We start from the raw sequence: 144,179 nt of genomic DNA on the forward strand, positions 1-144,179 counted from the left end.
AAAGTATCGTTTAGATTATAGTTAGGGTCAGAGATAGCTTTCCTTAGATCAACGGATTCACTGGATTTCTTTGTATGGAGAAATTCAGGATCATAATTTTTGTCACTAGAGATCTCGGCAAATGTGTCAGCTAATTTATCAGCGATGTTTTGAGGTTTGTTTATGAAGGTTCCATCAACAGAGTTTCTGAGGGAAGTAATGTAGAAGTGATTATATTTGCCATTTATTCTTTGAAGTTTATTCCACATTTCCTTTTGTGGGGTTTGGGAACTTAGCGAGGAGACAAATGATAGCCATGAATTCTTTTTGCTGAGTTTAATTTCTTTTCGAGCGATTGCTCTATATTTCTGAAATTGGGCTTTATTTTCAGGTGTGGGTTTTCTTTTGTAGAGGTAGAAAGCACGATTCTTATTCTTAATAGCCTCCTTACAAGTGTCATTCCACCAAGGTACTTTTTTCTTAAAGGAGTTTGAGGTTACTTTTGGAACACTCATGTCTGCAGATTTAACAAGAACTTCTGTGAAATCTTGAACAATGATATTTATGTGCTTAGAAGGGAAATCATTTGGAGGGGTTCTTTTAAGTGGTTATTGACTGTCTGCCTAAATTTTGTCCAATCTGCCTTATTTAAGTTCCATTTGGAGTTGTTAATAAATGAGGAGTTGACAGAAGAATTTTCATTATTGATTAGTATCGGGAAGTGGTCACTATTTCCTTGGAGTGTTGAATAAACAGACCAGTTGAAAAGGGTTGCTACGTCCGGTGTGCAGATGGTTAGGTCTATACTACTACAGGTGCCGTGGGCTATGTCAAAGCGAGTTGGAGCAGTAGAGTTCATTAGAATTAAATCAAATTCATCAAGTATCTTTTCTATCTCTTTTCCTCTTGCATCAGAACTATGGCTACCCCATAACGTGTTGTGGCTGTTGAAGTCGCCTACTAGGATGAATGGTTTAGGTAGTTGGTGGATAAGGTTTCGTAGATCGTCACCTTGAAACAAATAACTGTTTGGAATATAAACATTGCAGATACATAGAGAAGGTGGTAGATGGACTGAAATTGCTACAGCTTCCAAATTAGTGTTAACAGTAATTTCCTTTGCATAGATATTGTTTTTGATATAAGTAGCTACTCCTCCACTCGCATGATTCACATTAGTTCTATTTTTGTGGTAGACACTGTAGAGTCTTAGATTGGCAGCAAAGTCGTTCTGAAAGTTTGTTTCTTGGAGACAGATAACAGATGGTTGGTGTTTGTTTATTAGGAGTTGTAGATATTCTAACTGTGATCGATAACTGTTAAGATTCCATTGGAGTAATGTTGCCATAATAATGATCAAAAGCAGAACGAGGTTTATCTCCATTGTTATACTGGGAAGGAATTGTCGTCGCTGGAATAGTCTGGCGTTACATTGATATGCGTTGGGTCTTCACTTTGACTGGCGGATTTCAGTAGTTTTTTTACTATTCGAGTGCTTTTGTTTTTTATGCTTTTATCGGTATAGTAAGGATAGAGTTTTTGAAGGGCTTTAGCAAGACCTTCTAAGTCTTGTGTGTAGTTTGAAGCAATTTCTGATATGTCCTTGGCACCAACTGTATTTTCAAAGAAGGACTGGAGCTGTAGGTAGCTGAGGGGGAATATTGATGGGTCAGCTTCCAAAACTTGTTTTACTGGCAGGAGCATATCACTTATTGATTTTTGCGTGTCTGTCTTGGGTTTCTTGGAAGTGTGATTTGTCTTACGGTTTTCTATTTGTTCAGGAGAGGCCAGTATGGATTTGTTGCCATCAGGAGGATTTGGATTAGTTGTTTCACTGCTAGCTAGTGAAATTGGCCTTTTACATCCAGGAAAATTCACTGTTGTAGGGGTGGCGTGTGTTTCCATAGGTGCTGCAATTTCTCTCTCAATTTGAATTCTGGAGGAGGGAGGATCATTACAGACTTGGCTAAGTGCTAAGTCAGGGTTGGTCATTGAAGTGGCTTCTTGAGTAGGCCTATCTTTTGGGAGTGAGCTAGAAGAGCTAGAAGTACCGATGTCTGTTTTGGGGTTTTCGACCTGTGACTTTTGTGAAATCTCTTGGAGCTGAGGAAAATTATTGGAAGAGGATTCATCTTTTGGAAGTGATACGTTGTTAGGACAATCTTTGGCCAGATGTCCTTCGGTATGGCAAAGAAAACAAGTGGGTGAATCGGATGATAGGTAAATCCAGTAGTTTGTACCATCGTATTCGAGATGAAGGGATTCGGGGAGTTTATCAAAGTCTTCATTCTGAATGTACATTTGTCTTCGAAAGCTTAAAATGTGGGAGAATCCAGGAATTGACAAACCTGCTCTGATTGGGGTAATCCTAGACATGATTTTCACACCGAGTTTTAACAATTCCTCTTCAATAACATAGTTTGGGATCACAGGACAGACGTTGGATAATATAATACGCTTGTTTTTGTTAGAAGGGGTCGTATTTCCAGTGATACATTGTTTATTAAGATCTTAGGGTTTGTCAATATCAGATCTTCGACATTTTTCTTACTAGAGAGAAAGATGCATATCCTTCCGTTCGATATACGTGAAACAAACCGAATGTTGCTAGGGGTTGTAAGTTTACCTATAGCTAGCACATAATCCTTGATACTGATCCCGTCATGAGATTCGATTACAATAGCTTGTTCTTTGGAGGGGTACGACTGTATTGCAGCAGAATAGCTTAACCTTGAATTACGTTCGTTACTAGGCCTACTTGTGACGGTTGTCATTTGGTTACCTGATGCACTGTTAGGATGTGGAGGGTTATTTACGGTGTTGTTGTTATTATTATTTGTTGGCTTGCATGGTGTCTGTTGAGGAAAAATATCATTGATTTTTTCATTCATTGAATTCGATAAATGCCGACCTCTATCAAGAGAGGTGGCCATTTTGAGTGGGTCAACAAAGGGTTTTAGGTTATCTCTATAGTTCGTCACTTCACACAAGGACCACGGAAATAATGTCAGGTATCTTACTTACAAGAATATAGTAGGTGATCTAAATATTTACTTCTGATCACTCTTACACTAATGTAACGATTATGAACATCTATTAAATACCAAAACTTGAGCAAGGTATTTACTCGCGAACATCATCAGTCACTGCCTTCCAAAACTTAATCTGTATCAATTTGTAGTATACGTTTCACACACATTTCTCATACCTATTTTTCAGACACATCACGCTACAGCACGATCACTGTATGACTTAGTCTTTACATCTTTGCTTCTAGGGCATACTATGCACCGTGATTACTTTGGAGCTCGTTCTCGGATGTTTATTGTCTTATTGGGGTCATCAGCATTAGCTAGTTTTGCCTCTATTCCCGAATGGTCTTCAGTAGGCTTTCAGTACAGACTCTTTTACGCACTGTAGGATTCACAAATTTCCACTAAAGTTCATGTAGGAACATTCGACGTACAAGTTTCTTCTCAGGATTGTTTGAAGAAAATATGATTTGCGCGTTAATTCTGGCAATGTCAAGAATTCTGAAGAATATCAGTAAGTTCCTCACAATATTGTCACTTTCTTTTGGACCTGACTTATCGAAACCTTCCTCTTCTAAAAGTTCGTGGTTTTCATAGCTAAACATTTTCACAGAAAATAAGACTTTTTCCATTCAAGCGAGAGATGAACACTGAACCTGAAATGTTACGATAGTGGTCATGAGGGGATATGACGACACCCCACGTGTGAAGAAAGAGCATCAGTGCCTGTCATAGCAATTCTAATTATAAACACTCGCTGAACACTTCGAGATCAAGGTCACTTTGAGATGTATAAGCGATTACAGCACGCTAAATGAACTCGATCCCAAGATTTAACTTAACAAAATATACGTGGGGTGTTACCAACACCCCGCACGACTCTTTGAGGATTAAGAAGCTAGAAAACATGATAGACAAGGACAATCCATTGATAGTTGGTATAACATATAATGAAACTGAAATCAAGGACGGGTTGGCAAGTTCAAAAACCCGTAATACAAACATATGGTGTTCCATAAGATGACTCTACCAATCCAATACTCTTCAATATAGCCACTTCAGGTATCACCAGGATACTAGACAGTAATACGGTATCAATGTACATACACCTTATGCAGATGACATAGTTCTAGGATCACATAGCAGGGAGGAAAAGTTACAAGTGTATCTAGACAACAATAACCTGACAATAAACTCAGATAAGACAGTTTTATTGATATTCAGAAGTGGAAAAATAGTGGAAGAACAGCTGCTGTGGAAAATACTGCTTGCAAAACAATAGACCTAAAAATTGTAAACTCCTTCAAATATCTAGGAATTACCTTCCAACCTACAGGAATTTCCTTCAGAATACACGTAAGGGAAAGATCTGCTGTGACCATCAAGAGCATATGTGAGGTAAAAGAACCTATAATTTATCAATAAGTACAGCTATGACACTTTTTAATGCCAAAATTCTACAGTAATAACATACAGTTCAAAACTGATTTGGGAAAAGTTATCAGGAGGTGAATTAAACACAATAGAAAATTTGGGAGACCCTCCGTGGCTCAGACGGCAGCGCGTCGGCCTCTCACCGCTGGATACTGTGGTTCAAATCCCGGTCACTCCATACGAGATTTGTGCTGGACAAAGCAGAGGCGGGACAGGTTTTTCTCCGGGTACTCCGGGTTTCCCTGTCATCTTTCATTCTAGCAACACTCTCCATTATCATTTCATTGCATCTATCAGTCATTAATAATCACCTTGGGAGTGGCGACCCCATTGTAATACTAGCCTATGTATGTTTCATTCATTACATTCCTGACCCGGTCTAAGACTGGAAAACAGGTTGTAGGTTTTTCAGAAAATTTGAAGAAAAATACCGTACTTAAAAAAAACAGTTTTAGGAATCTCAAAAATGACAGCAGCCAGAATCAAACTACAACCACCACCTATCAGCAGTGGCGGCTGGTGCAGAAAATCAGTTGTGTGCTGTAACCCATCCCCCCCTCCCAAGAAAAATATAAAACTATTGAGAAACATATCAGTATGCGGTTTTCAAGAGTCTTTCCACTGAATTTTCCACACTTAACAAACACGCAAACAACCCCAACACGTATACACATTCCTCATTAAAATTATAAAACTATATAATTAAACACACAACACCAGCAATGGCAAAATATTCACGAACTCAAACTCTTGGTGTGAGCGCACAAAAACAGAACTTCCCAATGTTACCAAAATCATTGCAATAAAACCAGCAGCATTGTACTGCAAAATTACATGTTATGCTTTTATAGTGACATTTATAAACTAGACATTTTTATTAAAGAATATCACAATATCATGTCCTTATTCTGACAACAGGAAAAGCACATTTTTTATAGTTAATTGATTTACAAAGGTGGCTATGGAATAGGCAAGTTGGGAGTATTCTATCCTCTTTGGTATTAAAAGACCTGGTGGGAACAGCTCTACAGTATTTTGTTTTCCCGTTTGCTTTGAGCCATCCCCTCTTAAATACCACCGTTGACTCAAAAGGGTGCCACCTGTCGTGTTCTCATTTCGGTAGTAATGCAAGTGTTGCTAGTGCATTACTGTGATCGAGCAAAGAATCGCTGTTAAGTGATGTCTTGGCGGTCTGGGTCTTGGCTGTTGTTTCCACAGCCTATCGGAAAAGTTAGACACGCATGCACAAAAGGTAGAGTTCCTGCTTTCTGGCAAAATGCTTAGAAATTCTCGCTGAGCTGTGATCGCACAGCCACCCGGCGTGTAAAAGGGGAGTTATATAATTTCCTATTCTTTGGCTGACGTCTTTTTCTATGTACTACTGTATTTGATTGCAGATAATATTATTAAAGTAATTTATTTTTCAAATAGACAATGTGCTGCAGCACTTCAGCACATAAGGTATGGCCGCCCCTGGCAATCTACCCAGTACAGGAACTCATCAAATCCAGACAAGAAAAATAAGAGAAAATTCACCTGGACTTCTACTCCACAGATGCCATGTTAGATTGCAATTGGACAGGACCAAATAATTGGATGCACAGTGCTCTCACAAGATTAGCAGTACATGGCATCCATCATAAGATGTGCAGTGCATACAAACAGGTTTTCACAAACCAAGTTACCAACATGTGTGTGTCTTGTGCAGGAATTTATGTGAATGATATCACTTTGGGTAGCAGGTAGGAATCTCTTTGAAAGCAACCCTAGCCAGGGAGTGGTACACCTGCCTATGTAAGTCCCAGAGCACACTAACCCAGTATATAATATCTGGCAAGGGTCCCAGTTCAGGGTTTACGAGTGAAGAGCTCAACAACATCTACGGCGGATAAGATGGACTTCAGTATGGCGGAAGAGGCAGCTCTGTACTCAGGGATAAATATGAGTACAATTTAAAGAAGCCAGTGGCTTCAGGCAAATAAGGCTCTTTAGTGACGCTGATGGTTTATATTAATAGCCACTAGATGTCAGTTGTCTTCTGTTTGGCTTGGTAACCATCATATGTTTAAAATGGCTACTCTGCAGCAGAAATCATTTTGTGTTCTCGAGTTTGCGAAGTGCAATTCCCTGATTACAGTGCAAAGATGTTTCAGGTTGAGGTACCAAATTGATCCTCTGAATGGGTGGAACATTCGCAGATAATATTGACAGTTTGTAGATACAGGATGTGTATGTAAAGGAAAGAGTCCTGGCTGCCCTTGTGTTCCTGAAGAAAATGTTGCATGAATTGAAAGTGCTTTCCAAAGTAGTCCTTCAAAATCAACTTATCGTGCCAGTCGGGAGTTACAACTGCCTAAAACAACAATTTGGTGTTTTGAGACGTCGGTTGATTATGAAGCCGTATAAGTTACAGCTGTTACAAGCTCTGCGTCCTGATGACAAACGCAAACGTATGGCATTTTGTAAGGAGATTCTTGATGCTATTGACAATGATAACACTTTCGCACAACGCATCGTGTTCAGTGATGAAGCGACTTTCCATGTTAGTAGTCAGGTGAACAAACACAATGTTCGAATTTGGGCCTTACAGAACCCACATGCAATCATTGAACATGTACGAGATTCGCCCAAAGTCAATGTGTTTTGTGCGATATCCCTATCATCTGTTTACGGCCCATTCTTCTTTGATGGAAACACGATTAACGGTCAGCAGTATCTCGCTATGTTACAAAACCCGTTGTTTCTGAGGCTGCATGAAGGCAACTTCATTTTTCAACAAGATGGGGCACCCCCTTACTGGAGTCACCAAGTGCGTGAATATCTGAATGAAACTCTACCGAACCGTTGGATTGGTCATCAAGGAGCTGGCGACTTAGCATGTCTCAGCTGAGCTCCACAGTCACCGGATTTGACACCCTGTGACTTCTTCCTGTGGGATTTTGTTAAAGACAATGTTTATGTACCACCACTCCCACAGAACCTGGAAGAGTTGAAGAACCGGATCTGTACTGCCAATAACATCAGTGACGAAGGACATGCTTGCCCGAGTATGGGAGGAATTTGAGTATCGATGTGAAATTGTTCGTGTCGCAGATGGAGGACATATTGAACATCTTTAATCTGAACTTGAGAGGTTCGTAAATATGTGTGTAAAGTTTCATATTCGTATGTCTAACAGTTTAATAAATATATGCATTCGAAATATGTATTGTATATTCTGTTTGAAACACCCTGCATTTTCAAGTGTTTTGCTATGTACTTTTATTATATGTATGGATTATTTTTTTAAGTGTTTTAAGACCTTATGGCTGATGATGGTCTAATATCAATAGGTTGAAACTAGTACCATACTTGAAATTAATTGAAGTACCTACTAATTTTATTTTGTATTGATTAGATCGATTACCTCATTTATCTACTCGTAGCCATAAGACCTATCTGTGTCGGTGCGACGTAATGCAAATAGCATTTATCTACAATAGTTCCTGGTGTTCTCATCCTGGAGGAATAGTAAAGAGAGGGCAACCAGATAGGAAGATTGCAGTAAATGTCTTTACCCTTAACGGCAAGACAGTTGAGCTAATAGAATACATGGGAAAGAAGGACATTGCATTGATGGGATTAAATGAAACCAAGTGAAAAGGAAAGGGACAGAAGAGATTGAGTAAGGGGTTTCAGTTGTTTTGGAGTGGAGGTGTAAACTGTGATAATGGACTAGGTTTTATTGTGAGGGAAGACCTTCTACAGTAGAGAGAGAAAGTCTATGAGGTAAATGACAGTACTGTATCATGAAAATCAGACTTGGCTTGGAGAGAGTGGAAGGTTTTATTCAAGTATATGCACCTCAGAGAGGAAATGTTGAAGAGAGTCTAGAAGAGTTCTTGAAGGAACTGGAGAGATGCACTGAAGATAAGGAATTGTTGATAAAGGGAGAAATGAATGCCCACATAGGAACAGAGAGACAAGATAGAAAAAATAATTGATCCTTTCAATTACAGAAATAGAAGTGCAGAAGGAGAGCTACTACTAGATTTTTGTGAGAGAAATGGATTAATAACAGGCAATACATGGTTCAGAAAGAAGAAGAGCCATAAAATGACTAGATATAGATGGGGACAAAGAATAACAAAAACAATGAATGATCTGATTTTAGTTGAGAGAGAGAAACACAGGCAATTGGAAGATATGACAGCTATGCCAAGAGAAGATTTTGAACAAGACCATATAGTAGCCAAATTAAGATTTGGTAAAATAGTGAAATTAAGAGAGACAAGAGAAAGAAAAATAAAGGTATGAAAATTAAAGGAAAAGGGAGTACAAGAGAAGTCCCAAGAAGATCTGAAAAAACAAATTCCTAAATGAGAGGTTGGCAATGTTAAAGAGAAATAGGCTGAGTTCAAACAAGGAATGGTGAAATGAGCAGAAGATATATGTGGTAGAGTGTCAGGGAAAAAGTAAGGGATGCACTGAAAGAAAAACAAAAAGCATGGAGGAGCTGGATGGGAGGCAGAAATACAGACAGTAGGCATAAGTATCACAAAGCAAAGAAATCTTGTCAGAAGATTGTACAGGAAGAGAAACAGAAGTACTGAGCAAGTGGCCGAGCAGTTAGAGTCATGCAGCTGTGAGCTTGCGTTCAGGAGACAGTGAACCCCACTGTCAGCAGCCCTGAAGATGGTTTTATGTGGTTTCCCATTTTCACACCAGGCAAATGCTGGGGCTGTACCTTAATTAAGGCCACTCCTGGCCCTTTCCAACCCATCATTACCATAAGACCTATCTGGATGTTAAAGGAAATAAGAAAGTGTTGTACAGATTGGTTAAAAGCAAAATAAACCGGAGAGAGAAGATACAAAGTTAGTATGGATAGATACAGGACAAATTTTGACACAAAGAGAGGATATTCTCCAGCGATGGGAGGAGTATTTTGTTAAACTACTTAATATCACATTCAGAGAACTGGAGGAAGAGGAGAAACATGAAGAAAATGAAAATGAAGATATAACCATGTTGGAAATAGAAGGAAGATGAAAAGTGGCAAAGCATCAGATGTAGATGAGATGGCTACAAAGATGATAAAGGCAACAGTATCAGTAGGATTACATTGCATATATAGATTATTTCACGTGACATGGAAGAATAAAAGAAGTACCAGAAGATTGGAGGAAGGGTCTGATAATCCCAGTATTCAAGAAGAGTGATAAGAAAGAATGTAGTAACTAGAGGGAAATCACCCTCATTTCACGTGTAGCAAAGATCTTTGAGAGGATATTAGAGGGAAGACTGAGTAGAAAAGGAAATAAAGGAAGAACAATAGGGATTGAGAAGAGAAAGATCAACTTTTGATCTAGTTTTTGCATTAAAGAACATGCTGGAGAAAAGATGGGTGTTCAGGATGGATTTAATGATGACATATATAGATATTGAGAAGCATATGTCAGTTTACCATTTTCAAATGGTCTGGTTATTCATTGAAAAAGTAATTTGTAATTGAGTAAAATATTTATCATGTAACTTAACTGTAATCCAGTCCATTTACTTTATTCTTGTACTTTTCCCAACACTGGAGATGCTCTACTTTGTATTCTTTTCAATCTAGTATGAGAGAAAGTAGTGCAAGAGAGCAGATACAACGATCTTAAGATGGATCATGGTGAATACAAACTTTTAGCTGATTTTTGTTCTGTAGGTTATTGTTGTACTGTTAACTGAAACAACTGAAGAACTAAAGAAAATATATAATACACTAATAAAACTGTTCGAACAAGATTAGACAAGAGGTCAATTAAGATAAAACATGGTACATGGAACTTTCCAGTACCAGTTACCCAGTACAGCCCAATCCTTTAAAACTGATGGCTATAGAAAATTCAGGAATGTTGAGCAATTCTAATACAAAAGAGTTGAAATAAGCACCAGAATTATCACAGGATCAAGTTATTTATTTGTACTCAGCAGTACATTTCAATCTAAAGCTCTGTCCGTTATCACCAAGATGAAAACATACAGTAATATCATCTGTCCAGTTGTGCTGTATGGCTCAGAAAACTGGACACAGACCAAAATTTATTTGGTCGCAGACAGGGTCTAGCTGACCTTCTTCTTGATCCACCCTCCCAGGATGGTAGCTGTGCCAGCAGATATATCTGATGGCAAGGACAGCTTGCCGAGATGGTAAACTGCTCAGGGGGCAGGGTCTGGCTGACTTGTTCTTTGATACACCTCATTGGAAGAACAGGTGCTGGAAAGGAACAAATTGAATGTCTTTGGAAGAAGAGTAAAGACAAATCTTGGGATAAGCCCTGCGTAACAGCATGGAGAGAATTCAAAAGAATATAAGAAATGTATTGACTCATTGAATTATTGAAATGAATAATTTATTTGGCATTATACATCAAGTGCAATAGCCTTTTTTTAATATTATAGACTGTTATACATATATTGTACACAAATAATTTACAAATTTCCAGTAAATGGAAGTACAGTATTATAAAGGAAACGTTCATCGATGATGTGCTGATGCAGTTGTCTATCCACACTGCCAGTCTGGCATCCTAACATTTAATCCTGGCAACATCTGGAAGAGGACCCTCATCTGGTTCAGGTGAAACAATATAATGTAGCCAAAAGCTGAAGAATAAGAGGCCATAATGGGCAGGACATCTAGCTTGAATGCTAGAAGCTAGAATTCCCAAAAGTGTATTCAATGAAAGATTCGTCATCACAAGTCCATTAGGCCAGTCCCGAACACAATGGGGAAATTGCATTGCAAAAGATGACGAAACCTTGGGTAATATATCCAGAGACCGGACAGAAGTGGTTCTAGATAGAAGGAGGTGGAAGCAAATTGTAGTCTGCAGGACTTGTGATCGTTGGATAAGTTAGTTATAAATATTCTATGAATAAGTTCTTATTGGACTGGGCGAGTTAGTTATGCGATTAGGAGTGCGTGGCTGTGAGCTTGCATCCGGGAGATAGTGGGTTCGAATCCCACTGTCGGCAGCCCTGAAGATGGTTTTCATGGTTTCCCATTTTCACACCAGGCAAATAGTGGGGCTGTACCTTAATTAAGGCCACGGCCACTTCCTTCCAACTCCTAGGCCTTTCCTATCCCATCGTCGTCATAAGACCCATCTGTGTTGGTGCGACATAAAGCTACTAGCAAAAAAAGAAAGTTCTTATTGACTTCTCCCCATCTGTTACCAATTTATAATGTATACCTGCCTTTTTTAGGCTTTCTTACCCAAGCATTTTTATTACTATTTTGGGCAGTCATGATTGGCCTCAAATCACACCAGTTTTACTCTCTTCTCTGTCACATGACTTGCAAATTGGTTATTTTAATAGAAACTGAAACTGAAGATATTTCATATTCCATCTTTACCATTGAGATTACAACAATAGATAGTTGACAAGGTTTTGACACTTCCCTTGTTAAATTTCATTGAGAATAGATGCGACAGAACTTGGAGTTATATTTTGCAGGATGTGTAGCAGGAAAATATTAAAAACTAGAATGCTTTAGAAATATTTGACACTCATCATAAACTGCAGGATATGAGATTAAAGAAAAGAAGCATCCTGCAAAAGTGAGGATATCTGGTCACACTGCTATAACTTCATAACCTTTGATGATGGTTTTTGAGGATCCAACCAGCCTCTGTTTTGTTTATTTGTTGCTAGTTGCTTTATGTCGCACCGACACAGATAGGTCTTATGGCAACGATGGGACAGGGAAGGGCTGGGAGTGGGAAGGAAGCGGCCATGGCCTTAATTAAGTTACATTTGCCTGGTGTGTAAATGGGAAACCATGGAAAACCATTTTCAAGGCTGCCGACAGTGGGGTTCGAACCTACTATCTCCCAAATACTGGATACTGGCCGCATGTAAGCGACTGCAGCTATTGAGCTCGGTACCAGCCTCTGAACTAAAGACTTAACAGACAGACCCTGAAAATATAGTGATATTAGTGACAGAGTTTCTCAAATGTTACAATCTTTTTGTATCATTACTTTTAGGTTAAAAGGACACTCGAGATTTCTGTTTGACAGTAACGTGGGCTGAGGTGGCTTATTGCTGGACACAACATTAAAGCAAGTAACTGAAGTAAAGGTGAAAACTAAGAAGATATTATGGATATTTTTCTGATTCTACCCCTTGTACACTAGTGGTAACTGGAGCAGTTACCACTAAAGTACAAGTATACAGAGTGTTTCTAAATTCCCACAGGAACTTGTGCCCGGAAACATACCATCTCCCCACTATCCACAAAAATCCACCACAACACACGTTTACAGCTCCCGCATTTCCGGCACTCTTTCCGACTCTTACTGCTTATTATCTGGGTCCAATTACAGCTGGGGCTCGATGTGACGACCACCGATGTCAACACAGACATGGTACCTACGTATCATGTTCATGTACACACGGTCACCAATCTATGGTCCTCCAACATCCACCGCAGCCATAACCCACGCCAGTAGGTCTTCAACAGATTCCACAGGGGTCTCGTAAATCAAGTTTTCATGTGACCTCACAGTCAGTAGTATAACGGTGTCAAGTCGGGTGAACGTGCGGGCCAAGCAATCGGTCCACTATAACCTATCCGCTATTGCACAAATCCTGGAGCCATGTGAGACCAGGCAGAAGGGTAAAGGGATGAAAAACAGTATATGCTACACTGGCAGGGTAACAACAAAGAGATGAGAAACAGAGTTGTGTTTATTGTGGAAAATGACCTGGAAGGGATCACAAACATCCATATGTCAATGAAAGAATAATAAAGGTGACTGTACATTTAGGGAAAGAAGAGCTGATACTGCTAGAAGGTATATGCTCCACTTTTCGGATGTGAGAATGTGATGGGACCACATGGCAGGGGTGGTTTCTACATAAGGTTGCAGGTTTGCGCTACCCCCATTCATTTTTTATGTTTATTTTAGGTAAAGTTTTATCATTTGGATTACTCAACTAAGGTATTTTCATTCAACAAGACAAACCATTCAAGAGCTTGAAAGAGCAAATATTGACTACAGAAGACCACAAGCCGGTACTCTTAGATGTTCATTGCAGGAGCCAAAAGTTTGCAGCAGAGAGTCAACCTGAGGTAGGATGAAAACTAGGCTGCCAGAAGGGTGCGCGGGACTGATCGACGAGTGCTTTTAGGCTACTAGAGGGGTGCGCGGGGAGAGGAAAAGATAGGCGTGGCTTCTTATATATTGCTTAAATGGAGGTTTATCAACCTGGCTCCTCCTACCTCGGCCGACTTGATGCATCTCTCTAGCTAGCTCCATGCAGCGCAGCGAGGGATCCAATCAGCCGTGCTCCTACGTAACCAACTCTAGCAAAGTCGCTACAGACCATTGGCGCTCAATGTGAGAGTCTGTTATAGAACGGGGATGTCACCTAGCGACATTGGATAGAAGTTCATCTGCTGGATCACGGCCGACTGGATCCCTCGCTGCGCTCCGTAAGGAGCTAGCTAGAGTGACGCATCAAGTCGGCCGTGGCTGGATATATAATTAATAGCTTTAAATTTGAAAATATAACCCGCCATTTCTTTCAGTATAGTTGTGAGCTTTGTTATGTGCATACAAGCTAAGTAGCTTATTGATTTCACTGTGTAAACATTCGTGGCAGGGTGTGTTTTAATTATTGTGCGTTTTTATCAGTTAGTGGTATTTTGCCAGATCATGAATTCGGTGCAGTCTTTAATGTCTGGGCCGTTTCCGCAACGGACTGCCGAAGAAAAATCCGAGGTGAAACGAATTGGTAGGCCCACGCGGCGTTTAATTTTGAAACCAGATACAATACTGGAATTAGGCTACCTCAAAGTGTTTAATTTCAGTATGGTAAAAGAGTTCTTAAATGAAAAAAATGTTACTGGGTTGTAGTAATATTCCTGAAAATAGAAATGTAAAATGTCTGTTTTATTGTTAATAATAAAAAGTATTGTTGATGTACCTGGATTTGAAAATTAGGCTGTAATCATATTATATCAATGGTAAAAATTGTGCACCACTGAACTTTTAAACCAACAGCCGCCACTGCCACATGGGTAGCAGAAGAAATAAGAAAGAGAGCATCTTCTTGACTTCCGCATGGGGAATGACCTGGTTTTGGAAAACAGTTGGTTCAAGAAGAGTCAGTCACAAGGACATAAGATACTGTTGGGATGAACAACATAAGACTAACAGATTAAGTCATCACAGATGAAGAAAGGAGAGTGCTTGTAACATCTAAAGAGAGCCCTGACAGTGACCACAGGTTATTACTAGTAGATCTGAAAGACTTTCACCTATCAAAAATGCCAACCAGGAAGATGGAAACTTCAGAAAACAGACAAGAGAGCCAACTATTAGGACCGGAGGAAAAAGGAAACATAGTGAAATGAAAGAGTGAGAGTAGACATAAGAAAAAGGAATGAATCATGGAAATAAGAGAAAATCGGAATGCATAAGGGATGAGGCAAGATCAAAGACCTTGGATAGGTGTAATGAAATAAGAAGCTGAAGGTCAAAAGGATAATGCAAGAGGAGATCTATGCACAGAAACTGGATGAAGATAGCAGAGGCAAAATGTACTATACAGCATGGTCAAAGGATTAAAAAAAACCAATGGATGCCACTAAGACACTTAAAAACAAAAATGGAAATATAGTCAGCAAGGAATGTAATATCAAAGAGGTTCTGAAGAACCATTTCAACTACCTGCTAAATGGATCAGAGAAAAAAAGAAACATGGAGCCAGATATGGATCAAAGGCATGATCAAAACAAGAGGGGCACAGGGTCTACAATAACTAGCTGTCATATCAGAGCAAGTAGTAAATGCTTCATAAAGCAGAGAGTTGATGACCCATGGTTTAAACTATAGATTTTATATTTTCTGTTCTTGTTTCTTTCTTTCTGGTTAGGGTTGCCAGATTTACATTTTTTCCAGAACATTACTGTTTATTGTTGGTCTGCTCCTTCATTTTGTTCTGTGTATGGTTCACCCTTGAAATCAAATGTTCCATTGTTTAAAATACTGTGGTTTAGACAATAGTACCGTATAGTATAAAAAAAAGATCGGTTATGATCGAGTACAAAATATTCTGTATTCTGACCGAAGATCAAGTGATCAGACATCACAGTTGATAATAGTGCCTCTGGCTGTGTGCTAGTGGTATTAGTGTGGGTGTAGAGCATGTAGAGAATGGAGGTATCATTCCTTGGTAAAAAAAAAAAAAGACTCACGCATTAAATAAATTGAATTGTTTGTTTACCGTACTGGAAAAGTTAAGGTCTGTGAAAATGATTTTTAAACATGTCTGTGAGGTTTGTGTTAATTATTATCAATGTAAATGGTTTGGTTTTAGTGATTCTAATGTTTTTGCATTGATGAGTTGTATAACTCTAGAAAACTCTCCTTACTTCAGCAAGTTTTTAAAGTTAGTGGAGACAGTAGGTTTAGAGGAAAAGCTGAATATGGACGGCATGTGTTCAGAAGTTTTGAAATAATCAATACCGGTATTTTACTTGGGGAGGGTGGTGCTGGTAAAACAATACCAGAGAGGTGGGTATTTATTACAGGTTTAAATGGCCCAGAAAATACTGAAGAACATTTTGATGGCACTTAAGTTTGTGTTCATTATATTTTCATTGAAAGCATATTCCAAAAGAGTATTTTCAATAATGTCAATAAAATGGAGGGATGACAGAAACAGAAGCTCTGTAAATTTAATAAAAATGGAACTGTTTGTATTCTTCCACTATGATGAGAATTGTGAGGAATTTCACAAGAAAGGTTTCTTGAATAAGAAATTGTTGCAAACTGCATCTTCAAATTAAAAGCACTTGTGAAATGTACATTTCAATCTAAACACTAACGCATTATTAGTTTGTAATAAATATTTCATGCTGGTATATTATTACCGGTATTTATTAGTTAGTATGTCCCTGGTCTCTGCTCTCATTCATTAAATGGCTATGGTGTTTTATTTTAGTGCTATATGGCAAATAAATTGAAGTATTCCTTATTTGCCATCTGGAAATCCTAAAAATTCCATTTTTGGTATACATATTCTAACAATTGAACTAATAGTAGCTAAACCAGTACAAAGCTGACTTTAATCCGTTTTCTCTCAACTGTGATAAAATATTTTATGAATGATGTCACCCCAAAACAACACAAGAGGTCCCTATGTATAAAGGTATCCTCTTTGGTTGATGGTTTATGATTTCCAGACTTTCTAACTTTGTATGGGAAGTATTGGAAATAGCCTTACCTGATGCATCCCATGTCGAGTAGCTGTCACTATGTTGGTGAACCGGCAGGGTTACTGCATTCTAATACAAGAAGTCTTCAACATGTCCATCATGCATCTGCATTAAGAACACACCATCTCTTTGATTGTTGGACACGTTTGAATGCTTCAGGCAGCGATGGCAACCTTGTTCCACATGCTGGCTAAATACTGCAATGTTCGTAAGGTATGCCTGACCCCAAAACTAATTCTAAATATGGACACCCCCCTCATTCCAGCTAACAGCTAAAACAAGCGTAAATTGTAAACGACCGTAGGCACATGTTCATAGGATATTTTTGTGTTGTTTTAGGTTATAATATATTTTATATATGTTTTGGATCACCCTGTATAATGGTGCAATGGCTGCATGTTATAATCTTTTATAAGAATTTACTTTATAAAATACTAGCTGATGTACCCGTGCTTCACTACAGAATTCTAGGCTAGGTAGTGTACACGCGAGTAAGATTGTATTAAATTGCAAAGCTCTTAACGTTACCCCAGAAACGTGACAGGGAAGACACCGTACGTCTTCTCTCATGTGAAGACTGGGTTAGGGAATTTTCGTTGCCTACCATCAATCACAGTCAAGTTGGGGAATTTTCATTATAATGTCAGACACTCACTCGCCACCTGCCTGTTTACATCCCCAAAAAGACTGTCTTAGTGCTTTCTCCAACTGAAATAACACAGTCATTAAAATGACGTCAGTAGGAATGTTGTGATTAAAAGCAATGCTATCATCTCGATCAAATGAAAAACCACACATTCTCTCACTTTTAACGAAGAGTAGCCTACTACACTGCTGATCTAACAATCCAAAGTTCCAGAGCTGAAGTGACCAGGCCGCAGACAGCCGTGAGCACACCTCTGCTATTATTCGGATAAGTGTGCAGACTGCTCATTCCAATCAACGCCTCAGAGTAGGGATTGAATAGCTGGAATACTATGATAAACCAGTGTGTTACGTACCATCAGTATCAGAAAATGTATGAACCAGAGGAATGGCATGCTAAAAAAGGAAGTTATCTAACTCCCCAGCTATTACCCACCAATATTCTGGCAGGCTGTTAAACTCGGTACCCAGCAGTAATCCCATCCATCGAAGATGAATGGCAGCAGAGGAGAACAAGGAATATCACAACAAACAATGGTCAATGTAATGTTATTGTTGTGATCAATTTTATGAGCTTTTGAAATTTTAGGCCTTCACATTTAGTTTCCTTCCGATTCTGAAATACCACTGTTATCATAGTCGGTACGGTAAAACTGAATAAAACATAAATGGTCGGAAATTGTATTCTCTATAATTTTTGTTATGAAGTACTTTTCGACAGGACCAATAACATAGGTATTTAAAAATTACATTTTAGGTGTCTTCCCCTAAACTACCATTTCACTCAGAGTGAATACAATGATTTATAGCCTAGATTGCAGTGGCTGCCGCCTTTGTGGTGTAGTGGCTAGTGTGATTAGCTGACAGTCCTGGAGGTCCGGGTTCGATTCCCGGCTCTGCCACGAAATTTGAACAAGTGGTACAAGGGCTGGAACGGGATCCACTCAGCCTCGAGAGGTCAAATGAGTAGAGGTGGGTTCGATTCCCACCTCAGCCATCCTGGAAGTGGTTTTCCGTGGTTTCCCACTTCTCCTCCAGGCAAATGCCGGGATGGTACCTAACTTAAGGCCACGGCCACTTCCTTCCCTCTCCCTTGTCTATCTCTTCCAATGTTCCCATCCCCTCACAAGGCCCTTGTTCAGCATAGCAGGTGAGGCCGCCTGGGCGAGGTACTGGTCATTCTCCCCAGCTGTATCCCCGACCCAGAGTCTGAATCTCTAGGACACTGCCCTTGAGGCGGTAGAGGTGAGGTCCCTCGCTGAGTCCGACGGAAAAACCGACCCTGGAGGGTAAACAGATTAAGAAGAAGAAGATTGTACTGGCTCATTCCCCGAACTGATTTCCATGAAATTCTGTTCGCAATTTTCTCGTGATGCGCGTACAGACAGACAGACAGACAGACAGACAGACAGACAGACAGACAGACAGACAGACAGACAGACAGACAGACAGACAGACATGAACGGAAAATTAAAAAGTGCATTTGCTTGTTACTGTGGAGACATCCGATACAAAAATACCATTCCTTTTAAATTCTGAGCAATGTAGGCCCTACAGACAAAACTCTTTATTTTATACAGCGTGATTCAACCGCCGCTTCCAATGTAACCCAATGCAACCCACAATATGCATTCCATTCTGAAACTATCTGCCCTGTCGGTATGCTTAAACAACACAACCGGATATCTTGGTATTTACCGCCTCACCATGATAGGACGCCGTAATATTATACTCGTATACTTACCGCACGCTATGTAAGATCAATACCCGCTTTCATGCAAATTGTGTGTGAATGAATGTGTTTGTGGCCCTTAAGAAAGGCCGATTAGTTAGCAGATATCGGACACATACATAAAAAAAAATCAAACCCTATGGCACTACAGCCCTTGAAGGGCCTTGGCCTACCAAGCGACCGCTGCTCAGCCCGAAGGCCTGCAGATTACGAGGTGTCGTGTGGTCCGCACGACGAATCCTCTCGGCCGTTATTCTGGGCTTTCTAGACCGGGGCCGCTATCTCACCGTCAGATAGCTCCTCAATTCTAATCATGTAGGCTGAATGGACCTCGAACCAGCCGTCAGGTACAGGTAAAAATCCCTGACCTGGCCGGGAATCGAACCCGAGGCCTCCGGGTAAGAGACAGGTACGCTACCCCTACACCGCGGAGCCGGCATCGGGCATATAGACCGGAAATAATAGGAACACAACTGTCCTGACAGTGTTTTATGGCAGAAAATACTCGATGTGATGACCATTTTGGTTTATGCACATTCGAGTCCGATGTCCAATAGAACGTCTTGCGCGCTGAAGCATTCCAGGCGTAATTGCTTGGCAGGTGTCCGTGATGAGTTGCCGGAGCTGGTCGGGGTTTTCCGGCGCTTGAGTGTAAACGACGTTCTTCAAATGTTCCCACAAGAAGAAGTCCAACGGCGTTAAATCCTGTGATCTGGCGGCGGTAGCGTAGCCAGGATTTCAGTTTGAGGGGGGGGGGGGGCATTTATTTTGATAGGTGTCCAAACTTCCAGAGTTACGGTGGTATAGAATACCTAAAAAGGAAATGAGCGTCCTTGGATCCAAGTAAGAGTGGTGGATTCGTGCGGATTTCGGAAGATGATGATGATGATAATAATAATAATAATAATCATCATCATCATCATAATGTTCTTTTTCTTTTCATTCTTCTTCTTCCGTTTTTCCCACATCTGTGGGGTCACGGGTGCGAAGTGTGTCGCACATGTGAATTTGGCCCTGTTTTACGGCCGGATGATCTTCCCGGCGTCAACCCTATTATGGATGGATGTAATCACTGTTGTGTGTTTCTTTGGTGCTTGGTAGTGTAGTATGTTGTCTGAATATGCAGAGGAAAATGTTGGGACAAACACCCACTCCCCAAGCCAGAAAATAAATACGGTAATTTTATTATAATAATGGTCATGTAATAAGCTATAAAGAAGTGACGTTGTATACTATTAATGCGGCAAAGAAACACATACACGTCGAATAAAGGTTTCTCACCCTTCTCCATGGCTAGATGTTGAAACAAAGAGAATGATGGCCCACCGTGTCTCGTTATTTCGATATTATAAACAAACCTTAGATGACACAGACTTCGAATCTTACCGCATTTTAAGAAATCGCATAAAGCAGTTAATCAGAAATTTAAAAAATGTGCATATTTCCAGAATTTAGCTAACAACTTTAATTCCAATCGCGCATGGGACCAATTTAGAGCTCTGGGAATAGGAAAACATCAACAGAGCCTGACAACTCCTGACATTCTACTTGACGAACTGAACGATTACTCTAGTAGAATAAATATTCAGCTTACCACAATTAACTGCACTGACTCACCGCCCTCCCCCCCCCCCCCCAGCCAATCCGCCATTCACATTTCACAGTGTCACATAAAATCAGGTTAAAAAGGCTTTGTACTCGATTAAATCAAAGGCCACACGTGTAGATTATATCCCTATTAATTTTATACATAACATTATGGGTGCTGTCCTGCCTATACTGACGCACATACTGAACTACTGTTTACATACATACATACATTATCATTATAGACCGTTATGCCTTTCAGCGTTCAGTCTGCAAGCCTCTGTGAATTTACTGAACGTCGCCACAATCCTCTATTAGCAACTAGTGCTGTGACTACTGTTTACTAAACGGAATTTTCCCTACTGTCTGGAAAGCAGACAATATTGAATATTATACTGGTACCGAGTTTAGACCCACAATCACTCTCTGACATCCGTCCTGTGTCCATACTCCCTGCGCTTTCTATAGCCTTTGAACGTTTAGTATACGAGCAAGTTCTGGAATACCTAAATAAAAATGCTCCTTTGGACCCTTTGCAATCTGGATTTAAGAAGTGTCACCGTACCGCGACAGCACTTTTGAAGGTAAGAAGAAACGCTATAGACAAACGACTGCTCACTATGATCATTCTTGACTTCAGTAGCACCTTTGACACTATAGAAATTCCGACTATGGTAAAGTAAATGGAACTCTTAAATTTCGACCTGGCTGCACTTAAGTTTTTTAGTTATTACTAGCTGATGTACCCGTGCTTCGCTACGGGATTCTCAGAAAGACTGACTTTGTGGTTTTCCTAACCGAAATCAACATAGATCATTACAAAAACGTAAGTATGAATGTAGCAATTAAAAGCAATGCTATCATATAAAATACTCGATCAAATGGAAAGCCGCACGTTTTATCACTTTTAAAGAACAGTGCTGCGGTTAGATTGCGGTGCCAATCTAGTAGTCCAAAGTTCCAGAGCTGGGATGACCAGGCCTCAGATTGCCATGAACACTCATCTGCCATTATTCCGTTAAATATGCACACTGTTCATTCCAATCAGTGCCTCAGAGTAGAAATTGAATAGCTCGAATGCTATGATGAACCAGTTTGTTACGTATCAGTAGTATCAGAAGTTTATCTAACTCCCCAGCTACTTCCCATCAATATTCAGGCAGGCTGTTACACTCTGTACGACTGAGCGAGTTGACCGTGTGGTTAGCGGTGCGCAGCTGTGAGCTTGCATCCGAGAGATAGTGGATTCGAACCCCATTGTCGGCAGTGCTGAAGATGGTATTCTGTGGTTTCCCCACTTTCACACCAGTCAAATGCTGGGCCTGTACCTTAATTAAGGCCTAAGACACTCCTAGCCTTTTCCTATCCCATTGTCGCCATAAAACCTATCTATGTTGGTGCGACGTAAATCAAATAAAAATACTCTGTACGCAGCAGTAATCCTATCAACCGGAGATGAGGGGCAACAGAAGACACAAAGCACATCACGACAAACAATGGTCAATGTAATGGTATTGTTGATCAATGTTATGAGCTTTCTATATTGTAGGCCTTCACATTTTTTCTTTCAACTCTGTGATTCGTAAAATATTTTATACCCTAAACTGTAGTTTCTTATTCTCCGACTTTACACACCGATTTTCATTAAATACTGTTTACCCATTTTCTCGTTACTCGGTGCTGATATGGACTTAGTGACAAAAATCCAATATCTTTGTGATCATAGCCAGTACGGTAACAATGTATAAGACATGAATAATACGAAATTTAATATTATATAACCTTAGTTATGTAGCATTCATCGATTACACCTCTAATAAGAAATATTTGAGAATTACATTTTAGGCCTTCCCCCTAAACTACCATTTCACTCAGCGTGAATAAATTTACAGCCTAGACTATAGCGACTTATTTCCTGACTTTACATACCGATTTTCATCAGGATAGGACTACTAATAAGAATATTTGAGAATTAAATTTTAGGCCTTCCCCTAAACTGCCATTTTTCTCAGCGTGAATACAATTATTGATAGCCTAGATTGTAGCATCTTATTCCCCATCTTTGAGTACCCATTTTCTTCAAAATACGACCACTAATAACATAATTGTTGAGAATTCAATTTTAGGCCTTCCCCTAAACTACCATTTCACTCAGCGTGAGTAAAATGATTTATAGCCTAGATTGTAGAGGCTCATTCCCCGACTTCACATACCGATTTTCATTAGACCACTAAGAACATAAATAGTTGAGAATTCAATTTTAGGCCTTCCCGTAAACTACCATTTCACTCAGCGTGAGTAAAATGATTTATAGCCTAGATTGTAGAGGCTCATTCCCCGACTTCACATACCGATTTTCATTAGACCACTAATAACATAAATAGTTGAGAATTCAAGTTTAGGCCTTCCCCTAAACTACCATTTCACTCAGCGTGAGTAAAATGATTTATAGCTTAGATTGTAGAGGCTCATCCCCCGACTTCACATACCGATTTTCATTAAATTCTCTTCAACCGTTTTCTTGTGATGCGTGTACATACATACAGACAGACAGACAGAGAGACAGACAGACAGACAGAAATTACGGAAAAGCAAAAAGTGCATTTTCTTGTTACTATGGACATGACCGATGCAGAAATACCATTATTTTCAAATTCTGAGCAATGTACAGACAAAACTATTATTTTATATATATAGATTTGAGTAGCCATCAACAGCGTGTAACAGTAAACGACAAGGCCTCTAAATGGAAAATGAAACTTAATGGTACCCTACAGGGCAGTATTCTAGGGCCCTTACTTTTCTGTTTTTATATCAATGACATACCATCCGTGACAGGAAATAACATATCGACACTGCAAGACAAGATATTAACAATGACCTCCGATGACTCAGTATATATGCACAACGAAATTCTCTTATACTAAACTCCACAAAATCTCAGGCAATCATAATTGGATCACGAAAATTACTGAGCTGCTCAAACAATGTCGCAATCCCGCCTATCCTTCTGAATGGTAACATTATTCCCTACAGTAAAACGGTTAAAAATCTCGGCTTAATTATGAATGAAACACTTGATTGTTCTGGTCACACGAAAGAAATACGTAAAAAGACTTTTGGAGTGCTTCACCCTCTTAAACGGCAGAGGGATATATTTCCATTTGAGCTAAAGCCAAACTAATACAGACACTCATTCTCCCTATTCTTGATTATTGTGACGTTGTTTTAGTTGACATGGCGAGAAGAAGCACTTAAACTTCAACGAGCACTGAATTCCTGCCTGCGATTTATTTACAACATCGGGTACGATGTTCATACCACCCCATACTACCAGGATGTCTCATGGCTGAAGCCTGATAAACGCCGGCAGCTACACACTTTAACGATGGTGTTTAGGAGTGTTAGCTGAAAGTCAGCCACTGTATATTTCTTTTAAATTCACCTTTTTATCATCATTTCACAACTTAAATACACGTTCTAGATCCTTTCTTTCTATTCCACTGCACCGCACAAATAAAATTAATAGATCATTTGTGGTGATGGCGCCACATTATCGAATTCCCTGTCAGCTCAGCTCTTTATCAAGATTTAAGGTCACCTCCCGACACTACCTGCTGAGGACAGCTGACTGAATGGTTGAAGTGTGAATGTGTGCGTGCCTGAGGATTAGTCATTTTTAAGAGTTTTTAATATTGAAATGAAATGGCGTATGGCTTTTAGTGCCGAGAGTATCCGAGGACATGTGTTAGGCTCGCCAGGTGCAGGTATTTTTATTTGAGTCCTGTAGGCGACCTGCGCGTCGGGATGAGAATGAAATGATGATGAAGACGACACATACACCCAGCCCCCGTGCCAGCGAAATTAACCAATGATGGTTAAAATTCCCGACCCTGCTGGGAATCGAACCCAGCACCCCTGTGACCAAAGGCCAACTCGCTAACCATTTAGACATGGAGCCGCACTTTTTAATATTAATTAGTTTTAATATTAATTTAGTAATTTATTTAAATTTATTTTTAATTCTATTAATTTATGTAGTTTTAAATGTTTTACATATCTCAGTATTTTATTTAAGATTTTGATTAGTATGTGGTTAAGTGTACGAGAGGGCCTCGAGCCCTAACTTCGCCACTGTAAAAAAGGCACTAATAAATACATAAGTAAATATAGAATGTAAGGGGTATGGGTATAAATATTTTATTAGTTGGTAAAGAAAAATATACGTCACGACATATGCTAGGGAGTGTTTACCTTGCCCTATTAGCTTCCCTAGCGGTTAGGGCAGCGCAGCTGTGAGCTTGCATCCGGGAGCCAGTGGATTCGAACCCTTCTGTCGGCAGCCCTGAAAATGGTTTCCCGTGGTTTCCCATTTTCACATCAGGCAAATGCTGGGTCTGTACCTTATTTAAGGCCACGGCCGCTCCCTTCCCACACCTACGCCTTTCCTATCCCACCGTCAACATAAGGCCTATCAGTGTTGTTGCGACGTAAAGCAAATATTGTTAATTCGTTTCCCTCGCAATCCTGCGGTGCAGAATATAGTAGTATAAAGTTACAGTTTTATAACGCTAATATTCGTATGTATAATTTTTATTAACGTGTCAGAAACCTACGACATGGAGCTGTTGCCATTTCAACATCGTTTTGAGGGCCACCGACCAAAGTCGGGATTTGAACCTGCGAACTCGGACTCAGAAGGACAGCGACTCAACCAACTGAACCACATGAAAAGGAGATGTTTGTGATTATTGTTATAAATAGATTCAGTTAGTATGTTTACACGGGTTTTATGAAGAGCATTTATTAAGGCGTACGTTTTCCAACTGTCCTAAATGCACGAGACCGGACGGAAGAACTAGCTGGAAGCTAAAGAGCCTTGCAGGGGTGTCGCTTCCTTCTCTGTACACTTTTCCAAACCAAACTCCACGGCCTAACAGCCCCGAAGGGCCATCGCCTACCAAGCGACCGCTGTTCAGCCCGAAGTCCTGCAAATTACGAGGTGTCCTGTGGTCAGCACGACGAATCCTCTCCGCCGTTATTCTAGGCTTTCTAGACCGGGGCCGCCATCTCACCGTCAGATAGCTCCTCAATTATAAGCTCGTGGGCTGAGTGTACCTCGAACCAGTCCTCAGATCCAGGTAAAAAAACACTGACCTGACCGGGAATAGAACCCGAGGCCTCCGGTAAGAGGCAGGCAAGCTACCCCTACACCGCGGGGTCGGCTTGTTACTTTTAGGTCTCTTTATTTTAGAATTAGACTTACGGTATCCTGCATTCGATGCCCGCCACTGACTGATAGAAGAAAGGCATGGGATCGGGAAGATACAGCCTTGTTTGTGGGTGCAGTAGAGTTGGCCATGAGTCTCCCGTGGTCGAAATATCTACGACCTGGCAGGTAGTCACCTTCACGGGGCGTAGTACCAAAGTGGTTACTTTTATAAGAAACAAATTAAATGAAGATTCTACTTCCTCACAAACGAAGGACGATATTATCAATTTTACGAACAGTTTCAATAATGCAGCCGGTTTAGAGTACATAAGCTATGATTTCGATTGTTGGATATAATTACATGGTAACAATCAAAACCATCAATAACTACAGAAGATCCGTCACCGCACTCGGTAGGACCGGCTTTCTTTACGTATCCACCGGGCGAGTTGGCCGTGCGGTGAAGGGCGCACAGCTGTGTGCTTGCACCCGCTTCGAACCCCACTGTCGGCAGCCCTAAAGATGGTTTTCCGTGGTTTCCCATTTTCACACCTTAATGACAGCTGATGGCGGAGCTGTTGAGGATTCAACGAGCCTTAGGGCTGAAGACTGAACATACAACATACAATTAAGGCTACGGCCGCTTCCTTCCCACTCCTAACCCTTTACTTTCCCGTCGTTGCCATAAGACCTACGGTGCGACGTAAAGCAAATTCTAAATACAAAATAAAACATCTTTTCGCAACCCCTTCCAAGGAAAAGTTGTATCCACGCTACTGGGGCCTAGACTTGGCCACTGAAATTATTTCGTGGGTACGCCACTGCATCCACTCACCATTTAAGGTACAAGGTAAGCCCGAAGAATGGATGATACTCAAAATACACTATCATAAATGATGCGGTTGTGACTCAAAAGTACTAAAGAAAGGTAAGGCACGCGACCTAGTGTTTTAAGTAGAATCTGAATCAACAGAACGTGACTTCCCATTTTAAAAATGTTTCATGCATCGACTGTGACTCAAGCCTCGGCCGTCTTGATGAGAAGATAGAACCATTGGAACTGAGTTATCACGTCCACTAATTACAAGATAGTTACATGCACTTTTGATGGTGCCAATCGAGGTTCCAATCAGTCCCCGGGCATTTGACAAAATATATAGACCTACCTATAGAACTAAGGCATGCCTCTGCGATATGTCTTACTACTGTTAGAATTTTTAAAAAAATCATAACTTACCGAGGATGCACATTATTTTTCGCTTAGTGACAAAACGGTCCGTCTTCAAATAAAGTTACTTATATGGCACAAAATGAGGAACTAACGTGCAGTTCACAATCCTGTCACAGTCTTCCGAACGCTGCAACTTAAACATAGCACATCTTTCAACCACGGTACAGCCTCAGTTTCCTGGAACCGATATGCAAAAGCTGACACGATGTTGTAAGCTTTCAACTGTTTCTGGCCGTGAACACCGTTATCTCGGTGGTCACGTTCCGGCCCCCTATTGAGTAATCCCTGGCTAATTGCCCTTTTCCTCATATTTTGGTATTTGTCAACACACAGTTTCATTCCCAATACTGAGGCCTCTACAGTGAAATATCCCCGCGCATCACAATCCGAAGTGTTTACCTTTCATTCAAGCAGTACAAATATGGAGAATTATGAATGGCCGTATTGAGCCCTGCTAGTAGATTCTTTGTCGCTACGTTAATTTAATATTTCGGCGTAAGTTTTTAAGTTGTTCGTACCGTACGTAAAACAACGCCTGATCCTCGCTCTAGTTTCAGGAAACATTGGGGGGTGGGGGCAGTGCCCCCACCCCCTTGGCTACGCCAGTGTCTGGCGGGCCAAGAAACGGGACCCTCTCGTCCTATCCATTTCATTGGCAGTTCCTCGTTCAGGTGGTTACGAACGGGCAAGTCGAATATGGTGGAGCTCCATTCTGTTGCAACCACATCGTCAAACTATCCTCCAGCAGCAGTGGGAGTTACTGACGTAGAAAGTGCATGTTGCGTGGGCCCGTCCAATGGCCATCTAAGAAATAAGGTCCAATCAGGCGATCCCCCAAGATTCCACACCAAACATTCACTCCCCATCACACTTGATCGGCCGCCTGTCGCACACAGTTAGCATTGTCCGGACTCCGATAGTGCATGTTGTGGCGATTGGCGTTCCCATTATTGTGGAAGAGCGATTTGTCCGAGAACAAGATACGCGATACGAATGCTGAATCATTGTTCAGCCTGCCTAATAGCCACCGACAGAACTCCATTCGAGCTTCGAAATCCCGCCCATGGAGCTCTTGATGGTATATGTGAAATTTATGTTAATGCAGTATTCGCCAGATGGACAGCTGGCTGGTGTTCACCTGTCGTGCAATCGCCCTGGTACTAATGTGTACATTATTACGAGCTGCCTCCAGAACGGTCTCTTCTGTTTCTCCCGATGTAACGGGCCTATCGCGGACTGTTGGAAATCACGCCTGTTGTCCTTAGGCGTCTTTCAACACGGTGGAATGTCGCAGCAGCCGGGTGTCGCCCATCGGGATACCGTTCCTGGTATAGACGTTGTGCCTCGCACGTGTTTTTTCTTGCTTCCCCATGAATGAGGAGCATGTCAATGTATTCCTCTGTGGAAAACATGTCCAATGACAGCAGAGATTACAGTACATTCAGGTCCTAACCAGCGGAGTATGCGCAGGGCACAAGATGAATAACAGCTTCATTCTACTGTTTGAATGTGGCAAACGTGGGCCTGTGTTTACGTATACTAGGCGAGTTGGCCGTGCGCGTAGAGGCGCGCGGCTGCGAGCTTGCATTCGGGAGATAGTAGGTTCGAACTCCACTGTCGGCAGCCCTAAAGATGGTTTTCCGTGGTTTCCCATTTTCACACCAGACAAATGCTGGGGCTGTACCTTAATTAAGGCCACGGCCGCTTCCTTCCCACTCCTAGCCCTTCCTTGTCCCATCGTCGCCATAAGACCCCGTGTCGGTGCGACGTAAAGCAACTAGCAAAAAAAAAAAGGAGATCTATAATTTACATTCATACGTACATACAGTATATATAGATTTAATATTGCCTGCTGTCATTTCTTGAGGGATCCATTTCATGGCACAGGTAAGACACCCTTAGCACCCTCAGGGATGGGGGTGAGGGGGCTGAGATATAAAAATAATCGAAAATAGTGTCGAATCCATAGTTTACGGGGTCGCTGAGATGAATAGTGACACTCTGGATTTTTTAAAAGTCCAAGCTTCCTTTGGCATAGGGGGTGAGAAAATGTGAAAAAGAAAATTTCCAAAATGAGCAAGATAATGGATGTATGTGTGTATGTTCCAGCATACCTCTTAGCTAAAATTGATACATGTATGACTTACTATCTGGAAAAAATACTGTGGGAGTGAGAGACCCCTAGCCCCCTAAGGTAGGGGTGAAATGTAAATATAATCGAGAACGACCTATATTTGTGTCCAGTCCACAGTTTTCGGAGTCGCTGAAATGAACTGTGACGCTCTGGATGCCGTTTAAGTCAAAGTTCAGTACCGATCGGCAGTAGAGTGAGAGGGGTGAAGAAAAGTAATGACGAAGTGACCGAGTTCAATCAATCAATCAATCAATCAATCAATAAATCACTACTGATCTGCATTTAGGGCAGTCGCCCAGGTGGCAGATTCCCTATCTGTTGTTTTCCTAGCCTTTTCTTAAATGATTGCAAAGAAATTGGAAATTTATCGAACATCTCCCTTGGTAAGTTATTCCAATTCCTAACTCCCCTTCCTACCGAGCTTGATAGCTGCAGTCGCTTAAGTGCGGCCAGTATCCAGTAATCGGGAGATAGTGGGTTCGAGCTCCACTGTCGGCAGCCCTGAAGATGGTTTTCCGTGGTTTCCCATTTCCACACCAGGCAAATGCTGGGGCTGTACCTTAATTAAGGCCAGGACCGCTTCCTTCCACTTCGTAGGCCTTTCCAATCCCTCCTATCCCATCGTCGCCATAAGACATATCTGTGTCGGTGCGACGTAAAGCAAATAGCAGAAAAAAAAACCTCCTCTTCCTATATACGAATATTTGCTCTTGAATTCCAGCTTTATCTTCATATTGTGATCTTTCCTACTTTTAAAGACACCACTCAAATTTATTCGTCTACTGACGTCATTCCACGCTATCTCTCCACTGACAGCTCGGAACATACCACTTAGTCGAGCAGCTCGCCTCCTGAATCCTCATTTCTATTTATTTTGACCTGAACCATAATCCACATGTGGAAATAAGTTTTTCTTTAATGAATTCACAATGGATAGATGACAGAAACAGACTGAAAGAAGAATGTGTTAAATCAGTATTATAGCTGCAATATAATTTTAAAGAAATATCTTGGCAGGAGTTTCATGATTACACTTAAAAAATGACGAGTTGCCAAGAAGTGTGTCAAGTTCGGAAAAATATGATTGGTATCAGCATCAGGGCACTTCTGTGTCATAAATATCTTTAAGCAAAGGTAAATAAATGCGTTTTTTAGTTTTCTCTTATCCGTGTTATTGAGAAATGAGTCATTCCACGTGAGCTGTCTCATCTGTTACTTAAAAATCTATGCTAGTAACATTGTATGTTATATAATTTTGGAGTGGTCTGTAAAGTAGGTGTTTTACATAAATTATGATTTCTTATTTCTCTATTTGATTTTTTAACAAGGTCAAATGGACTGTATCGCGATTGACCTATCTAAGCATTTGATAGGGTAGATCATGGGAGACAACTGACAAAAATGAGTGCAATTCAGTATGACCAAACAAAAAAATTCAATTCCCTTTCAAAAACATTTGAGCAAAATTTTAAATAATTTGCTCTGATTTTTACAGTTCAGGACATTTAGGGATTTTTTAAAATTCAGTCACGACGTCGGGACACATGCTCAAATTCAGGACAATCCCGCTTTTTCAGAACGTATGGCAGCACAGTTATGATATAGCACGCGCACCTTTTAGCGATAGATTTTTGTCCGGGTTGAGGAGTAACGAGGGAGCTCTGTTGGTTCCGGTAATACTGCCAACTGAATGGAAATGAAATCTGAATTGAATCGATAATATTATCGATCGATATGAATTTTCTAAACCTTTATTATCTTAAGCTAGCACCTGTGTCACACACACACACACACACACACACACACACACACACACACACATATAACATTTCTCGAAGCGGATCTTGTTCCTAACATGAATTCTATAGTTTGGCTTTGCTGTGTAAATAACAACAGTACTATACTCCGCACGGCTCTACTTCTAAATTGACGTTTTGGCAGATTTTGTCTCTGTCTGGTGGTTATGCGCTGAAGCATGGACATCCAACCAATCCCAATCTTTCACATCGATTTATATCGACAGAGCACGATCTCGAAACCCAGGTGCCAACTCTAATATTTATATTCGCCACGTGGTTAACCTATCTCGCTCAGCGTGTATGGTATTTGGTACGCTCGCGATCTTTCGCATTTTCCTTCAACAATTAGTGTGTTTTTCATATTGTTGGAGGGGTCTAGTGACTGAGACCAGTGGAGTGTTCCCTTTGTAGGCCATAACGTCATTCCTGTGCCAGCCATTAGCAGTGAGTGATGTTTTATTTCCTCATTCTCTTTTATTCTTAGTAATATATACTCTTATTAGTGTCAGATGTTGTTAGTAAGTGTAGTTTTTGTGAATTTGCTTTCAATCCATATTCATTACTTTTTCTGAGTACGGTATTACATTTTACAAGTGCTGTTTACCGCGGTCGTATTACATCAGCTGTTCTCGCGGGCTTAGCGCGCTGGCAACAGAGGAAAGGTGATGATCATTTGTTTTGCGAAACGTCAATTTAGAAGTAAGGCCGTACGGAGTATAGTACGTAGAGTGTACGTCAGATGTCACACAGGGATGCATAAGCGATTCATAGTTTGTGTTCAAAGGTTGCCAATACGTATCTCGAAGATAACAGAGGTCGACCGATTCAGCACTAGGGTGTGCATGTATCACTAAACGGTGCGCGTCCTATCGGTAAATTTTGATACTTCTTTAGTATTAGTATTGGAAAACACGTTCTATGCTCGTTACATATTTGCCGACTATGGCTATGACCGAATTTGCTTCTCAGAGGCGATGCGAGCTATGTTCGTTCGAGCATGCCTCTTGATACTTGCTCCTTCCCGTGCTATCTGAGTCACAGGTAGAAATGCTCGCCTCTCTCCGTCCTTGCTTAGCCTACTCTGCTCTTTATCTCGCGTACCTTTATCTCTAGAAACATTACGCTTTTTCGTCAATGGTGGACACATGACTTGGCACGAACCTGTCAATAATTAAACTCATATTTTTGTACTATGTTTCTACACAGTCCTGAGAGAAATCGTGAATGGATTTCACGTGCTGCTACGTGTATTCCTTCCGGCTAGCTTACTTTACCGCTCTATATACGGAAACCATAATTAATGCATAAACCATATATTTCGCTACTAGCCATACCAAAGACATTGTGTATAAACTGTGCAAATGAATGCCATCATAACACATAAAGTTAAATATAAACCTCATAATTAATGGAAAAAATCCTCTTTGCTCAAAATTTGGAATGAATTGCAAAATAATTGTTTATTGTTACGATTATTATGAATTAATAACAAGTCATTGACTTGGTCTGGGTCTAGCTGATACCTTCGACTCGTAAAAAGAAGTCCAGCTTACTAAAGTTTCTTTCGCTGCTTGCTGGAATGCACAACGTACGTCTAGTAATTACTGACAGAGTGGGCAGACTGATTTCATGCTCCTTCCACCAGCGCAGTAGGTGGTCGTCATCTTCACTAGCATTCATATCGCAGTACATATCTACTTCGTCACCAGTAGCTCAGTCATCGCTTATGCACTCACTGAATTGTTCTTTATTTCGGAGGCTCTTGTAGACTGGTCAATGCATGCACAGTGCGACATGAAGGATCTGCAGAGAGACAAAACACCTTGTCTAGTTACTTTATTTCTCATTTTAAGTAAACAAGGTGTTTGGTGGACTTTGGTATACAATTATTTAAGTAACTACAAATAGCAAATTATATTTTCTTTCTTTCTTAATCCGTATACGCTATGCTGACTATGTTGAACAGGGACCTTGAAAGGGATAGGCAAGGAAGAGGGAAGGAAACGGCAGTGGCCTTAAGTTAGGTACCATCCCGGCATTTGCCTGGAGGGGGAGTGGGAAACAACGGAAAACCACTTCGAGGATGGCTGAGGTGTGAATCGAACCTCTGCTACTCAGTTGAACTTCCGAGGCTGAGTGGACTCCGTTCCATCCTTCGTACCACTTAACAAATTTCGTAGCCTCTGGGGTGGCATCTATTCACACTAATCATTACACCACAGAGACGGACGCAACTTATATTACGAACCTGATATACAGACCTGTTACACAGATGCGTCTGACTTCGTCCATTACGGCCTTCCTGTCATCTTCTTCTAACATTTTCAGGTGGCGAAGCGGAGGCCTAGTAATGTGGCTATTTTTGTAGAATTGAGACTTGTACCTTTTCACTTAAGAGCTTCCCGGTTCCATGAATAAAAGGTTAGCGTGCTTGCCTTTGGTCAAGGGGTCCCGGGTTCGATTCCCGGCAGGGTCGTGAATATTAACCATAATTGGTTAATTCCCCTATCACGGGGACTGGGTGTATGTGTCGTCTTCATCATCAATTCATCCTCATCACGACGCGTAGGTCACCTACGGACGTCAAATCAAAAGACCTGCACCTGGCGAGACGAAGTCCTCGGACACCTCGCGGCACTAAAAGCCATACGCCATTTCCATTTCTATTTTACTTAAGAGCTTGTGAGCTCTGATCCTTATCTTACGGATTTCCTGGATGTAATATCAAGGTTCAACATAATATTAATGTAAAGACTATATGCATATTACTTCAGTTACAAACTGCAGAAGTCAAGCATTGATACATACCTCATAGTCTGATTTACTGACTGAGCAGTGCTGCCTCAGTTATTGGAACCACAAGAGTATTGAGTAAATTGTTGGTGCTGCTTCATGTTCCAGGTCATTTGTGATTGGTTTAAGGAAAGCTACATCTGTTGTGAAACCTCATAACTGAAGCCATCTGGAAGGCCTTATGAGATCGCAACATACTGCTTAAAAACATACTGCTGATCAAACAAAATGAAAGCTTTTGAAAATCATAGAAGACTCCCTTGTGCTGTTCACTGCATAAAATCATACTGCTTAAAAACAGACTGCAACATCGTATAGAAACTATTCCCCCTCGTAATTACTTCTTGCTGTATCTTTTTGTTTTGAAGCTGGGCAAAATGACTTTTTTTTTTTTTTTTCAGATACCTCACCATAGCCTTTGCGGCGTTTATTGTGTTTGCACACACTGGAGCATCTTCGATAAGAAATCTCATCTCATCTCATCAGATACGTGCGCATGTACTTGATTTATGCAGTGAACAGCACAAGACAGACGTCTATGATTTTCAAAAGCTTTCTTTATGTTTTAACTCTGATCCGTTACGAAAAGCATGTCTTTATAATCACACTGTGGAATATTTAACTCGTAAACTTCCTCAATTATACTTTCACTTGTTTTCTTTGTATCTGGAAATTTTGTAGTAAAAAACACATTACTGAACAGCTTCCACTCTCTGTCTATACGCTGCATAGTCAGAGTCAGATAATGGATATGGTCAGTCCACATATCAAAAGTGGCCAAGCCATCATTTGTCGTGCATGGCAGAAATAATCAGAAACATTACTTCGCTTAGCATTTCATGTGCCTTTGCCTGGACGTTTCTACTAATGGTGGAAGGATGGGGTAACACACCAACAATATCTACTTTTACCAAAATTCGTACCGACATTAATTAATAATAATAATGTTATTTGCTTTACGTCCCACTAACTACTTTTACGGTTTTCTCAATCAATCAACACATTTAGGGCAGTCGTCCAGGTGGCAGATTCCCTATCTGTTGTTTTCCTAGCCTTTTCTTAAAGAATTGCAAAGAATTTGGAAATTTATTGGCCATCTCCCTTGGTAAATATTCCAATCCCTAACTCCTCTTCCTATAAATGAATATTTGCTCCAATTTCCTCTTGAATTCCAACTTCATCTTCATACTTCTTTCCTACTTTTAAAAACACCACTCAAGCTTATTCGTCTACTTATAACATTCCACACGAATTCTCCACTGACAGCTCATAACATACCACATAGGCGAGCATCTCGTCTCCTTAATCCCAAGTCTTCACAGCCCAAAGTTTGTAACATTTTCGTAACACTACTTCTTTGTTGGAAAACACCCAGAACAAATCGTGTTGCTTTCCATTGAATTTTTTCCATTTCTTGTATCAAGTAATCCTGGTGAGAATCCCATGCACTGGAACCATACTTTAGTTGGGGTCTTACCAGTGACTGATAATAATAATTTCGTGTGGCTATTTCTAGCCGAGTGCAGCCCTTGTAAGGCAGACCCTCCGATGAGGGTGGGTGGCATCTGCCATGTGTAGGTAACTGCGTGTTATTGGGGTGGAGGATAGTGTTATGTGTGGTGTGTGAGTTGCAGGGATGTTGGGGACAGCACAAACACCCAGGCCCCGAGCCGCTGGAATTAACCAATGAAGGTTAAAATTCCCGACCCGGCCGGGAATCGAACCCGAGACCCTCTGAAGCGAAGGCCAGTACGCTGACCATTCAGCCAACGAGTCGGACACCAATGACTGATATGCCCTCTCCTTTCATCCTTACTACAACCTCTAAACACTCTCATAACCATGTGGAGAAATCTGTAACCTTCCTTGACAACCTCCTTAATATGATTTCCGCAATATACCTTGTCCTGTACTATTCGTTAGTTTCTAGTCAGACAATCAGCAGTAACAACGTTAATATTACGGGAATTACCCCCAGAAGACCAGAGATGATCGCTAGTCCAGATGTGATGCTCGCCATATCAGTTATTTCTCTTCTACCAGACTTAAAGTTTGTGGGAGCTTTAATATACTTTAACTTGCCTTGTGGGTGGGGGCAGTAGAATAACACGCATGATATCTCCTGCCTGTCGTAAGAGGCGACTAAAAGGGGCTCCTGGGACTTTTAACTTGGGAGCGTAGGTTGGCGACCACGGGGTCTTTAGCTGAGCGCTGGCAGTGTTTGTGCCAGGCTCCTCACTTTCATCTGTCCTACCCGACCTCAGTTGATCAACTCTTGTTCATTTCAGACCCCGACGGTATTAGGTCACGATGCCTAGGGAGTCTTTCATTTTCATGCCTGTAGTGGACTTTGTCTTTCTTTGACCGATACCTTATTTTTCTAATTGTCGGATCCCCTCTACCCCCCCCCCTCCGATTAGTGTTATCGGATGATGATTGCCCAGTTGTACGTCCTCTTAAAACAATAATCACCACCACCACCGCTGTGACAACAATGGTGAGGCACCACATTCCCTATGCGGTCCGTCCTTAATGTTATAAGTAGCTGCTGAAATAATATCCTAATTTGAAGGGGGTATGCGAAGTAGCTCCTTTGGGAGGAGTTTTCGCATTACTGGCCCTCCGCATGGTCGTTTGCAAGACTACATTTTATTTATTCTCTCTCGACTGCGCGTCAAAATTTCTTTTTTTATTTTATTATCTCCATTTTCTACCTTGAAAGCCTTGCAGGCGGCCATGGACCGGGGGTGACAGTGGCTCTTGAGCGGCAGTGGTCTAGCGCTGGGGATGTCTTGGTATGACCGCGACAGGGTAACCAGTGCCGAAAGGAGATATGGGATTGCCTGGTGGGTTTAGGGAGGTTTCTCATAACTTCTCCTTTACGGAGGGGTGGAAGTAGCTGGCAGAAGACTAGCTTTTGCACCTCAAGTTATTCTGTACTCTTGTACTAGGCTATGTTCCTGCGTTAGTACTCGCTTGTCGGTCATTTGTCCAAACAGGTAGGTCACCACGGGCTGTGAGGCGGGGCGGAGCCTCACAGCACCCCCCCCCCCACAAAAGACACATATAACACAGCTCTAGTCTCTTTATCTCGCCTAGAAAAAGTCAAACCTTGTCGAACTGGGCTGAGCGATGACCGTCTGACCAAGCCTCCAGTGATTTCCATCTCTTCGGATCGTTGATGAAGCACGAGGATGAACACCATGACGTGCCTTCAGAAACTGGAAGCAGATTTCTGTCTTGCCAACATCGATGTCTTGATGCAGAGGAACAAGAGCTTAGATAAGAATTGTGAGTATGTTGAATAGCAGTGTGTACGACCATGTATTATTTTATCTGCCTGTAAAATAAAGTTTCTCCGTGCAAGATCTTGTTTCCTTATTTTATTAAAGTTACATTGTACTTATAACACATGGTGCCCGTCATCCTTGAAAGGCTTAAAAAGGCTGCACCACTCTTAGTAATAGGCCATTCAAAATACACACTGGGGTGTACAAAATTCCCTGTATTTCGGCAAGGTATACATTGGCCCAACATTCCGGTTCCATTGGTACTCGTATCAAGGAACACTAACGAAATATCCGTCTCAACCAGCCAGACAAATCCAATAGCTGAGCACGCCCCATCAACGGCTCATGATATCGCATTCCAAGATGTTCGGCTACTACTAACATGTTTTCATTCCTTCCTTGAAGAAGGAGGTGAGCCTCTTAGACGGTCACGCCGTCTCTCAGACCAGGAGATGCGTGGAGAAAGTGAGCGGCTAGGTGTTCGTTGCCTATACTAGGAACTGTCTCGGCATTCACCTTAGTGCAGGAGAATGGAAAACTACGGGGAAAAAACTTTCAAGACAACCTGTGACTTCCCCTCTTTGAGAACAATCATCAAATGAGAAATGCAACCATTCAAGCTAAGGGCGCCAATCTTTAAGTTGAGGACTTAAAGATAAAAATTTATAATCAAGCTTGGACGGACTCTTATCACAGGGGTGGGGTGATAGTGCACTAATCATTAAGCAGGAGAAATAAAAATCAAAAGGCTAATTAAGGCAGATTGATTAAAGTGAACTCGAAAAATACTATTTATTAGATTTAATATAAATGACGACGGTTTAACGAAGACTGAATTTAAAATAGAAAATGAATTTAATAAAAAATTGAATGACTCTACTTCGCGAAAACTTGCAATATCTTTAACTCGCTTGCTCACCATTTAGTCTTGTTCTGCTGGTCCTTGGAAGGCTTCCCTCCTTGTAGCTGGAACATCATCGGTCGTCTTTGATATCTCTTCATCTGCAGCTCAGTACCATTCCTGCCTTGCAAATTGCATCCACCACTAATTGGAAGATGACTTCAAAACTAACACTCCCTATTATGCTTTATCCCGTATATTGGAGATAAGCCCTAAGTCATAGTTAGCAGAACCACCTTGGGTTATTTGGAGAGGATACTCAATTAAGAATCCTTCCAACTTTACTGAAAATATTCTCTGAAGTTCCATTTCTATCTAGATTAATACTACCTATTGACTTAGACTGGTTCTAACCGGTCTTGTAGCCGAGCTGTACGTACTTCCTGATGAGAGTGGCTATACACCCCTCATTCGGAATTTCTAAGTACCACGTCGTGGTAATGAAGTAATTACCGTAGAATACTACTGCAGAATCAAACGAAGAATAATAAGTAGCATGTCATGTAGAAGATCTGGTAGAAGAGTCGCAAGAAGCAGCAAGATGAAGCCAAGAGCTCCAGCACGCCCTTTTATAACCTACACTGGTGCTAATTACAGGTCGCAACACGTGGTCCAATCAGATGACATGTCTCTCCCCACTCCAGATATTAGAGTTGACGGGTCTTAACTCTGATATTAACTGTTCTTCTATTGGTCCATTCTCTCAGTATCCATGGCAATATGACGCTCCTTTCAAAATATATGCGTTGAATAGTTTGAATAATTCTGGTCGAAATACGGTAGCTTACGTTGGGACGCGTGAACACGTGCTCGCTTTCCCAGAACTTGGTGTCTAAATCTGTCCTTTCTCCTTCCTCGGTGATGTGGCAAGATAGCGGAAATATACTGCAAGTTAATTTTAAACAAATGTCGCAAGAATCTAAGTGAATATTAGAATATTCAGCCCTCGTTTACAAGTCGTAGTTACAAAGTAATGAAATGATAGTGAGCAAATGATTAAACATGAATTATAATACAATTACATACCAAAATAAATATCATGACGTTAAATTCCTGAATTAATTACACATAATAAAATTAATATAATTACACTGTAACGTCTGGAACGTTACATACGCCCCCATGAGTTCTTAACAAATATCACATGAGTTGAGAACTCACACACTTACTCCCACATTGACTTGAAATACCTCTATTACTTGCCCATAACGAGCGACATTATTTTCATACAATGAATTATATCTCACTCTTTCCATCGTATCTCTCTTAGACTGCTTACCATTGCGACTGTCTGTTATTTCAGTTCATCTTGAGGTATAGCTACAAAATTATGCCCAACACAAGCACCTTTTCACTTTTGTAAAAAAAAACAAGATTATCCTAGAAAATATAACATAATATATATACAATTCAGATTACAGACTCTGCCGAGTGTCTATATGTCCTTTTACTCCCCACATCTCTCCGACATTCTTTGCTATATAGCAATAACACGTTCTTTTCCAATCTTATACATTAGAAACATGGAAAACAAATGATACAAACAATTTACACTTTTATCACTCTTTCGAATGTTTCAACCTTATCTTGAAGCAGGATGTAATACACTTCACTCCAATACACACGTGATTTAAGCTCACGGTAAAATTATTGCAAGTTAGAAATGCACATACGGGAAAATTAATTATTTGCCGTCGTCAGCTTTAATTAGCCTTCTGTAACATCTCAGAAAACAAATATATAAAATTTCATGGCCTCACATACGGAAAACAGATGATCGATCGTCAATGAACGAGCGTAATTCTACCGCTACACACAAACACCTCCCTTGTTTACAAACACAACTAGGAAATACCACCACCATAAAGACGTAAACTCATCCACTCGTAGTCTGACATAACAAGTAGCAACTTCCCCGAGTTACTGACCTATATCTCACAATCCGGTTCAGCCACCTCACACGACAGGTATCTCCTTAAACTACTAATGTTATATGAACCATTCATTACGCTCTCGCCATCCGCTAACTTGTAAGCACATGGTCCTAGTTTACGATGTACTTTATAAGGGCCTTGATATAACAGAAAAAATTTCTTAGTCACCTTATCCTCACTATTTGACAACATGGGAACTCTCACCAAAACCATCTCACCTACCTCAAAGTTATCCAGTACCTTACGTTTCTGTTGCCTTTTACGTTTATCTCCAGATTTAATCAGGTTCTCCCGTGCCAGTCGTACGTAAAATTCAGCATTACGAGGTGGTTCCTCAGGCAAACCTAACACTCTCACTAGTTCATTCTGAGGCTTACAACCAAAATGAACTTGTGACGGCGTCAATCTCGTGCTTTCATGTTGAACTGCATTGATCCATGTCTCTATGCGGGATAAATGAGCCACCCAGGCTGTATGCTTATCGAACACTAAGCATCTAAACATGCGAGATAACTCTTTCATAACGCGTTCACACATATTGCCCTGAGGGTATCTAATAGATGAATGAACCTGTGTAATACCTAGCTCTCTAATTATGGACTTCCATTTTCTCGAAATAAATTGCGGTCCACTGTCTGATAATATTCTCAGAGGAGTACCTAATTCAGGGATATACTTCTCTTTGATTATACGACTACAAGATTTTCCAGTGGCTTTTCTCATACCGTATAATCTGACCAATTTCGAGAAGGCATCAATAATGACTAAAATATATTGGAAGCCGAACTGTCCCTTTACCACAGGTCCAAATAAATCAGTACACACCAAGTCACCAGGTCTTTCTGAGATTACTGCCTGACGAGGTCCTTCTAAATAGCGGTTAGGAACTTTGCTACGCTGACACAGATCGCAAGTGGAAAGAATTTTTCTTATATCTCTTCCCATCTTGTCCCATATAAAATTCTGTCGGATCTCATACAGAACTTTATTAGCTCCAAAATGTCCTAATTCCTTGTGGATAAACCAAATCAATTCCACACGTAGCGCTTTGGGTACACAAATCCCCCAGAGATCCTCGCCACGTTTCCTGGCTAGAAACCCGTTAACCAGTTTGTACGTGTGCCTACCATACGACACAGTGAGCTGCTCTCCTCCCAGAAGTACAGACAAAGGTTCCCGACATTCTTCGTCTACCGACTGTTCAACCAATAGGTTACGTAGTCTCTTTAGAGCAGTTTCATTTTCCTTAGACAGACATGTACATATAATAATGCCCTCACGTGGCTCTATAAGGCTACCTTCTTCGCTCAACTTCGGATCACGTGACAATAAATCAGCAAGGACATTATTCTTTCCCTTAATGTGAGTTACCTTAAAATCATACTCTTGTAGGGCGAGTATCCATCTACTAACTCTGTTAGATGATAATTTACACTTGGATACAAAAGAAAGAGCATGATGATCCGTCCTAATTTCAAATTCGGTACCTAAAACATACATCCTAAATTTACTCAGGGAGTATACGATGGCTAAGAATTCAAGTTCCGTTATAGTATAACGCTTTTCAGCAGCACTTAAACCTCTGGAAGCTAAAGACACAATCCCTAAATTACCATCATCATCTACTTGACATAGTGCACCAGCGATACCACAGTGAGATGCGTCCGTCAGCAACACATACTTCCTATCGGGCATGGGGTATCTCAAAACAACCGCCTGCCTGAATCCTTCTTTTAATTTTAGGAAAGCTCTATCATGATCTTGTGTCCATTCCCACTTACTGCCAGCTTTCAATAGTTCTCTAAATGGCTCTAGTAAGTTACCAAATCTCACTACAAATCGTCTGAAAAAATTACATACACCAATATACGATCTGAGCTCCTTAATATTTCTAGGTGTCGTAGTATTCAATATTTTCTCAATTCTTGTGCTCTCAGGCGTCACTCCCATTGCCGATACACGGTGCCCCAAAAACGTCACCTCTCGTCTACTGAAAACACATTTGTCAAGTTTCAGAGTAAAACCAGCATACTCTAATTTAGAAAAAACCCTCTCCAAGTGGTCCAAGTGCTCTTCAAAGGTACTAGATCCTATAACCAAATCATCGATATAAATAGTAGCATAATCTCCAGTATCATCTCCCAAGGCAATACTAAGTGCGCGAATAAGAGCTGCCGAACTCGTACGGGTCCCAAAAGGAACACGCCTAAATTGGTACAAACTATGCTTATAGCTGAAAGCAGTAAGAGGCCTGTCTTCTGATCTTAAAGGTATCTGCCAAAAACTACTCCTAAGATCTAACGTAGAAAACCAACTCTTACCCTGAAAATTCTGTATCAACTCTTCAATGGTTTGTGATCTCAACTGATCAGCACCAATACGTCGGTTCATCTCCCTGCCATCAATACACAAACGTATTGATCCATCAGACTTAGGCACGACAATTAAGGGATTAACGTATTGACTGTTTGATAATTCAATCACATCGTCTGCTAACATAGCTTGAATTTGATCCTCTACGGCTTTTGCATATTTGTGTGGTATCGGATACCGCGGTCCGCTGAATGGAGTCTTATCCAGCACAGAAAAAGAATGTTCATACAGATGGGTAACACCAGGTTTCTCGGAGAAAATCTCCACGTGTTCACACAACACTTCAAATAACTTGTCCTTCTGGATTTCATTTAACTCATTTCTACTTACGGCTTCTTTCAAGCCACATATTTTATCCTCATTAATCCACAACTGACACAACTTCAGGCCCTCACTAGCCTCTTCATTTACTTTAGAAACCTCTCTCATTCTCCACACTGTACTAACTTCCGTTTTCCTCTGAATTTCCTCCTCAAACTTGACCTTGATATCCTCATTATTCCACCTCAAATTTAGCATAAGATCATTGTAATTTAACTGAGCCAATTTTAACGTTAACCAGTCAGATCCCAAGATAAGATCAAATATCAAATGCGGAATTACCAAACATATCTGAACGCTAATAGAATTATTAATGCAGATCGGGACAGCTACTTGTTTACAAATTTGCTTAGACTTCTTTCCAACAGCCGTAATGATGAAAGTAGACTTAACAGGCATTTCCTCCAAATGAATACCCTGTTTCACTAATGACTCATACCACTGAGAACTAATACATGATATTTGGCTACCAGAATCAATCAAAACTTTAACCCACGCCCCCCAGACTTTCAATTTAACAACGGGATTGACTACTTTATTACTTGAATCTCCATTATTCTGCTCGGGTTCATACAACAAATCGTCTCTAACATCGAGGTCATATGGTAACACTTTCATGGCAAGACACTTCGCTACCTTCATACTAGGCTGGAATTCTGACCTAACATTACAGCCTCTCGTTAGTTTAAAGGTTCCCTTTGTGTATTGACGTTGGACTCATTAGTACATTGCTCTGGCCTCCGTTGGGAATTTCCTGTCCTATATTCAGCTGCTCCGCTCCTGCTGTTCTGCTGAGGTCTGAACTGATTGCGAGCTTCGTGATTCTGTGTACTACCGTTATGTCTCATTCCGTTGTGATGACTAAAGTTCTGAATATTCTCCGTTCTACTCCTAAGGTTACCTAACGCATCAAAACTGCCTAGTAGGTTCTCCATCTCCTGAATAGTTCCAACTTTTTGCATGCAGGCCGCTTCTCTCACCCTGTCCGGAAAATGTCTTAAAAGTAATCTTACTACATCAGACCCTTCGGTTATACCATCTAAGTTCTGACAAATCATGACATGTGCCAGGAAGTACTCGGTCATAGTAACTCCTTCATGCTGTTTGTACCTCCCAAATACCACCCTTTCTCTCTCCCGAGCTTGTATCGCTTCATTCCAGAATTTCTCTCTAAATTTATTTCTGAATTCTTTCAGGTTCGTCATCGTTTGCCTATATACCATGAACCAAGACCGAGTTTCTCCTACAAAAGCATGGTCAATATTTTCCATAACGTCTTCCCAGTCCATTGACCCTTCCTCTAGACGCTTTTCAAACCGTTTCTCTATCATCTTTAGGAAATCTAGCGGGTTCGTTTGTTTCCCATTAAATTTAGGTAGTTCAATTTCCCTAATGTAGCTATTTCCTAGACATTGCCTTCCCGTGAAAACCTGTTTATCCTTTGCCACCTGTTTTAACTGATTTTCTGCTTTCTCTATCCGGCATTCTACCTCTTTGTCTCTCCTATCAATTTCGCTCTCCAAATTAACCTGCTTCTCTTTCAGTGTCCTAATTTCAATCTTATTCTCTTCAGCTATCGCAAACCTTTCTTCACTTGCCCGGGTCTCATCTTCTATTCTAAGCTTTACCGTGTCAATCTCTTGTTGGACGTGGTCTTTAAATACCCGTATTTCCCCTCCTTGAGTCTCAACTCTCTTATCAATACTAGTGACCTGCCTCATTACTTCCTCCCTAGTAGAGTTGTTTTCCTTCCCCATTAATTCCAGGAATTCACTTCTCTGCCCCGCAAACTTTTCTTCTACCTCTTTCCCTCGCCGTTCATATTCATTTTTCTGGTCCTCTAATCGCTTATTAAAATGTTCATTTTTTACCACCAGATCGCGTAACTGCCTACTGTGTTCGTCCATTCTCCGATTCGCTTCCTCCTTATTTTCCCTCATCTCCCTGCTTAATTCAGCTTTAGTTTGCTCTAACTGTTCTTTAAGTTCATATTTAATATTCTCAATTTTAGTGTTAGTTTGTTCTAATTCACCTTTAAGCTCGGCTTTAGTTTGTTCTAATTCACTTTTTATTTCAGTTTTACTGTCCTCTATCTTACTTAACATTAACTGCATCCTTCCCATTAACTGATCATTATTATTACTTTTATTATTAGTGTTCACTTCCACTTCGCCCCCCATCCTACTATCATCTGACTCCATACTGACTTCTTTCTGCTTGCCTTCACTCTCCATACTACTTACACTTCTATCTTCAATTTCCTCTACTAGACTACACAACTCTTCCTCTGAACTCAATACATTATTGCCTTTTATCGCCCGTCCACTGCGCAACATCCTCTCCTCTTTCGTCTGATCAGCCATGACCCTTCCCACAATCAAACACTCTTAATGAAACGTGGATATCCAAATTTTGCCCATAATACGAATTCTGATATCGTTACTGTCATTAACTGCTCCGTACTTAATGATTTTCTCGCCACACGTTGGAGCGGCATTTATGTGACTTCCCCTCTTTGAGAACAATCATCAAATGAGAAATGCAACCATTCAAGCTAAGGGCGCCAATCTTTAAGTTGAGGACTTAAAGATAAAAATTTATAATCAAGCTTGGACGGACTCTTATCACAGGGGTGGGGTGATAGTGCACTAATCATTAAGCAGGAGAAATAAAAATCAAAAGGCTAATTAAGGCAGATTGATTAAAGTGAACTCGAAAAATACTATTTATTAGATTTAATATAAATGACGACGGTTTAACGAAGACTGAATTTAAAATAGAAAATGAATTTAATAAAAAATTGAATGACTCTACTTCGCGAAAACTTGCAATATCTTTAACTCGCTTGCTCACCATTTAGTCTTGTTCTGCTGGTCCTTGGAAGGCTTCCCTCCTTGTAGCTGGAACATCATCGGTCGTCTTTGATATCTCTTCATCTGCAGCTCAGTACCATTCCTGCCTTGCAAATTGCATCCACCACTAATTGGAAGATGACTTCAAAACTAACACTCCCTATTATGCTTTATCCCGTATATTGGAGATAAGCCCTAAGTCATAGTTAGCAGAACCACCTTGGGTTATTTGGAGAGGATACTCAATTAAGAATCCTTCCAACTTTACTGAAAATATTCTCTGAAGTTCCATTTCTATCTAGATTAATACTACCTATTGACTTAGACTGGTTCTAACCGGTCTTGTAGCCGAGCTGTACGTACTTCCTGATGAGAGTGGCTATACACCCCTCATTCGGAATTTCTAAGTACCACGTCGTGGTAATGAAGTAATTACCGTAGAATACTACTGCAGAATCAAACGAAGAATAATAAGTAGCATGTCATGTAGAAGATCTGGTAGAAGAGTCGCAAGAAGCAGCAAGATGAAGCCAAGAGCTCCAGCACGCCCTTTTATAACCTACACTGGTGCTAATTACAGGTCGCAACACGTGGTCCAATCAGATGACATGTCTCTCCCCACTCCAGATATTAGAGTTGACGGGTCTTAACTCTGATATTAACTGTTCTTCTATTGGTCCATTCTCTCAGTATCCATGGCAATATGACGCTCCTTTCAAAATATATGCGTTGAATAGTTTGAATAATTCTGGTCGAAATACGGTAGCTTACGTTGGGACGCGTGAACACGTGCTCGCTTTCCCAGAACTTGGTGTCTAAATCTGTCCTTTCTCCTTCCTCGGTGATGTGGCAAGATAGCGGAAATATACTGCAAGTTAATTTTAAACAAATGTCGCAAGAATCTAAGTGAATATTAGAATATTCAGCCCTCGTTTACAAGTCGTAGTTACAAAGTAATGAAATGATAGTGAGCAAATGATTAAACATGAATTATAATACAATTACATACCAAAATAAATATCATGACGTTAAATTCCTGAATTAATTACACATAATAAAATTAATATAATTACACTGTAACGTCTGGAACGTTACAAACCGAAGGTAGGGACCAGCCCCTCTCCGTCTCCCGAATTCAGAGGCGTAGAGCCGTGACCATCCCTCCTCTGCTCAGTTGGTCGGTCGGAGTGCAGAGCTGTCGGACCACGGACCAGCCGTGGCCACTTGTGGGCCCAGACTCACCCTGCATCCGCCGACCAGATGTTCGAGCTCTAACCCACTGTAAACACTACAGGTCTGGGATTATACGGGAAGCTGTGGAAATGCGTATTTCAACGGGGACACTCTCTGTCACTTAAGTAATACGTGGTTGACAGCCATTAAGGATTTATATAGGTAGTTCTCTTCCCTGTCCTTTCGCTATTATTACTTCTTTTCGTTTTTTCCAAATTCGTATTCTCATCACGAAATGGTTCACACTGCGGACAGGGAGCCATCTAGTGGCGAACGAGAGTACCACTTACTATAGACATCGGTAAAGCATTCTTAAGTTCAAGTGATTCAAACATTCATTCATTTTTAGAGAAATCTTGCTCGTGAACAGACGAGATTATCTTTTAAAGACGCAAAAGCTTATTATCGTATCTGCATACAAACTATTATTATCTATGTAATGTCATTGATTGTGCAAAATTTGAATCACCAGTATACTGTATTTCAAGGAAAGTGTGTAGGTAGATGCATAGTGGATCTCGGCCGTCAAGTGGCCACGGCTGGTTCGTGGTCCAACAGCTCTGCGCTCTGATCGGCCAACCGAGCAGAGGAGGGGTGATCACGGCTCACTCGTGGCTCTATGCATTCGGGAGGCGAGACAGGGCTGGACCTCACGGTTGGCCCCAACCGTCGGCTGTCCTGAAAGTGGTTTCCCGTGGTTTTCTATTCTCCTGCACTAAGGCGAATGCCGGGACATTTCCTAGTATAGGCCATGGCTGCCAACCCGCTCACCTTCTCTGAGCATCTCCTTCACCGTCACAAATCTCCCGGCCTGAGAGACGGCGTCACCGTCTAAGAGGCCCGCCTCCCCATTCTAGGGAGAAATGAAAGCATTTTAGTAGTAGCAGTAGAAAGTGTATGGTGGTTACTTACACTAATGTCGGTATTTCATGTACAGTACATCATCCTTTAATTCGTCAGTTTCATTTGTAACTGGTCTGAAGGAATGCAGTTTATCAAGTTTCTATTGACTCAAGCGGAAGTACGTATAACTGGGCAACCGTCCTAAGCAAAATATGAAAAGTTCCAACAATGCTTAGAATGAATGTATTGGCCAACGATATACGACCACCATAAAGGACTTGAAAATGAAACTTGTAAACTCCCAAAGAATTTCGTCTTCTACAGTTAGATGGCTCTAACATCGATTTGCTAGCTCACTCTCACGCACTAAAAACGAACATAGAACTTAGGACATTTAATTTTTGTTATTAGTAAACCTTTTTTCTGAAGATCGCTTTTCTGGTTCCTCCTCTACTGTAATCTAACCATCAGATGCTTGTAAATATGTTCTCTAGCCAATCAAAACCGGGGTTGTGTATAGGAATCCAGCCTGTCAGCAAAGTGTGGTTCAATTTAATCGGGAAGCTTCCCTTTACGTAACTACATAAGCAGAGCACTTTAGGGCCGTCTTGTCTGAATTGCTTCAGTGCCTGGGAGTGTGACTTGACGGAGGCCTAGGAGGCAGGGGCGCGGTCTGCTTGAAGAATATCCAACGATACAAGGTAATGGCAGAATTTTTCTAAACATGTGATAGTGCCTGCGGGTAGTTTGAGGAGAAGGTTTTAGCCGTTTTCTTTTAATCTAATTTTGTAAACTGGTGGTTTAAATGTAGGATTTTCGACGAATTCTGAGGACTCTGTTTCTATTCTACAGTATACCTGGAAATATGTAATGTAAGGGAAAGAAGAGTGGTGACCCTCTGCCGTCTCCCATTCAACCTTGCAATTGGGTGACTAAAGTTTTCAAACTCTAAGTTTTGTGAATCTCGTCTCGGCTTTAAAGGTTCCTCCTTTAGTCATCCTCTTGTAGTATGGGATTAACTTGGGCCGTATACCCACTTAGGTTTTTAGTAATTTCTATAAGGAGCGTTGGAGTTTCGCCTCCTTGCCCAAAAGGCTTGATATTCACTAAACCACCCATCGCAAGGGGGGCAACCTACGTCTAGTGGTAGCCCATGTCTTGGACTCAGCATATGCCACTGGTTTTCAGAGACGCTGAGGTGCCGGAATTTAGTTTCGCGGGACTTCTTTTACTTGCCAGTAAATCTACCGACACGAGGCTGACGTATTTGAGCACCTTCAAATACCACCGGACTGAGCCAGGATCGAATCTGCCACGTTGGAGTCAGAAGGCCGGCGCCTCAACCGTCTGAGCCACACAGCCCGGCCCGCTATTAATTAGGTTTTGGCCTAATTCTTTAAAGCCTTCTCCGGAAACGGTGTTAAACGGTCGAAAATCTTTGACACACATGAAAACATTCGCGATAGTTATGGTTTGCTTTGTACTGCTATGCAATACTTGGCGAGAAGAGCCAGCATTAAATTTGCAAACGTCTTTTCTTTAATGAGTTGTACCGAATTTATATGTTAACAGTGCATTGCTCGAGTCACAACGAGTCTGATGGTTGTCTACAGTGACCACAAGAAGGAATTTCTTCCAAACATCAGAACATCTCTTAATTAGTTTATATTCACTGCTTTGAATTTTAACCATAACGCTGTCTGTCAATTCATGTGGCATGGTGAACTTCAGTTCAAAACTAATGGTTAATTCAACCATTCCATCATCCATTTATACCTCCGAATGCCTGGCCTTTGCTTTATGTAAACGAGGTCTTATTCATATCTGGATTAACCACATTACTTACAACGTCAATAAAGCAAGCAAGGTCATCCCCGCTTGTCGGCAAACTTCGCTTCGAACATGCCCTCTCGAACGAATTGCAGCAAACTCCGGCATTTTAGCTTACACGCTCCACTCATCCGTGATGGCAGTTGCATATGCAGCAAGGTACACGTTGCTTCGTCTTGGTTACCCGTCTGAAGTTCTGATGCTTGTTGTTTAAAGGGGCCTAACATCTAAGGTCATTGTCCCCCGTCTCAAGTTCGAACAATGCACGCCACTACTAGTCACCTCCTCTATCTGGACATTATCCTTGTAACCAACAATCTGTACATACTGCTGACTGAATATTTCTGCATTTTGAAGATCCTCGCATACACACTCCCCTTGTTCATTAATGATTCCTGGAATGTCCTTCTTAGAACTTCTTAGAACTTGTTTCTGTCTTAAAGTACCTATACATACCCTTCAATTTTTTACTAAAATTTGTATGACCGCCAATTATGCTTGCCATAATGTTACCCTTATTTCCTAGTAAGTTATTTCAATTTCTCCTTACTTCCACAGCCATTTCTAACTCTATTTCTTTCCAACCTGCACCTCTTTCTTAGCCTCTTTACTTCTCTGTTATAATACAGTGGATCTTTACAATTCATTACCACCTTTAAAGGTACATAAATGTTTTCACATTCCTCAACAATTGCTTTAAACCCATCCCAGAGTCTGTTTACATTTTTATTTTACCGTTTTCCACCGATCGTAATTACTTAATTAAAAACTCCCTCATGCCTGTTTTATCAGCCATATGGTACTGTCTAATAGTCCTAATTTTAATACCTTCCTTTCTATCACATTTATTTTTAACTACGATAAAAACAGACACGTGATCACTAATACCATCTATTACTTCGGTTTCTCTATAGAGCTCATCTGGCTTTATCAGCACCACATCCAGAATATTCTTCCCTCTAGTTGATTCCATCACTTTCTGAATCAGCTGTCCCTCCCATATTAACTTATTTGCCATTTGTTGGTCATGCTTCCTGTCGTTCGCATTAGCTTTCCAATTGACATTTCATAAATTTTGATCACCTGCTACTATCACGTTCCTTTCCATATCGTTTCCCACATAGCTGATTATCTTATCAATTAATTCTGAATCAGCGTCAGCGCTACCATTTCCCGGTCTGTACACCCAAAGACATCAAGTTACCTATTATATTTAGAGATGAGCCTTACACCTAGAATTTCATGTTTGTCATCTTTAACTTTTTCGTATCTTACAAAGTCTTCTTTCATAGAATGAATACTCCCCCTCCTACCATTCCTATCGTATTTCTACGATACACACTCTAGTTCCGTGAGAATATTTCTTCGTCCATTATATAATTTCTCAGCCATAATTCAACTCCTATCACAATATCTGGTAGGTATATATCTATTAAATTACTTAATTTTATTCCTTTCTTTACAATACTTCTACAGTTGAGCAATAACCTTTTTTATGTCATTCCTACTCGACTTCCAGTTCCCTGTACCCTTATCACAGCTCCCTAGACCACCCCGTTTCCCTGATTGTACCTCCCTATAACGCTTCTAAACATTTTTTCTATCTTATATGTACCACTGCGGTTTAAGTGAAGGCCATCTGAGCGCAGATCCCTATCTCCTACCCACCCATTAAGATCTAGAAATCTCACTCCCAGTTTCCCACATACTCACTCCATAGCCTCCTTTAAATCCCCAATCACCTTCCAGTCAGTATCCCTCCTACACAGTATTCCATTGATAACAATCTCCGCTTCACCCGTGCTGCATTTACCAGATATCACACATCCCCGACTAGGTTGGTACTTATACCTGCTTGTCTTACGTTGTTAGTACCAACGCGAAACACTACCACCTTCTTCTTTCCCTCCTCCTTCTCTTCTACGTTCCTCAACATCTGCCTCAACCTAATTCCTGAATAACACTCTACCCTGTTTCCCTATCGTCCACACAGTTTCCCCACATGTCTAACAGTGGAATCCCCCATGACTAGAGCTTCAACCCGACCCAACTCATTTGATACTCTCCCCTCCTGGTCAGCCCTATCTTTCCTGACAGCCGCAGAAGCTACTTTTCCCTCCCTTTTCTCCCTCTCATGACCCTGTTCCACGTGTCTTTTCCCATCCACTACTCCACATTTCCCTTTCCTACATTTTCCTTCCTCCTACTTCCACACTTCTCAGCAACAGTTCCCTGTTCCTCATCTTCCCTCGGTTGTTCTACCTGCAGTGACTCGTACCGATTTCTCACAGACACCTGTCCTGAATTCTAATCCAGCAATCTCCTTCCACTTAAAAATTCTACAATTCCTCTCTTTCCTTTCCATCCCTGTTTTACACTTTTACACCTACTGTATCCTGTACAGTTTTTGAGGGAGGCCTACTTTCCTTCCTGTCCTCTGAGAGAATCCTAATTGTTTCCCTCAAACTCTCCAACTCCTCCCTCATACTCATTAATGCCTGGCCACATCCACAGTTCCTACACTTTCACTCCTTAGCTTTCTGAGCCTAAGTTGGCAGATTCGATCCTGACTCAGTCCATTGGAATTTGAAGATGCTCAAATACGTTAGGCTTGTGTCGGTAGATTACCGGCCCGTGAATGAACTCCTGTAGGACGAAAGTCCAGCACCTCAGCGTCTCCGAAAATCATAAAACGTAGTTGGTAGGACAAAAAAAAACAATAAAATTAGTTGCTATTGAGTGGTTCCTGGTGTTTTGAAAATAAATATATCGTGAACAACAATTATAGAAGACGTTTGCTGTCCAACGTCACACCTGCAGTGTTTTAAATTTCCTAGTCACTTCAACCCCTTCAGTTAATTGCTCCAGCGAAATTGCTCTGCCTACGATACGGAGTAATATGAGGACTTTCAGAAATACATTCCAACTACAACCGAGCGAATCAGCTACGCGGTTCGAAGCATATAGCTCTTAGCTAGCATTCTGGATGAGTTTGTATCCCACTGTCGACAGCTCCGATAGATGGTTTTTCGAGGTTCCCATTTTCACAAAACGCTGGGGCTAATGTACCTTAATCAAGGCCATTGCCACTTCCTTCCCTGTCCTGTCCCATCATAGCTATAAGACGTGTCTGAGTGGTTGCGCCATACGGCAAATAAAAAGAATCGGCATTACCAGAATCTTCATCCAAAAATATGGAAATGAATTATTCAGGTAAGTGTGAGATTTATAGGATCATTAACGCAAGAAGGGCTGTCCTCTTTAGTTCATCCTACAAATTATTATTATTCATTGCTAACCTTCGTTTCAGAGGGCCCCGGATTGAACGAGGTCGGGGATTTTAACTGCGTAGCCTATAGTTAATTCCTGTGGATCGGGGACTGGGTATTTATATTTGTCCCAGTAGTCGCCTACACGCAACACACCATACTAAAAATCACCACAGAAACACGCAGTAGTGAATACATTTCTCCGTACAGGGTTGAAGTCAGGAAGGGCATTCGGCTGTAAACCTGGGCTGAATCCATACCCAATGCCGAAGCCAGGTCATTGAGAAAACGCCAGGGACAATACTTTCCACAATAGTGCGGTATTGTTTTATTATTATAATTGTAATTATTTTATTATGGTCTATATCATTACAATGTTTTAATACAACCTTTCCAAGTTATATGAATAATTTCTCCATATTGTCTGTTCTGTATTTTCATTCTCTGTAAGCAGGGCTAAATGTGTTTAATGGCAATGTATTGTGATTTCTTTTGCATTTACTGGAAGTGTGTTAATTTTCCCTTTATATTATAGGTAAGAATGTATACTTTCTATGTATATTGCCCTTTTAAATATCTATTATTCCCTTTTGAGTGTCCTCCTAATTAACAAACCTGTGAACCGTCTTTATTCCTGCAGCCTGTGTACTTGCTTCATCATCACGCCTACTTGTTTTGATCGTTTAAAATATGGCAGACGCGGGGTTCAAGTAGATTCAAATATGGCGGTGCAATAGCCACTCTCTAGACCTCTTTCTAGCTCATTGATTTATAAAAATATATATAAAACCGGGCGAGTTGGCCGTGCGGTTTGAGGAGCGCAGCTGTGAACTTGCATCCGGGTGATAATGGGTTCGAACCCCACTGTCAGCAGCCCTGAAAATGGTTTTCCGTGGTTTGCCATTTTCACACCAGGCTAATGCTGGGGCTGTACCTTAGTTAAGGCCACGGCCGCTTCCTTCCCACTCCTAGGCCTTTCCTATCCCATCGTCGCCATAAAACCCATCTGTGTCCGTGCGACGTAAAGCAACTAGTAAGGGGAATATATATATATTGTTTGACAAGTCTTTGATAGTGTAATACCTGCGTAAGAGACGTTCCAGTTTAAACTTACTGTGAGACAAGTGATTGATGAACAAAGGTGTTCCATACTCTGAATAAGAATCGACAACAAAGGAACCCCTGACTACAGTTCGTCGGAACTTTTTCCTTGTCTATAAAAAAGCTTCAAGGAAAGGAATACGCAGTTATGTTTAGGATCGTTAGAACCAAACGACAGTGACATCAGCGATAAGTTCTTGAGGAAGCGGAGATCATCTCGCATCATTTGTTTCTCTGGCAATGTCAGACGGTAGCAGTGCTTCGCAAGCGATGGTTGGTATAGCATACAAAGGTAAGTAAACGAAAGTTTTTAAGTAAATTATTCTGAACGAGGTTGAAAGTCTGGGTAATAATTTGCTTCATATAGCAAGGAAAAAGTAAGGCAGAAGGGGTTAAAAAAACAAATATGTAAAATAAGGAAAGAAAATAATAATAATAATAATAATAATAATAATAATAATAATAATAATAATAATAAACCGGCAATTAAGGAGAGGAGGATTATCCGAAAAATTCTTGGTCCCAACCTCAAAGATGGTGTTTACAGACTTCGGAGCAACCTAGAAATATCGACCCACACCGAAAAGATATCAAGCATAATCCGGAAGAGGGATAACTTTTTACGCTCACTTCCTCAGATCGCCAGCTGAAAGAACCTGTAAACGTTTGTTATCCTACTTCAGAAGTCTCAAAACGATTGCTCCTTGGTTGTGGTGATCAATAAGGATATTTTAAAGCACTGAATCACAGAAGCAGGCATTCAACTCCGAGCACCACTCCAACACAAACTTACACTGAAGCATGTCCATTCTGATACATGGAAGAAAGAACACTCCGAAAGGATGAAACCCTAGGGGTCCGCAAGAAGACAAACAGTTAAGATCTCGAGGTCCTTAGTGGCCATAATAATAATAATAATAATAATAATAATAATAATAATAATAATAATAATAATAATAATAATAAGGATTATTATTAAACATATGCATACATAAATTTAAAGTACAGTACAAGTTGATTTTGATTATCATTGCCTCATCATTCGTACTCTTGGCTTCGTGCACTTCTCTCCCACTCCTAGCCCTTCCCTGTCCCATCGTCGCCGTAAGACCTATCCGTGTCGGTGCGACGTAAAGCAACTAGCAAAAAAAAAAAAAAAAAAAAAAAAAATCGCCACTTGTAGAGAAGAGAAAGTGAAGAAAGTAACTGATTCGCAAACAATGAACCAATCAGTTTTAAGATTTGATAGTTCGACAATGGAATCGTTTGTGAAACGCTTCCGAATCTTCCATTGTTTCGATATAGCCTACATACATGTAAATAAATGCCTGGTAAGATTTTTAACCTTTTTGTTGCATAAAGCAAAAACGACAATTTCAATTTTGATCAAATCCAGGACATTTGTATGTTCCAAAAACAGGAACTGTACAGCAACCCTGGCCATGTTCTCTCTCTCTTTTCTGTTCCTACTCATCTCCACTGTCCGACTCGTTGGCTGAATGGTCAGGGTACTGGCCTTCGGTTCAGAGGGTCCCGGGTTCGATTCCCGGCCGGGTCGGGGATTTTAACCTTCATTGGTTAATTCCATTGGCCCGGGGGCTGGGTGTTTGTGCTGTCCCCAACATCCATGCAACTCACACACCACACATAACACTATCCTCCGCCACAATAATACGTTGTTACCTACACATGGCGGATGCCGCCCACCCTCATCGGAGGGTCTGCCTTACAAGGGCTGCACTCGGCTAGAAATAGCCACACGAAATTAATTACTCATCTCCACTAACTGCAATTACTGAACAGATAGTAATTGATAAAACTCTACACAGATATCAAGATTTGTTGATATAATCAATATCACTCCAATTGTCATAGGAAGGAAGTAACTGTGGTTTTCGTTGTAAGCACGGCTTGGACACACTCTTAGAATGTATTGCATATACAGTATTTGCTTTCCCTTCCGGCACCACAATCACAATTTGGTAACGACGGTTACTCCCCTTCTCCCAACTTGTGGATTCGAAAGAAAAATAGTTTCAAAAATAATATTTACTGCCAATCATTGGGTTATACTATATACGATCTGAATCACATAGAGGTCACATAAACTAAGTGTATATTCGCTCCAGGTGAAGCTGCTGGAAATCACTATAAAGGCGATGCCAAAGTTCGGTTTGGATACATTTCCAGTGGTAGAATATCGGCCCCAAGATAACGGGTTCAAACCCGGCAGAGATAGTCATTTTTGAAGGGCGGGAAAAAGTCCAGTCGACACCCCATGTCGTACGATGTCGGCATGTAAACGATCTCAGGGTGACATATTAGGCGTTTACGCGACAAAATTCATTAAAAACTCAGCCACAGACGCTCAAGAGAGATTCCGTTTACTCCGCCATTTAGTAGGCGTAGATTGGCCGTGCGCGTAGAGGCGCGCGGCTGTGAAGCTTGCATCCGGGAGATAGTAGGTTCGAATCCCACTATCGGCAGCCCTGAAAATGGTTTTCCGTGGTTTCCCATTTTCACACCAGGCAAATGCTGGGGCTGTACCTTAATTAAGGCCACGGCCGCTTCCTTCCAACTCCTAGGCCTTTCCTATCCCATCGTCGCCATAAGACCTATCTGTGTCGGTGCGACGTAAAGCCCATAGCGGGGGTTAGTAGGCGTAGAGTAAAATGGAACGTCGAAATTTTCCGGGCAAGTAGCCAGATAGCGGTAAATTTAAAAAAAATATGTCTGCACACCGTAGGTGAGGCCATACGATTATTATTATTATTATTATTATTATTATTATTATTATTATTATTATTATTATTATTATTATTATCATTGCGAGACATTGTTTACCGTGCACTTATGTTTTCTGGTACGAACTAAAACAAATTTGGTGCTTTCGTTGGTGTTCCTCAGTTTCACAGTTGGCTTTGACAATATGGAAGTTACTGAGGTATGAGTGATGTTAATAATGCCAGTTCCTGTGATTAATGGTGTGAAAGTGTCGATCATAGGGTCGAATGGCGTGAGCATTTCATTGCGGTAGGGAGATTGATATGCCACAGCAACTTTTGACACAGTGAAGAAACTAATTCATTCCTAATTTTCCCAAGTAGGCCTCTTCAGTCACGTCTAGGGTGTCTGCGACGGCTGATAATGGAGTTTCTGGGGGTTCAATCAGGCTTTGGGCTGAGGACTCAGCGCAGATATGTGACAGCAACCGATTGGTGCATCAAAATCACGGTTTCCAGCATTTCCTGTGATGAGCAGTTCTCCTGTTCATTAACAAGGGTCAGTTCCGCGTCAGTTTTTTTGTTGTTGTTGCTATTTTGTTTACGTCGCACCGAACAGATAGGTCTTATAGCGACGTAAGGATGGGAAAGGCCTAGGAAGTGGAAGGAAGCGGCCGTGGTCTTAATTAAGGTACAGCCGCGGCATTTGCCTGGTGTGAAAGTGGGAAACCACGGTAAACCATCTTCAGGGCTGCCGACAGTGGGGCTCGAACCCACAATCTCCCGATTACTGGATACTGGCCGCACTTAAGCGACTGCAGCTATCGAGCTCGGTGAGTTCCGCGTCAGACGTATAAATAGTTCCCGGGCCAGTTTTATGTTGCCCACACTGTACAACAGAGTAAAATATCTGCCTGTTGCTAGTTCTTGTTGGCTATAGCATTTTTCCACCTGTCTGTTGGCACAGTCTAGAGCAAAATGTAACTTCAACGGAAGTCTCAATCTCATTTATGGCTGAGACAGCATGGAAGCCGTTGAGGTATGCAAGGTGCTGACATTCGAAGAAGGACTAGTGCGTCTGGATGTTTTGAAAGGAGTACTCATACGGCCGGTTGTGCTGCAATAGCACGTTTTGGTCCAGTGAGGAAAAAAACAGTTGCAAACTACCTTATACCTCATCATGCCTTGTACGTCTTCTTATGGTGCCACCATCGATTTTGCGGTTTTCATATAACCGCATTACCTTCGATTGCACTATTTGAGGATCCAACCAGCCTCCGAGTTGAAGACTTAACAAATTTCATTTGTGTATACCGTACCGCACATGTTTTTTGAATTAGCCATACAAATGGTTCCTTGGGATGTTTCGTTTGGAAAATACACACTTGCTTTCAAAGGCAAATTCAAAGAACCAGACATACAGACTGAAAGTTACTAGATCGGGGTGCGAAGGGTAGTTTGGACTCGTGGAAAAATGAATATTAGGAAGAATGTTTCTAATGCAGGAAAAATTTCTTATCAGACAAAGTAGGGGCCCAATACTTTTTTTTGATAGTGGCTTTACGTCGCCCCAACACAGAAAGGTCTTATGGCGACGATGGGATAGGAAAGGTATAGGAGTTGGAAGGAACCGGCCGTGGCCTTAATTAAGGTACGGTCCCAGCATTTGCCTGGTGTGAAATTTGAAAAACCACGGAAAACCATCTTCAGGGCTGCTGACAGTGGGATTCGAACCCACTATTTCCCGGATGCAAGCTAACAGCCGCGCACCTCTAACTCGCCCGGTGGGCCCCAAACTACGAAAAATGTAAAATTAAGCGATTTTCTTAATTGTGACGAAAGTTGACGGGCTAAAGGGCCCGGGAAGCTTTCAAACTGTGAGTCTTGGATAGCTCTATCAAACTTTAAAAAAGTCACTTCCGGCCTAATTGCAGTTCCGGAAAAACAGCCTAAAATGCTTGTTTCTTTACTCGTGCTTTAAAAATCGAATCCTAGCCGAATTAACTTATTTACGTCATTCTTTCTGTAATGTGTTCCTTGGTTTAATACCCTCACGCTTTTTTGATTTTTGAAAAATGTCTACACCGAATGTAGTTATAAGGGCTTAAGTGAAACAATGCATTGACTCACATTAGCGCTCGTAGTGGTAGAAAAAGACAAACTGCTAATCTAATCGACCGCATGACGATAATTAAGAAAATGATTTTAAATGTTAGGAATAAATTAAGAATATATTGTCATACTTGATTAGGCCTTTATTTTATTTACCTAAAATTCGTGGCTCGTATCCCGACGATGTTGTCAACATTGAGTTGTTTGCCTGAAGGGCTAGAACTGTGGACTTTTGCCTGTAGTTATTGAAGTTGTATTCTTGAGCACGACAGAGATATTTCTTCATTTGGAGAACCGAGGCAGCTTCAGAATCTAACAAGGAAACATCGGCAATGGTTAAGTCGCCGATCGCGATGAAACTTGGAAAACACATGGAGGTACACGTAAAAACAATGTCGGCATCAATTTTGGGTGCCAACATTCATTAGGGCGTTAACTACGGGGCCTAAAAGTTGCGACATTTCAAATTCCGCCCGATCAGCGATGAATAAACATTTCAGAAAACGAAAACTGACTAATGCAATGTGGACATTACAAAGGAGAGATATGATGAAGGCTGATGGAGTACGCAAAGTGTAGCACCGGTTCTCTTCGACAGCCTAGAAGACGGGTTGGCGCGGGGAGAAGGGAAACGTGCGGTGGCGAATCAGAAGGAGGGGCGGAGGTGTGTAGGGAAGGAGGTGCAGAGGCGTGTCTCCAGACACGCAGTGTACCGGCTTAGTATTGGTCAGCAGGTATTCATCGTTGATCGTTTTTACGTGTACCTCAATGTGTTTTCCAAGTTTCATCGCAATCGGCGACTTAACCATTGCCGATGTTCCCTTGTAAGTATTAGCCCAACCGCTGTGCGCTTGTATTCGGGGGATGGTCGGCAGCCGTTAAGATGGTTTTCCGTAGTTTCCCCATTTTCACACCAGGAAATGCTGGGACTGTGCCTTAATTCAGGCCATGGCTGCTACCTTCCTAATCCTAACCTTTCCCACCCTGCGTCGCCGGAAACCTTCGATGTATTAGAGTAACTAGCATTTTTTCTAAGAAAGGAGTTCATAGTATGAAGACCAGATGGCAGCTGCGAGCACTGAATGCTGTTGCTGCTGTCTTACCAGCACATTCTACAGAGATGCAGTAGGAGCGGTGACCAATGAGCCGTGAATCGGATCACTGTATCGATTCAGTAACGTGAACGGAATCAAATGAATCGATTCAGTAAAATGAATCGAATGTTCCATCACTACTATGCAGGCTTAGGCTCATCCCTACTGAGGTACATTGCGCCGCGCTGTCCGCTACGGAGTTGCCGTAGGAAAGCACACCCCCTGAGTGTGATTCGAAGCCAGCAGCGTTTGTTGGTCCGTTATGACGCATTAGTATGGTGAATGACCGAAGATGGTTGATTTTAACATGTTTTCGAGTACATGTTAAGTTCATTAAACTGAAATATTAAAAGAAAAGACGACAAATGAAGTGAAAAATGAGTGGGAGTTGTGCAACCCTGCAACAATACCACGCACCACCCCTGATAAGTATCATTGTTCTGTTCAACGCAACAGTACCATACTGTCATTTCCATTGAATGGCAAGGAAAATAATTCCATAGCAGATCTTACTACACTAGGCCTGAGGAAGTCGCTATATTGGACGCTCAGCTAAGAGATGGATCGAGTTCTTAACTGGTCACTTGGCTTAATACTGGCTTGGATGATGACGACATTGACGAGGTTACTTCACTAACGCGTTTTATACATCATAGAGTATCCTAGGTCGAACTTCGTAAGAAATAGGCAACATTCTAGGGTACTTCCCCTCTGGCATAAAATATTAAAAATATGTGGCTATTGCCGGCCTGGTGCAGCCTTTTTAAGGCAGACCCTCCGACGAGGGTGGTCGAGATCTGCCATGTATAGGAAACAGTATGTTAATGTGGTGGATTATATTTTTGTGTATGTACTCTGAATTAAAGGAGAGCTGGGACAGCACAAATACCCAGTCCTCGAGCAAATGGGAATTAATCATTTCAAATTAGAATCCCTCAACGGGATCTGGAATCGAACCCAGGGCCCCCATGACCTTAGGGGCAAGACCCTGACCACTCAACCGTGGATCCGGACATTAAACGTATAATTTCAACATATACCTATGTTAATATTTTATACATTTCTCGACAGTAAGGCATGGAGGGGTTGACACTTCTCTTCATGAACATATACTGATTATTGATAAATACATACATACAGTACATACATCACCGGGCGAGTTGGTCCTGTTGTTAGGGGCGCGCGACTGTGAGCTTGCATTCGGGAGATAGTGGGTTCGAACCTCACTGTCGGCAGCCCTGAAAATGGTTTTTCGTGGTTTCCCATTTTCACACCTGGCAAATGCTGGGTCTGTACCTTAATTAAGGCCACGGCCGCTTCCTTCCCACTCCTAGGCCTTTCCTATCCCTTCGTCGCCATAAGACCTATCTGTATCGGTGCGTCGTAAAACAAATAGCAAAAAAAGTACATACATCTTCATCATATACTGTTTATGTCTTTCAGCGTTCAGTCTGCAAGCTTCTGTGAATTTGCTACGCTCCTCCACAATCCTATCTTTGTAACTAGCTCTGTGGCCTTGTTTAGTCCCATACCTCTTATTTTTAAATCATTAGATACTGAGTCTAGCCATAGCTATCTTGGTCTCCCTCTACATCTCTTACCCTCCATGACCGAGCTCATTATTCTCCTAGGTAAACTACTCTCCTTCATTCGCCTCACGTGATCGCACCACGGAAGCTGGGTTATGCGAACAGATTCATCAATCGTGTTCATTCCTAATAGTCTTCATCTGCTCATTCCGAGTACCCTCCTGCCATTGTTCCCACCTGTTTGTACCAGCTATCATTCTCGCTAAATGCAGTGTAGAATTAATCACACAAGGGGAATATTGCCCGGTCTAGAAAGGCAAGAATAACGGCCGAGAGGATTCGTCGTGCTGACCAAACGACACCTCGCAATATACAGGCCTTCGGGCTGAGCAGCGGTCGTTTGGTAGACCAAGGCCCTTCAAGAGCTGTAGTGTCATGGGGTTTGGTTTTAGGGGAATATTGATAAGGAAACATTTTTTCCCAGAAGTAAAAACACGTGGTACAGTCGCTAAAGTTATTTTCGTCCATCATCTGGCCCTGAAACTGTTTGTGAGACTGAGGCGGAGAACTGTCCATCACAGGAAATGCTGGAAACCGTAATTTCGATGCACCAATCGATTGCTGTCACATGTCTTCGCGTGCGCATCTCCCGCATGCTCAACACGCGAAGATTCGTAAACAACAGTAAATTTGTAAGGGTGCAGATGCAGGTTCTTTTTGACAATTCCTACTTGCAGATGAGATTTCGTCGGACTTCTTTCCAGGCTTTCCTTCACTCAAGGAATATTTTCTGGCGTTCGAACACTTTTCGGATAGTTACGGTTTTTATTCACTACAGAGCCCGTTTCGCTCCATTTTGCCCTTAAGTTTTGCACTGTCGACTTTGCTGGAGGTTTCGCCAAAACATTGCCAGTCTTAAACTCTTACACAAACAGTTCCGCACAGGTTTTCCACGAATTGTGCTTCACATAACACTCGACAATGAACACGCGCTGTTTTATCGTGAGCGCCATTTCGTGTTGCATTCTACTGGTCACTAAACATATCTGCTCCTCTCATTCACTCACACGTAATGACACAGCGACGTACTCGGAGATGCGCACGCGCAGATTTGTGACAGCAACCGATTGGTGCACCGAAATCATGGTTTCCAGCATTTCCTGTTCATTAACAAGGGTCAGCTCCGCGTCAATATTTTAAATAGTTTCTCGGCCAGTTTTATTTTTCCCACCCTGTATTAATGAGAAATAATAAACAAGTTGAAATTTTCACACAGTTCTCTTTATCTTTTAGCAATTATCAACATTTATTAAACATTGGTGAATGATGCGAGAAGTAAGAGATTCACAATGTTATTTGTTTCTTCAAGAGATCAGCACTGCAGGCTCAAGTCTGAGACGCTGCCGTGGTCGTCTCATTCTTTCTTCAGATGTACTTTCGGCCTTCTTCGATCTCTAATTAAGTCTAGTTTCATCCCGCACACGTTTCATCTAGTCTTTTACCCGCTAATCTGTGAAATATTTGAATTTTTTTTTTTTTTTTTTTTTTGTATGTAAAGAATTTCCACGTTCGTCAATTTTCAGACACAAAGCCTTCAATTTAAAACAAAATGTATAGTCACATGTTGATTTTTCCGGTATTTTCAGATAGACCTCGTTGAGACAAATCAAATAACGCGCGATATCTACTTGCTTAAGCTACATCGTACGGTGACTGACTTTCGACCGCCTAAAATCATATATTAACTGGGTGGCCATTTTGTGATGACGTCATGCGAATTACTTCAGCTACCTCGGTCACATTTTATGCATTCATCCTTCTTTAAAATAATATATAAATCATTCGGTAATTTAATGAGAATTACTTTTTACATTGCATGAAAACGTCAAATCGATTTTTCCTCAGAGACCCTCGACCGCAATTTATAAAAAACATTTTACATCAAAAAGCCATTGAACGTACTCTGAACAAATTTTATTCGCTACAGAGCTCCGTTTCGCGCCATTTTGCCACTAAGGTTTGCACTACAGATTTTGCTGGAGGTTTTGCCAAAACACTTCCAGTCATAAAATCTTAAACTCGTCCAAATTTTATGATTAGTGGCTCAGATGGTTAGAGCGCTGCCTTTCTGAGTCCAAGTTGCCAGGTTCGATCCTGGCTCAGTCCGGATAGGCTCAGATACAATACGACAGCCCCATGTCAGTAGATTTACAACACGTAAACTAAATCCTCCTGCGGAACAAAATTCCGGCGCCTACAGTAGTGGTGTTTGGGAATTAGAAATGGGGGAACAAAAAAATGTGCAAACAACAAACAGTACGCACGTTTGTGGGATATAGTGGTCGGGGGTGGGGAGGGGATATAAACATCAAAACTGAAAAATAAAAACTACGAAATGGTAAGCTTTTCATGTTCTCTGAGCGAATTTCGACAGAGGTTGACAGTTTACCAACTTAAGTGGGATAGGTCTAATAATATTATTTTGAGATTTTGATTCAATACTACACAATAAACCTTTCACCAAAAGAACAATATTACACATGTATTACAATTACACAGAAGTATGGCGTGATTATACAATTAAAAACCATTTAGTATTTAACTGCACACTAAGAAACAAAAAGAAACTAACAGATATTACAGAGACTGCCAGACTGTCGAATGTTCGCGGCAAGCGAGTGAATCATACTTTAGTGTCCATGACCTTGGAAAAATATACCCCTGCTACCCTTCCTCACACCACATGCAAGTCTCCACTACTTGCTGTGGCGCTGTACAAATCGGTGAGCGGCGACGAATGACATTTTGTGCGTATTTCCGCACTTAAAGAAAATAAAGGAAAGTATGAGCAAATTACTATATTCTATAATTCCTAGTTTCAGCCGGCTAAAATGGAATAAAAATGTAAAGTTTTCTCCACAAAATGGGAGGATTGCCCTCCCCCCTCATCCCACTAATCGCCGCTACTGCGTCCCTAGGCGTGTCTGAAAAACGTAATAATAGTTAGTGGAACATAAAAAATTCCGAATAAAACAACATTTCTCGGCTGTTTCATCGTACAAGTCAAGCTTCCTTGTTCTATCGGAAAGGAGCTTGCAAGAAGGAAGTTATAAAGTTAATGGGAGTATTCCTGATAAGAAATCTCTTGAGGAAGCAGGTCTTCCTTTGTCGTAGTGGCAAGAGGCATCTCTTGATCTAAGTTTATCAGTTATAAATAGTGATGGGAAGCGTACAAGGAAAAGTAATTGGCTGAATTACAACTACCCGAGAAATATTTTACTCAGTTACAGTTACAAATTATTTTCAACATTTCTTCTTCTTCTTCTTCCTCTTCTTCTTCTTTATCTGTTTGCCCTCCAGGGTCGGTTTTTCCCTCGGACTCAGCGAGGGATCCCACCTCTACCGCCTCAAGGGCAGTGTCCTGGAGCTTCAGACTCTGGGTCGGGGGATACAACTGGGGAGTATGACCAGTACCTCGCCCAGGTGGCCTCACCTGCTATGCTGAACAGGGGCATTGCGGGGGAACGGGAAGATTGGAAGGGATAGACAAGGAAGAGGGAAGGAAGCGGTCGTGGCCCTAAGTTAGGCACCATCCCGGCATTTGCCTGGAGAAGTGGGAAACCAAGGAAAACCACTTCGAGGAAGGCTGAGGTGGGAATCGAACCCACCTCTATTCAGTTACCTCCATAGGCTGAGTGGACCCCGTTCCAGCCCTCCTACCACTTTTCAAATTTCATGGCAGAGCCGGGAATCGAACCCGGGCCTCCGGGGGTGGCAGCTAATCAGTACACCACAGAAGCGGACATTTTCAACATTTAATCAGTAAAATTACAATTACTTTACAGAACGCTAGTCTTAAGGAAATTACTGACTGGTTGTTTTTTTTTATGTGGTCGGAATAATGCAAAAGTTTGCAAGGAAGATGAATTATTGCACTTTACTTTGTGTTTCTCTGTTTTGTTTTTTGTTTTGTTGTTTTAGCATAGAGAAATTAAGTTGCTATCATCCATCACTAGATGAGACTAAACATGATACGTTGGGCCTTTGAAAATGACCTTTTCCCACAATTGTTATTTTAGGCACATCTTTGCATTTACTGAAAAGACGCTCTACGGGCCACTTGAAGGAATAAGTGTGTTTAATTTTAACCCGTGAGGGGTCGCGTCCGGTCGTTTCAACCATTTCTGTTTATTTGATCAATCCTTCCGCGAACACTGTTTATTATACTTCCTATACCTGAGTACCTTCCAACGGACACGTCCACACTCCTGTCACATCACTGTTATCCCTCTCCACTCCTTCAGTGAGTGACAAGCTGACTATCCGGTCGTTTCGTTCGCACGCGACTCCTCACGTTACCTGTCTCCGTTCTATTCAACCATATGATACTCATGGCGTAGACTTACATATATTGCGGATAGTGCACTGTTATCATTCATTGTTGATTAGAGGGAGATGGAACATTGTCCAGATGCGTGTTAAATGAAATTAAACATCATTTTAAAAGTATTTTCCTTATAAAGAACTTGAATTTTTATTTTCAATTTCATCAGCAGAAGGCAATCTCGTTATTATAATTATTATGTTACAAGTGTTTGTCTGTATTGAACTAGTGTTATATTATTGTAACAATAAATAGCGTATTAAGTGAGCGTTTGGTGATTTATTGATTTCCGGTCGAAACGACCATACGCGACTACTGACGTTACACTCCGCACGCGACCCCTCGCGGGTTAAGAACATCGTTGGGATAAGTATGATGTCTTTGGAAGTACTGGAGAGGTAAGAAAGAACCTCGTCTAGAACTAGTGGAAGTTATTGGTTCTGCTGTAGTAGAACTGAAAAGTTATCTTCATCAACATTTATGCTTTCACCGTTTCTGCTTCTGTGTGGTGTATATCAAGTACTAGAATGTTACGTCCGCATCCGTAGCGTAACAGATAGTGGTATTAGCTGCCGTCCTCGCGGGCCCGGGTTCGATTCCCGGTAGGGCGTACTACCAGAAATTTAAGAATGGCAGTAGGGCTGGTATGTGGTTGAAATGGCACATGCAGCTCACCGCCTGAAAAGAGCTGCACCACCTCGGGATGAGGACACGAGTTTACTTACTAGAATGTAACGAATAACAAATTTATTTCAAGAATCAAATTACAAGTAAAAATTACAATTAGTAAAATATAATGATTACAAGAAAAATTACTAAGAATGCACCCTAAAATATACATACATAAATCTCATTACAGACCTTAATGCCTTTCAGCGTTCAGTCTGCATGCCTCTGTGAATTTACTAATCACACCACAATCCTCTATTTGTAACTAGTTCTGTGGCCTCGTTTAGTTCTATACATATTATCTTTAGAAACTGAGTCTTGGTCTCCCTCTACTTCTCTTACTCTCCATAACATAATCCATTATTCTCTTAGGTAACCTATCCTCCTCCATTCACCTCACATGACCGCACCACCGAAGCCGGTTTATGTGTACAGCTTTATCCATCGTGTTCATTCATAACTTAGCCTTTATCTCCTCATTGTAAGTACCCTCTTGCCATTGTTCCCACTTGTTTGTATCAGCACTCCTTCTCGCTACTTTTATGTCTGTTACTTCTAACTATGAATAAGATATCCTGAGTCCACCCAGCTTTCACTCCCGTAAAGCAAAGTTGGTCTGAAAACAGACCGATGTAAAAATAGTTACGTCCGGGAGTTGACTTACTTCTTACAGAATACTGTTGATCGCAGCTGCAAATATTTGTAGACTTTATCTATATTAAGAAAAATAAGAAATTTCCCACTTCTGGAGCGGACCCTGGCCCTGATGTTAATTCCTGGCAGAGGTATATATTGAGGGCTGCCAAGGTTGTCGGTGAAGCCCAAACCTCAATTAAGAACGATGGAAATCTAAAGCACATTATAATGTAAGCATTTGACACATTGTTCCATTTACAAAACTTGAAAACAATGAGAAAAGAAGTATTTCTGAGAGCAAGGCATCGGAGACTGATGTAGCAGCCCTGGCTCTGCGTACGTCTCCCTTCGACTCATCTCACGCGGCTTGCTGTTGTATGTCTGATAGGTGCGGGGACAGGGTTGGGGGGATAGGTATACTAGGCTTCGCTCCATCAGATCGCCGCTGCTAGCAACCATGCGTTCCCTCATCGTATATACTTCCTTACTTCATACTTCTCAATTATATCCTACATAACAAAGTGCTGGTACGAGTATTTCGCTCCCGTCTACTTCTACATCTTTGTAGGAAGACACTATAGGACTGCTGTTATAGGAGTAATATAATTTTATTTTAATAGGTAGACCTACTAGAATGAAACACAATCCTTCAGGTTTAGTGTTATCTTTTGTTGGTTGGAATCGAACCCGTGATCATGGGTCGGATACCACCACTGATCTCCCGAGGAATCTAATAAACCGGTGAATTTTTTATTTAATAATAATAATAATAATAATAATAATAATAATAATAATAGTGTATGACATCTGTATAGGCTTGGTGGTGCCATAATGAGGATAAAATGAATGGCGAAGACGTCATAAATACTCAGTCCTCAAGCCAACGGTATTGACAGTACGAGGGCTTGATTCCGAGAATTGAACTGGGGCCATCGAACCAAAGGCAAGCATTCTATCAATTTAGCCACCAAGCCGGAATTGAATTTGCTAAGGACTTTAGTTTGTTAAACCTTAGGCTACCATCTCCACCGATCAGGTGTTGAGTATTGACAGTAGCAGAGGCCAGGGCAGTCGCTTGTGAAGCAGCCTTGACAACACAGCAGGCTTCTCCGTTGGCTATTGGCTGCAGCTCAAAATGCTCAAGGCTTCACGTTCGCTAAACCATTCAGCGAAAAGGGGTAGCCTAACTTTAGTTGTAGCCCACGTCTTGATCACAGCATATGTCACTGATTTCTGGGGCCAAAGGCGGCCGAGCTTAAACTAACGTCTCTATGCCACTTGATGTCGAGGTTACGAATAGTTGAAGCCTTTACCTTCTACTCCTCCAAGGGTCTTCATGCCCTGTATGTAAATGGCTTTGCTTTGCTTGATTAAGAGGATGCAGAGAGGATTCTGATTATAGTCCAAAAATGGGAATAATGAATTATTAATACGTATTGGGGCGTAAGTCATGGCAACTATTTTGTCTCTCACATTCGCACGGTGCTACCATGCAATGGTCATATGTCCTGGAAAACATGACGCTCACACATGGACACAGCACGAGATGGGGGAGGTACAAGCGCAGGGCAATGGGACAGGCTGTAGTGAGTCAGGCTCCGTGCAGAATGAATGTGACGAGGCAAAAACAGCGTACGTACATCAAACTGGCCGTTCCCCGGCGTCGCAATGCCAGAGAATGCCATACAGAATCATCACGAAGAAAGAAGTTCTGGGAAAACCTTCCCCCGTGAAGCTGATGGTCATTGAGACTTACGACTTCAGAGGCGTGATTGCGTGTCACGTAACACATGGCACAACGGTGACAACAATGTACTACAGAACCTTCGTGCAGAGACAATTACGTCGTGCCATCAGGGACAAGCGCCCGGATCTTCTCAATAGTGCCATCCTTCTCCATGACAATGCCAAACTACATGCAGCAGAGGCTGTCAGCGGTGGGGGTGGGAAATATTGGAACATCCGCCATATTGACCGGACCTATCCCCGTGCGATTTTGATGGTTTAACGTAAAGGTTACTGTACTCTTTGAAAATAAATATTATGTATCACAAGAATTTTATGGCTGACAGTTTCGTAGCTTGGTACTTGGTAAACCTACTTGGCATTTCTCATGCATTCCACAGCATCTAACGCTTCCCGCTTCCATTTGTCCGGCTGATCCCACACTCGTTCGAGAAAGATAGTTCCCATTACTTATGCAAAGTGCTTTACGTCGCATCGACGGTCTTATGGCAATGGCAATGATGAAACAGGAAAGATCTAGGAGTGGAAAAGAAGTAGCCGTGGCCTTAATTAAGGCACATCCCCAACATTTGCCTGGTGTGAAAATGGGAAACCACGGAAAATCATCTTCAGGGCTGCGGACAATGGGGTTCGAACCCAATGTCTCCCAAATATAAGTTCACAGCTGCCCGCCTCTAACTGCACGTCCAACTCGCTTGGTGATTACTTTATGTCCCAACCCTCATAATAATAAGCAGAAGAGGAGAATAAGTAGAAGAAGAAGACTGACAACTCGTTCAATTTCGAAATAAACCACACTCTCTTAACTGATCCATCGTGCAGCTTCTGTGTACAGGCAATTTGACTGGAGTCATTTAGTCTGCTTGCGTATCAGTTTCGACATTTCGTTTTACTCTACCACAGGGCCTCTCAAACGCCCAAAATCTCACGCGTGCAAACAGCGGCGCAGAGTTCCTGTGCACAGTGCATCGGTCCCGCTCGGCTCGGCTCGGACCAACGCTTCGTCTCTGGGCTACTCTGCTAAGCTCGGCTCAACTCGGCTCGGATTTGGAGCGCTACGGAGCAAGTGAGAAAGAGGGAGACAGGGGGAGGGAGCGAGACAGGCGTGGGGAAAGATAGAGACAACGCTATTGCTCCAAATCGAGGAGTGGGGGTCTGCACTCTGGTCAACCAAGCGAAATCGTCTTTTGCACCGTGCACAGTGCACCCTGAGAGGCCCTGCTCTACCAGATGGCAGAGAACCATAAGTCTGATCTATGACTGAGTTTAAACTAATTTTGCCGGCCAAACACCAAATTTATTGCCGCGTAATATCTTCTAAATGCCAGTTTTCCTCCCTTCAAAAATCCGATTGTGTCTCCCGGATTTAAATTCGCAATCTTCGGATCAGGAGGTCAACACTCAATCGCTGATCTACAGAGGGTCTAGAGTTTAGTGCTGCAGCTTTTCGCCTGGCTGAGTGATTCAGACGGTACAAGCGCTGACCTTCTGAGCCGAAGTTGGTGGGTTGGATTCTGGCTTAGACCGGTAGCATTTGATGGTGCTTAAATATGCCAGCCTCATATCGTATAGATTTATAACACGTAAAAATTCTCCTACAGGACAGTATTTTCGGCATCGCTGTCTCCAAAAATCCGTAAGAGTAGTTAGAGGCATGTAAAGCCCAGAGGTCCGGGTTCGATTCCCGGCCCTGCCACGAAATTTGAAAAGTGTTACGAGGGCTGGAACGGGTTCCACTCAGCCTTGGGAGGTCAAATGAGTAGAGGTGGGTTCGATTCCCACCTCAGCCATCCTGGAAGTGGTTTTCCGTGGTTTCCCATTTCTCTTCCAGGCAAATACCGGGATGGTACCTAACTTAAGGTCACGGCCGCTTCCTTCCCACTTCCTTGTCTACTCCTTCCAGTCTTCCCATCCCCCCACAAGGCTCCTGTTCGGCATAGCAGGTGAGGCCGCCTGGGCGAGGTACTGGTCGTTCTCCTCAGTTGTATCCCCCGACCCAATGTCTCACGCTCCAGGACACTGCCCTTGAGGCAGTAGAGGTGGGATCCCTCGCTGAGTCCGAGGGAAAAGCCAACCCTGGAGGGTAAACATATTATTTAAGAAGAAAAATTGTCATGAATGACTCGGAAAAAATCTGAAGGAATATCTTTGAAATTCTCAATATTTAATGAATTGTAGTATTAAAAGTGAACAGCTCACTTAGATGCAATAAATTAGTATGCAAATTTGGTTTAAAAAAATGGCATGCATTTACTAAGCGTTCAGAAAATATGATCATTATTTCATGGATGGTAACATATGTTAAAAACACATAGGTAAAGCAGTTTAAGTAACGTTTGTAAATTCTGAGCTATAAAAAATAAATTTTACTAAATTCAAGCGTGTGAAATTTGTAGCTCGCCTCCTTAAGGTACAGCGTGCTTTAAATACACTCAGCTAAGTTGGGTTGCCTATAGTTACAGGTCATTCAGTCCAAACTCCATTTTCACACATTAATTACGACCATGGTCGCTTCCTTCCCTTTCGTAGCCCTTTCCTCTCCCATCATCGCCATAAGACCTGTCTGTGTCGGTGCGACTTAAATCAGATTGTAAGAACAGAAAACAAGAAACAACTGCCGCCTAGTCAGATGCCCTGCAGATTTTGGAGTGTTACGAGGTTAGTGTGATGAATCCCTCACAGCATTGCTAGGTTTTCGTGGCCGTATCCACCGCGTCTATTAGAAGCTGAATCACTCAGGATACCTGAAGACAACAATGAGATTGGTCCTTTGCCTCTGTACCAAACAGATTCGCAATTGGTCTCACGAGGCTGATGATACAAGTTCAGATCTTTGGAGTGGGCGGGAATCGAAACCGGGAGCTCCGGACAAAAGGCAGACTCTCTACCCCTACACCACGGGATTGCTACACTATATACACATATCGCCACAAACAGAGATGGGCTCTTGCTACCTGAATACTCAAGAGTTAATCATATCTCTCGTTATAAGTTTGATACTTTTTCGATACTTAATACAATAATGTTTTAGTTGTTACTGTCACAAGTATCACAAGAAACACGTGTCATGTTCATTAGCGCCTAAACAGCAGGAACCTAATGACTGCATCTCTAAGGCCGACAAAGGAAGCAGCAGCCTTTCCGAGTATTCCTGCTTTAAAATCACGTTCAGGTGCAATAAAACGTGCTCTACTGGAGTTTGAAGTAGATCTTGCGAACGTGCTTTTACATTTATTTTTAACAAACGACAAATGTTTCGCTGAAAAGACACGTTTCACCTTCAAAATATTCGCAGTTCTGTTCTAATTATAATGGATGAACTTCTTGTAAAACATCATGTGGTCCATTTAACTAACCAATCACCAGTAATTTATTGAATCATTGTCGTACGTTACTATGAAGGTCGAAATTTATGATTAGCCATTCTGCTAACAGTCACTAGTCAGTTACTTTAGGATTTGGTGTTTGTGAGGTAGAAAATAACACAACACGAAATTTAAATCTAGTTTTTTAAAATACAGTATACATTAGTTTAATACAGCAGAAGTTTAATACATAAGAATTACCTGCATTAAAGTTATAAATCTGTATAAAGTTTTCAATGAAGTTCAAAAAAACCAAACCAAACCCCATAGTGCAATAGCCCCGAAGGGCCATGGCCTTCCAAGCGACCGCTGCTCAGGCTGAGTGGACCTCAAGCCAGCCTTCAGATCCAGGTAAAAATTCCTGACCTGGCCGGTAATCGAACCCGGGGCTTCCGAGTAAGAGACAGGCACACTACCCCTACACCGCAGGGCTGTCTAATGAAGTTCATAGCTAAAACAAATACAGCGGAATATCTATTGTCCGTCAGGTATGGTGACAGAGGCTGCGACGGATATTTCGAATAAATGGATAAAAGAACAGTAGCGGCGATTGGGGGGGGGGCAGTCCCCACCACCACTCTGTGGAGGAAACATTACATTTATTTTCCATTTTAGTCAGCTGAAACTAGGAATTATTTAAAAATAAAACAATTTGTACAAGCCCTGTTGTCATATCAGCTAATCCTTTCCTTTATTTCCTTCAATTTCTTCTTCTTCTTCTTCTTCTTCTTCTTCTTCTTCTTCTTCTTCTTAATCTGTTTACCCTCCAGGTTCGGTTTTTTCTCGGACTCAGCGAGGGATCCCACCTCTACTGCCTCAAGGGCAGTGTTCCGGAGCTTCAGACTCTGGGTTGGGGGATACAAATGGGGAAAATGACCAGTACCTCGCCCAGGCGGCCTCACCTGCTATGCTGAACAGGGGCCTTGTAGAGGGATGGGAAGATTGGAAGGGACAGGCTAGGAAGAGGGAAGGAAGCGGCCGTAGCCGTATGTTAGGTATCATCCCAGCATTTGCCTTGAGGAGAAGTGGGGAACCACGGAAAACCACTTCGAGGATGGCTGAGGTGGGAATCGAACCGACCTCTACTCAGTTAACCTCCCGAGGCTGAGTGGACCCCGTTCCAGCCCTCGTACCACTTTTCGATCTGAGAGAATACACAATTCGTCGGGAATCGAACCCGGGCCTCCGGGAGTGGCAGCTAATAACGCTAACCACTACACCACAGAGGCGTTCTTCAATTACTAACAAAATTATTAGCAAAAGTACGCACGAAAAGTCGTCCGAGGCGGCTAGCCGATTTGTATAGGGCCACAGCAAGTAATGGAGACTTTGCATGTGTTGTGAAGAAGGCTAGTAGGGGTATATATTTTTTACAAAGTCATGAACACTGAGATATGATTCACCCGCTTGCCGCGCGCATTCGTGAGTCCGGCAGTCTCTTTAGTGTCAGTTAGTGCCCGGCTCCGTGGCGAAATGGTTTGCGTGCTGGCCTTTGGTAACAGGGGTCCGGAGTTCGATTCCCGGCAGGGTCGGGAATTTTAACCATAATTGGTTAATTCCCCTGGCAGGGGGACTGGATGTATATGTCGTCTTCATCATCATTTCATCCTCATAACGACGCGCAGATCGCTAAATGTATAACACATAGGGATTTCAAACATCAGGATACGAAAGAATACGGCACGAAGAAAATTATCTGCCGTGGAATGATATTTAACGGATCGACGATATTGATCTAAAACAAATTAACTGATTTGGTATTAGAACTGTATGACAGATTTGCTCCCTAGAAAGAGATTCGGTTAACTCGTCCATATTCTCGGTGGTTGACTAAGCAAAGCGTGACTCATGGGCACAGGACGTTTGAACGAACGGGTAATGCTAATGACTTTGAAAATTGCCATGTTCTCCGAAACAGGGCCAAACGGTTAATCAGAAGCAATGAATATAAACACATATATCAACTATCAAAGTGCAAGAACTCGACAGAAATATCGAAACAATTAAGAACGATGGGTATAGGTCGAAAATTATTAAAGCAGACACCGAATGTATCCCTCGGTGATTTAAATTTACACTTCACGTCGGCCAAATCCACTGCAACGGCAAATAATAATAATAATAATAATAATAATAATAATAATTTTTCTACCTCAATTCACGGTAAATTTGTGTTTAAATAGGTTGATATAAATGACGTAAAACGAATTGTGTATTCTCTCAGATCGAAAGATCGAATGCTGCTGGACATGATGACATACCTCTGAATGTATCATCCCGATCCTGAAGAAGGATGGACCAAGTATACCTTCACATTACCGACCAGTTTCTATCCTACCAACCCTGTCAGAAGTGCTGGAACGCTTGGTACACGAGCAAATCTTTACGTACTTACATAAATACTCTTTCGACTCTTACCTTTAAGAGGTACCATGACAGCTCTGCTGAAAGTGACACATGGTATTAGAAATGCGATGGACAACACACAAGTGACAGTACGTGTTCTTTTAGAATTCAGTAGCGCGTTTGTTACCCTCGATCCGAGGTTGCTTCTTTCCTAATTACAGTCCTTAAACTTGTGTCAGAAAGTACAGGAGCTCTTCTATTCTTACCTTACAAACCGCCGGTGGTGTGTAGTTGTAAATAATAATAAATCAACTTGGCGAACCAAAAATCTTGGTGCTCCACAAGGGTGAGTCTCCTGTTCATTGTATATACAGGGTGAAGCAAAAATTTGCGCACTCGGGCGTCGCAGCGCGACTCCTCACATGCCAGCAACAAAAAAATGTCTCTCACAAAAGTTCGTCCTGCGAGTATATCCGGGAGAAAAAGGACGCTAAAGAGTGGAAATCTGGCAACACCGTAACCACATGTAGGGTAACTACCTCTGTCAGCACACGTTAGTCGTGCAGTACAGTTGGTGCAGTGGATAGAGTTTTGGGTTAGCATGCAGGAGGTCGAGGGGGTCGATCCTGGTTTGAGGCGAATGTTTTTTATTTCGTAAATGTAGTCCAGGTGGTATGGTATCTGGCATCTTAATCGTCAACAGCGATTGCAGCGGGTCCTCTAGAAACCATTTGCACTTACATTCTTATTCTTCTTCTTCTTCTCCTTCTTCTTCTTGATCTGTTTACTCTCCAGGCTCGGTTTTTCCTTCGGACACAGCGGGGGATCCCACCTCTACCATCTCAAGGGCAGTGTTCTGGAGCTTCAGACTCTGGGTCGGGGATACAACTGGGGAGGATGACCAGGATGACCTCTCCCAGGCGGCCTCACCTGCTATGCTGAACAGGGGCCTTGAGGGGAGATGGGAAGATTGGAAGAGGCAGTGACCTTAAGTTAGGTACCATCCCGGCATTTGCCTGGAGGAGAAGTGGGAAACCACTTCCAGGATGGCTGAGGTGAGAATCGAACCCACCTCTACTCAGTTGACTTCCCGAGGCTGAGTGGACCCCGTTCCAGCCCTCGTACCACTTTTCAAATTTCGTGGCAGAGCTGGGAATCGAACCCGGGCCTCCGCGGGTGGCAGCTAATCACACTAACCACTACACCACAGAGGCGGACGCACTTACATACTACGATCCTAGAAATGCATGAACATTCGTTTTCACTGGTCAGCTTTGAAAGGCGCCCTTACCACGTCGTGGGCGTGAATTTATTCGCACTACTTCATCTACTAGATGCGTTACATCGTGTTCAGCGTTACTAAATTTTGTGAATGAAGGATACATGTGACCTAAGAAACGGTGTCTTACTGTATTAAAGTATGTAATGTACGATGGAAATTAGCAAATAAAAAGTGCGCCTCAGCCGAGGATCGAACCCTCGACCTTCCGCATGCTAACCCAAAACTACCCACTGCACGAACTGTTCAGCACGACTAGAGTAGAACGCAGCCCGGAAGGCGGTTTCGTTGCGCAGAGAGACACAGAAGTATGAGGTGCGGTGATGCCAATGTGGCTACTCATAACAGGATGTATGTGTAAACATTTTTTTCATCCAGTTATATCTTTAATTCCAAAGCGATGAACTATATTTTTGTGGGCTTAAAAGTTTCGTGAAAGTCCAAATTCATTTTTAACATCAAACCCCGAGAAAGTGTTGAGGAAAATTTTCGAGATATTAAGGAAGGTAAATGTACGGTCCAGTTTCAATGCCGTAGGATATTCGCCGTTTTTATACATATCAAATATTGTTGTACACAGAACATTTTTAATGAAATCATCGAGGACCGTCACTGGCTTCTTCCTCTACGGGTTCTTCTCTGGCGACCTGAACACCGCATTATTTTTATTTCCGAAGCTTGTTTTATCCTCTGTACTGTTTGCAGGCCGATAACACACGCGAGTGCTGTCTTCTTTTGAAGCGTGGCAACATGGCGTTCCTCACCTTCTCCGCCTATGAACGCCTGCTGCTGCATGCTTACCAAATACAAATACACTTTAAATACTATTTCCCTCGCCTGTCGACGGAATACTTGTCTTTTTGCTCTTCCTGGATCTATCGTACACACGCAAATAGTTCCCTAAATTCGTTGATTATGATATTTACAAATAAAACTCGAAACATTCACTCGTGACCCACACAAACAAGCACCTCTTACTGAAATGATTCTATTGGCTCAGCGGAAAACACGTCATACTTCAAAGCGCGCGCATGTTATTGCACAACCCTCTTCAAACCGCCTTCCGGGCTGCGTTCTACTCTAGTATGTGCTGACAGAGTTACCCTACATATGGTTATAGTGTTGCCAGATTGCCACTCTTCAACGTTCTTTTTCTGCCGGATATACTCGCAAGACGAAATTTTGTGAGAGACATTTTTTTTATTGTTGGCATGTGAGGAGTCGCGCTGCGACGCCCGAGTGCGCGAATTTCGCTTCACTCTGTGTACTGTGAATGATATCATCAGATCAATTAAACACCGCAAGTATCATCTTTATTCTGATGATGTGCAAATTTATTACCGCACTAGAACTGACAATATACTACATACAATATGTAATATAAATGCTGTCCTTGAACTAATTAATGGATATGCACTTAAAAACAACCTTAAATTAAACCCCGTAAAAGGCATCATCTGTATATCAGAGAATATTCATATTTTAAAACAAAACTGCATTCCTCTCATAACTTTAAATAATACTGTTATACTAAATTAGTCAACCCAAGTTACAAATATCTTTAAAAAAAGAAGGTGTATTGTGACTTAAATACTTTAAAACGGGTCAAATATATATTGCCTCGATCACCTTGTTCAGTCATTATTATTTCCCATTTTCGATTACTGTGATGCATTTTTTACGAATATAACAAATGAATTAAGCTTATAACTACAACACACTCGAAATGCTTGCCTTAGATATGCTATGGATTTACGGTATGACGCTCAAGTTTCTCCGTACTATCCAAACAATTATCTAGGCGACAGACATAAACTTCATTCAACTACTCTTGTGTACCAGATGCTTTCGAAAGACATCCCTGCTTATCTCTGAAGCAATTGATGTCACCATGGTTCTTTACATCTCCATAACACTCGCTGTCTCTCCTAGAAAAACCCGTCCACCGAACAACCGCATACCATCGATCATTCACTGTCACCGCCTCGGGATGATGGAATGCTCTCCCCAAACACATCAAGGATGTTGCATTAAAACGTAAATTTAAAACATCTTACCGGCAGTTCCTCGTTAAGTACTTCCAGCAAGGTACCTGTATGAGTGGAACGAGAGAGTGTGCTATGCTATTTGCTTTACGTCGCACCTACACAGATAGGTCTTATGGCGACGATGGGATAGGAAAGGCCTGGGAAGTGTAAGGAACCGGCCGTGGCCTTAATTAAGGTACAGCCCCGACATTTGCCTGGTGTGAAAATGGGTAACCACGGAAAACCATCTTTAGGGCTGCCGACAGTCGGGCTCGAACCCACTATCTCCCGATTACTGGATACTGGCCGCACTTAAGCGACTGCAGCTATCGAGCTCGGTACGACTGATTGTGTGTGTAAAAATGATGTTATGAGGTTAGTGTACACTTAAGGAAAATATTAAGGTTATATGGTTACTCAGATTACGTTTACTTGTCGGGTAGTAATAAATTAGTTGAAATCTGTAAGTTTCAAGCTATATCTATTTTGATTATGCTCTTTTCACTTCCCTTAATGTGCTTTTGAAATTATGTAACAATATATATCAACAATTAAATTAAAATTATTAGAGGTAAAAACAGTTAGCAGAAATTAAAGTATTCAATTTTGATCCAGTACCGCAAGAATCAGTTCAATTTATTTAATATTATTATCACTAGTATATTTTTACTTTTGCGCTTCTTTGAGTTATTGTAATGAGATTTATATTTCTCAGATATGCATTATGCAGGCAGTTCCTTCTTTTGTACATATATTGTCCCCGTTTCTACCATCAAGGTAACTATCCCCAGACTAGTCAGCCGATCCCAGGCGTGCTCAGTCCGAAATATGATAAAAATAATGCCCTAAAAATACATACACCCTGGATCTTGATGGGGAACATATAACTAAATACGGACACGGTGAGGTCAATTAAAACTACAAATAAAGCAAGGCGAAGCATGACGTCAGTTTTGGAGGAAAATCTGTTTATTGTTTGTGGGTTACTGTAGTCACGTCCTAGTTCGTGAACCATGGGCAACGGCTGAGTGGCCTAGTAAGTGGTCCTGAGAGTCGGGATACCAGTTGCTATGGAATGGGAGTGGGCATCTCGGACATATTCTGAGTCCTGGCCCTCCTTGTGCTCAGGCGGCTAGGACTATACAATCCACCGGTGGTCCATAACCCGTTAGAGGAGAGATCCTCACTTGGACTATGTGCAAGTAGGGTAGCATCCTGCTTCATGAATTTACCGAGCTCAGAACATTTTAAGCAAGCCTCGGACCTATAGGAGTAACGGAGTCCCACTCCCATTTGACAGGCGAGGGACTCCTTGGAAACAACTTGGCAAACGAAATGGAATTCGATGGGGAGCTATCAATATTAATGGGGATAATGGAAGAAAGAAAGTAAAACTGGCTGAGTCAGCAAAAAGGATGCAACTGGATGTGCTAGGAGTAAGTGATATTCGGGTAAGGGGAGATAACGAGGAAGAGATAGGAGATTATAAAGTGTACTTGACGGGTGTTAGAAAGGGAAGGGCAGAGTCTGGGGTAGGGCTCTTTATCAGGAATACCATTGCACGGAACATAGTTCCTGTTAGGCACGTAAATGAGCGAATGATGTGGGTAGATTTGTCAGTTGGAGGAATTAGGACTAGAATTGTGTCCGTGTAATCACCATGTGAGGGTGCAGATGAGGATGAAGTTGACAAGTTTTATGAAGAATTGAGTGACATCGTGGTCAGGGTCAACAGCAAGGATAGAATAGTGCTAATGGGCGATTTCAATGCGAGAGTTGGGAATAGAACTAAAGGATACGAAAGGGTGATTGGTAAATGTGGGGAGGATATGGAAGCTAATGGGAATGGGAAGCGTTTGCTGGACTTCTGTGCTAGTATGGGTTTAGCTGTTACGAATACATTCTTCAAAGCATAAGGCTATTCACCGCTGCACATGGGAGGCTAGGGGTACCAGATCCATAATAGACTATATCTTAACAGACTTCGAATTCAGGAAATCTGTTAGGAATGTACGAGTTTACCGGGGATTTTTCGATGATACAGACCACTATCTGATCTGTAGTGAACTAAGTATCTCTAGGCCTAGGGTAGAGAAAGTGAAATCTGTCTGCAAACGAATAAGGGTAGAAAATCTCCAGGACGAGGAAATTAGACGGAAGTACATGGACATGATCAGCGAGAAGTTTCGAACAGTAGACAGTAAGCAGGTTCAGGATATAGAAAGTGAATGGGTGGCATACAGGGATGCTGTAGTAGAAACAGCAAGGGAATGCCTAGGAACAACTGTGTGTAAAGATGGGAATAGGCGAACATCTTGGTGGAATGATGAAGTGAGAGCAGCTTGTAAACGTAAAAAGAAGGCTTATTAGAAATGGCTCCAAACAAGGGCCGAGGCAGACAGGGAGTTGTTTGTAGATGAAAGAAACAGAGCGAAACAAATAGTTGTTGAATCCAAAAAGAAGTCATGGGAAGATTTTGGTAACAACCTGGAAAGGCTAGGTCAAGCAGCAGGGAAACCTTTCTGGTCAGTAATAAAGAATCTTAGGAAGAGAGGGAAAAAGGAAATGAACAGTGTTTTGAGTAATTCAAGTGAACTCATAATAGATCCCAGGGAATCACTGGAGAGGTGGAGGGAATATTTTGAACATCTTCTCAATGTAAAAGGAAACCATCCTGGTGGTGTTGTGAACAGCCAAGCTCATGGGGAGGAGGAAAATGATGTTGGTGAAATTATGCTTGAGGAAGTGGAAAGGATGGTAAATAAACTCCATTGTCATAAGGCAGCAGGAATAGATGAAATTAGACCTGAAATGGTGAAGGGATGAAATGGCTTCATAGAGTAGTAAAATTAGCATGGAGTGTTGGTAAGGTACCTACAGATTGGGCAAAAGCAGTAATTGCACCTATCTATAAGCAAGGGAACAGGAAGGATTGCAACAACTATCGAGGTATCTCATTGATTAGTATACCAGGCAAAGTATTCACTGGCATCTTGGAAGGGAGGGTGCGATCAGTCGTGGAGAGGAAGCTGGATGAAAACCAGTGTGGTTTCAGACCACAGAGAGGCTGTCAGGATCAGATTTTCAGTATGCGCCAGGTAGTTGAAAAATGCTACGAGAGGAATAGGCACTTGTGTTTATGTTTCGTAGATCTAGAGAAAGCATATGACAGGGTACCGAGGGAGAAGATGTTCGCCATACTGGGGGACTATGGAATTAAAGGCAGATTACTAAAAGCAATCAAAGGCATTTATGTTGACAATTGAGCTTCAGTGAGAATTAATGGTAGAATGAGTTCTTGGTTCAGGGTACTTACAGGGGTTAGACAAGGCTGTAATCTTTCACCTTCGCTGTTTATAGTTTACGTGGATCATCTGCTGAAAGGTATAAAATGGCAGGGAGGGATTCAGTTAGGTGGAAATGTAGTAAGCAGTCTGGCCTATGCTGACGACTTGGTCTTAAACGCAGATTGTGCTGAAAGCCTACAGACTAATATTGTGGAACTTGAAAATAGGTGCAATGAGTATGGTATGAAAATTAGCCTCTCGAAGACTAAATTGATGTCAGTAGGTAAGAAATTCAACAGAATTGAATGTCAGATTGGTGATACAAAGCTATAACTGGTCGATAATTTCAAGTATTTAGGTTGTGTGTTCTCCCAGGATGGTAATATAGTAAGTGAGATTGAATCAAGGTGTCGTAAAGCTAATGCAGTGAGCTCGCAGCTGCGATCAACAGTATTCTGTAAGAAGGAAGTCAGCTCCCAGACGAAACTATCTTTACATCGGTCTGTTTTCAGACCAACTTTGCTTTATGGGAGCGAAAGCTGGGTGGACTCAGGATATCTTATTCATAAGTTAGAAGTAACAGACATGAAAGTAGCAAGGATGATTGCTGGCACAAACAGGTGTGAACAATGGCAGGAGGGTACTCGGAATGAGGAGATAAAGGCTAATTTAGGAATGAACTCGATGGATTAAGCTGTACGCATAAACCGGCTTCGGTGGTGGGGTCATGTGAGGCGAATGGAGGAGATTAGGTTACCTAGGAGAATAATGGACTCTGCTATGGAGGGTAAGAGAAGTAGAGGCAGAACAAGACGACGATGGTTAGACTCGGTTTCTAACGATTTAAAGATAAGAGGTACAGAACTAAATGAGGCCACAACACTAGTTGCAAATCGAGGATTGTGGCGACGTTTAGTAAACTCGCAGAGGCTTGCAGCCTGAACGCTGAAAGGCATAACAGTCTATAATGATAATGTATGTATGTATGTATGTATGTATGTATGTATGTATGTATGTATGTATGTATGTATTAAAATAAATAATATATATATTTTAAAAAATAACAAAGTATCAAATAATCAGATTTACATGACTCAGATTGTTTTTTTCAGCTGGATAAAGTCCATATTGAGAATCAGAATATATAACTAATTTACAGTATATGCCGACATACGTACTGAACATATCAAATCAATATTTGAAGTTTCATTAATTTTAACACGTGGGCTTTGCTTTTTGTTAACGCTTTTAACATTTCTGCACACTTGACATTGCAGTGGGGTCCCCAACCTTAAGAAAAGACGTGATCTAATGTGCAAAAGGGGTGGGGGGAAATAACCTAACTGTACAATATATACCACGCTGAGTGATAAAACATCCTACGCACAAAATATACCTCTCGAGCCATGAACAATCTCATGAGCATAGCAAACAATGTGGATTGGAGCCACACAAACAAACAAAAAAACATGTAAATGGCAACATATACATTCAAAGAAACAAAAACATGAGATAGTATTTTCCAGGGTTCACCAAGGAAAGCATGCGGCATTCACGCAACTCGCATCCACATAAAGCCTCAACGAAAATGAAAGGAAACATAATTAGACGTTAAGCAACACTTCCTATTCAACACAGGTTCCTGAAAAATAATTACATAACGCAAAAAAATAAAAAATTGACAACACCTATTTCAACGTTGTAACCTGGAAGAGATGCCATGACACAAATATTCCTCAGCGCGGTTATATCATAAAAGAAAATCCGAACAAACATCGCGATATAAAACTCTCGTCAACTACAACAACCGTAGACATGGACATAAACAATAAAATCACGAACTATACGCCGCTCAGATAAAACTCTCCTCGGTAGACAAACGTATCACCCTCGCCAACACACGGCGGAATGACTCAAAGTGGAGATCGAAGTCTCCCAAAATAAAGCAGCAGTACCCAAACCACAGGGTCCAACCCTTTACACACCATGCTCAACAGTCTACCCGAGGCAATTCACACAATCAAGAAAATGCAGACCTTTCAGATGAGGAACGCGTCCTTTTACTCAAAATCACACAAATAATATCTCATGTCCTAAAGTTGCGTAAAACTGAAGAAATAAGAAGGACGTCGTCTAACATTCGCTCGCATGGAATGAAACAAGACCGCGCTGGTCACAAATCAAAGCACAAGCGCTCGTTAAGTTAATCCCGAATAATACAGTGGCCAACTCTGTAATAAATATGATAAACTGATACTAAGAAATTGCCACATTGACAATCGATCAAGTCTGAACATCGGAAAGTTACTGAAATATCTCAATCCAACATCGCGCGAAACTCATATTGATAATAATAAATATCAAACTGATAATAATAATAATAATAATAACAATAATAATAATAACAATACATTTTACAGAAATTTTATTCTAATATTCGGAACTCGAAATACGAAACCGCGTTCGTGGAACACGTGAACCAATTACTAATTTACGACCTAGATATATAGAATAGCCGTGAAGATGACGCTAACAACTTCGTGGATCCACACTCGACCGTCTTACACATTCTCATTCATACATCATGCAATAAATCCCAGGAAACGTGACGGCATGTTTCCGTACACTTTGAGCTCCCATTTTTTAATCTAGTCCTTCCTGAATTTCATTTGAATCCTTATTTACAATTACAATTAAGCCCCGAGACGTACACTACGTCTCAAACATCAAAGCAAACAAATCAAAATATTATATCAGCCTAAAATAAGAAACTGACTCGTAAAAGAAATTACGCTAACCACTCAGCTAAATAAATCAGAATAAAATGTAAGAAAGCAAGCTGCGACCTCATGCAAACGGTCCACATTTATGTTACAATTTATATTTACATTAACAAGCTTCCTATCATTTACTTTAAATGAGACGCAGTCCTTCCAAACAAAGCTACATCTACAGAAATTAAATATCAAACTAACCTATCCCCTTTTGCAACCTTAAACACGTTCACACTCACATAATTACATGAAAACACTGTACTCATCTGTAATGTTGACTAATGGCCGCTCGTCCTCAGGAGACAGCCAACCCCATCTTGCTTTTAGCCCGCCATATCGATGATAATGCTGCCTTCAGAAAAGACTTGGATCAGTCCTTTTGTCTCCATCGAGGGGTAGAAAGGTGATGCCGTATTTTCCGTTGCTGCTTGTGCTTCAGGATGTCGTCTAAAACATCCCCTCGTTCACGATGTAGAAACTAGGTCAAGATCAACCGGCCGGTTACGAGAATACTACAGCTGGGGGTAAATTCCACCGACCGTGAAACCAGTTCCCATTCAGTAGCGGAACCGCTTCTCTTATCTACTCTCGTAACTAGGTCAAATATTTCCCATTTTATAAACGGCTGGACTGGAAATTGTAAAGTTTATGCCCTCAGAAAACTATTTACACAGGCAGGCTACTATGCGTTTTGAAATAATTAAATGGAACTGTTCTCTCCCTTTTGTAATCGTAAATTAAATGCCATTCTCCCAGTATTAGAAAACTTGAGTATATTCAATGTAGACTGAGCGTCTTCCAACAAATTTTACGAGTCCCCACACGATCACTCGCGTAAAAACAACTTCTTCTTAAGATGTTACTTGCACAGAACCTCGCCGAATAATAGGGTAACTAACTGACGCGGTCATCGTTTTTATTAACTCGTCCTCGAAGACGCCGTCGTATCCTCGATTGGAGCCATCTCTTCCCTAGACCAATGCCTCGTCATATTGACGGTGGCTCTATCGTTTCATTGGCTCGAGGCATCGCGTACCTGACGCTTACTTCAAACATTTCTTATAAGCGACCCTAGCGTCTCGCTGGGCATCCGAAATGTTGTCCGTTGGAGTTCTATTGTTCCGTTGTTCGGCTTTGTGTGCGTCATGTCGAAACTCTACCTTCCAAACTCAGCTGGTGAGCAAACAAATCCGAGCTCCAAGCTCCCTGCAGAAATTGCGACATGTGCTGCTGTATGTAGATGTTTCCTGCCAGTTACTAGCACTTAGTAAAAATGGAATATTCTCTGTACATTCGAATAAATGACTGATTAATCAAATGAGCACTTCAATAAGGGCTCAATATATATTCGTATTGTCTTAAACATTAGTGTTATTTCTATCTATCTATCTATCTATCTATCTATCTATTACATGTTTTCATTCCCCACCCTGAAGGGGTGGAGTGGGCCACCTAGGAAGTAACGCCCTCTCTCTGGCCAAGATATGCGGGCGGGTTGGGGAGATGTGACGGAAGAAGGAGGTGGGTAAAGGATGTGAATATATAGGAGATGGGAGAGGAATTGTGCCTATGCTTAAGTATTGAAGTTCGTTGAGTGAGTTTATTAGCATAGATGGTTACAAAGTAGTACAAAAGATATTACACAGATTTAGAAGTATGTAGGAGGATGATATAACGGCTGTGGGACGAAGGTGGGGTTAGTGCTAGAGGTAAGGGAAAGGGCTAAGATGTGAAAGATACAGGAGAAGTTATGCAGGGAAGTGAGTAAGGTGTGGAGGGGGTTGGTTGGGTTTGTATTGGAGGAGAAAAACCGGGTGGAAGAGGTAAAACCGGATTTGTGGACTCGGTGGAAGGGAAGGAGGAGCCGGCCGGGGACGGCGACGGGGTGTATGAGATCGGTTAGCAAGTTGGGGAGGAGAGCGAGATGGTTCAATGTGATGATGGCGGCCTTGAAGATGGATTCCGTTGTTAATGGAATGTTGGGCGATGTCCGGAGTCGGTAGATGAAGGCGAACGAGGTGGGTAGGTCCTGTAGCGTTGAAAATACGAGTTGCTCTGCGAACTGGTGTTCCTGTCTGGTGGAGGTCTTGAAGTATGGAGTCGTTGGATAAGAGCGGGTCCACTCCTCGGATGACGCAGGTGCAATCGGTCGATGGTGGTGGCATTATGTCGGTGGTAGTGTCAGTTGCAGGTGCTGGTTGTTGACCTCATGAGGTAGGGGTGGGAGGCGTGGTGATAGTAGTGGTCAGATAGGGATAGGATGGATTGTTACCGTAGTCGTGAGCGAAGTTGTGAGGGAGGTGTGAACTGGGGAGGTTGTGAGGGTGGTAGTAGTGGTGGTGGTGATAGTAGTGGTGTAAGGAAAGAACAAGGGTTGTGGCGGGGGTGTGTAAGGAGGTTGATCAGGGGAATTGTCCGGGAGTTGCTCTAAAATATTGCTGGAAGTGTCTTCCATACGATGGAGGCGTTGGTAGATTTGTGCACCAGTGGCGAGAAGATGGTCACGTTCGGTGGATGTGTTGAAATGAAGAAGGACGTCGTTTGATGGTACGAAACCTTCATAAAGCCTTGTGGTGCAGTATACTCCAGACTTGCGGAGTTCAGATAGGATGGTGTCTTCAGTGATGGATTGTTGGACGTCCAGGACAACACAGGTATACATTTTGGGAGGCCGACTTCCGACTTGGTGTCTGGCCTATATGCTTTGTTGGGTCGGCTGGGTGCGATGGTAGAGTTGCGGCGTCACCCGGCCGAATCAAAAATAATGAGATAAGGGTGTACACAGTCCACTGTTGAGACAGACGGCGAAAAGCCTGTCGCCTAGTGTTATTTGTAGTTCTTAGTATTTTAAATTTCAGTCAATTTTAAAGTATTAATGAATAATAATACATATGTGGTTAAGTGTAAGAGGGGGCCAGGAACCCTAATTTCGCCACTAACTTCCCAGTCCTATCGTCGCCAAAACCTATCTGAATCCTTAGGACGTTAAAACACTAGCATAGTACGTTTATACTATGTAATGCAATGAAAGAAGGGATGATCTGTGGCTTCATTCTTGACTTGAACAGTATGCCACCGAGACAGTAGGCCAAATGCTTCTAGGTGGGCATGGCGATATATATTATCCATCAAGAGAGAACAGGTCTTTTATAATAAATATAGTTCTAGATAAGACTAATCAAAAACTGAGAGTGAGACAACAATTTCTAGGAGATCACCATATTTGCCAACTACGTCATATAGGAACCTCATTACAGCATTGCTGTCTATTAAGAGCTTACTCCATCAGACGATGAGCATTTATGAAATCTGAAGTCGGAACTACTGACATCCAGGGACGACTTTTTTCGCCATCTCCAAGGCAAACTGCTCACTAACTCCAAGCAACGCCTCTTTCTTTGCTCGGCCGGGTGAGTCAGCACCTTTATTTCAACACCTCGCCGAGCTCCCAACAAGCATATCGACCTGACACCCAGTGGGAAGTCGGCCTCCCTTACAATACCCACCTGCATCCTACACGGTGTCGATCCTGCCCTTACTGATCAAGATGTACTCAACCACATTCGCGTGCAAGGCTACCCAGCTGAGAATGCATCTCGGGTCCAGAACAATCTTCTTCCAACACGGCGGGTCCTGCTTAAACTCTCCACAGCAGCTGCCATCCAGACACTTCTTTCCAACGGTGTGACGTTTGCCGGCTACTATTACAAAGCGACGCCTTGTCCTCACTACTTTGCAGACGCCTGTGAGCCGCCCATCACAACACCGTCACTTCAATGCACGTCACAACTACTGCCATCGAGTTTTGGTTCCACACCACACTTGTCACCACCACAATCCCTCCTACCCTCACCACTTTTGCTCACACCTCCTTTCATCCTCCCATCACCACCACTGCTATGTCCCATCCTTCCCCAATTATGTCATCTAGTATCCCCACCACTCCCAGCCCTGACCAACCCAGCCAACAATCCACCTTCATTCCGCCACCCGCAGATGACTCTACACCGACCAACATGCAGCCGCAACACATACACCACTGTCTCCATCAACGCCTGACCGTATAGCTGCGTGTTTGTGGCGTGGATCCCACTATACCTGTAGTAGCAATAGCCCATGAACTTCGCCTGGCGGGACTACCAGTGAGAAGTGAATTTCGGATTTACAACGAACATGGACCTACATTTCTAGTGCGCCTACATCTCTCGACTCAAGACGCCGCTCAACGACTCATCGCCCACGGTACGCATCTCTACGGCCGCTTCCACCGGGTCGAACCGTCTCGATCACCTCCCCAAACCCTGCCCCGACCTAACACACCTCGTCACCGTCCCCGGCCAGCTCCTCCTTTCCACTCACCTCATCAATACCTCCGTGCTTATCCTTCCCCAACTTCGCTTGCATCTGATCTACTTCGCCTACTCCTTACATCTTTAGTTAACATCTCTTCTGTGTTTCCCACCCTCGCCTCTTACCTTACACTTAGCACCTTAGTATAAACCTTCGCTATGCTAGTATATCTGCGTCTTAATAATCATGTAATATCTTTGTAATAGTTCTTTGAATCTATGTATTGTTATTACAATAAAAACTCTCCACAACACTAAATCCCCCTTAGTTCACATCGCCTTTTCCCATCTCCCACTTTTCACAAACCTTCCCAACCCCGCCCAAGCTCCCGGCCAGAGGGAGGGCGTAACCCTTCAGGTGGCCCGCCCCACCCCTTCACGGTGGGGAATGAAAGCGTCTCCAACAACATCCAGGGAATTCAATAAACGGGGTAATAACAGGGGTTCGACTATAGCGGGTGCCGTGCGGGCCTCTGCTGGGTGTCTGCCTTGTGCGGTTTCGGTAACCTGTACGCCACACAACTCCTTCTCTCTCTCTTACTATGTATGTACATTACATACCTTTCTCCCTTCTGTGACTCCACGACATACATTTCAATACATATGGCCCAAGAGCTACTTGTTTAGCTGTCGGCCCGTGCATCCACTTTCAGGCGGTGGGAGTGAAATGACTTCTTGATGATGATGATGATGATGATGATGATCCAGGGTATTCCTCCATCTCCTTCATCTTTCACATTATTTTACCCATCTGCCTTCTCCATCACATCTCCTTAACCCACCCGCATCTCTTGACCAGAGAGAGGGTGTTGCCCTCTAGATAACACACCCCACCACATCAGGATGGGGAATGAAAGCTTTATAAGAACCCATTCAATGCTCCGCTCATATACACAATACAAGGAAAGGAAATTATTGGACTAGATAGTCGAACTGTGCTATAAATACTCATGTACTGTATAGATTTCGATTATTCCTTCGTTGATATAACATTAAACTGAATCATCACTGAATTTACATTACATTTTCCAGCAATTTTTGATCTTTTTCACTGTCTTCAAATGAAGGAAGTAAAGATTCAATGGACCTTTCTTCTTCCTAAGTTTTACCAATTACCTGAGTTTAGCACTTTTTATGGATTTATCCCATATTTACAACAGAATGCCTTTCATAGCGCCAACTCTCTGTAGAGGGATATATTCACAATTGAGTGCTTCTGTGATGATTTGTAGTGTGATGTGTTACATGTAAATGAAGATGTGTATTAAGACGAACATGGACACTCAGCCCCTAAACCAGAGGAATTAATCAAACAAAGTTAAAATTCGAAACCGACCTTCAACCTATTAGGTCGTGTTACGTACATTTAGTACGTGTTGAAGAGATGTTAAGTACAGAACAAAAATGGCCAACCAGACACCAGTGGGATACGAACCCAGCCAGGAACTGAAACCTGGGCTCTCCGAACCGAAGCTCACTACGATGACCATTTAGTCAAGGAGCTAGACCAAAAGGTCCAATTAACCTTTAAGAGAAAATGTATTTGAAATGTGTTGTATGATCCAAACAAGCATTCATCGTAGCCATTAAAGCTACAGTATAAGATAATCCTTACTTATCAATCCTTTTACCTTGCCCGCATATATAGGATGGTGCATTATTGTATCAGAAACTACGGAAGAAGCTGGCTTCATGGTTCGGGCTGGGTAGCTGTTAGCTTGCATTTGAGAGAAGGTGTGTTCGAACATCACTGTCGGCAGTACTAAAGATGGTTTTCCGTTGCCTTCCATTTTGACACCAGACAATTGCAGGGGATGAATCTTAACTGTGGCCACGGCTTCCTCCTTTCCAGTCCTGTCGTCGCCAAAAACCTTATCTGAATCGGTAAGACGTAAAGCAAAAGGAAGTTCGAATATTAGTCCTACTAAGTATGTGAATTATAGAACAATCTCTTGTTTTTAATGAATAATTAAAACTGTTACCAATCACAGTTTTTATTAAATATTTTACTCCATAAAGCGTAGGCTAAATCATCAGTGGTGAAATGATGATATTTAATTGTTGTTCTGCTTGAAATGCAATTGTGTTTAAAGAATACTGAACTGTTTCATCGAAGAGTAGGGGCTATGGGCATTATGAATGTATTTCATCTATAATGGGTCAATTGCAGGTGTGTGTCGTCTCAGAAATATACAGCTGCTGTTGAAGTTTAATATTGTCTTTAATATTCGTTTTCAATTTTATCATTGAGTATGTATATAAATTTCTAGAGTTTCTAAAATATTCAGTTTTACCCCTTTAGGATGTGTGTGTAAAATGGTGAGAGAATTTTGTATATTTCATAATTCATACCCTGTGTCGTGTGTAAGGGGCAGTCAAATGAAAACAGAACACCCGCTACAACGTGACCATGGAATGGTTTTCTTCAAAATTAATTACCAAAAGCGTTAATATATTTACCCCACTGGGAGACGAGACGGTCAATTCCAGTTTTGTAGAAAGAGGCAAGTCGCTCACGGATCCACAACTGCATCCACTCTTGCACTTCCTCGTCTGAATGAAACGATGTCTACGATTATGTTTCTTAATGTTTCCAAAAATGTGAAAATCACATGGGGAAAGATCCGGGCTGTCGGGAGGATGTTGAAGTGTTTCCCATCCAAATCGCTGAAGCGTAGCCTTCGCGCATCGTCTTGCAGTGATGTGCTCCCTTTTCGGAATCTCGTATGTCACTCGTGAACACTCGTCATGGACATGCAATGTTCGCCATACACAGCAAACATGCGACAATGAGTTTCGCGCACTTCAGCATCATCAGCCACTAGAAAACGAACCACAGTCGCTGCTCTTCTTTGATAGCCTCAGTTTCTACAGCTGGACGAACAAACTAGATCTGTCCGCGCACCAACAAAGGCATAACCCAACACTCCGTGCAACTGCGAGTTGTCACTATGCAGTTCTCCTACCACAGCGATTGCAGTATCGATTGGTAACAACAGTGTTGCCACCTTTCTCCCTCAATACGTGTGTTGGCAGGTGTTCGATTTTCATTTGATTGCCCTTTGTAGATGTGCAACAAATGCTGATTTCGTCCTTATGTAGCCAAAGTGCCACCAGATGTTCTTGAAATTTAATGTAAACTCCTCTTCCTCTTTGTCCAACGTAAAATCATTCACAATTTTCACAGCACACCAGTCTTTTTGAATTTATGTGGTGTATTTAATTCACAGTCACTGACAAGGTTTACATAAAATCATGTTTATTTTTAATCTCTTGCAGCTTTCATCTTTGTAGCATGGCTCATTCTGTTCAGCCTTGCTCAAACCCAAGACGAGGCTTACGGAGTGGCGAATGAAGTCTCAATATGGAGTTACAACCACATACGTAGACAAGATGTTGTAATGGACCCAAAAGACTATAGTCTCAGCGTAAACTCTCTGCTGAACATTGTCGTCGGACAGCATGCCGCTTTAGGTAACGTCAAGGTATCAGCAACTGCTGCACTGTCACCAGACTTGAGGACTGTGATCCATCTCCACAGCAGCAGTTACGAACCTGAAAATATGCATGTGAGTCGGCTTAGCACACATTTTTGCTAGATACTATGTAAACATGAGACTTTCTTATATTCATAGCTTAAAATTGCAGTTTATATGTTCCAAAAAGAAATACAATACTAATAATTTTCGAAAAACATTAAAAACTAGTAAGAAGAAGAACACCACCACCACCATCATCATCATCATCATCATCATAATTTCCTAAAGGCCACGCCTTGTCGTTGCAGCCACATTCTTCGGCCCGTTACAGTTAGCTTTGTGGTAACATAATGGACTCCTCATTTCTTCTACTGTTTCTGAAGTAGGAGAGTCTTGGTCGACCTCTTGGTCTTTTTCGCAGAACTTTACCTTCAAATATGTTCTTGAGAAAGTTGCCGTGTCTCAGAAAATGACTCAAGAGCTTTTGCTTTCCGAACTCTTATGTGTAAGAGCAATTTCCGGTTTTCCTTTGTTTCCATCAGAACTTGTCTATTGCTCTTTTTCTCCAACCAGCTTGTTTTTGCAAGCTGTCTCCAAAATAATAATAATAATAATAATAATAATAATAATAATTCCTGGCCCTTTCGCAGTTTTCAATATTGTGTGTTTCTATGATGGTTTGTGCGATGTGTTGTGTGTAGATGAAGATATGTGTTGACACAAGCATTCAGTCCTCAAACTAGAAGATTAACTAGACAAAGTTAAAATCCCCGATCTGGTAGGGAACCAAACCCAGTGCCTTCAGAGTCGAAGGCCATTAAGGTGATTATTCAGCCAAAGAGACGGACCGTAATAATAATAATAAGAAGAAGAAGAAGAAGAAGAATATCAAAATCAAATTTAAATACCTTCGTGAAACAATTCAGGAAAACGTAATAGAAACAGATGATATTAGATACCAAAAACGGAAACAGCATATCGACTAACCCAAAATATCTACAAAGTATTTCCAAACATACAAACCAAGGCATCACAATACGACCATTGAACTAGAATGTCTGCTGGTGGTGGTGATTATTGTTTTAAGAGGAAGAACAACTAGGCAAACATGCTCTGTATAAAACTATTCAGCGATAAAATATGGAAGAGGTCCGATACTTCGAAAAATGAAGGTATCGGCCAAAAAGACAAGGCCACTAATGGCGCGAAAATAAAAGATTCCCTAGGCCTCGAAAACCTAATACCGTTGGGGTCGGTAAAGAGCAAGAGTTAACCAAGGGTGGTCGGACAATATAGATGAAATGAGGAGCCTGGCAAAAGTAAGTGGAAGTAATGTCAGGACTCAGTTAAGGATCCCGTGGTCGCCAACACATGCTTTCCAGTTAATAGACCATGGAGCCCCTTTTAGTCGCTTCTTACGACAGGCAGGGTTACCGTGGGTGCTATTCTGCCACCCCCACCCACAGGGAGTAACTAGAATGTCTCTATGGATCGGGAACATTAATAATTTGAACAGGATAGTACATTCTGGAACACCAGGATAGTACATTCTGGAACACAAATTCATAAGGAAAATTGTAGGCCCAAAACTCATAGACGAACAATACAGACTGAGGAAAAACTACTGGAAATGAAGCAATACATAGACATTCACAATGACATTAGAAAATGCAGATTTAAATTTCACGGGCACATCAAAAGAACGAAGCCCGAATTCTGCGAAGACAGGAGTAAAGCAAAAAGGGTCACTACGAAATGGATTGGCGAAATTAGAAACGACCTTAAATTGGCACGAAATGCACAAGAAGACACACAAACAGGGAGATCTTTAGATACAAAATTCACAAAAGCCAAGTTAATCTAGAAAGAAATTACCGGAACAACTTAGGCCAAAGTCCAAAAAAAAAAAAAAAAACAGCCCGCAACAAAAAAGAGCCATTTGTTTGCGTAACTCGAGTCACATAGCTGCTATGAGCTTGTTGCATCTAGGAGATGCTGGGTTCAAATCGCACCGTCGCGTCGGTAGTCCTGAATGTTTCTTCCCCGTGTTTTCCCATTTTCACACCAGGCGAACGCTGGGGATGTACCTTAATTAGGCCATGGCGCTACATTTCCAATCCTAGACCGTTCCTATCCTTTCATCGCCGAAAACCTTTGATGTGTTAATAGGACGTTAAACCACTACAACAGTAGTCATGGAAACACGTTGGTCTCGCTTTTAATGAACAAATTAGCTAACCCCCTTGCCAACATGAAATTCTACATGTTATCGCGCTTCATAAATAGACATTCCTCAAACTGTGCTAACCACATCCTCATAGGAAAATCCTGCACTTTCGTCAAATGAATCCACTTCATTTTCCGCATTAGAAATGCCAGTGCCAATCTTTGATGCTATGAGGAAGTTAACGCATTACTCTATGAGGATAAGATACTTCTGATAAATCTTAATGTCCTATTCTTTCATAGTAGGGGACATGATAGCCGAGTGGTACCGCCACTGACTTCTCACCAAGGCAGCTGTCATTCGAGTGCAAATTCACTTTTTGAGATGAAAAGTCGCGTCACTGTGGTTCGGACTCCACGCAAAGCTGGAGGCACCGTGGCTATGATCACGATATCAATAGTCACGAAAAATTACAAACTTGCTTCTTTTCCCCGTAAATATCACGTAAATCTCCTCCCTTGATAGCCTACTTAGATCTGGGCCAACTTCCTTAGCAATGCTATCTCCACGTTAGCATATACTTTCTTCGTTATCATCACCATCATCTTTTACAATATTCCTGAATATATTATCCCAGAAACGATGATCAAAGATCCTCACTAACTCAAATTCTTACCATCGTTCGGTCGTCGGAGACAGCATTTCATCACGGACAGGTACCCAGATTTGCTGGAAATAGCAAAAAGCAGTCGCCTTCGTACAGGCCATGAAGGCCCTTGGAGGAGTGGAAGGTAAAGGCTTCCACCATTGTTAACCTCGGTACGTGATGGGGTAGAATGGTTATCTCTACGGCCCGGCCGTCTTTGCCCCCAGGAATTAACCTGGTACTAATTTTTGGTGTAGGCTGAGTGAACCTCAGGGCCATATGCACCTCCGGAAGTGGAAATCTCGTTAAATCTTACGACTTCCTGACGGGGATTCGAACCCACGTCCTTCCGGGCGAATCGAGCACGCCTTTACCGCCCCGGCCAGGCAGCCCCCTGCTGGAAATAGACGTACATTAAAAATTAAAACACAGTCTACTGAAATAATGAGACATAGAGTGGAAAGTTTCCTCTGAAAAAGTCACCATCAACGACCATTTTATTCTTAAAAAAATCAATTGGTTGTCGCAAGTATAACTACTATATTAGTCCTCCAAACTGCTGAATAAAGTTCCATCGATGTTCCAAACGTCCCTACTAATAAATGTGAAAATATGTTTATGTGAAACTATCACGTCTGAATGACTTGACGCATCTGGATTACATTTTATACATTACTAGCATTTACCCATGGGCTCCGCCCGCCTTGTATTATGTCCTTCATTAATATGCCCGCGGATGTGCTTGCAAAGTTTGAAGGTAATGAAATAATACACATAAAGTATTGTGACAACAAACACTTGCCTACCGTCGCTTAAGAAACAGTCCTGCTCACCTGACAGTGCTATTCCTATCCGTTATTTACCTTAAGACTTGTCACATCTCCCAGCCACGTATGGATATACAGTCCATCGGAACAATTTTCGTCGTATTCATTTTCGTATGCTTGTGTATAAAGGGACATTAGATGATGATGATGATGATGATGTTTGTTGTTTAAAGGAGCTTAATATCTAGGTCATCAGCCCCGAATGGTAAGAAATGAGACGAAATGCAATGATAATTTAAAAGTACAAAATTCATCCATTGACCAGAATTCAAAACGTGATGATGAAGAATGAATGGATGAATATGAATTTAAAACAATCAGTGGATCCGACTCGCAAGGCCTCACCTTTCCAGAAACTATATTACTGACCAAGGGATTGCATCCAAAGCACAATCCTGAATCGATGATGCTTGTTGTCTAAAGGGGTTAAATATCCAGGTGAACGGTCCCTCATAATGACACTTATCGCTAGTAAAGTAGAACTATGGTATTTCTCAAGTTGCGGTACTAATCACAGGTACTGTTGGGAGATCAGAAGAATGCAAATGCCCGGTGAGGCACGGGACGAAGGGGTTTTCACTAGCAGAACCAGTGACGCAATGGTTACCATAGCAACTCCGCTACTATCCAGGCGACTTTATATTGTCATCTACTGGCAGCTCTTCGCTCTTGTCAGTTGTAATCCAGCAAACTGCAAAGTGTCAGTCATTGTTTTCGTGTAGCAGATACAAGCAGATAAGAGCCGATCTGTCTGCGCAGAACAGGAAGTTCGTGCTTGCAGGCCACATTCCTCATTCTTGCATTCTTCTCATCTCTACACGATAGCGTAAACTTACGGTGTTCCAAACATTATGGTATTACTCACAAGTAGTGTACGTCGTACTGGTAACGTAGACCTATGGTGTTTCTCACATAATGGCGCCACTCGTAGGCAACGCAAACCCATGGTGCATATGACATAGGCGTGGATATTCTCACAGAGACTCGTACTATCCCGTGGAGTTCCTCACATAGTGGGTACAAATCGCAGGCAACGCAGACCAACAGTGTCGCACATACAGTGGTACTAATCACAGGCAACGCCCAGGCCCGTGGTGTTTCTCACTTAATGGAACAAATCAACGCAAATCCATGATGTTCCGCATATGGTGGTACATCACAGGTACTGGAAACCCACAGTGAACCACTCTCTGCTGCTACTAATTATAAACCTATTGTGTACCTAACATAGTGGTACTACTCGCAAGTAAAGGCGACCCATGGCTTTTCTCGCGTGATGGCACTAATCACATGTAGTTTCATGGTTGTAATTCAATCTTCCCTTGGTCGCCCATGTTAGTCGCCTCTTATGACAGGCAGGGGATATACCGTGGGTGTATTCTTCGTCCGCGTCCCCTCACCCACAGGGGGTAAAGGAAAATTAATCTTATATACAGTATACTGTAGGAGGGCGTAAATACGTCATGCAAACATGCATCCCTACAGTACGGTACGGGAAGGTTAATTTTCTTTACACATAGGAAAATGAACAGAACGAATGATTTGTTACAATTAGTTTTAAGTCTCACCGACACTGATAAGTCTTATGGCGACGAACGAACATTATTCAGATAGACTGCATATCTATGTGTAGCTGGAAGACGTGACCTGTCTTAAGAAACATAATGGATAGGACTAGCATTGTCAGATAGGCGGTATTGTTTCTCAAGCGACCATATGCATATTTTCCAAGATGGTATAAATTCACAAACTGTGAGTGACCTCGATGATCCTGAATGCTAAATGAAAATCTAATGATTATAAAGGTACATACTACTCTGTAGAATAAAAGTACCCACAACGTTACTGTGAATAGCCCAAATCGGAATCTGTAAAATGCCGTGGCCTATGTATAATGAAGACGGTGATTTAGGTTGTTGACTGAGTCTTTTATGAAACAATCCCTTCATGAAACTCCATGTGTACTTCGTTACACTGTCTCTGCAACCGAAAAACAAGCCTACGCATCAAATACAAACCGGAATTTAAAATCAGCGGCTCCGGTAGCGAATTGAAATGGGTGGGGCTTTGAGAGGATGTTGGTGGGGATGTCCGGAGTAGGGGTCTTTGATTCATCACACACCACAGAGCGACCGCTCGCTTCAGTACCGGTACGCCATGAGCGAGCAAGACTGACTTAGCAAATGTCATGGGATAGTCAGCTAATAGCGTGTGGGGCCTCCTCTGGCCCTGCGAACTGCAGTGAGACGCCGTGGAAGTGAGTCGACAAGTCCCTGGTAGTCGTCTGGACGCAGCTGACACCAAATCGTTTGCAGAGCGGCCGCCAATGCTGGTCTGTTCGTGGGTGTAGGATACATGGCACGGAGCCTGCGTTCCAGGACATCCCAGATATGCTCGATAGGGTTCATATCGGGGCTCCTGGGTAGCCATGGCAGTCGTTGGACCTCCGCTGCATGTTCCTGGAACCATTCCCGGGCGACGTGGGAGCGATGCGGCGGCGCGTTATCATCTTGAAACACCGCCGAACCGTCTGCGCGCTGGAAGGCCAAAAATGAGTGGAGATGGTCTCCGAGCAGCTCAACATACCGCGTACCATTCACAGTCTCTTCCAGAACAACTAGGGGGCCCATTCCATACCAGGAAAATGCACCCCAGATCATAACAGAGACACCAGCGCCCTGGACCACACCTTCATCGTTTCATGTGGTCTACGCCATACACGGTGCCTCCCATCGGCATGGTGCAGTTGAAATCGTTATTCGTCCGACCATATCACGTTACGCGATTGTTCCACTGTCCATCCCTAGTGACTGGCGACAAATGCACGTCGTTGTGCCCGATGACGTTGGGTTAACATTGGCACCCGTGTGCGGCGCCGGCTCCCATACCCCATAGAACCCATGTTCCTACGGATTGTCCACTGGGAGACGTGTCCCAATTTTAAACTGGCGTTAGGAATTTATCGATGAAAGTCATTAGCTTTCCCATTCCATGAAGTTAAACTCGTATAAGAACAGTCCCCATGAGGTAAGACACATTAGAAGAATTTGAAGATTTAACAAATCTATTGGTGAATATATATATATATGTGTGTGTGTGTGTGCGTGTGCGTGTATGTGTGTGTTAATGGTCGCATGGTCCTAGTCGCTCACACTAAGAAAGTAAAACATGAACAAGAATTTGAAGTGTCCAGCACTCAAAAGACCCAAAATACGAAGTTTCAGCTGGCGGGTTCAGAAACGGGAGGGGGCAGACGACCGGTTGCCACGACTCTACCGTGGATCTACACCTCTGCATTGGGGAGACAGAGAGCGGCTGGTCCCCACTGTCCATTCTCCTGCACTAAAATGAATGCCAGGACAGTTTCTAGTATAGACCACTGCCACCTACCCCTCAGCTTCATTACACTTCTTCTTCGCCATAACAAATCTCCCTGGCTAGAGAGAGGGCGTTACTCTCCTAGGTGGTCCACCTCCCACTTCAGGGGGGGGGGGGGGAGGGAATGGAAACTTGCGTTAGTTTACGACGAAGTGTCAAGACCGAATCTGATCTGAGTGTAAATCGCCCTAACTCACTACATGTATCAACGCGAACTGGTGAGTGTGTTCAAAAGAGGCGTATTTATACCCCGATAAGTCGAAGCACGCGGAAAGAGCACATGAGGAGCACACGCTAGAAAAGTGTGGAAGTATGGTGACGTGGCGGGGTGAAGTCGAGCCGGGGAGTACGGAACAGTCTGAGGAAAGGCAGGGTAGAGACCAGTACTGCAGGTGTGATGAACGTAGTCCATTAGGTTGGAATGATGGAGTTAAACGGAAGTCAATGCTGGTAGAGAGAACGAATGAGTAGAGAGAAATTATATATACTTGTATATTTTACACATTATTTATTTATTTATTTATTTATTTATTTATTTATTTATTTATTTATTTATTTATTTATTTAGTAAACTATGTAAGAGTGGATGCAAATGTATGAGCACACGAATGAGTGAGTGAGTCCCTGAGTGATTAACCAACTGCTGAAAGACCGGGCGAGTTGGCCGTGCGGTCAAGGGCACGCGGCTGTGAGCTTGCATCCGGGAGATAGTGAGTTCGAATCGCACTGTCGCCAGCCCTGAAAATGGTTTTCCGTGGTTTCCCACTTTCACACCAGGAAAATGCTGGGGCGGTACCTTAATTAAAGCCACGGCCGCTTCCTTCCAACTTCTAGGCCTTTCCTATCCCATCGTTGCCATAAGACCTATCTGTGTCGTGCGACGTAAAGCAACTAGCAAAAAAAAAAAAAAAAAAAAAAAAACTGCTGAAAGAGAGGATGAATGAGCGGTAAAAATTATGTACAACTTAAATATTATTTGTTCATTAATTTTTTTACTGAAATGAAAACCTACTACCCGTTTTCCAGTCTTTGACCGGGTCAGGGATGTGATGAATGAACCATATATAGGCTATTATTACAATGGGGTCGCCACTCCCAAAGTGATTTTATGAATGACTGATAAATGCTATGAAATGATAATGGAGAGTGTTGCTGGAATGAAAGATGACAGGGAAAACCGGAATACCCGGAGAAAAACCTGTCCCACCACCGCTTTGTCCAGCACAAATCTCACATGGAGTAACCGGGGTTTAAACCACGGAATACAGTGGTGAGAGGCCGACGCGCTGCCGTCTGAGCCACAGAGGATTTCATTTGTTTACTAAACCATGTAAATATTGTAAATAAAAATTCAGTTTTAAACTTTGGTTTAGGAAACATCTTATTTTTAAGTGGACTGCCCTTTTTTTTCACTAGACTTTCGTCTACCTCCGTAGCGGAACGGTTAGAGCTATCAACTGCCGTTCTCTGAGGCCCGGTTTCGATTTCCGCTACTGTTAGAGGTTTAAGAAAGTTAGGAGGGCTGGTACGTGATTAAAATTGTACATGTACCTCACCTCCATTGGGAGTATGCCTGGAAAAATCTGCACCACCTAGGGACGAGGACATGAGCTTACTAGAATGTCTATTTCTGTTGCCATATTTGTCGTAAATAAATACCATTTCCGTTAGGAAATTATTGATAAGGGGGCCAAACCCGAAATTAGGTATTAAATTTCTATTTGTTATTGTTGAAAATATTTTTTGCAGACAAAGTAGGTGTCCCCATACTAAGAAAGATGTAAAAATTAAGCAATTTTCTCCATTGCGCCGAAAGTTGAAGGGCTAAAGTGCCCAGAAAGATTTTTAAATTGTGAGTCTTGGCTAGCTATATCAAACTAAAAACGAAATTTCGAAAATCACTTCCGGCCTAATTGCAGTTCCGGAAAAACAGCTTAAAATCGCTTGTTTCTCTACTCGTTTTGTTTTTATTCAAACCCTAGCGAAAACAACTCATTTACACAATTCTTTCTGTAATGTGTTTCTTGGTTCAGTACCCTCAGGATTTGTTTTGATTTTTTGAAAAATGTCCACACCGAATGTAGTTATCAGGACTTAAGTCAAACTCTGCACTGACTCACATTAGCGCTCGTAGTGGTGCTTAAGTGAAACAATGCATTGACTCACATTAGCGCTCGTAGTGGTGCTTAAGTGAAACTCTGCACTGACTCACATTAGCGCTCGTAGTGGTGCTTAAGTGAAACAATGCATTGATTCACATTAGCGCTCGTAGTGGTGCTTAAGTGAAACTCTACACTGACTCACATTAGCGCTCGTAGTGGTGCTTAAGTGAAACAATGCATTGACTCACAATAGCGCTCTTAGTGGTAGAAAAGGCGAAGTGCTAATCTAATCGACCAGATAGCGATGATTAAGAAGAGGATTGTAATTTTTAGAAATAAGTAAGGAATATTTTCTCATACTTTATTATATTTTATTTACCTAAATTTCGTAACTCATATTCCTAGGATGTTTTCACATTGAATTGTTTTTGTAGTTGTTTTAGATGTCTTATTATGTTAAGCGTTACAAGTGCATTAAAAGTGATATCCTTTGTTAGTGCGCGTCTTACGCCCCGTTTCATTCTTGTAGTGCGTTAGATTTGTAGGCTGTTACTGTACTTTGAAATTTGTCTCTTAGAGTTTCTGAATATTCCTCATATGAAAGAAGAAGTTTCATTCTTCCTGTTGTGTACACTGTGAAACATTCGCAGAACCCAGATGAATGGTCGACTAACCTAATCTGGACGAGAATTTCTATTAACAAATGGTGTGTGCTTTTATGTACCTTAATTGTAAGCTCATGTGATTCTCAGAAATTTGGTACACTCAGCTCAGAAAGCCTTCAAATTATCAGCTTACATGTTCCAGTCTCTCTTCTTTATGTTAAGTATTAATTGATTAACTTCTGCTTCACATTTTGGTTGTGCATAAGAAAAATGTTCTAAAATGTACAAAAAGTTCGCTTTTCACAAAAACATTTCTACAAAATTCTACCACCACTATTGTCAATATGTTACTTACAATATACAGACCATAATTCATACAAACAACAGGAAATTAATCATTTATCTGACTTCAGTGGTTTAGGAGCTGAGCGTACGAAAATTCATCAATTTAATATTGGAAATATTGGTCTTCATATGTGAAACAATGCTCTAAAGCGATTTCATTTCCAATTTTTTCTTTTACAGTTTTCACCAAATTCCGTCTACAGTGCGCAGCATATTCATAAGATGGTGGAAGAAATTAAACCTCATCTGGATAAACTACTCACTGGTCAACTTATCAATATCTTGGAGAACCATCGCGCTGACTTACGTCCACTTTCCCCTTTCTCTACCGCATTAAACGTGTCGGCTAATGAAATAATAGACGATTTATTATTTGCTGGTGCACAGAACATTTCTGATAACTTACCACTCCCAGATGTGAACACTTCTTTCGATAAGGGTTACTTCAAGGCTTGGAATGGTTGGCTTAGGGGTCTTAAAACTGTATATAGAACAACAGATGCTAGTCTTCTATTCGATGAAGAGACACAGTCATTCAAAATTACAAGTACATTGAGTCTGGCGAAACTTAAGTATGGGTACAACGGTTATGAAACAAAATATTCTCTTTGGAAATTCAGCGGAAGATTGGACGGATCTGTGGGCCAAACGTCTGCCAATATTGAAATAGCGATGAAGCCAACAAAGGACACCTGCCATTTTACTCTTCTTCGTGTCAGCGTTACCCAACTGGAAGATATAATGATCACACTGACAGGGTTAGGGATATGGGAGAAAATAGTGATGAAATATGTCTATGAAAATATCAGTAATTTTAAAGGTCTTCTAGTATCCGGAGCGGAGTCAAAACTGAACACTTTTCTAAGCGATTTGCTGTTTTCTTATGACTGTAGTAAGTATTTTCACAAAACGGGTTAGCTTTTTAGTTGTTTTTTTTTTTTTGTTGCAGAAGAGACAGAACGCATGACTATTAACAATAGTCGTTCAGTATAATGTTAACGGTTTCTTTTAATGATGACTGTTGTTGGATGTGTACAATTACAATAGAACACTGTTTATTCGGCTCAAATGGGAGCGAGTCCGATCCGAATGAACCTCCAGATAATCCGCTAATGGCATAAATAACACATTTTATATACAGGTACTCTTACAACATTAGAGTAAGTCGGGGAGTGATGGCGCGGATTTTGTAATGATCGTGCAGCAAGTCTTCGCCAAGACGTCATTGCTTGTATGTCTCCTCACTGCCTTATAAAGGAAATGGTCTTAATGTAAGTAGATTACTGAAAGAGCTCCTATATTTGAAGGTGTGTCACTTGCGCCATCTCTCCCCTAGTGTTCGGGTGAGATGGCGTTATGTACTTTTGAAATAAACTATGATTACAACTTTAATACATTTATTTACCTTATTTACATTACCTGTCTATTATTCATTGCTCATTAATGAATCAATTAATTATTTAACCCTCAGGCCTTTTGGATATGTTCTGCCACACACTCTATCGTCCACAGTCATTACACAAATCATTATATTCTACAATCAACAAGATTCATGCAGCCACTTGTTGCAGTCGGTGCACTAAATCCAATCGTTGTTATTTTTTTTAATGTCAAATAATCGTTTTCCCAATACTCCACACACTTGTTGCAATCATCAGATATTGCACTACTTCGCCAATCTTGAATCATTTTAGTTGCTTCTTTAGAATGAGGTTTTTCTGCTTTCCTACTTTCCCCGTTGTGATAGTGTTGCAACTTTTATTTGCCCTTTGTTCTTTTTGTTCATTGAGATTTCTCTTTTGTTGGAAATATTCTTAAGTTTAATTGCATTAAAGGCATATACCACAAACTTGGGTTACGCTATAGCTGCTTTCTCTTCTCCATTATTAGTACAATTTTAAATAGGATTACACAAAATACATATAGGCTACCTATGTTTTATTAACAAACTGATCATAGAATGAAAATAGATTTTAGTCATAGGCCTAAATGGAAATTCAAAGAATATCGCGCCATCTCTATCAGAAATGCAGCGCGCCATTTCACTCGACGTTTGGGGAGAGACGGCGTGCCCCTGCTGCAGGAACTGTGTTGCCCCAACATGGCGCATATCACACCAAAATAGTCGTTGATTAACCTAGTCACCCCTCTGTGGGAATGCAAAGTTAATTTAGCTTGAACAATCCGGTCAGTGGGCTTTTATATCATGCATTAGCAATAGTTTGAAGGTAGAGAAGACATGCTTGCCAGAAATATCCACGTTTTCAAGCGAAATCACTTGCACCATGCGACATCCAACAAAAATGGCTTTAGTTCTCACGTATACAATGTACACAGGCGAAGCAGTGGTTGTGCGATCTAGCGGGCGAATTCCGCACTGGCCTTCCATACGCCATCTCTCCCGGTACGCCTCCTCTCCCGTACTCACTCTATTAATAGTACAACGCAAAATGCTCATCTAAATCTATCAATAAATGCAAATACAGTAGCCTGTATTCGGTATAAATTCGACTTTAATTAGCGCACTGCACAACATTTCAATTAATAAAGCAATAGGCAAGGGGAGGAGGGTTTCCTATTGCCTAAATTAATGCAACATCAGAACTGGCAAAGAGCTATTGAGTCAAAAGTTTTCTTTTTCCAACAGAAAATTCTTTCATTTCAAAGTAAATTCGGATTCACATATCCAGACCTATGACAAAGTAGCGCTCGTAAAGAGATTGCTTTACATCAAGAGGAGTTCACTAACAGAACAAGAATCTTAATTCTAAAATGATTCACTTTAATCATAACTGAATATCATTTCAGAATGTTTAAGCGTATTTCAGAATAATCGTCTTAGATTAAATAATTTTCATTTTGTCAATAAAGTCATCTTAAATTGAAAAGATATTTAATCTCAGATTTAGAATAATAATTTTAATAGCAGATTTTATTCCGACATCATTTGTAAACTGGCGGCAGAAATATAGATTGGACAAGAAACTCCAAGATGAAATCGTGACATTCATGATTCTATGTCAGTCGGCAAACACAAATATCTTGGATCAGATCAAGGCCGTGACCAAGAATTCTTTATGGAGGGGGTTAGAATTGGGGGTGGGGGGTGGGGGTGGAGAGGAGCTTCCGAAAACAAGAACTATAAAGTAAATAAATCTTGTTTTTACTTTGAAATAGATTTTACAGAAAGAGAAGTCTGAAATAGTTTTAGAGCAGTACCTTTTACAACTCAACGCGTGAAGTAGAAAAGGTAAATTCACAGCAGTCTGGTGGGCAGAACACGCTTTAACAAGTGCGTGTAGTGCGACATGAAGATTTCTGTCATTTATTTAAAAATGGAGGTAACAATATGTTTCACTCTAAGTATTAAAAATGTTTAGAGCTTTGATTCATTTTATAAAAGTCTTCTAGCAGCTCGATTACATGAAAATATATATCTATATTCAGTGAAATTGATTTTTATGGTGCTAAATTTATTAAGAACATAAAAAGCAAACAATCCGTATATTTCCATGTATGTTTTCAGCGAATTTGTTAACTGTATTCATAGAGAAATATTTAAAGAAACAGATTTTATAGGTTAAATTCAATGGTTTATTTTGCAAATGCTTGATTTTATAATACTTATAATTTATTGTCTTTCAAAGCCCATATATGTTGTTTAAAATTATCAACTTCACTTTTACTTCGGAGGGGGTTTGAACCCTACTAACCTCTCCCTGGGTACGGCCTTGGATCAGATACATAAATAAATATCTACACAATCAGTCTGGATAACTCGAATATCCGGATTAACAGGGCTTTACTATTAGGAATAGGATTTGATTCAGTACCTGATGACTCCAAATAAGGTACTTCCCCAGCATTTTTCTAGATATTCCGGAATATCGCGGAAGAAAATCACACTCATTGAGACCATCTGTTTAATATCAGCAGGAAACTGGCTCCATTACTCAACTAAAACTCTAGCGAATGATCGCTAGTTTTTCACAGAGGTCCCAAAAGTGTGTACAATGAAAACCGCCAGTTTCAGCACCTCCGTTCTCAAAACTGGTAAATAAGGCATTTCTTTAATATAGCTCAGGAAACTTGTATGTTTGTGTGGTAAATTCTAAAATCGAGGTATCAGTTCATCGGTAGGATATAACTTATTTAGGATTACTTAGGTTATGGTCACAGTGCATGAGTATTCTGATGATGAATTATTCTGACGATAACTAGGGAACTTTTCAGCAGAGTTTTGTGGTTACAGTGTACAGAATGCGCATTCAGACAATGAAACGAATGACGTTGATGATTTGTACAATTTGGAAAATTCTTTATTAAATTTATTATTTTTGACCAAGAAACTGGACATGCAAATAAAGTGTTCAATTTAAGAGGAATTGATGCAGAATACCACTTGGTATTACGTGAACGTTTGGATCAACCAGATCAGTTTCCAGAGTATTAATTCAAATATTATTTAGTCAGTCTTGTCGGTGAGATACAGTTTCAATATAATATTTGTTAGTAATTGATATGCAGTTCGTTGTACTCCTGATACTGCAAAGAATTTCACATGCCAGTAAAAAGTTATGAAAATATTGTACTTACCATTAGCATCCATTCTTTCACTTATTTCCCCACACTTTTTAATATGTGGTAATTCTTGTCCTTCATGTCTCAGAAATACATAATTTCAAACACTTGAAGTTATAAGTTTGTAATTATCCATGGCGTGAGTTCGTGCGAAATGGCATAAAAAATCAAACTCATTTGAATGATGAACTTGTTCTGACTAGTTTTTACGTAATCTGACGAACACTACGCACCCTGAAACAGCTCTCACAAAATTTTTCATTGTTTGAATGTTCAGGTGTGGTCGTCAGAACAACTGTTAGTCATAAAATGCATCTACTGTAACCGTAACTATAGTCACTTGTTATTAATATGTTGTAAAAGTGTCTGTGAGTGTTTGGCGATAGCTGGTGTTCTTGCTACAGTTATATCACTCAAACTAGTGAATATATTATTTCTGTCACAATTCCTCTACTGTACAATATTTTGACGTCTGCAATGTGCTAAGACAAAAAAACATTTGCCACAGTAAATAACCACTAATTTGCTACTATGGTACTTCAAAACCATGAACGTTTGGAAAAAGGAAACATCGAAACAGTTAACAACAGGGAAAATTTAGTCCATATAGGAAGACATCGCCACACGATGTCAAAAACATTCTTTTAATGTTCAACGTTGTTATAGTACAGAACAACCGGCAGTTTTCGTATTTACATTTCAAGTACATTTATTTTCTACTGAATACTCTGGTCAGGATCGAGACATGTTGGAATAGGATTTTTATCACAGTGCGCTTTCGTATCAACTACTGTAGTATGCAAATTCCCGCGAGATCATGAGACAGGCGAATCTTTCTTTAAATTAGTTTAATTTCCTATTTTAGTTCCAGTAAAATTCTGGGATGTTTCCTTTGTCAAGACTGACTAAGGACCATTTTTCCCAGTACCTTGGGATTGCCCTACATCCTCAATTGAGTGAAAAGTTGCAACATTTTTATTCAAATCACACAAATGATGCCAAATGCTATGATCAATTCTGCCATTTGTATGACAGTTTTCAGAAAAATGTGAATATTGTAGTGGGTTGTGCTACAGAAGAAGCATAGCAGACCAATAAGAGTATCGGACTATTAGGGATCCAATTACATTGTTTCTATAATTATTATGCAAACGATTATGCACACTCTCTATCGATATATATACAGAAAGCGAGAAAGACTTCTGAATATATCTGTTCATGCAAAAATGTGCTTTGTATACAAAGTTTGAAATATAATTGTGAAGCTTGGAATTTCAATTATTGTCATTTTCCTTTTTATCCCGTCCATGTTTCCATTCTGCGTGAGGGGGTCTCAGTCTGTGGTGTGAGAGCCTGCGAGTCCGATCAAGAATACCAAATAATACGACCGTGAGAGTCATCATGATGATTAGGTGACACCAGTGGCGTGCGCCGAATATGTTCATTATCCCACCTAAAAATATAAACAACCGTAGCCCCACTACACTCTCTAAAGTCAACATTTTCATTTTATAAGGCTGAATTTTTCGTGGAAAGATCTACCTGAGAAAGATATTTCAATAATATTTTCAACCACACGCTCACACATACTTCCAAATTGAAATTCACGACAGTGACGATACCATCATAACTTAATCTATAGCAGATTTTAAACAATGTACTTACAGTTTCATCCGGTGACGCTTGTGACACTACAGTCATGGTTTAAAAAATACTCTGGGACTATTTTTTTACTTAAAAAACCTAATCTAAACTAATCAGCAAAATTTAACTGGTATTTTACCGGCGAAGTGGTTTTCCGTGGTTTCCCACTTCTCCTCCAGGCGAATACCGGGATAGTACCTAACATAAGGCCACGGCCGATTCCTTCCCTCTTCCTTGCCTATCCCTTCCAGTCTTCCCATCCCTCCACAAGGCCCCTGTTCAGCGTAGCAGGTGAGGCCGCCTGGGCGAGGTACTGGTCATTCTCCCCAGTTGTATCCCCGACCAAGAGTCTGAAGCTCCAGGACACTGCTCTTGAGGCGGTAGAGGTGGGATCCCTCGCTGTGTCCGAGGGAAAAGCCGACCCTGGAGGGTAAACAGATGATGATGATGATGATGATGATGATTTTACCGTCGTTGAAATTTTATAGTTTCACTCGCATACTGAGTGTGCGTGCATAAACGACAAACGAGGGAAAATATTTGTCACGACGTATAACACATGTTATATTTATGAAGAATGCCACAGAACTCGCGAAACCTTCATCTATAACACAAGAGGAATACTACAAAAAATCACTATATACCACAATCACAGACAATCATTCGCGCTTAACTCTGTGTTCATGCTGGGCAACCTAAATATTTTTCTGCGGCTATCGGAACACATACTCTACACGTGCCAGTAATGAATTGTTCGAAAAAACTGTATACATGCCGAAACCCAAGACTAAAATATATTATTCTATATTACAATTGGTTTCATACACTGGCTCTATTTTTATTAGCAAGACGATGTGCAAGTGGCTATACTGTTATTGATATTTTTCTTGCATTCTCCAGTGTGTGGCGCCGAAGGCTTCGAGTGTCAAGTATTAAAACTAAAACCCCTTACCTAAGCTAGCTGGCCTGTCGCCGTAAATTGCTGTGGAGGGGAGGGGCCACAGCTTAGCCTCGAGGAATCTCCAGGTGCATGCGTCACCCAAGCGACCTTACATTTCGCTGGTGGTCAAGAGAGCTGTACTTGGCTTGGCTTAGATGTTCGCAGTTTTTTAAACATTATAAAAAGCCTTCTAAGGAATAATTAGAAAATGTTAATGCAAAGTTCTTTACTCCAGCAGCGCTGGGGTAGATGGGGTTCAGTGCACGCCACTGTGTGACACTCTTTTAACATCTGTTTGGGGCCGCAAACACACTGCACAGCGCTTGGCTCACCAGTCTATGAAGAAATTGGTCCGACTTCATTGCATGGGCTGGGCTACGCTGTGCTGTATCGTTTGTGAGCAGCTGGCTGGTAGGAATAATGGGAGTACGTTCCCGTCAGATTGTAAATTATTCAATTGATGGCTAATTTAAAGCCTACAATTTTTTAATCTTAATATACTTACAATAATTATAATATATATGCCAAAGCTTATCCCTTAAAATATTATATCTAATTAACAAACAACGCTCAAATCCAAAAGTTATCATTAAGTACTGAATTTTGCATCCGGGAGATAGTGAGTTCGAACCCCACTGTCGGCAGCCTGAAGATGGTTTTCCGTGGCTTCCCATTTTTACACCAGGCAAATGCTGGGGATGTACCTTAATTAAGGCCACGGCCACTTTCTTCACACTGCTAGGCCTTTCCCATTCCATCGTCACCATAAGACCTATGTGTCGGTGTGACGTAAAACAAATTATAAAAAAAATACTGATTTAAATTAATTTCCTAGAGAACCATGTATCTTAGAAAGCGACTAACATTTCATTACAAACGTATTATTCTTGACAATAATAACGCATTAACCAACATATTAAATTAACTCCTTTTAATTCGGGAAAACTCTAATCTCCATTCCACTTTTAATAAACACTGATACAGAGACAGACAGGGATTTGTACGTAGATGAAAGAAACAGAGCGAAACAAATAGTTGTTGAATCCAAAAAGAAGTCGTGGGAAGATTTTGGTAATAACCTGGAAAGACTAGGTCAAGCAGCAGGGAAACCTTTCTGGACAGTAATAAAGAATCTTAGGAAGGGAGGGAAAAAAGGAAATGAACAGTGTTTTGAGTAATTCAGGTGAACTCATAATAGATCCCAGGGAATCACTGGAGAGGTGGAGGGAATATTTTGAACATCTTCTCAATGTAAAAGGGAATCATTCTGGTGGTGTTGCAAACAGCCAAGCTCATGGGGAGGAGGAAAATGATGTTGGTGAAATTAAGCTTGAGGAAGTGGAAAGGATGGTAAATAAACTCCGTTGTCATAAGGCAGCCGGAATAGATGAAATTAGATCTGAATTGGTGAAGTATAGTGGGAAGACAGGGATGAAATGGCTTCATAGGGTAGTAAGATTAGCGTGGAGTGTTGGTAAGGTACCTTCAGATTGGACAAAAGCAGTAATTGTACCTATCTATAAGCAAGGGAACAGGAAGGATTGCAACAACTATCGAGGTATCTCATTGATTAGTATACCAGGCAAAGTATTCACTGGCATCTTGGAAAGGAGGGTGCGATCAGTCGTGGAGAGGAAGTTGGATGAAAACCAGTGTGTTTTCAGACCACAGAGAGGCTGTCAGGATAAGATTTTCAGTATGCGCCAGGTAATTGAAAAATGCTACGAGAGGAATAGGCAGTTGTGTTTATGTTTCGTAGATCTAGAGAAAGCATATGACAGGGTACCGAGGGAAAAGATGTTCGCTATACTGGGGGATTATGGAATTAAAGGTAGATTATTAAAATCAATCAAAGGCATTTATGTTGACAATTGAGTTTCAGTGAGAATTGATGCTAGAATGAGTTCTTGGTTCAGGGTACTTACAGGAGTTAGACAAGGCTGTAATCTTTCACCTTTGCTGTTCGTAGTTTACATGGATCATCTGCTGAAAGGTATAAAATGACAGGGAGGGATTCAGTTAGGTGGAAATGTAGTAAGCAGTTTGGCCTATTCTGACGACTTTGTCTTAATGGCAGACTGTGCCGAAAGCCTGCAGTCTAATATCTTGGAACTTGAAAATAGGTGCAATGAGTATGGTATGAAAATTAGCCTCTCGAAGACTAAATTGATGTCAGTAGGTAAGAAATTCAACCGAACTGAATGTCAGATTGGTGACACAAAGCTAGAACAGGTCGATAATTTCAAGTATTTAGGTTGTGTGTTCTCCCAGGATGGTAATATAGTAAGTGAGATTGAATCAAGGTGTCGTAAAGCTAATGCAGTGAGCTCGCAGTTGCGATCAGTAGTATTCTGTAAGAAGGAAGTTAGCTCCCAGACGAAACTATCTTTACATCGGTCTGTTTTCAGACCAACTTTGCTTTACGGGAGCAAAAGCTGGGTGGACTCAGGATATCTTATTCATAAGTTAGAAGTAACAGACATGAAAGTAGCTAGAATGATTGCTGGTACAAACAGATGGGAACAATGGCGGGAAGGTACTCGGAATGAGAAGATAAAGGCTAATTTAGCAATGAACTCGATGGATGAAGCTGTACGCATAAACCGGCTTCGGTGGTGGGGTCATGTGAGGCGAATGGAGCAGGATAGGTTACCTAGGATAATAATGGACTCTGCTATGGAGGGTAAGAGAAGTAGAGGGAGACCAAGACGACGATGGTTAGACTCGGCTTCTAACGATTTAAAGATAAGAGATATAGAACTAAATGAGGCCATAACACTAGTTGCAAATCGAGGATTGTGGCGACGTTTAATAAATTCACAGAGGCTTGCAGACTGAATGCTGAAAGGCATAACAGTCTATAACGATAATGTATGTATGTATGCATGTATGTATGTTTAAATCAATTTTCAGTTTTTCAATTTTTTCTCACGGTACTAATCAACTATAAATAAATTCATTTATTCTATTTATATACTGAAAACTTAAATTTAAAATTATTTCAAATTAAACACCTGCCGGGCTGAGTGGCTCAGATGGTTGAGGCGCTGGCCTTCTGAGCCCAATTTGGCAGGTTCGATCCTGACTAAATCCGGTGGTATTTGAAGTTGCTCAAATACGTCAGCCTCGTGTCGGTAGATTTACTGGCACGTAAAATAACTCCTGAGGGACTAAATTTCGGCACCTTGGCGTCTCCAGAAACCATAAAAGTAATTAGAGGGACGTAAATCCAATAACATTCTTATTAATAACAATCCCCTTCCTTACAATAAACTTAAATTAGTATTTTAAAAATAATTCGAATCGCACAAACATCCTCTCAGTGTACCATTACGACATTCTCCATCAAAGTATTTCCAACGTAACTCGTGCTACACCCGTCTATAAGAATTTGAAAAGACCGCTGTGCACGCAGGCAGCGGAAGAGACAGCGAGGCATGCAACGCTCACTGCAGAGAACCAGTCAATGCCAGGTTACGTCACTATCGAACTTTCCATTTCTTCTATTTCAATATCTCAAGAAAGGAATGTGCTATCAAAATTATAATCACGTCGTCATGTATCTCCTCATCACAAATGATAGTGTAGCAAATTTCATAAGAATCGGCGGGAAGATAGCCGAGTAATTAAAGGTGGAACATTCGTGAATTTGAAACCACACGGTACGGCCTACGCATATAAAAAGGAGCCCGCTGGGCTAGTAGAAATCAGTGTCTTCATATATACCCAGCTGCCACGTGTGCGGGCCAGCTGTGGAAAGGTATATTGGAGGTCGTTACCCTGTCCAGCTGAGTGCCGATGGCAGACGTATTACGAGTGTTCCAGTTTAAATTTCTAAGTGTCAGATGTGCGAACCTAGGACTCTAACTTCGTGTGAGATAGGAGGTGAAAAGTTAGGTACTTCAAGTTGTTAATAGTGACTGACTTGTATAAACCATGACACGTGAGTAATAGAATTCGTTTCGTAAAGTGTCGAACTGAAAGGGCTTAGATAATTGACATTCTCTCTACAAGCAAACAATCGCAAAGTAACTTGTGTAATTCATTTCAGTTCGTAAAGACTGTGCATTAAATTATTTCACAGGACTGTTTTGCATGAACAGCTTATTCACACATGACTGTTCCTTCGTAACATAATTTATTTGCAAAACTGTGCTTAACTTTTCTCATAAAACTGTGCTTTAGAACATTTCATAAGACTGTGCCTCAGTGAAAGAACTTCATTCCTTTTCGTAAGACTGTGTCTTCGCAACAGTGTTCTTTTCACAAACTGTGCTTTCACTTGTATTCAAAAGACTGTGTCTTCGTTACAGGATTTACCGTATTTTCGAGTGTACGTAAGACTGTATCTCAGTGACATAATTTTCTTCTTTTCGTCAGACTGTGCCAAAGTAACAGTGTTCATTTCATTTCCTAAGACCGAGCTTTTAGTGTCAGAGAAGGCTTCAGACTTTGTAAATTGTGTTACCCCATTAACTTAAGTTTCGTCGACGCGTGTATCGGACAACAATTATCTCATATTTTTGAACTGTGCTAATCTTTCTTTTCATCATAAACTGTGATACTGAATTTAAATGCATCGAATGTCTAACATATTATTTGCGTGAACCTTATTAACTGTGGAACTTGTAGATTATACGAACAATGTCGTGTAATAATCTTCAGTGCAATGCGGTATGGAAGTGTCGTATCAGATCCTAATGATATTCTGTGCGAAGTCTACACACTTCTTTACTCCCTTGATGGGATTTCAGTGGAATAAAGTCTAAATTAATTAATGAATATTGAATTTTCACGACCACATTGTAATCGAAAGCGACTTTCAATCTATTAGATCGTGTTACGTACATTTAGTACGTGTTGAAGAGATGTTAAGTACAGAACAAAAATGGCCAACCAGACACCAGTGGGATCCGATCCCACAACCTCCACTTTTGTTCTGTACTTAGCATCTCTTCAACACGTACTAAATGTACGTAACACGACCTAATAGGTTAAAAGTCGCTTTCGATTACAATGTGGTCGTGAAAATTCAATATTCATTGGCATGGCCCTCAACGGGGAACTTAAACGCACTCTACAGTGTGCTAGCAGCAGTGTCAGACCTGTAGCTTAGATACTTTCCAACAGAATAAAGGTGGCCTAGGCCACCATAGCTCAATTGGTAGAGCAACCGACGCGAAATCGGGAGGTTGTGGGTTCGGATCCCACTGGTGTCTGGTTGGCCATTTTTGTTCTGTACTTAACATCTCTTCAACACGTACTAAATGTACGTAACATGACCTAATAGGTTGAAAGTCGCTTTCGATTCTAAATTAATTATTCCACGCAGCACGCTGACACCAGACGTCAGACTCCCGGGTTCGAGTTTCAACAGAACTTCAAGGGGCGTCAACCGCCGTAGTATAACGTGGTACCATGGTGCTGAAAGGAGTTCTATGGTGAGGGGAAGGAGTACGACAACGTGGGACATTACTGACGCCGACGCCGAAAGACAGCGTCTCTCCTACCTCTGCCTGGACTTTCTAAACCCCTACTGCTCGTTTGTAAAAAGGTGATATAATTTGTTTAACATGAATAAACACAAGGTTCGACTTAATAAGAAATTATTCTACTACCCTTCTCTCTCTGGTTTTCTTAACATGGACCGTACACGCCCTGACGTTAACCCATGCTCTCCGCTGAATTAAAGAACGGGCGTTTCGGTTACTATATACCAGGGGTGGCCACTAACGTTACTTCTTTTTATTTTTGCTAGGGGCTTTACGTCGCACCGACACAGATAGGTCTTATGGCGACGATGGGATAGGAAAGGCCTAGGAGTTGGAAGGAAACGGCCGTGGCCTTAATTAAGGTACAGCCCCAGCATTTGCCTGGTGTGAAAATGGGAAACCACGGAAAACCATCTTCAGGGCTGCCGATAGTGGGATTCGAACCTACTATCACCCGGATGCAAGCTCACAGCCGCGCGCCTCTACGCGCACGGCCAACTCGCCCGGTAACGTTACTTCTGGGAGCCGCAAATTATGAAGACACGTTTTTCATTTTATAACAAATGAAGGAACATTTATTTTCTACACTACACAGAACATTCTTTTTCAGGTTCACATCAAGGAATAAGATTTTACTTTTGAGAATTGCTTTTTCTGTGTGTTCATTTTTGCTGTTAGTTTTTTGAAATCTGGCTGATAATTGGTAAGTGCAGTTCGCACAATTTCACTTAAATGTTCATGAGTTCGTTCAGATCGATATGTAGATTTAATTAATTTAATCGTTGAGTACAGTGATTTACACACATAAGTAGTCCCAAAGATTGAGATTAGTCTATTGGCACACTGTTTTGTTAGTGCGTATTTTTCTTCTGGAACATTCTTCCAAAATTCTATGGTAGAAATGCCACTCCGTTTGAGTCCTTTTAATCCTTCGTCCTCTTGCAGTTCTTGTAGCTCCAATTCTACAGCTGCTGTATCCTTTATTATTGGTGATGAAACAGGACTGCCATCGCTCACAACATCAACAGAAGAAGGATTTTCCAGGAATGATCTCAAATCATTAAATCTGCCATTGATTTCTTCAGCACAGCACACAAATGCCTATACGTGAACGCGACTGCTTCACCTCACGACACTGGCTCACTGACACACTCTCCCGCTCAAAGCACTATCAAATGGAAGGCGCCGGAACTATATTCACCTCCCATGTCTCACCACTGACCTACAGCGCTAATAACGTTAAGCCTCACATCACTGCTACTGACTGACGCCAGCCGCGAGATGTCGTTAGATTCCATTAATTATATCATTTAATTTAATTCTAAAGTTGGTGTCAAGAGCCGCACAAGACTGACTCAAGAGCCGCATGCGGCTCGCGAGCCTCGTTGTGGTCGGCCCTGCTATATACAGTATATCGATGTGTTATATATATAAACGGGTGGCCCAGATTGGTTGCGCAGTAGATGTTAGTTTTCCCTCGTTCTGCTCGTGACGTCATCACAGGAGCACCGTGACTGTGTAGCATACAACCGCACGTGTATCTCATTTCGTTGTTTATATATTATTGTCTTATAAACAAATGATTTCCACGTAATAACTATACGTTATTTCTTTCCGCATATTGCTGTTGGTTTATATAGTGGCCTACTGTATTTTGCGTAGTGTGTGTCGTAGTTCGTTTCTGTGAGATCTCTGTTAAGTTGCTGTGTTTCGTGCAGTGAGGTGCACTTATTTTCTTTTCGTTAGTTGCGTGAGGTGCACTTATTTTCTTTTCGTTAGTTGCGTGAACAGTGTAACAGTAGCTGGAGTGAAATTTATGTGTTCATAGTACAGTATCGTTGCGATAGAAAACCGTGCCGTTAATGATTCACCGACCGAGCTCAATAGCTGCAGTCACTTAAGTGCGGCCAGTATCCAGTATTCGGAAGATAGTGGGTTCGAACCCTACTGTCGGCAGCCCTGAAGATGGTTTTCCGTGGTTTCCCATTTTCACACCAGGAAAATGCTGCGGCTGTACCTTAATTAAGGCCACGGACGCTTCCGTCCCATTCCTAGGCATATCCTGTCCCATCGTCGCCATAAGACCCATCTTTGTCGGTGCGACGTAAAGCGAATAGAAAAAAAAAAAGATTCGCCGCAATCTACAGCGACACCTGATTGTTCAGCAGAGGGATTTCGGTACCTCGCCGCCTACATCGCCGACCGTGAAAGAAAATATGACAGGTCAATGCGAAGTCCCAGTGGGGAAATGCTTTACATTTCTTCTGGTACAGCCCCTGTGGGATGGATAGAAATGTTATCTCGGGGAGGTCTACTCGTTCCATCGTTAGAATGGTAAAGCAAATAAAGGAATTTGAGTTAATTTTCAGGACACTAACGGACGTGCTGAACTGTGACGCATACCTAATATTATACGCAAAGTGTGTCAAATAATTAGCAGTAAATTCCCCGCTGTACCACCAGAAATATTAAAAATGTATGTTAGAACGAGAATATTTATACGCATACGACAAATGAACATTCGGACAAGAACTGAAAAATTCATAGCAGCTCTTCGGCGAAAGGCACGACAGTGGATTTCATCTTCAAAAGCAACCACTTCATGACATCTAATCTCACAGGTAGGACTGTGTTCTAATGAAGTGTTTTTCCTGTTCTTTCTTATTGTTTAATTTTTAAAAAGTAGACTATCTATGCGGAGCCTCCGTGGCTCAGACGGCAGCGCGTCGGCTTCTCACCACTGGATACCGTGTTTCAAACCCCGGTCACTCCATGTGAGATTTGTGCTGGTCAAAGCGGGGACGGGACAGGTTTTTCTCCGGGTACTCCGGTTTTCCCTGTCATCTTTCATTCCAGCAACACTCTCCATTATCATTTCATAGCATTTATCAGTCATTAATAAATCACTTTGGGAGTGGCGACCCCATTGTAATAATAGGCTATATATGGTTCATTCATTAAATCCCTGACCCGGTCAAAGACTGGAAAACAGTTTGCAGGTTTTCCAGCACTATCTGTGCATGGTTTCGAATATGAACTTACTTCTGCTGCTGTTATAATATGTGTTAAGCTTTAAACTCGATACCTGCGGAAGTGAGTCAGTACGGTACCGGTATATCGTATGTTAACATACGCTAGTTCCATAACGGAATTTCTGCGGTAAAGATTTAATATGACAAAGATTTCATATCTCTAAATATTTAGACTTTTACAAATTTGAAAGCGCGTAACCTTCCTCTAAATAGAGGAACTTGGAAATGTTAATAAATTTTAAGCGTTGGTCAGTGTGCCGTCATGTTACATTTACGGCTTATTCGTAATGGAAATAATGAAAAATTACTATGCTGTACTCTTTTTCAATCTTATAACAGCAGTAATCTTTGTCTGGTCTGCAATTAGTTCTGAGAAACTGTAATGTTTGCCGATAATATGAGATTCCTACTGATTTGCGCGCTCTGGTTTCGGCTGCTTTGCTCCTACTGTGACGTCATTTCGTTAACCAATAGCAGCTCGGCTCGCGTTGGGCCCAACCTTTAGTAGTGTTTAAGAACCTTGTATATATATATCTATATATATATAAAATAACTTGTCCTGACTGACTGACTGATTCATCATCGCAGAGCCAAAACTACTGGACGTAAAGAAATGAAATTTTGGGGATATATTCATATTATAATGTAGGTGCTCGCTAAGAGAGGATTTTTGGATATTCCTTCGCTAAGGGGGTGAAAAGGGGGATGAAATTTTAAAATGAGTGTATCTATATCTCAAAACTTTAAAAGTTTACAGATGTAAAAATTGGTATTTAGAATCTTCTTTAAAAATAAGGAAACACGTATTTTTTTTCTTTTCAGAAAATACCAATAGGAGGGGTGAAAAAGGGTGAAAATGGGGGGAAATGGGTTGAATGCCTTTAGTCAGGATACCGGTACTTATATCTCAGAAACTGAAGATATTACAGACCTGAAAATTGGTACTTTTGATCTCTTTTAAAAATAAACACGTATTTTTTTGTTTTTGGAAAATCCAATTAATACCAGGGTGAAAAGGGGGGTGAATTTTTAAAATGAGTGAATCTATATCACCAAAATTTTAAAGTTTGCAGATGTAAAAAATGGTATTTCGAATCTTCATTAAAAATAAAGAAACACGTATTTTTTTTGTTTTCGGAAAATCGCAACAGGAGGGGTGAAAAGGGGTGAAGAAAGGGTCGAATGCCTTTAATGAGGCTACTTATATTTCAGAAACGGAAGATATTACAGACCTGAAAATTGGTGTTTGGGATCTCCTTTAAAAATAAAGAAACACGTATTTTTTTGTTGCTGGAAAATCCAATTAACGGGGGGGGGGGTGAAAAGGGGGTAATATTTTAAAATGAGTGTATCCATATCTCAAAACTTTTAAAGGTTATAGATGTGAAAATTGGTATTTAGAATCTCCTTTAAAAACAAAGAAACACGTATATTTTGTTTTCGGAAAATCCCAATAGGAAGGAAGGGTGGAAAAGGTTGAAGAATGGTTCGAATGCCTTTAATGAGTCTACTTATATTTCAGAACCTGAAGATGTTACAGACCTGAAAATTGGTATTTGGGATCTCCTTTAAAAATAATGAAAGACGTATTTTTTTGTTTTTGGAAACTCCAATTAATGGGGGTGAAAAGGGGGTGATTTTTTAAAATGAGTGTATCTATATCTCAAAACTGTTAAAGTTTATAGATGTAAAAATTGGTATTTAGAATCTTCTTTAAAAATAAAGGATCACGTATTCTTTTGTTTTCGGAAAATCCCAATAGGAAGGGTGTAAAAGGGTGAATAATTGGTTGAATGCCTTTAATGAGGCTACTTATATTTCAGAACCTGAAGATATTACAGACCTGAAAATTGGTATTTGGGGTCTACTTTAAAAGTAAAGAAACACGTATTTTTTCGTTTTTGGAAAATCCACTATTGGTGGGTGAAAAGGGGGCGTGAATTTTTTAAAATTAGTGTGTTTACATCTTAAAACTTTAAATTTACAGATGTAAAAATTGGTAGTTAGAATCTCCTCTAGAAATAAAGGAACACGTATTTTTTTTGTTTCCTGTAAATCCCAATAGGAGGGGTGTAAAAGGGTGAAAAATGGGCTGAATGCCTTTAATGAGGATACATATATCTCAGAAATGGAAGATATTACAGAACTGAAAATTTGTATATGGGGTCTTCTTTAAAAACAAAGAAACACATATTTTTTAGTTTTTGGAAAATCCAATTAGTGGCGTTTAAACAGAAGTGACAAATTGGGGTGAATTTTTTGAAAGACTATATCTCCAGAATATCTTGGAAACGTAAAATGTTACAGACGTAAAAAGTGGATGTTTGAAATCTCATGTAAATGTAAAGAAACATAGGTGATTTGTTTTTGGAAACTCCTTATAAGGGGAACTCAAAAGGGGTGATTTTAAAATAAGAATTTTTACAGTATGTCTAAAAAACTTCACATGTTACAGAAGTGAAAAATGGATATTTTATCTCTATTAAACATAAAGAAACGTGTATTTTTAGTTTTCGGAAATACCACTTGGCTGGAGGGGGGTGTGTATGTAAAGGTTTCTAAAAATGGTGTTGAATTCTATTAATTAGGCTACTGATATCTCAAAAATGAAGATGTTACAGACGTGAAATTTGATATTTGCAATCTGCTTTAAAAGTAAAGAAACACGTATTCTTGGAAAATCCATTATGGAGGGGGGGGGGTGAAAGAATTGAAAAAATAATTGACTTAATTGTATGAGAATACATACATCTAATAAAAACTAAAGTTGTTACAGATGTGAAAATTCGTATTTGGATCTCCTTTAAAAACAAAGAAAAACGCGTTTGGGGGGGAACCATCTTGGGGGGCGGGAGTGTAAAGGAGTTGAAATCCTTTCATGAGGACACATCAATCAAAAGTTGAAGAAGTTAGAGTCGTGATAATTGTTATTTAGATGATCCTTTACTATTAAAGAAATAAGTATTTTTTTTGCGGGAAAATTCACTTTAGGGGGGGGGGGAGTAGTGCGAAATGAAGTGAAAAAAGTAAATTATTTTTATAGGGATACTTATATCTCAAAACCGAAGGTAATAGACGTAAACTTTGGTGTTTGGAATCTACTTTAAACATAAAGAAACACGCCTTCTTTTAATTATTTTTTTTTGGGTGGGGGTGGCGGTAAATAAACTTAACGGCGGTGGGGTGTAGAAGGAGGTGAGACCAATTGAGTTTACTGTACTTAATGTACTTATAAGGATCCTCCGTTGCTCAGGCGGCAGCGCGCCGGCCTCTCACAGCTGGGTTCCGTGGTTCAAATCCCGGTCACTCCATGTGACATTCGTGCTGGACAAAATGGAGGCGGGACAGGTTTTTCTCCGGATACTCCGGTTTTTCCTGTCATCATTCATCCCAGCAACATATAATAGTAATAATAATAATAAATGTTCCGGACCGTCGTCAAATGTGCGGACCGCGCTGGAAACGGCTCCTGGACGGGTAATGACTAAGAATGCAGTCCGGCCGCGGGTTCAGTGCCTTCTAGGCATCCAATATGACACCACGCCGGATCTCCTGAAGGATTTTATCGATATTAAAAATGATTATAGGAAAAGATGGCAAAGATTTACGGACCCAGCTGACCGGGAGGATTACCTGAGCGTAGTCCGGGTAGTACGAAATCGATTGCTGGGAAGAAAGATTGAAAAATGGGAGGAAACTTGCCGTATTCTAATAGAAAACGAGTCAGATCGGGAATTTTGGTGGATTCTCGCTGAAAATAAGTCAGATCGCGAATTTCGGCGGATTATATATCTAAAACAATAAGCATTCAATTATAAATTTCAGTATAATACCGTAGCGAAGCACGGGTATCTTGCTAGTATATATATATATATATATATAGAGAGAGAGAGAGAGAGAGAGAGAGAGTCGTACTAACACATCGATGCTTTTCGGTGACGGGGAGATGGGAAAGGACTAGGACTGGGAAGGAAACGGCCGTGACCTTAATTAAGGTACTGTCCCAGCATTTGCCTGGTGTGAAAATAGGAAACCACGGAAAAACATCTTCAGAGCTGCCGACGCGACGGTGAGTTTCGAACCCACAGTCATCATGAAAGCATAAATTAAGATCGTACAGGTTTACTTGGAATCTGAAATTCAAAAAAAAAAAATACACTAAAAAATCTGATTTGCTTTGTTCGAGATTCCAGTGTTTCAGTTAGCTACGTGGTATGGGTGACGTAGAGATTGGGTTACATTCGAGAGATTATGGGTTCGAAAACCAGCTTTGTTAGTCCTTGGTTTCTTATTTTCACTCCTGGAAAAGCCGAGCTTGGTAAGCTGCAGTCGCTTAAGTGCGGCCAGTATCCAATATTCAGGAGATAGTGGGTTCGAACCCCACTCTCGGCAGCCCTGAAGATGGTTTTCCGTGGTTTCCCATTTTCACAACAAGCAAATGGGGCTGTACCTTAACCAAGGCTATGGCCGCTTTCTTCTCACTCCTAGCCCTTTTCTATCCCATCATCGCCATAAGACCTATCTGTGTCGGTGCGACGTAAAACAACTTGTAAGAAAACTCCTGGCAAATGCTAGGGCTACGGCAACTACCTTCCTAGTCCTACTGCTTTCCCACCCTGACGACGCCTAAACCTGCATTCATCAGAATTCACACCGTTGGTTTATGCCCTTTCTGTAGGCAAGAAACTAACAATACTGCCGCTGAGTCTCATGTCAACAAAGTATGAATAACATGAAAATCTAGAGAGTAATCTTATCCACTCTTGGAAGAATATTTGCTAAGCCACACTTCTTCTTCTTCTTCTTCTTCTTCCGCTTTTCTCATATATGTTGGGTCGCGGGAGAAAACTATGTCGGCCATGTGGATTGGCCCAGTTTTACGACCGGATGTCCTTCCTGACGCCAATCCTATAGGGATGGATGTTATTACTATTGCGTGTTTCTGTGGTGGTTGGAAGTGTAGTGTGTTGTCCGAATATGAAGAGGAAAATGTTGAAACAAACATGAACACCCAGTCCCCGAGCCAGAAGAGTTAATCAAACGCGATTAAAATCCCCGACCAGGCCGGGAATTGAACCCGGGACCCTATGAAGCGAAGGCCTCAACGCTGACCATTCAGCCAAAGAGTGGAACTTGCTTAGCCACACCTATATTGAATAATTTGCAAGGTCACTTGCAAGAAGCTACGAGGAGGAATATGTCGTTTTGTTTGCCTTAAATGAATCCCGAGACGAAACGTAGCAACATTTAGCTCATGACTGTTGTTCTTGATCCTTTAGCTTCAAATAATAACAATAATAATAATTGTTACCGTGTTTTTGTGGAGCAGAGAGGTGAAAGAAGGTGCGGGCATGAATGGGTGGATATAACAAAGTCAGAATATTAATTTAAAACTTTAAAATTAGAGCTATAGTTCTTCCTTATATATTTTGTTTCTTTTCAAATTTTAAACTTAACACTTTGCCAAGCAAATAACAAATCAGGCACAAAATCTAGCTCGTGAGCTTGGGTAACTATATTAGAAAAAACAGAATAACCAACTAATAGCCAATTAACAACCTTGAGCTTGAAGCTCCTTAATTAAAAAATAATTTTACATGAGCACTGCAGCTGCTTTCAACCAACAGTCAAGGGGAAGGATCTCTTAATTTTTACATCAGTGGAAAAGCTTCTTTGCTCTACAAATTTACACTTCAGAAGACTATTCTCGAAAATTACAAGTTCCAGGCCTATCAAAGGCACAACCTACTTTTAAGAAAACAAGCATACTGTCTTATCGGCACAACAGTCTAATTGCCTTAAAATGAAATGAATGATATTGAGTTTAAAAGGGGTAACAAGTACCCATTCTACATGGCCTTTGGTAAAACCAAAAGGTTAAAGTTACTGGCCGAAAATCAACAGGTTAGGAGGCGAACACTTGCACTCCTTGAAATGTACATGAAACACGTAAAACCCTATGTAGGCTTATGGCCCGACGTTACAGAGGCTAAGCCTATACTACGGAGGTGAGAATATGGATAGAAAGTCTACAAAATTAAGAAATAAATTTAAAGGTTACAAAATCACCTCAATATCAAGTTGAAAGGGAATACAAGAGGGTACCTCACTCTTTGTTCCCTAAGTTCGAGTGATTTCTTTAGACATGAGTGAGAATTTACATTAAGAAATAAAAGTTACATTGCGAAAGAAACTTGAAACCTTCCCCTCGAGCTAGCTTTCAAAGACTATTACGTTTTAAGCAAAATCTGCCATTACCTTGAGCTGGTGGACCTCCCGAAGATGGACGAGGGAGCCCTTTCCTCCTGTCTCCGCTACGAACACACTCTAGACTGAAGCGATCACAAAAAGAACATGGCTTGAAATGTCCCAGCTTTTATAGCGGAGGGGAAGGTTCCAGATTTCTCTGGGTCGAAACGTGACACACCCACAATTTTCATTGGTCAACCAAATAAATATCAAAAACTGTGATTGGTTACTAAAATAAATGTACAAATTTTCTCATTGGTAGAAATTTTAAGTTGGCGGGAAGAGATAGAAATGTAGATAACTTCTGAACACCAACAACGAACCATAAACAATTCAGTTTAGGAAACCTTGACATACAAAATTACTTTGAAAATTAATAGTTCATCTTCACCCCAGAGGGCGCTACATAAGTTGATAGTAGCGACATCTGTCGAAAAATGTCCAAACTTCTTGTATCAAACAGTTTGATGACTAAGTTCTAGATGGCCTTATCAATGGCGCTAGTTTTAAATGCACGGGGCGGATGTACCTCCGGTACAACAACAACAACAATAATAATGATAATAATAATAATAACAAGAAGAATCCCCAAAACGTGGACAAATTTTGGAACAGACTTGAAAAAGTTATGTCAAAAATTCAAAAGGATGACGTCAAAATCCTCTTAGGCGATTTCAATGCACAAATCGGCCGAGAAAAGGAACACAGGAAAACTGTCGGACTCTACCCGGCGCACAAATTTACGAACAAAAACGGCTCAAGGCTCATTGAACTGTGTCAACAGTGCAACCTTAAAATCATGTCCACATCCCTCAGGAAGCATCCCAAGAAACAAAAAACCTGGAGGTCCCCCATTGAATCCATTGGAGAATTTCAGATTGATCATGTAACTATCTCGTATCAGCTACAGAAAGAGGTACATGATGTACAAGTGAGAAGAGGAGCAAACGTCGACTCTGATCACTATCTCACAAGAGTTAAAGTAAAATTTACTCCAAGAAAATGCCACCCCAAGAAAATCCAACAACAGAAATTTGACATAAAACAGATTCCTGTTACGGATCTAAAAGAAGCATGGGAAAATCAAGCAGCGAAAACATGGGAAGAATTCCACACCAAAATCATACAGAAGGCACGATAAATGGTACCCTTAAAAAGGAATGCAAAACACCCCTGGTGGAACTCAACATGCAACCAAGCCCTAGAGATAAGAAAATCCGCGTTTCAGAAATACAACAGTAGAAAATCCCAGAAAACTCAACGAGAATTTTATGAGACCAGAAAACAAGTATCCAAAACCATCAGGCAAGAGAAAAGAAAGCACCTGAAAGAACAACTGGAGTCAATTGAAGAAAACTTTAGAAACCACAACACAAGGGATTTCTACAGAACATTCACAGAAAAAATCCGAGGATACATTCCACAGAACTTTAGGAAACAAGACGGAAAATTGGCGCTTACTAATAAAGAAAACTGCCACGAACTTGCACGGTACTTCTCAGAACTTCTTAACTGCTCCGAACCCACTGAAAGATTTCTTGAAGAAGCATCCAGTTTCACTCACCCAGAATCACCTCCACCAAACCAGGAAGAAATTCAGAGCCACATTAAACGACTAAAGAACAACAGAACCTCAGGAAGAGACGGGATTATTGCAGAATTCCTTAAGAATCTTGGTCCAAATTCACTCAATGAACTTACAGAAATCATACAGAAAATCTGGAAAAATGAAAAACTCTCAGAAGACTGGAAATGTGCCTTGATTCACCCACTTCACAAAAAAGGAGACAAAACTGATGTGAACAACTATAGGGGAATCTCCCTCCTTGAAGTCGGCTACAAAATTTTCTCTGCATGCCTGTTGAAAAGAATACAAGAACAACTAGAGCATAAAATTGGTGAATATCAAGCTGGGTTCCGCCCTCACAGATCATGCACTGAACAGATCTTCAACCTCAAAACCGCTCTAAAATTCAGGGCCCTCAGAAACCTTCCAAAAAGCTGTACCTTCGTAGATTTCAAGAAGGCTTATGATTCAGTTGATCGTCAATCTCTGTTCAGCATCCTGAAAGAAGAGGGACTAGACTCCAAAACGCTAAACTTGACCAAACAGACCCTCACTGACACGAAGTTAAGAGTGAAATTCATGGGAGAAATCTCAGACGAATTCCTGATAAAAACTGGTGTCCGGCAAGGATATGGACTATCACCCCTCCTCTTCAACCTCGTACTAGATAAGGTGATGAGGGAATGGGAAAACGAACTGAAAGCACAAAATAGCTGGAATCCAGTGAACATCGGGACACGAAAAAACAAGCTTGAAATTCCATGCTTAGCCTTCGCGGATGACCTGGCCCTTTTGTCCAGCGATGAAGTCACAGCAATAAAGCGAGTTGAAATTCTCCAAGAATGTGCCAGAAAGGTCGGACTTCATATCTCCTTCCAGAAAACTGAATTTTTCTGTGCAAAACTAGACATCCATAGACTCAATACAAAATACGGACAAATCAACAGAGTCCCTCACTTCAAATACCCGGGCGAAATCCTCGAACCAACCGGACAAGAGAAAATAGCCCAAAACAACCGTGTCCAAAAACTCAGAAGAGCTTATGGGAGAAAAAGAGAAATCTACAACAAAAAATGTATGTCTCTCCACGTTAAGATTAAACATTACAATACTGTAATCAAACCGGAGGCTTTATATGCAGGGGAAACTCTAACGCTTCATAGAAAGGGCGAACTGGAAAATATCCAAAAGAAGAGCGAAAAATCATGAGGAAAATTTTAGGACCAAGACACACGGGAGAAGGGTACCGCCTCCAAACCCGGAAATCCACAGAAAAACTATCTAATATTGCGGCAGACCTCAGGAAAAAAAGGCTAAAATTTTATGGACATGTTAAGAGGCTTCCAGAAACTAGACTAACCCACCAAGTTCTTGAAAGAGTTGACAAATTGAAGAATTTTCCTTGGATACAACAAACAAAAGCGGACATGAAGAACGCACAAATTCTCTGTGAAGACATTTTGAATCGAAATATATATAGAAAGAAAATTGACAATTGGGAAGTTACTCCAGAGAATGAAGTACCAAAAAGAGCAGGTACCAAGTGGACGGAAGAAAGGAAAAGGATCTTTAGTCAACAGATGAAAGCATCCTGGATCCTCCGCAAACGAAATCATAAATAAAGCTTCGTGTGTTCCGAAAGGGACCATTCACGCATAATAATAATAATAATAATAATAATAATAATAATAATAATAATAATATATGGCTTTCGAAGACGTCGTGGTGCCAGAAATGTTGTTCTGCATAAATACTCTTCAGTGCCGGTAAATTTACTGACATGAAGCTAGTGTATTTGAGTGATTTGATAGGCTTATCAAGTATCGCCGGGCTGAAACGAGCCACTTAGCTCAATACACGTGTCCTATCTCGAGTTATATTCATTAACTCCAATACTTCAGACCTAGCTTATTCATTGGAATGACAAATCCTATCCTAAAAATACAAGGGATGTAAATGTATGTGTAATGGATTACAGTACAAGTATCCATTATTACCTCTGGTATCAAACAAAAATCAGTTCATTTAAGTTACACTTAAACTATGTGGATTGCAGGGGTCGTAGAAAGATAAAAGGTAAGCACTGAATATTGAATGTTGGGTTCAGCGTTCTGCAGCCTGCCATTTGACTAGGGTTACCATGTTCTTAAACCCCAAAGTGAGGACACCCTCAACAGGATTGATCAACATCCTCTTGAGTGCGCCGAATCCCGAATGAAACATCACTAGCTCAATTGTATTTTGCTAGAGAGCTATATTTACATAAAAAACAAACAAAATTTAAAATATTACACACATTGCACATACCCACATTTTATAGCTCATGTCCCATGGGTATTTCTCAATAGACCGAATCTGTTTGAACAGTTCCTTATGTTGACACAAATATTTAACATAGTTTATGGAATTTACATGTCTAAAATTAAAGTTTTCCATTGCAATCCCTTTTACAGAATCAACTGTTAGCCTATTTCTTTCCTTTGTCTACTGTGCATGTATAATGAGAACAACCTGGCACTGCAAAGAACTGCACAATTATATCGATCGTAAGGAATGTAAATCGATATTTTTGGTTTTACTAGCATAACTGATCGATTGTAAGCGAAAAACAGACTGTGTAATTCAATGATCGATATAAAAATGTATATAACTTGTTGACAATACGAGATGAAACAAAAATCAAAATATCTTACTTCCCAAAAATGCGGACATTAGCAGAAATAGTAAAAATGTACGTGACGCTACAATTAACATCGAAAATACAGACAAATCGCATAAATGCGGACGTACGATAACCCTACATTTGACGGTACCACGCCGTTGACGACTGGGTGACACTGAAGATTAGTCGACGTACAATACATCTTGCGAAGGCCTATAATGTAACCCTCATTATGTATATTTAATATGCCAATAAAGAATTGTTGCAGCTATTCTACTAATACACTATTTTCCTACTGAATCATTTACGACAGAATGAAAACAGCCTTACTCCATCATCATCCTCTCGTAACACCAATCAGAAAGGTGAAAGACCTTCGAAGGTATTACCGTACATTTGCGAGAGTTCAAGGCTTAAAGGATAGTTAGAGCTGTACGATTGCCCACCGTGGGCATTTCTTCTTCGAAGAATGAAGGTATTTGCAAAAGAAAGAGCAGGGCCACGAAGGGCATTTAGCAGACGAGCTCGACGGCGCCGTCATTACTATCCTCTCTATTCACATTGAACGTAGTCACCGAAAGGAGTGACGATAGCCTGATCACAGCCAGCTAACTCGGAGTCAGGCAGTGCCTCTATGCCGGACATAGCCAGTAGGGTTGGGTACTGATTCCCTGTTTCAGCACACTGTGCCGGTGCACTGTTATGTTCCGTTGTTCCGGAATACCGAGTGTCAGTTGTTTCGAAACATTCTCAAGCAAGACCGAGGCAGTGACTCGCTGTCCCATCAGAAGCGCCACTATGCACTGCCCTTCGCTTTCGCCTTCTAGCTGACTGTGTGCCATCACGTGCTGTAGTGTTCTGTGTTCTGTCATATCCTCTTTGTTCTGCGAGTTCCGTTGTACCGGCCACTGGCGTTCGGTACATGCGAATCATTTCTTCTTCATCTTCTTCTTTTCTTCATGGGGCCTCTAAATATTAGTTCCTAATTAGCGTTGACCTCTAAGATCTTTTGCCACCATGCTTTTCCTTCATTCCCACCTAAATATACCTGCTCCCTTCACAAAGCTGCAGGTTGTTCTTATTGGGTTTTCTTGGATTTTTTTCTCTCTCTTCACCTGGTAGTCTTAGAGCGGAGAGTCTGCGAATCATTTAATGTGGTCTGGTTTGTTTTCAACTGTTCTGTAAGAATGTTTTCATTGAAACCTAGTAAACAAAAGACGGTAAACTTTGCAGAATGTCACACGGGAGATCTGTTTGTGATACAGTATTTGTAAACACATTTACTGTCGGTGTAATTGTGACAGGTGTATTTCAGAATGAATGAAAACATTCTTATTCTAAAAGGAACATTTAAACGTGAATTTTTGGATGCGTATTTCAGAATTTCGATTGCTTTTTAACGTGCCGTGAAGCTTTATCCCGGCCCCAATTGCTCACAATATAGGACGATACTATTCAATTGGTGAAAAATCCTTGGAATAGTTACACCTGTACTATCGCTGTAACCGTGATATGTGTATTTAGTACTCACCGCAAAATCTTAACCTAAAAGCATCCTTTAAACGTGATTTCTGGGCGCGAATTTCAGTGTTCCGACTGTTTCTTCAAGTTCAGTTCAGCTTTCTTCGTTGTCGTCAGCGTTAACTCATTTCCGAGTAGTTCTTCCAATACATTTCTTCTGTCTGTGGATGTACTTTCTACGGTTGAAAAGACCAATTCTAGCATGGAATAAACATCCACACAGATTGCATAGAATTGTTGGAGCAGGGCTTGGTTGTGCTGCACGGATTTTTCATGCTTCTCTCCTGGCCTCTTCACACCTGCGTCGTTACCCTTCAAACAGATTGACAGCAGCAGGGATGGTCCAGCGCCGAACTGTACGGTCTTGAGTAAGCGAGTCCCAGGTTTGTGGAGAGAGACCTGTTATCTTCATAGTGTGCTTAAGCTGGTCCTTGTAGCGCCTCATGTGGGCTACGCGAGGTCTGGTTCCGGAATAAAGTTCACCATACAGGATTTGGCGTGGACACCTGGCATAACTCATCCGACGGATATGACCAATCCATCTAAGCTAATGACCAATGATGGACGATTATATGCTCTTGGCAAGCGCTTTCTCAAGGACAGCAATGTTGATGACATGGTCTTCCCTTTTGATCCTAAGGAAGGATCGAAGATTTTGTTGGTGGAAGCGCTCAAGCCTTTTCAAGTCATGTCGGTAACGGGTCCATGTTTCACAACCATACAGCAATGTGATGAAAACAGCGTAGTACACCATGAGTTTCTTTCGAACGTTAATGGTGAGACTAAAACGATCATATGCACTCTTGTAGCAGTTAACTGACTGTTGCAATTTCTCTCGTGAGAGTGTAGGTAATACAGCATCATCTGCATACAGCATTTGTACGCTGGTCGCAACTACACACCGCACGTCCGGTACAGGCACTTCCCCCGCTGACGCGGAACATGCCACGTTGCCTCTTCAGCACAGTTACAGTTCCGCGTGTCGTGTGCCGGCACAGTGTACCGAAACACTCCATCTCAAGCTCCTATTGTTCCGGAACAGCTGACTGTTCCGGTCTGCCCAACCCCAATAGCTAAGTGGCACATAGAGAGGGATATAAACCGCTGTCTTGTAATGGAATATATGACGATAATTTTTTTACTTCAAAAACACGTGAATTTGTGACTCATGTTGTGACTTTTCACAATTACTGATCTAAACTGAGTTACATATAGCCGGGCTGAGTAGCTCAGACGGTGGAAGCGCAGGCCTTTTGAGCAAAGCTGGTGGACTAGATTCCCGCTCAGTCCGGTGGTATTTGAAGGTACTCAGATACGCCAGATTGTGTCAATAGATTTACCGACACGTAAAAGAAACGCAGTGGAACAAACCTCCAGCACCTCGGGTCTCGGAATACCTTAAAAAGTAGTTCGTGGATCGAGAAACTCATACAATTATTAATGAGATTACATATAGACCATGTTCAGCAACTCTTCCACACCATTCATTACAGGAACAGGCTGCATAAGGAATGGCATTATTAACATCGCCCATTTCCGGCCCCGCGATGTAGGGGGCAACGCGTCCGCCTGTCACCCGGCGGCCCCGCGTTCGATTCCCGGCCGGGTCAGGTTTTTATAATTGTACATGATTAATATCCCTGGTCTGGGGACTGGGTGTTTGTGTCGTCAATGTTCCCTTCCTCGCATTCAACACTTTACACTTCCACAATTTCCAAAGATACGCAGGTTCATAACATATGGTGCAAAGTAGGGGCAAAAGATCTTCTTAGGTCGACGCCCCGAATAAATAGCATTAAAAACATCGTCCATACCTCAGTCACTTTCATATTATCAAAGTCTGACTCGTTGGCTGAATGGTCAGCGTACTGGCCTTCGGTTCAGAGGGTCCCGGGTTCGATTCCCGGCCGGGTCGGGGATTTTAACCTTCATTGGTTAATTCCAATGGCCCGGGGGCTGGGAGTTTGTGCTGTCCCCAACATCCCTGCAACTCACACACCACACATAACACTATCCTCCACCACAATAACACGCAGTTACCTACACATGGCAGATGCCGCCCACCCTCATCGGAGGGTCTGCCTTACAAGGGCTGCACTCGGCTAGAAATAGGCACACGAAATTAAAAATATTGTCAAAGCCAAGGATGACACTGAGCTAGACAAATGAAAGTAACAAACGTGATCTAACCCATACCAGAAGACATAGTTTGTTCTTCACACTGTATATAACTACAGAATTATCTGCGCAGGCATTTAAGATAGTTATATTACTATAATGCCCAGGTAATAATGGTTACAGAACATTGCGCCCTGTTACTGGACCCGTTCTAAATCACCACCATCTACATATGTCGCTTTAGAGTAATCATTACCATCTACAATCAAAGGTTCTTTAAAACGCGTGATGAGAAATGTTCTAAAGGAGATGTAACACGTAAGTCAGGTTCTCTTTATCGAGAGCTCAGTTCTAACAATGACATACCAAGAGTGAATTTGACCTACCAGTATTTTCAGCGCTTCATATTGGAGCTAACTCATAGTATTGAGATAACAAAGGTACTAACAACAGTATCGATAGCCAAATCGACACGGTAGGTGGTGACAATATTGTTTTTAAAAGAAGTATAAATGCACAGCTTTATTCAATTGGAGATAAAACATAGTGTTTGTCATACGGTAACGAAATATCCTGATTCGTATGCGTTCGTTTACAATATTCTTTACTGGATATCGTTAACTGGTTTATATTAAAAATGTGCAGTATTTGAGCGTCCGAAAAATCTCATAATTATGCGATATGGAGATATTCTGTTTGGAAAACTTCGGCAGTCGTTGTAAAATGGCGGCTACTTCGCACGCTAATTTCAGTATTATTGCTGAATTCAACAATGGACACTTTTGTTGCTATGCGATATACTTTGGAACACTTGGAAAAGTTTGGAAAAGATTTCAATATTTCTTCTTATGAGGGGCAACATTTCATGGGGAGAAGAAAATTAAAGATGTAGCCATTCACTACCACTGACATTCCTCGTATGATGCAAATTTTGATAGACTTAATCATAACAGTTGACGTTGCAGTGCAACATATTTGCAATTTCGTCCTAATTTTGGAGTTTATTCTCCTCTTTTCTATCAATGAAACAAGGCCAAGTCCAGATCCGAATTTCTAAAACTCTCTTCCCTAAAGGTAAGAAAGTGTAGTTAGTGACCTCTAAATAAACCCTCAACTGGTATCATAATTTTTTGTGACGTAACTAGCATCATGATAGCAGTCAGACCCCAGATACTTACCATTATGTCAAACAATATTTTCTTAAATTTGTTGTTGTTTTTCTGAAATCATTTCTTTTAGAAATGTGCTTTCAATCACATAAAAATTTAACAGGAAATCACAAATACAAACCCAGAAGAAAATACTAAAATGAAGTCTGAAAATGCAATTTTCCTATTTTCCTAAAAACTAGAAAAAACACTTTTTAATGATCATTTCTTTGTTATGTCAGTCTTTTACAAAGAACCTACAGTGAGTTTTTCTCTTCAGTTGGCCGGCAGGCGCGCCCGACTTATCTGCCTCCCGTTGACTCATCACTTCCCGTTACACAGCGCAGCGACAGCACGGGAATGTCAGCACTTCGCAGTTGAGGTCCGTGCTTAGAACGTGCATTAAGTGTTGATCTGTCGCTCCAACTGTTCTCGAGTTGTGAAGTGTTGCTTCGGGGTATAATTCTTATACTACCTCCACATGTGTACACGGTAGAGGAATTATGTGAAAACAGAGTCTTGCAGGGAAGTCGTTAGGCGATTTGTAACACAATTTCCAGGTTTATGCTTTCCACATGCAGAGACCGTGCGGGAACTCGTAAACAAATTGAGAGGAACTGATTTTTTACTCGATAAGAAGCGAAGTGTTAAAAAACGTGTACCTCATGAGGAAATAATGAAATCGAAGAAAGATACGCCTACAAAATCCCTAAGACGATTTGGACAAGGATCCGGGATTTCGAACATTTCCAACATCTCCTATCATAAGGTACGAGCTTATTTTCTTAATTCTTAATTACTAATTTTCTTAATTATTATTTTCTTAACTTTAATTGTTATCTCATATCATGCACGGATAAAGTGAGTGAAGTGCTCTCCTTGTTGCCATGCTGCGGAACGGGGAGTGATGAGTCAACGGGAGGCAGATAAGCTGGACGCGCCTGCCGGCCAACCGATGGGAGAAACTCACTGTATAATCCATGATAGTACATAATATCACACCCTCGCACTGTATTCAGAAATGATATATTATTATTGTCAGTACCGGTATTCGATTTATTATTATTATTTATTATTATTATTATTATTTCATTTGCATATTTTATTCTTAATATCTTATGCTGGAAGTTCTCCATATGTGGTATGAGTAATTTGTTTTGTACAACGGCTAGGAAAATAGTTGCTATCATAACTTGGAAACATTGAATGAGTCATTTGGAACTAACCAGAGTCCGTTGATGTTGTAGTCGGAAATCTCTGATGAGTCATGTGAAAAACCCCAGAATCTGTTGATGCTGTTATTGTCATGTGATCCGGAAGAGGTTCAGCGCGTGGTCTTGACAAGAGGATCTACTTATGATTGGCTGGCCGGGATAAATCTCGACGTATCATGTGAGAACTGAGGTCTATATATGCATCTGATCAAACGGCGAGAAAGGACACGGGAATGAACTTAGAAACACACTGGACTGGAGTGGACTTCCAACGTGGTGGAACGTAGCATTATTATTGTGGAACGTGGCTGACCTACAAACTGTGGAATGCTTAGGCACTGGGCATTGTATCACTTGTGGCAGCTTGGTATTATATGTTGTGAAAGCTATCTCAGACTTTCCATAATTGATGTTTAGGAACGACAAGCGTGTGTTGCCGAAGTGAATGTATCTTTAAAACTAGTGTTAGAGTCAGTGAACACAGTATTTGTGTGATATAATACGTGCCAATAATGAGAATCTACAAGTCGTGTTGATACACACAGATAGTGAAGGGTACTTATCTACATACTGTATATGCGCATTGTTCAACAGACCAACTGCAAATGGTAGCTTGGTCCTCGCTTTCGTTTTCCCATTGTTCTCATTGTTTTGATGTAAATATGGAGTCTTTCAGCAATTTTTGTTAGTGTATTTTATGTATATTTCAGTGTGTCGGTGAGGTGGTCATGCACGGATTTTATTGAGAATATACTTAGTTATTTTAGAATCAGTGGAGTTATTGATGAACCTAGGTACAGTTCCTACCTATTTAGTCGTTTTCAGAAGGTTAGGTAAGGCCTGAAGTAGATTTACAAGTACGCAGCATTATGTACACGCCCTGGGAGATAAAGCTTTATCATGGTTTATCTAAATTCGAGGGATCCATCCTGGTGAACTCTGGAGCCCATACTACGGACATTTCGATTAATTATTTTTAATTAATTTATTTGATTTATCTGAGTAATTTTTCCAGTTATTTATTTATATATCTTGAATTAGATTACAATTTACGCCCATGTGTGAGGCGATTAAGTATTTTATTTTATTCATATATGATATATTCAATCATGTTGCAATGGTTATGAATTATTATTATAATTGTTATTTACATAATATTACAAATCAGCTGATGAAAAGAGATTACTGGAAAACAAAAATTTGCATTTTGATGTGCAAAATCAATGTCAGTTAGAGTGCATAGTTTCTTATCATAAAATATGCTCACAGGATCTCCGACCTGTCGTGAGAGGTGACTAAGAGGTACAGTTCGCCAGCGACTCTCAACTTGACAGCGTGGCTTGCTACAACGGAGCATTTGAGTCTGTCTCCAGGTCCTCTTATTTGCCGACGGTATCAGGTTTGTGAGGCCTAAGGAGTCGTTCATTTTCATACCTTTCATGGCCATTCTTTTCATTTACGAAACCGCAATTCTATGAAGATTCAGATCTCCTCCATTTTCTCAACTGATTAATGTGAGGAGGGGATGGTTACCTAGTTGTAGGTCCCCTTAAAATAATATTCACCACCATCACGACCTTCCTCGATCAGCAGTTTTTCTTTTAAGACCCTCGAAGGTATTAGACGGTGATGATGGTGATTTTTGTTTTAAGAGGAAGTACAACTAGATAACCATCTTCTTGAAGGTATTACTGCATATTTGCGCGAGTTCAAGGCTTGAAAGACAGTTATGCCTAGTTTACACGATGCCAGGTGATTATACATTTGATGGCGACAGTTGTCCTCTAATTATTGCGGGACAGTCTCTGGCCAGTCCAGTTGAACGAGAACCCGTTCACACGAGGAAGCTATTGTCATGGCAGTAGATGACGAAAAATGGCTGAGTGGGCAGCGTCTGTAGTATCCCGTGATGAATTAAATGAATTGTGTAATTGTATGTGTGAGGAATTCATTACTCAGTCATGCAAAATTTTGGCCTCAATCACACCGAATCCTTGAATGTTATTTTTTTCGGTAATCTCAGAGAGCGCCGCTTGACGAGCATTTTTGTCTTTGTACAGGTCTTAGCGATGGTCCCAGAAACATCATCGTTCCCTATACAGCTCAACGAATTTTAGTATCATCACCCTACTTTGGAGCCATAATAACAAGAACAGCTTACAAATAATTATAAAATTGCAGTATTTAGATTATGAAGACCACGCAGACGGCTGCACTTCTCGGTTGACACAAGCAAACTGGCACAAAATAAATATACAGCTACTCGCCTGTCACGTTCGCACGGCACCAGCCGTCCCGACAATACTGAGCTCCGGATGGTGGGTGTTGCAGCCGGGCCAAATTGGTTGTCCTCAGTCTATTCCTGGAGACAATCGATTGCCTGGACAATTCCCTAGACAACTGGACCGATGTGCTCACATGTAGGTAATAATTGTAAGCCAGATCAACTGTCTTCTGACAATTGTCTCAGCTCGTAAACCAGACATTAGAGCTATACGATTGCCCTCTGTGAGCGGGAGCGCTAGAATACACCCCTGCCTGTCGTAAGAGGCGCTAAAAGGTTATTCCATAGCTCGCAACTTGAGAGTTTGGCTTGGCGCCCACAGGTTTCTAGCTGCGCCTGATATTCTTTTTCACTTACTTGCCCCAGGCTCCTCACTTTCATCTTTCCTTGGCCAACTCTTGTACTCATCTGATCCCGACGTTATTAGGTTTGTGACGCCTAGATAGTCTTTCATCTTCACGCTCTTCGTGGTCCTTCTCTTTCTTTTTCAGAAGAAGAATTGCCGATAGAGGGTAATCGTACAGCTACAATTGTCCTTCAAGCCTTGAACTCTCGCAAATCTACAGTAATACCTTCGAAGGTCTTTCCCATTTCTTATTAGTGTTATGAGACGATGGTTGCCCAGTTGTACCTCCTCTTAAAACAATAATTACTTTGACCACCATCATCGGGCCATTTCAATACTTGAAGGGCAGTTAGAACCGTGCGTAACCGACCATTTCGAGGCATTATGGTTGCCTCGTTGTATTTCTTCCTGAAACAATAATACCACCACCAGTTACGTAACAAGAACCACTTCATAGTTTGGAGGGCAGCTAAACCTATACGGTCTTGAGGGACTGTCCAGCAACAAAAGACTTGAAGTGTTAGATCCAGTGGCGGCTGCCGCATAAGGTCACAGGGACACGTGCCCACCCAATAAACATTAACATTTTAATTTTTACTTCGCAATGCATTATACACATGAGGATACAGATTTTAAGCTCATAAGGAAGGTGACTATTACTTCTAAGCTGCAAAAGCTAGCTTCAGGATAGAGCATATAATCGTATACTTCAGCCCCAGTCACAACCCCCATGTGACCGTAGAGCAAACGTTTAAAGCGCATGGTCTCCAAACGTCGACGCTGGCTTGTTCCTTGGGGAAGAGGCCTGCTGTAATGAGAGAGCCTCGGTCACAAGCAAGCTATGCCCGAGGAGGGTAGCAGGCAGGTAGTTCTCTGGAAAAAAAAAAAGGAAAAAAAACTCCATAGTTCACCGAACTGTATTTTCAAATGTGCTATTGTTGAAAATAATGCTATAACCTTACTAAGGACTACTACATTAGATAGAATAAAGATATTCCTGAGAAGTCCAATGGCAACTGAGAGATAAAATGCGCAGGATGTGATCGAGAGATTTGCCACAGTTAAAGAAAGAAGGGTGGATCTGATAACATAATAATTAATAATAAGGTAAACCTAGGTGTGTTTTGTTGTTTATACATGCATGCATAAAATACGTGTGAGTATTTTAGACTTATATGATCCATATCTGTATTTCCATAACGAGACCCTACTACATGAAACTTTACTAGGCGCCACTGGTTAGATTGTTGAGGGACTGCCATTTATCAGTGACCCTTTCAAGACCTGATGATCCATAACGTAGTGAGGACAATATGAATTTGAAGATTATTGGTGCATATAAGTGTGGGTAAGTAGGGGTCGTAGAAAGATCAAGGCTAGGCACTGAACATTGAATTCTAGGGCTAGCGTTCTGCAGCCTGTGATTTGATGGTACCATGCCGCTGATGACTGGGTGACACTGAAGATCAGTCGATGTACATCGTAAGTCCTACAATGTAACACTCATTTATTATTTAATATTTTCTTTCATTTATTCTTTCTTAAACAGTTTACCCTCCAGGGTTGGTTTTTCCCTCGAACTCAGCGAGGGATCCCACAATCTGCCGCCTTAAGGGCAGTATCCTGGAGCCTTTGGGTCGCGGGATACAACTGAGAAGGAGGACCAGTACCTCACCCAAGCGGCCTCATCTGCTATGCTGGCAGGATGCGAATATGTGAAGGGATAGACAAGGAAGTGGCCATGGCCTCAAGTTAGTTACCAGAGAGAGACGTGGGAAACCACGGAAAACTACTTCGAGGATGGCTTAGGTGGGAATCGAACCCCCTCTACTCAGCCGACGTCCTGAGGCTGCGTGGACCCCGTTCCAGCCCTCGTACCACATTCCAATTTTTTTGGCAAGGCCGGGAATCGAACACGGGCCTCTGGGGATGGCAACTAATCACATTAACCACCACACCACAGAAGAGGACTATTATTTAATATGCTCATAGAATTGTTGCAGCTATTCTACTAATACATTATTTCTCCTATTGCAGTATTTACGCTACAATGAACACAGCCTTACTCCATCATTATAGTCATCATCACTGAGAGAGTGCCCGCCCCGCAAAAGCAGCAACTTAAATGTGCTCCTCAGAGTGTTGGACGTTTTATTGTTACACAGGCATCAGCAACCTCATGGCGGGCATACTGAAATTTGTAAGTGCATTTTTTTGTCTAAATAATAATAATAATAATAATAATAATAATAATAATAATAATAATAATAATAATAATAATAATAATAATAATAATAATAATAATAATAATAATAATTGTAGCGGAGGTACACCAATTCATTTAAAGTGAGCACCTTTTAGAAGGGCATCTGCAATATGCCCAGTGAACTTTCTTGCACTAGAAGTTTGAACGTTTATCGTCAGATGTCTCTACTGTCTACTTATGTGGCGCCTCTGGTGGGACGATGAACAATTCATTTTCAAAGAAATTTGTAATTTCGAGGTTTACAGAACTGAAAAAATGAAAAGGCGCATGGCTTTCAGTGCCGGGAGTGTCCAAGGACAAGTTCGGCTCGCCAGATGCAGGTCTTTTGATTTGACTTTCTAGGAGACCTGCGCGTTGTGATGAGGATGAAATGATGATGAAGACGACACATACACCCAGCCCCCGTGCCGGCGAAATTAACGAGTTATGGTTAAAATTCCCGACTCTGCCGGGAATCGAACCCGGGACCCCTGTAACCAAAGGCCAGCACGCTAACCATTTAGCCATGGAACCGGACGTTTTCATAACTTAAATGTTGTAAATTCTTTTTTGCGTTATTAGGTTACCAGCACTGCCATCCCTTCGTTCTTCTTCGAAATTTTCGACCAATAACGAATTTCGGTATTTAATTTTGTAACAAATCAAAATTGTGGGTGTGGACAGGGCTTCGGCCCAGAGAGTTCTGGAATCTTCCTGTCTACTATAAAAGTTTGGACCTTGTGGGCCATGTTGTCTTTTCGACCGCTCCAGTCTAGTCAAGAAGTAGAGTGTGTTAGTAAGTAAAGGAGGCAGGGGGCTAGCCTGACCCATCACCGGAAGGCTCACCAGCTCAAGGTAATGGCAGGCATCTTTTAATCATGTAATAGCCTCATTCATTCATATCCTAGACAAGGCCTTGCCGCTGCAACCACATTTGTCTCTCCTCTGCTGAGCGTTTCAGGTCAACATATTTTTTTTTTCAAATTCAGCCTGTCCATCACGGAATCCAGATACTTCTTCCTCGGCCTTTCTCTTCCCTTCTTATCCAGAACGTTTCCTTCCAGCACAGTCGTGAGGAATGTGTTATGTCGAAGTGTGTGGCCAAGGAATGTAGTTTTCCTCTTTTCTACAGTGTTGATCAATTCCCTTGTTTCGTCTATTTCCTTAAGGACCCTATTGTTTGACTTTCCTCTGTCCAACTAATTTTCAGCATCCTCCTCCATATCCACATTTCCATTGCTTCCAGGCGTTTTATATCCCATGTTTCGCAACCATACAACAAAATATTCCACACAAAGAATTTTTGCAAATTATTTTCTAATTTTAATGTTCCTGCTTGTCAGAAGGTGTTTCTTGTTACTGAAGGCTTGTTTAGCTAAAGCAATCCTCCTCCTGATTTCTGTGGTCCACCTGTTGTCCTGAGTGATAATGCTTCCCAAGTAGCAAAATTGACTTACTTGTTGTACAGTTTCACCACCTATCTTAATGTTTACTGGTATTTCCTCAGTTGATTTCTCGACAACTAATACTTTTGTTTCCGAGGTGTTCAGTTTCAATTTTGATTCTTGTAGTGTAGATGTTAAAACTCGTAGCATTTTACTTATTTCCCTCTCTGAATCTGCAATTAATGCAATAACATCGGCAAACCTTATACAGTTGATTTGTTGTCCGTTAATTTTAATTCCTTTGTTTTTTGCTTAAGGTTTGATATGGCCTCCTCAATGAACATGTTGAACAAAAATTGAGATAGCGCATAACCTTGTCTCGCTCCCCTTCTAATGGATGCTGTCTTAACATTGCCATTGATTTCTAGTGTTGTGCTTTGATTTTTGTACAGGAGTAAAATGAGTCTTCTGTCCCTCCAGTCCAGTCCAGTCCTATATTTTTCATGTTCCTAACAGAGTTGTTTCCAGTTTACTTTGTCAAAGGCTTTCTCTATATCCACAAATGCAATGTACGTTTTCCTGTTAACACTCAGTCTCCTTTCTAGAATAGTTCTTAATGCTAGAAGAGCTTCTTTTGTTCCCTTCCCTGTTGTAAAACCAAACTGATCCTGCGATGTATGTTGTTCAATTTTCTTTTTAATCCTGTACTTAATTACATTAAGCAGTATTTTGGATGTGTGCGATAGCAGTGTTAGTATTTTATAATTGGAACAATCAGTAGCATTTCCTTTCTTTGGTAAGGTAACTGTCCTACTTTAGTAACGTTTCCAAGAATTTCGTCATTGTAGGCATCTTGCAATGATATTATACACTTGTTGTTTCATTCTTTGTCGTATTCCCTTGAGAAGTTCTGCCGGTATGTCGTCCGGTCCGGCTGTTTTCTTGTCCTTTAATTGTTTTAGTGCTAGGTCAAATTCTTCCCATGTGATTATTGGGCCTATATTGTCTTCTTCCACCATCTGTTCAGGTTCATGATGGAATTGCCATTACTTCTTCATCCCAGTACAGATCTTCAAGATATTTCTTCCAGCGTTCTACAATATCTTCACTGTCAATAAGGAGTTGCCCATTATTATCCTTTATAACTGAACTTCTTGTTGTGGGTTTATATTGGAGTGATTTGATCATGCCATATGATCTATCTGAACTTCCTCCTATAATATCATTATCTATAGTCTGCGTAATTTCCTTCATCAATACTTCTTTTGCCTCCCTACATTTTTTCCCAATGAGATTCTTTATTTTTCTGTAACGATCTTGGCTTAATACTGTGTTTATCTTCTTATACCGGTTTAGTTTCTGAATGAGGTCTAATATCTCTTCAGTAATCCATGGTTCTCTTGGCTCTAGCCGTCTATTCCCTAAAGTTCATTGTGCTATCTCAAGAGATTCCTTGTTTCATCTTTTCCCATACCATATCACAATTATGAGATTCCATGAGTGCATTTGTATCCTCTGCATATTTCTATTTAATTTGTTCTTTTTGCAATCTGTTTAAATCCCATCTGACTTCCTTCCTTCTGATTATATTTTCAAGTATGAAATTTCACTTTGCCATCACAAGTGTGTGATCACTGTCCACTTCAGCGCCAGGGTAGCTGTGGCTAGATTTGATTTGATTTCTATACCTAACTTTAACTAATATGAAATCAATTTGGTACCTTTACATGTCTCCGGGACTTCAAACATGGTGCTAGTTATTACCATATCATACTGTTCACAAAAATCTAGTAGCCTTTCACCTCGGCTGTTTCTCTTTCTCAGTCCAAATTTCCCTATTCCCATTCTGTATGGTTTTGAGCCAACCATAGCATTGAAATTTCCCATAATCACCAGATTTTCCTTGTCATTAATTTTAGTAGCTCATCAAGACACTCATACAGGTCTTCAACCTCATCTTCACTACTGTTCGATTTTGGAAAGAACACTTGTATAATGTCATATCCCTAGGTTTTGCTTTGATCTTCACCATCAGTATTCTGTCATTTACATGATAGTTGTTCTCAATATTCTTTGCCCAGTTCTTCCCAAGATATAGTTCCACACCGTATTGACCAGGTATTGTTCCTTCGCTATAGATGATCCTAAATACATCACTAATGAAATCACATTTTCCTTACCATCGTCTTTCACGTAGTCCTAAAATATCAATGTTATTAACTTCCATCACTCTTTTTACCTCTTCTAACTTCCCGGGTGTCATTAGTGTTCTGACATTCCAAGATGCGATTCTCATCTGTTTTTCCTGTCTTTTACATTTCCGTTTGTGTTCAGAATATGAACGCGGATCCATCGATGTTCTTTTGTATACTTCAACGGTAAAGAATAAAGGTTTAGTTGGTAATATACCTGGGTGTGAGGCATTGTTTTGTAGAGCATAATATACGTTCAAAAACATGTTCCCCTAATTTTTTAAACTGCGTAATTCAACACCTATTTCACGTTTTTCAATTTCCCCCGGCCCTTTTCAGTGGATTTTCTGAAAACAAAAAAATACATGTGTCTGTATTTTTAAAGGAGATTCAAAATAACAATGTTCATGTCTGTAACATCTTCAGTTTTTGAGATATATATATCCTCATAAGAGGTATTCAAACCGTTTTTCAGTCCTTTCTACGGCGTCCTCCCACATCTCTTAGGTGGATTTTGCGAAAACAGAAAAATACGTGTTTCTTTATTTTTAAAGGAGATCCCAAATACGAATTTTCACGTCTGTAACCTTCAGCTTTGAGATATCAGTATCCTAATAAAAAGAATTCAACCCCTTTTTCAGTTATTTTAGTTCTCTCCCTTCCTTAGGAGATTTTACCGAAAACAAAAATGTATGTGTTCCTTTATTTATAAATGAGATTTCAAATACCAATTTTCACGACTGTAACATGTTACACTTTTAAGATATACTCCTGATATACTAATTTTAAATATTCACTTTTTTTTCACTCCTGTTCTCGCCCGTTAAGTAAATTTTGCGAAAACAAAAATACGTGTTACTTTATTTTTAAAGGAGATTCCAAATACCAATTTTGATGTGAGCACATACACTGTAATATAAATGTATCCCCAAAATTTCATTTCTTTATGTCGCGTACTTTTGTCTGGGCGTTGATCACAGCCAGTCGAAGTTAGCCTTTTTATAGAGATCACGAAGGAACTTAAATGTATTGCAAACCAAGTGATAACGAAATATTAGATAAAAATCTATAGTTCTAGCCCTTCAGGCAAGAAACCCAATGTTGAAAACATCCTAAGGATTTTAGGTAAATAAAATATAATAATCTATGAAAATATAAAATTATTTATTCCTGAAAGTTAAAATCCTTTTCTTAACCATTGTTATCCGGTCGATTAGATTAAGAGTTTGCCTTTTTCTACACTACGAACGCTAATATGGTTAATTCCGCTGGCACGGGGACTGGGCATATGTGCAGTTGCCATCATTATTTCATCTTCATCACGACGCGCAGGTCGCCTACGGGAGTCAAATCGAAAGACCTGGACCAGGCCTCTCCGGAGGCCACACGCCATTTCATATCGAACTCGCTACAAATGGTAGTTTAGTTCTCGCTCTATTTTCCAACTGCATTTGTCACTGATTTATTTTATTGTGTATAGGGAGAATCATCCAGCATTTGTTTATGTTTTCTGAGTGTTCATTATTGTATATTTACCGTGTGTTGATTGAGTGCACATGCACTGATGATGGTCGTGTCAGAATATAGTTAGTTATTGTAAATTACTGGCGAAGTTATTGGAGAACCTACGCGTTTAATCGTTTTCAGGGGGTTAGGCCCATCGCTGATGTAGCAATAAGCAGCTTCATGAACACGCCATGAGTGTGAAGAGAAACTTATCATGCTGTATCTAAATTCGAGGGTTCCATTTTGGTGAACTCTGGCGCCCAAACTACAAAATATTTCAGTTAATTATTTCGTTCGTATTTTAATAACGTTTCAAATGTCACCCGCGTATGGGAAAGTATTTCAGTAATATTACAAATGGTTACCAATGTGGTTGCAAGTTAGATTACAAAGCCAAGAA

The 144,179-nt window shown here is 41.1% G+C and overlaps 1 protein-coding gene across 1 annotated transcript; it reads left to right on the forward strand.

Moving 5' to 3' along the window:
• Window positions 1–53,952: 53,952 nt before the first annotated feature.
• Window positions 53,953–102,787, forward strand: LOC136875648 (uncharacterized). The gene is made up of 3 exons (XM_067149191.2): window positions 53,953–54,076; window positions 91,384–91,673; window positions 101,834–102,787. The coding sequence occupies exons 1-3, from the start codon at window positions 54,025–54,027 to the stop codon at window positions 102,569–102,571; spliced, it is 1,080 nt and encodes a 359-aa protein (XP_067005292.2). The 5' UTR covers window positions 53,953–54,024; the 3' UTR covers window positions 102,572–102,787.
• The last annotated feature ends 41,392 nt before the right edge of the window (window positions 102,788–144,179 follow it).

Source organism: Anabrus simplex, chromosome 6 (assembly GCF_040414725.1).
Source record: "Anabrus simplex isolate iqAnaSimp1 chromosome 6, ASM4041472v1, whole genome shotgun sequence".
In the NCBI taxonomy this organism is placed as follows: Eukaryota; Metazoa; Arthropoda; class Insecta; order Orthoptera; family Tettigoniidae; genus Anabrus; species Anabrus simplex.

Excerpts from the sequence above, each read along its gene's own strand:
- LOC136875648 (XM_067149191.2), top strand. The coding sequence starts at position 54,025 with ATGTCAGACGGTAGCAGTGCTTCGCAAGCGATGGTTGGTATAGCATAC. Across the intron at positions 54,077-91,383 it reads GGTTGGTATAGCATACAAAG|CTTTCATCTTTGTAGCATGG; the intron begins GTAAGTAAACGA and ends AATCTCTTGCAG. Across the intron at positions 91,674-101,833 it reads ACGAACCTGAAAATATGCAT|TTTTCACCAAATTCCGTCTA; the intron begins GTGAGTCGGCTT and ends TTTCTTTTACAG.